This window comes from Acomys minous (genome assembly GCF_964271855.1).
Source record: "Acomys minous genome assembly, chromosome: 5".
Lineage (NCBI taxonomy): Eukaryota > Metazoa > Chordata > Mammalia > Rodentia > Muridae > Acomys > Acomys minous.
Window position 1 is genome coordinate 116,867,381 of NC_140494.1, and position 121,653 is coordinate 116,989,033.

Genomic DNA, 121,653 nt, shown 5'->3' on the forward strand with positions numbered 1-121,653 from the left:
GAAAAGCAAGTAAATGGTGCCCCCCGGTCTTTGCTGTGGTCTGTAGGACCTGCTGTGACGCCTTCCACATCACAGGAGATTAGCTGTTGCTGAGTAGAAGGGTAAGGGGAGCCACCAGCACAAGTCCCTGTGGTGTGCGTCTGAGTGGCCTGGTGAGGTAGGAGGACTTTATGACCTGGGTCCTGTGGCAGCTCTTTTCTGGAGTTTCACCCTCTAACAATAGAACTATTGTTGCTTATTTAGGGTGGGTGATAACTTCCTTTCCTTAGGATCTAATTGATGTAAAAAAGAAACACTGCTCTCATGTGAAAGGGAAGTAAAGATAATTTATTTTTGAGCCTAATAGTGCCCATGACCCTGGAATACAGATTAGCTTACTCCAAATTCTGTGTTTAAGTGTGGTAATGGTTCAACATATTTCTAAAAAACAGAACAAAGACATAAAATCTCACATTGGTTACAGCAGCACAGGGGAAACCTGCATGTCGTCTCAGGTGCTATCTGATGTCAGTCCTAGTTTTTAGGCTAAGTTGAAGCTTGGGACTTTTTCATACTTCCCAAGGGGCTGATCTAATAGGATGCCAGTCACATACAGAGGTGGTAAACAAACCAAGACGTTTGTAATACGCTCTGGACTAGCAGGATCCAACCTCACAACCACTGATGTACAAAACAGTCTGGAAAATGGTCAGAGCTGGTGCAGCTTCCTCCTGCTACCGTGAGTTCTCACGGTTTTGTTTGACCTCACTGCATAGACCAGGCTGACCTCGAACTGAGTGACATCTGTCTGCTCTGCCTCCTGAATGCTAGAATCAAAGGTGCATACCTACACCCAACTCCTGTTTTTCATTTTAGGGTTTTTTTTTTTTAATTTTTTAAAGATTTATTTGATTTAATTGCAGCCCGGCTGGGTGGCGCACACCTTTAAATTCAGCAGTCAGGGAAGCAGAGGCAGGCAGATCACTGTGAGGCCAGCCTCTTCTACAAAGCAAGTCCAGGACAGCCAAGGCTACACCGAGAAACCCTATCTCGGAAAAACAAACAAAAAGTTCTTAGTTGCCTACATGTCTGTACTACGTGTGTGCCTGGTACCTGAGGAGATGAGAAGAGGTGGAGTTGGAGTTACAGATGCTTGCAAGCCCTCTACTTTTCTTCTTCTTTTTTTTTTTTTAAGATTTTATTTTATGTATGTGTGCTCCATCTGCATACACACCTGCATGCCAGAAGAGGGCATGAGATTCCGGTAGAGATGGGTGTGAGCCACCTCTCCAGCCCCCAAGCCCTCTACCTTCAACATTTAGGTTGTTACTGTTTTGAGACAGTTTTACTGTGGAGCTGAAGCTGGCCTTGAACTCCTGATCCTCTTCCCTTTACCTAAGAAGTGCTGGGCTTAGAGGCAAGCACCACACCCAGCTGTGCCGTTTATATAAAAGTTAACTATCAGCTTTTTTCCCCCCCGCAACATGAAAACTGCACATTAAGCCGCAGCCGAGTGTTTCTGGAAGTAAACTATTTCAACAGCTAGGGACGATGGGTGCGAACCTGCCGTTCTAGCACCTGGGAGATGAAGGCAAGAGGGTTTGAGTTCAACGCCATTCTGGGCTACATATTGGGATTCTGCTTAAAAAGGAAACAATGCCACCAGATAGTGTAGGGGTGGAATTTACTAAAAAATAACACAGGCGCCATTGAATTTGATTTTTTTTTTCAAAAGCTCTAGCCCCAAATTCTTTTCTTTTTTCCTATCCAACAATTTTTGCTTGCTTGCTTGCTTGTCCCTGAGGGTTTAGACTGCACAATATTGACCTACCCTATGACAATGTTAGCTGTGGAACAGCTCCATGATATCTGGCAGTTTCTGGAAGGATCTGGAGCTTATTTTCAGCCAGACACAAGCATATCCCTTGGGGGCCAGAGAAGTCAAGAGTCTTGACACAGCCTTGTACCCTACCACACACAGACTCAAGAGTGCACTTTCACCCTGCTTTCTAGTGTCTAATTTATTTTTGTTACTGCAGGACCTTAGTTCTTTTTAAAAGTCAAGGATTTCTAGTGCAGCGTGGTCATGCTCTCCAGCCTCCATTTCCCAAGTCCTGGCTTACAGGTGTGTACCATCATTCCTAGCTTCCCATTTTATCTCGTATTGGCGATCAACTCCCCCTCCCCTGGGGGGGGGGAAGGAAAAGAAAGAAAGAAGCTCGCCTTTAATCCCAGCACGCGGGAGGCAGAGGCAGGCGAATCGCTGTGAGTTCGAGGCCAGCCTGGTCTACAAAGTGAGTCCAGGACAGCCAACGCTACACAGAGAAACCTTGTCTCGAAAAACCAAAAAAAAAGAAAGAAAGAAAGAAAGAAAGAAAGAAAGAAAGAAAGAAAGAAAGAAAGGAAAGCCTTGTGCATGACAGGAAAGCATTTTACTGCCAGGCTATACTTTAGCCCCAAGGTTGTACTTAAGTGTGGAAACACACATACAGAAGCCCTGCTGTGACTAAGGTCTCACAGGCAAATTGTTAACAAAACAAAAGCGGGATCTGGGTATGATGTCATTGGTAGAGCCTGATCCCCAAGTCCAGTTTACTTTTCTAGAGAAGGGCCTGTTGCCCACTTCATTTCAGCCTGACTTCTCCTGTATCATCACTCCTTTTTCTTTTTTCGGTTTTGGGTTTTTGTTTTTTTGTTTTGTTTTGTTTTTTCAAGACAGGGTTTCTCTGTGTAGCCTTGACTGTTCTGGACTCACTTTGTAGACCAGGCTGGCCTCGAACTCAGAGCGATCCGCCTGCCTCTGCCTCCCAAGTGCTGGTATTAAAGGCGTGCGCCACCACGGGGTGACGAGGCCCCTAACGCACCAAGAGAGCACATGGATCGGCACACCCCGTCACCCTAAATAAGTGTCATTTTACTTCGACTATAGACTGAACTGAGATCCTCCACATCGTCAGGCTTACACAGACTTGGGGTTTCAGCGTACCTGGAAGGCAGGACCGGGCTTCCAGCTCCTTACAGGCCTGGCGGAACCTTGCTGCTCGCCCTGCTGCAGGCCGCCCGGAAAGCGCCAAGGGAAACCCGCGCATGCGCGCCGCCATCTTACAAGGAGCGCAAATTCTATCATTCGTTCTTCCCCGCGCCGGGCTGGCTACTGACAGGGTGGGGCGGGGCCGGCCATGGCGGCCGCGGAGCTCCGCGGGCACGCGGTGCGGATGTCCAGCCAGGGGTCCCGGCCTGGCGCGGCCCTGGACGGCTCGGCCGAAGCTGCAGGGCTGCCCTCCCGACGGAGCGACGGTGCCGCCCTCCGGCTCGGGGAACGCCCGCCCCCTACCATGGAGAAGCGGGGACCGTACATGGTGACGCGCGCACCTTCCATTCAGGCTAAGCTGCGTGAGTGCGGCGGGATGTGTGAAGGTCCCTACCCAAGCGGGCTGCTGTGGCCTGGGGTTGGGCCCTAGACTCTTGTGATCTTGTCCCCAGAGGGGAAGGGGTTTAGGGGCAGCCCTCTTCTGTCCCCGGAAGCAGCGGTATGGGAAAGAGTGGGCTGACCCAGGACCCTTTGACTTCCAGAGAAGCACCGGGACCTGGCCAAAGCCGTTCTACGAAGAAAGGGCATGCTGGGGGCCTTGCCGAACCGCCCCGACTCTTCAGGGAAAAGGTCTCAGTGGGCTTTAACATCCTCTGTGTCAGCAGTTTCCAAAGAAGGCCTTATCCCCCTGCCTGGGAAACAGGGTGCTCAAGTTTAGGGTTGAGCTAGCTAGCTAATCTGTTGGCAGGTTCACCTTAATAGCGACTGGGAGGGCTTGGGGTGGGCTTGGGCGGGCAGGGACTGGAGCTACCTCTGCTCTTTAAGGCTGTGCTTTGGGATAGGGGAGTTCCATCAGTGCATAGGATAATTCATTGAGGGAAGATGGAGAGCCCCATGCAGTGTTTTTGGCTTGCTTTTTTTTTTTTTTTTTAAAACATAATGTAAGCTCTCAGAGCTGAATAGGCCCTTACATAGTATGGCTGTTTACAGCACAACATTGAAACTCAAATGTGAAAGGATTTGCCTGAGGTCCTCTGCTTAAATAAAGTGGAAGGATGCTATTTTACCTGGCTCATGAAACGGGGGAGGTCTGCCTTTCCTAGAGCTTTAAGTGTAGTCGAGTGGGCCAGAACATCAATCTGAGGAGCCAGAGCCACCTGCTTAGAGCAGCAGGTCATGGTGGCTGTGACCAGGTGGAAGGAAGGTCTGGAATAGTCCACTTGGTTCTTTCGGCATAGGGACCAGGAGTCTGGCCTTGCCCGTGAAATGCCTGTGCTTTCTTCCCCCTCCCCGTCTCAGGTCAGTGAAGTTTAACAAGGGCTATACTGCTCTTAGCCAGAGTCCAGATGAAAACCTGGTGTCCCTTGACTCTGACAGGTGAGTGCTCTCCTTGGAAATAGCCGGGGAGTGACTGGGATAGCACTGCACATTGCTGGGTGCCTTTGCCTGTTGCCTGTCTCCTCTGAGGCCTTTCACGCACATTCCAGGGCTGTTCTGAGTGCTGTCCCTTCCGGGGATAGCATGGCTGGAAGAGTCATCCTGTGTGTTTGCACTTCTCATGAGAATGATTGTTTCTGCTGAAGTCCACTGAGGGACCCATGGGTGCTCACTGGACACTCTGGGCTTGAGTTCTTTGGTGTACGGTCTTTGCTCCCCAAGTCCTTCAGATCCCCTTGCATGTTCTCCTCCGTGCCGTTTGCAGCTATGCTACATAGATGTCCCCTGAACTGACTGTCTTCCTCTTCTCCTAGTGATGGGGAGCTGGAATCCAGATACTCCTCCGGGTATTCCTCTGCAGAGGCAAGTCCAGAGCGCCTGTCTATGCAGTGCCAGGCTGCATGGGCAGCATCACCACCGCTGCCAAGTGCTTGTTTGGTGTCTGCTATGTGCACAGCATGGAACAGATTCCAGTCTGTGCTCTATAGTTTTCCACTATGCCTTCTTCCCTGTGCGGAGAGAACAGGCATCTTTGGAAGGCTGTTGAAATTCAGGAGACTGTGTGTCCTCAGGGCTAGAAATGATCTTAACAGTCCATAATTGAGCAGCCCTCTTGGTGAATGCCAGCTAAGTGTTCAGTGGTCTCTGTGCTGGGATGCTTCTTGTGATTAGGTGCCCACCATAGCCAAGAAGCAAACATAAAACTCCTTCTTTGGGTAGTTTACAAGTCTTCCTGTTTCTTGCCGCCTGGACCCCCCTGGTCATAGGTTGGCATTGTAGTGTTACAAAGTAACTGAAGTCTTCCCTTTCCCTCTGAGTCTACGCTCAACCTCGCTCAACCTCCCCACACTCACCTTCCACTGAGCCTGCTTTCTTCAGTCCCATCTCTGGGAATAGTCTCAGCACACCTCCTGAGCTGATCTTAGAACACCTTTCCAGAATGACTGTCCCAGAGAGAGACAGAGACAGAAAAGTCTCAGCCAGGCGTAACAACATGTGCCAGCACAGGCACAGAGGAGCTGAAGCAGGGACGCGACTGCACTAGGTAGTTCTTTATTCTCCTAGGAATCTCCTGCTAATCTCAGATTTTGCAAAGGAGCAAACAGCTTGCACTGTGCACCCTCCTTATATCTCTAAGGCACTAAGATTGTCAAAACTAAGAAAATCCTGCCAAGGATCCCAAGTAATAAGTTTTCCTAGCCTCATTAACTTTCTGCCTCCCAGTACACTGGTGAAATCAGGCTGACTTTGCAGGAACCCAACCCTGCCAGCAGAGAAGGAACTTACAAAGCTGCTCCCGACCCTTTCTGCTGTACAGCATATGCCTCCAACACTCAAGCCCATTCTTCTGTTGTCAGCCCCCTGCCCCCCCCCTCTTTTTTTTTTTTTTTTTGAGTGTCCTCTCTGCATAGCCCTGGCTGTCCTGGAACTCACTATGTATATGTAGACCACAGGTCTCTGCTTCTCAAGTGCTGGGATCAGAGGCATGCGCCACCACACAGGACAGCCCCATATTCTTGAATCATGACAGGAATATCTGGGTTTCCAGTGGGAGAAAGTCAGTACATTGATGTTTTAATGTGAAGCCTGGAGAGTTCTCAATAGCCATCTGAGGAGTGCCTCACTGCTGGGAAGACAGAGCAGAGACATGGTGATCCTTCCTCCTGTAACCCAGGATCTGGAGTTGAGCTGGGGCTGGGAAGGGCAGGGACAGGAGGCTCAGGTGTGATGGCAGGGAGCTGCCTCTCGGCACAGCTCCGAGTGCTTTGCAGCCTACTTTATCGTCCTCTCCTGCTCCTTTAGCAGGTGACCCAGGACGTGAGCCGGCAGCTGCTGCAGGATGGATATCACCTGGATGAGATCCCAGATGATGAGGACCTGGACCTCATTCCCCCTAAGCCTGTTGCCTCTTCCACGTGTTCCTGCTGCTGGTGCTGTCTGGGGGAGTCCTCCTGTACCCTGCAGTAGCCATAACCCTCCAGGACGGGCCAGGTGGCCTTTCACAGCTCAGTGCACTGGGCACTGCGGCCAGCCTAGAACCACGGGAGGCCCTGACGGTCTGGGCAGGTCAGTGGCCTGCAGGTAGCCCTCGCCTGGTGCTTCTCATGTCAGAGGCCCCCATCTGGGTCATAGGTAATAGGTGGAAGCCTGCAGTTCTGTGGTGGAGCACTTTCAAGAAGCCACTTTAATGCAGGAAGGCTTTCTGTGACTCTTAGGAGGACTGCTCATGAGGATTGCTCAAGGACTGCTAAGAAACCCATTTGCAGACATTCTGACTGTTTTTTGTCAAGGTGTTCTGAGGGAGGGAAGAGTGAGCTCCTCTGCCCAGGCTTGCGGGTGGAGGGAGGCAGAAAACAGCACTTTATGGCTGGCAGTAGGAATCTGGAAGAGTGTAACTGGGGCTTACTGTGTATGCTTTTCTTGCCCAGCTCTAAGAGCAGTTAACAAGCCTGGCTGTCCAGAAGCACTAACTGGCTTGTTTCTTCAGGTTACAGCTGTCTGGTTAATGGAGAGGAAGACAGCTACATGATGGAGCAGGACCATGTCTTTCAGAACCTCTGGACCTGGGACACTTACTGGTCCCACTGTCTGCATGGGTTTAGTAACTCTGGTCAGCCCTTCAAAAGTTAGAAGAAAACTGCTCTGTCATGTATGTTTATTTATCAGTAGTTCCTGGGTCTTGGCTAGTTTTTCCACCTGTTTGTTTTTGGGTAAAAGGTGGGTTGGCTGGTGAGGCTGGCACCAGAGACCTGCAGTTTTTGTGATAACCAGCAGAGGGAGCTGCTGGGCAGTCAGTGCCTTCGTGGGCTTAGCTTTTTCAGCTTTTGAGATGCTGGTGGGTGACAGCCGATGAGCTGTGTGGCTTTGGCCTACGTGGAAATGTTTAGACAGGATGGAAAGAGAGACCTAAGCTACTAGCTCCTGGACCCCACTTGAAATATATCAATTTGCAATGCAAGGGGGACTTGACCTCTTCTAACAAGGCTCATTTTTAAAGTACTTTGTTCCACCCCGGCACCATGCTCACAGGCTGGAGACATAGCGCTGGTAGAGTGCTGGCCTAGCATGTGCAAGGCCGCAGTGGGGGGCACACAGCAAACCTGTGAGTGGGTACAGCCTTTCTCAACCCCGAGCCTGAACACAACAAACATAGGAATACTTTCTCCTGCAACCACAACTGGGGGATTTCTCTTGGTATATTAAGCCTGTTTCTGGAATTTAGTTTTCCAGAACCCTCTCCCCCAGGGTCCCCTTTTTCATCTTACCCAGGTGTGTGGGTGAGGCTTGGAGAGGACAGGGTTCCCAGCAACAGAATTAGGGGTTGGGCACCACGTGTTACTGACCTGTGCAGTGACTACTGGAGACTTAGGAGGAATGATACGTCCCCTATGGTCTTTCCATATGTGGTAGCAGGGAGGATAAAATAAAAAAATAAGGCCTTCAGCCAGGTGTGGTGGCGCATACCGTTAGTCCCAGCACTCAGGAGGCAGAGGCAGATCTCTGTAAGTTTGAGGCTAGTCTGGTCCAGGACAGCCAGGACTACACAGAGAAACCTTGTCTCGAGAAACTGAGAGATAAGGCCTTCCCTGTTATTTTATCACAAATCTGTCCTTATATGATTGCCTGCTAGTGCCTAGGATTTTGTTCTTCTCAGGCCATGGAAGGTTGAAAGGTGTACACTGTACCTAAGGGGCTTTTTACTCGGCGATCACAGCATCACAGGGGAAGATGGGACAAGCCAGAGGCACAACTGCTTGGTTATAGACGCTATGTTCTGCAGTGGGACTTTGCAACTTGAGGCAGGGATCTCACTTTCTGAGCACTTCTACAAGGCCTGCAGGGAAGGAACACAAACCGTGCCCAGGCCTTCCACAGTTGTGCATGGGTGAAGAGCACGTGTGAAATAGATACAGTACAGTGTAGAGGCTGGCTTGGTGGTAGGAGGCTCAGTGAGGGCCAGAAGTGGATGTGGAACTCAAGTGTTGTCCTTGTCTCTGTTGGGACAATGCCTGGGCATTTGGCAGCTACTCAGGGCTGGGGTGGTGTGCGTTGTACCCACCAACCATACCCTCTGGGGTGGTTGTTGTGGTCAGCATTGAGTTACTTGGCTGGAACTGTCCCTGGAAGGGCAGTTCTAGAGCTGGGTGGCCTTGTATGGGAAAGCATTACTTGTGGAGAAAACTCGGGGATATGGAGCAGGTGGTCATGTCCAGGTAAGAGGGGTAGAAATGGTCAGTTGATAGAGGCTGGATGAAAATACTACCAATAAAGGCACAATGGTGCCCAGACCCTAACTGCCTTAATCAGAGTGCTGAGTGTTCTGCAGGAGTGCGCCTGAGCTTCCTCAGCAGTGGCGCCATCTGGTGTTCATGCTGCTCTACAAACCTCTTTCTTGGCTTGCACTTCTACAGTCTGTTCCAATAAATGCAGTTATGCTAGTTGAGCTGTACTGTGTGGCAATGAGTTTTTTGTTTTTGTTTGTTTGTTTGTTTTTTGCTTTCAAGTGAGGGTTTCTGTATCCCTAGCTGTCCTGGAATTCACTTTGTAGCCCAATCTGGCTTCAAACTCAGACATCCTCCTGCCTCTGCCTCCAGAGTGCTGGGATTAAAGGTGTGCACCACCACTTTGTTTTTTAATTTTATCTTATGTGTGGGTGCACTTAAGTATATGTTTGTGCACGATGTGCATGCAGATGCAAGAGTCCATGGAAGTCACAGAGGCATCAATCAAGTCCCTTAGAACTGGAGTTACAGTCGTGAGCCACCACATGGGAGCTGGGAAGCAAACCTAGGTTCTCTGCAAAAATAGTACTTTTAATTGCTGAGTCATCTCTCCAGCCCCCAATATATAACACTAGCCTGAGCTATATGAGAACCTCAGAAATACATAAAAGGGACTGGCAGGGTGGCTCAGCTGGTAAAGCACTCACCTTGCAAGTATGAGAACCCGAGTTCAGTCCCGACCCCTCCACCCCAAGCACCCAAGTAGGAAACCAGAGGGAGTGGCACATATCTGTAATCCCAGTTCTGGGGAGCCCGAGACAGGAGACCACTGAGGCCTGCACGCCAGTCAGCCTAGCTGTGTTGGTAAGTCCCAGGCCAGTGAGAGACCCCATCTTGGAAGGGAGGAGGGGCGGGAGAATAACATGGAAGATCCTGTGCACATGCATAACCATGTGACCACACCAGATGCCAGCCATGATGAAGCTGAGGCAGAAGCATAATTCCAAAGCCCGCCTTTGGAACATGAAGACAGTCTCAAAAAGTAAGCTAGAAGAGCCTGCAAGCTGCGCATCACAGCTGGAGCCGGCTCCTCTCCAGCCCTTCCTATAAAAGGGTTCTGGAATCCAGCCCGTATCCCCCCCACCCCCCCAACCCCCGGAAAATTAAAACCAAAATTGGACAACATCAGAGTGCTCTTTCCGCCCACATCAGGGACAGGAATACCGAAGGCGGACTGCTCTTTACCCTGTATCCTCAACACAAGTGATCTTTAATTACTTAGAACTGGAGGGAATGAGCCTCATCAGTCCACTGGCCTACCCCTTCCCTTCCCTTCTCTGCAGCTGAGCAAGCAGGCAGTCCCAGGGCAAGAACTCTGGTCTTAGACATTACCTTGCCTATCGCTCGGATGCAGAGCTAAGTAAGGCTGGGTGATACTCATTTTGTTAGCCTGCCACCTTAGCCGGGGCAGAGTTGTTGCCTCCTAAGTGGACACACCTGGCTCAGAGGTAACAGCGTGCTGGGAGAGTGCAGTGGAGTGGTAAGCCTCAGGTTTCACACAGACCCCTCGTCCTGAGGGTGGGTGAGCCTGGGCATGCTCTGGAGTCACTACTCCCAACTCACTATTTCTACTCCAGCATGCACCGGAAGAGTGCACAGCAGGGACGGGGATTGGGCTGGACCTGAAGGGTGGAGCTGGCCAGGATATAGGTGACAGGCAACCTAAGAACTGGTCTCTACAGCAGACAGCAGGCCCGAAATAGCAGCAGATCCTTGGGCACCGTAAGCTTCAGCGAGACACTCTCATTGGCCCCAATGAAGAGCACTCCACCACGCTGCAAAGGGATTTCTGCTTGGACTGTGCGTGTGGTGGCTGCCACTGTTCCCTGGACTATCAGAAGGATGCTGGCAGAGTCTAGTGCCAAGACCTTGTATTCAGTGACGGAGCCAGGCACCTGATAGAAAGAAACGATAGAACAGTATAGTTTACACTCAGCTCATGGGTTCCAGACCACCCTAAAGGCCCTGCTGCCTCCTTCCCCACTGTTCAGGTGCTTGGCACCATGGAGGCTCAGATCTGGTCCCTGGCAAAGCAGATGGGCACTGCAGCTGCCCCAACTAGGTGGGCTTGACAGGAACTCCAGCCCCACCCATGTACACCCCTGTAGGTTTGACATGTTACACAAAGGAGAGCCACCAGGCCACCTACTCACCTCTATCTTCATAACAGTGAAGTCCGGCACAGGGGGGTCATAGATAGAGAGACAGGGGTCATCTTGACTCCGTTTGGGGGTAAACAGCCTGTCCTGGCTGGGGCTAGGTGTGTAGTTGAGCATTTCACACAGGGTTGGCACATCGATGAACTTGGGTGTCAGGCCAGCACGCACAGTGTTGTCTGAACACGCCATACATTCCACGCAGTCTGGGGACAGATAAATGTCGTGCGCTAAGATGGTGAAGTAAGCCATGGAGTTTGGCTCTCAAGGGCTGGGCCTCCTAACGTAGGCCATGTGAATGTCTATAAATTAAGTTAAAGATGTGTGAAAATATCAAAATTATGTTAACCCCACCATTAACATGACTTATCTTCCACTTCTGCAACAGTATCCTGTGAGTGACTAAGCTGCCAATATCCAGTCAGACAGAGTGGTTCATGCCTCAAAGCTAGAAAGATGGCTCAGAGGTTAAGAGCACTGACTGCTCTTCCAAAGGTCCTGAGTTCAATTCCCAGCAACCACATGGTGGCTCACAACCATCTACAATGGGATCTGGTGCCCTCTTCTGGTGTGCAAGCACATATGCAGGCAGAACACTATACATAATAAATAAATAAATCTTAAAAACCAACCAACCAGCACTCACAAGGCTAAAGTAGGAGGGCTGCCACAAGTTTGAGGCTAGCCTGGGCTATGGAGTGAGACTGTCTCAAAACAAGAACAGCAACAAAAAGAGAGGCTTAAGGGGTAAAAGCATTTGTTATGCATGCATGAATACCTGAGTTCAAATGCCAAAAACCCACATTAAAACTGGTGTGCAGGCCGGGTAGTGGTGGCTCATGCCTTTAATCCCAGCACTTGGGAGGCAAAGGCAGGTGGATCTCTGAGTTCGAGGCCAGCCTGGTCTACAGAGTTCCAGGACAGCTAGGGCTAAACAGAGAAATCTTGTCAGGGGGTTGGGGTTGGGGTTGGGTTGGGGGTGGGGTTGGGGGTCGGGGCAAGCTGGTGTGTAGTACAAATAAGTTGTAATCACAGCACTCCTAGAATTCCTGGAAGTTCACAGCCCAGTTAGAGTGTAGGGGGGTGGGGCAAAGGGGGGGGCAATCAACAAAAGAAACCCGCAAACAGTAGAATGGGGATCAATTCCCAACAAAAGAGACCCTCAAACAGAGTAGAATGGGGATCAACCCCAACTTGCCCCCTGAGCTCCACATGCATCCTATGGTACATGCGCACCTGGATTCACACACAAATGACATGCCTTTGTTACATCACCCATATTTTAGTGTAAAAATCTCCAGGCAGATAGAGTGGGTATGCAAACACAAACAAGAGAGAAGAGTAGCTTTGTCCAGTGTAGCTTGGCTCAAACTGATTTTCACATTCATCCAAGGGGCTTAACATCAGAACTTGAGGCTAGTGGCCGATCATAAGTGTCTACCACCTGTCTGGCAGCCACCACCCATATCGGCTCCACCACCCTCCAAGGACAGACAGGACTGTGTTCACAGAAGGCCTCCCCAACCACCCTCTTTCACCCACAAGAAGAAACAAGGCCCCAGGGGATGGTGGTGGAGCATACTACTGAAATGGGGCTCACCTCCCTTCAGGTAGGCATGGGGCACATTGGCCTCCAGAAACATGGCTTCTCCAGGCTTCAAGGTGAGCAGGTTCAAGAAGTAGATGGCAAAACATCCAATATCACCTGGGTACTGCTGGTGCAGCTGTAGCAAGAGCGTCCCACAAATGTCCTCCATGCTGTTTCCGGCAGACACTGAGGGTCACAGAGCATCCCTAAGACATACATGGTATCCATAGCTTCACCCTGACAAAGGAGTCTTAGCCAACAGTGCCTGCCTGGAGCGCAGCAATCATGCTGGGCCTCTCCTAAACATCCCCCGTCTTCGCACAAAGATGCTATCTCTCACCTCAACCACCTGCAGCCCCGACCTGGCTAAAAAGCTGGGCATTGTGGTGCACAGCTGTAATCCTAGCACCAAGGCAGAAGAATCACCATGAGAGAGGGGCAGCCTGGGCTATATACTGAGTTCTAATCCGCCTGGGCTAGCGTATGACTGTCTCAAATGATACAAGCTAGAGATGGACCTCAGCTGGTAGCGTGCTTGCCCAAGCATGCATGAAACCCTAGGTTTGGTCCTCAGCCCCACAAAAAAACAGGGATGGCGGCATGTGCTTGTGATCCCAGCACCTGGGAAGTAGAGGCAGGAGCGTCAGAATTGTAAGGCCATTCTTGGCTATATAATGAGTTTGAGGCCAGCCTTGGTTACAAGAAATGTTGTCATAAAGGGAGGTAGGGGGCTAGAGAGATAGCTCAGAGGTTAAGAGCACTGTCTGTTCTTCCAAAGGTCCTGAGTTCAATTCCCAGCAACCACATGGTGGCTCACAACCATCTATAGAGATCTGTTCCATTCTTCTGGTGCGCAGGTGTACATGCAGGCAGAATACTGTATACATAATAAATAAATTTTTTTTTTTTTAATTTATGTGCCTTGGTGTAGGGGTGTCAGATCTTGGAGTTACAGACAGTTGTGAGCTGCCATATGGGTGCTAGGAATTGAACCCGGGTCCTTCGGAAGAGCAGGTAGTGCTCTTAACCACTGAGCCATCTCTCCAGCCCCAAATAAATAAATCTTTTTTTTTAAAAAAAAAAAAAGGGGAGGTAGGGAACTGGGCAGTGGTGGTGCACGCCTTTAATCCTAGCACTAAGGAGGCAGAGGCAGGTGGCTCTCTGTGAGTTCCAGGTCAGCCTGGTCTACAGAGTTCCAGGACAGCCAGGGCTACAGAGAGAAACTCTGCCTCAAATAAACCAAAATTAATTAATTAATTGATTAGTTTTTTTAAAGGAGGTATGGGGAAATTATACGAAAATACTTAAAACACAGATACCACTAGCATCTCCAGTTCAGATTTTGATAAAAACATCTCCAGACAATTGGGCATAAACAGTTTCCTGGTTAGGGATCACTCACTGCTCTTGAGTTCAAAATCCGTTATAGATAGGGAGATAACCCAGGGGCTTCATGAAATGTCAAATTCCCTACTCACTGAGGACTTCCCCTTTGTCAGCACTTTAAACTCTCATGGTCAGGCTATCTGTCCACCTTAGGCAAACTGGGATGGCTGTCTACCCAAGAGAGCACAAGGCACAATGCGCTGAGGCCAAAGTGTACCCTGGAGACTGACCAAGGGAAGATGAGGCCAGCCGGTGCTGGAGAGGCGAGGGAGGCTTCCAGGAAGGGCAGGGTGAGCTGAGTCTCCTGCAGTTTGCAGAGAAGGGAGGAGTGTATTCAGAATACACAGAACCAGGAAGCATAAAGAAAGCAGTGTTCCAAGTGGGAGGCTGGTTTGTATCTTCACACAGAGACTTGCTCAGTAGTTACCCTGCTAACTGGGACAAACATGAAGGTCTCCGGCCTAGAGAACCCCACTTTTAACAGGTGAACACACATGGCGCTAAGGAGCCCCTGCACACCTTGATGTCAGAACAGAGCTCAGGCCAGGGTTCCCCAAGAACATGCAAGCAGATAAGCCCTTCAAAACAACGACAACACAAAGCAAGAGGGAATGCTCAGGAGAGAGAACATGGCCGTGGTCCAAAGGTGACAAAGCAGGAACTTAGGAAAATACCAACGCAGAAGAGGGTTCTGGGGCTGCCTGGAGAAGGAACTGCCACATAAGCTCCTGGGCTGAGAGTCTGTTAGCCTTGTTTCTCACTGGGTGTATTGACTCTTCAGACCAACAGTGCCATGACCGCACCCACCCTGGTCATTTCCTGAACTCTGTTAGCACAAGCTCAGACATCTAGGAGGGCTTTAAGGAAGAATTAATGCTTAAGAACACAAGGCTTGGATCCTCTATAGAAGGATGAGCTCCTTGGTCCTTTCCTGCTTCCCAGCCCCCCAAATACAAGTCCGCCCTATAGGAAGTAGCTGGAAGCATCTGGAAATGCCTGGGTAGAGGGCTCTCACAGAAGTCTCTAAACAAGTCTGCTTCCAGCCACCTTGAGGAAGTCAGTTTGGAGGTAGCACTCAACCTGGGGTCTCACTCCACAAAGACAGGGAAAGAAGTGGTAGCAGCCCATCATAGGACCCATCTAATCTAAGTTTGGCCCCTTTTAGTGTCCCACTTGGGGAAAGGGGCCAGGAACCCTATCTCCACGGCCTCATCCATGCCTGTGTCAGGAGCCCAGGCTCGGGTCCTCACCCACCCAGGCCTCTGCCACGCCCACCCAGGCGTCCGCCACGCCCACCTTGCTGGGAGATCCGCTTCACCAACAGGTTGAGCTGCTCCACCACCACCTTCTTCTCACTCTTCATCAGGTGGGAAAAGCAGTTCCTCAGAGCAGAGGCCATGGCCCCAGGATCCCCGCTCACGCTCTGCTTCAGCTGTGCTGTGCCATCCTCTCCGATCAGGGACTGGAACTCAGGCACCTCTGCAGGGTGGCCAGGCCAAGGAGAAGGCAGGAATGGCAAGAGAGAACACTAGGAAGTGAGGACCTCCCACTGCGTGCCTAACCAAAGAACCGTGCTGTGAAAACACTGCTCGCCGCCAGCCCTCAGCAACCACACCTGAGCCTGGTCTCACTCACTGGCCCCTAAAACTGCCTCATGAGGCCAAGATCCCTTTAGTCTCTATAATATTGAGCCTATGCTCTCGGTCTGTTTCCCCTCTGGCCCAGGTTCCTCATATGTCCCAGACCCAGTACATGCGCCCTCAGCATTCCTGCCCAACCTTACTCTTCAGAAAGGTCACAATCTCCTCCACTGGCCGGAAACCACACAGGCCCTGGAAGGGGGTGAGGGCAATGGCCATTTCTGGCTTGTGGTTGGCATCAGGATAGTGCTGTGGAGCCTGGAGGTGCAGCTTCTCTGCCAGCTCCTGTAGGTGGGCAGCGGAGGACAACAATTGGGGTACAGCTATCATCAGCAGGAGTGCCAGCCTCTGCAGTCCCTGCTGCTCACCCGCCCCACCTGCCACATGGCAATGAGCACTCAAGGCATTATGCAGAAACTTAGGGTTCAGCCCAAGAGCAGAGAAATGGGCCAAAGCTAGGGGAGAGCTAGGACAGACTTACAAGACCTGACTTGTGGCTCAAGAACCCCAAACAAGCCCAGAAGCTGGTGTGACTTGGGCTTTTTAAAGAGTGAATGATTATACAATGTTCTGCCTGCATGTGTGCCTGCCTACCAGAAGAGGTCATCAGATCTCATTACAGATGACTGTGATCCACCATGTGGTTGCTGGGAATTGAACTCCGGACCTCTGAAAAAGCAGCCACTGCTCTTAACCTCTCAGCCATCTCTCCAGCCCCATAGGTAAATGATTTTAGGGGAGGTAAAGTTAGAACTATCTGGATTTTCATCCTCAGTTACGTATTGAGTCTGAAACCAGCTTGGCCTTCACAAGACCTGTGTTTGAAAACTCCAAAATTAAGGGTTGGAGAGATGGTTTGATAGTTAAGAGCACTTGCTGCTTTGGCAGAGGACTTAGATTCCTTCCCCAGCACCCATCTGTATCTCCAGGTCCAGGGGATCTGATGGCCTCTTACCTCCAAAGGCACCAAGCATTCATGTGATGTACATATATACAGAGGCAAATACTCATACACATAAAATAATATTTTAAAAAAATTTTTTAAGGTACTGGAGCTATAGGTCAGCGGTTCAGAGCTCTGGTTGCTCTTCCAGAGGACCTGAGTTCAATTCCTGGCACCCACATGACAGCTCATGACTGTCTATATCTCCAATCTCGGGGGGCCCAATGCCCTCCTCTGGCCTCCCTTGCACACTACACTCATGTAGTGCACAGGCCTACATGCAGGCAAAACAGTCATACACATAAAATAAAAATATGTAAAAATTAAACTTTTTTTTTTTTAAAAGAGGAGTTTAGACAGACTGCTTAAGCTGGGCTGGGCCTTGCTCAAGAAGATTACACTGTGGGGTGCAGCTGAGGCAACAGCTGGGATGCCTGCCCTCTCCTGGAATTCTGGAATTGGACTCTCCAAGAGAGTCAGGTGGGGAAATGGCAGATATGAATAGACCTAGGCTGGAGGAGGGGAAGCCAAGGACACACTTGGAGAAGCTCTCTTGGCATAGGCCAGTCAGTTGTCCACTTCGGTTCAGCTTCTGTGTGTTACCAGCATCTGTCCCTGAGCAGCCAAACTGGGGTAAGTAAGACATGGATTTAGCCCTGAGCCAGAGCCTCTTATAGGCAGGGAGAAAGCAGCAGTGAAATCTATGGAGAGGCCCATAGAAAGCCCTTCCCTACCCTGACCTCTATGCCTTTCTTGATCATGTACCTTGTTAGGGTGTGCCTGGATAGACAGGGCTGTTTCCACTGAGAGCACTTTGAAGAGGAAAGGCAGCTTGCCATTAAAGGTGTCTTTGACCTTTGGGCCTAAGCAGTCCTGGTTTTCAGCAATCCACTGGCCCAAGGTCTTCTGGGAAATACGGTTGTCAAGGATCCTGGCATCCCCCCGGGGGTGCGTCCCCATCCACAGCTGGAAGGACAGGAAAGTTGGAAAAGAAGAAAGCAATTGACATCCATGTATATGAGGCATAAGGATCAGTACACTGGTTTTTGAGGTGCAGGGATCAAACCCAGGGCCTCACACACGGAAAGGAAATGCTCTACCATCATCTGTCCACCGGGGAGGAGGATATGTGAATGTCTCTGAGAAAGCATGAGTCCCAACAACAGCTCTGTGAGGAGTTAACATTCACTTATTTCAGTCCCAAAAGACAAAATGTCCTATGTTCTGACTTTTCCTTTTTCAATAGAAGGAATAAAATTAGAGTTAATAAAAATGAAAAATTAGCCAAGCAGCAGTAGAACACACCTTTAATCCCTGCACTGGGGAGATGGAGACAGATCTCTGGAGCTCAAGGCCAGCCTGGTATACAAAGCATATACCAAGACAGCTAGAGCTACAGAGAGAACCCCTGTCTCCAGGGGAGAAAAAATAAAAAAAAGAAAAAGAAAAAGAAATTAAAAAGAAAAGAAAAAGAAATCCCAGACGTTTTCTCCTCCTTTGTATGAGACAGGGTCTTAGTACAGAGACCTGGCAGATTCTCCTATCTCAGCCTTCCCAGTTCTGTGATTACAGTGCCCTGATTACAGCTCCCTTTGTGCACGTACTTTCGGTGGCCCAAGGACCAAGAGGACCTCTTCTATGGGCTGCGCAGATTATTTCCAACTGACCATATGGCTTGTGTCAGACCCTTTGATCTCACTTAGGGACTGGTGTGCAGCCAGGGTCTTACCTCTGCATATGGCTTGTCTTCTGAGATCTGGGCCAGTGGGTCACTGCTAGCCAGCAGGCGCGCCACTTCGCTGTTGGAGCCCAACTTCCCCCAGGCATACTGCTGCACCACACAGGAAAGTGGGAACACTGGGGACACAGACAGAAGGTGAGCTTCCACGCTACTCTTCAGACCTGGCCCTAGTGCTGGGGAACCAGGAACGAGCGGGGCAAACTAAGGGCAGAGCCACACAAGAGTCTATGAGTCATAGGACGACACCTCTCTCACAATCCGCGATGTTCCTTCCCATCTGTAAGATTGGCAGATACGCATCTTGTCTGCCATGGGAAGAATTGAGTTCAGGTGACAGGGGGGAAAAAAGAACTAACTACTCATCTCTCTGCCCTCGGTCGCTCCCGAAGTGTTTCGAGCGCACCCAGGAGCGTTAGTCCCATCTCCGACCCTCGGTTGCAATTCCCACCCAAGATTCCCTCCGTCTTCTCGACATTCACGGGAATGGTCACGATCTGCCAGATCCTGGTAGGATTAGTCTCCAGGAATGGACCACCACCAAGATAGTCAGCCTCGGCAAACGACTCACCTCGCGGACTCGCCATCCTGGCCGCCGGAGACCCGGCTTCAGGAACGTAAGCCCTTCCCAGCAGCCTCCGCTTTCCTGCGCGCAGAGCTTCACGGGAAATGAAGTTCATAGAGCCCACCGCCTCCTACCTCCGCGGTCAGGAGGCTTTGTTTCCCAAAAGCATTCACTCTAACTTTTGGTCTCAGCATACTGCTTTCCAACACCTTTTATGTGTATGTAAGTTCTGAGAACCCACTAAGTACCACAGACTGTTGCAGGCATACATCAGAGAACAAGACAGCACTACTTTTGTGCTTTTTCAGGCCTTCGAGCCTAGAAAAGGGAATCTCTTAATAGTGTGTCCAAAGGCAATAAATAAATAGCCAAACATAGTGGCACAGCTCTATAATTCCTGCACTTGGGGAGCCCAAGCAGAAGGATTGCTTGAGTTTGGATTCAGCCTGAGGCACATGAGACCCTGTCACAGCAGGTCATCTAAGGAAAGATTTGAGGAAGAGTGAAGCGTGTTCTTGGCAGAAGACTAGCAAGAATCCTCTAGGTGCTGGAACTCGGGAATAGGTCTATAGGTACATAGTTAAACAACAAAGGGGTCAACACTACGGGACACACACACACACACACACACACACACACACACACACACACACACACACGGAAAGGAGTGAGCAAAGCAGAAGAGCAGCATGCCTTTGATCCCAGTACTCGGGAGGCAGAGGCTGGTGGATCGCTGTGAGTTTGAGGCCAGCCTGGTCTACAAAGTGAGTCCAGGACAGCCAAGGCTACACAGAGAAACCCTGTCTCAGAAAAAAAAAAAAATCGTGTGCTTGGCAGCTCAAGTATCTCCTACTTTGGAGTCCTGGACTCATCCCTGTCCCTACTCCCCAAGCCATACTAATTTGCTGGGCTAAGAGTTAAACACAGAGCTGGTGTCTTGGCCCACGCCTATAATCCCAGCTCTCAGGGAGGTAGAAGCAGGCAGATCTCTGTGAGTTCACAGGCAGCCTGGTCAGGACAGCCAAAACTCCACAGAAAGACTCTGTCTCAAAAAAAAAAAATAATAATAATAATTAGATACAGGCCCCAAAGTGCTGGTGCATGCCTGTAATCCCAGCATTCAGGAGGCAGAGGTAGGCAGACCTCTGTGAGTTCGAGGCCAGCTTGGTCTACAAAGCAAGTCCAAGACAGCCAGGGCTACACAGAGAAACCCTGTATTAAAAAAAAGTAGGCACAGGAGTGGGGCATGGTGACACACACCTTTAAGGCATGGCTTAAAGTTAGGAATTAGGAGGCACCGCTGGCCTTAAAGTTACCCTGAGCTACATAGTGAGACAAGAGAGGAGAGAGAGAGAGACAGACAGAGAGACACAGAGAGAGAGAATATCAGGCAATTAGACACAGGGGCTAGAGAGACGGTTCTGTAATAATAACACTGCTCTTCCAGAGAACCCAGGTTCTATTCCCAGCACCCATGTGGCAGCTGCTCATCAACTGTATCTTCATTTCCAGGAGACCTAATACCTTCTGACCCCCACAGGACCCGGCACACACATGGTGCACAGCCACAGGACCAGGCACACACATGGTGCACAGCCACAGGACCAGGCACACACATCGTGCACAGCCACAGGACCAGGCACACACATCGTGCACAGCCACAGGACCAGGCACATACATGGTGCACAGCCACAGGCAAAACCAAGTACACATAAAATTGAAAAAGAGCTAGACATAGGAGTTTAAGAGGCACTTCCACTGCCACCACCACAGAAACCAAAATTAGAATCACCTCCACCAAGTATTTATTTGCATAAGGAAAAAAATTTAAATTGTTGGATAAAATGCCCCCATTCCATGTTACCACATATACAGAAAAATTGAATGTAGGGGAAACCAAGGGTGCCTGAAGAACCTAGAATCTTCCACCACATCATCTTGTTTCTCTGCCTCTTGAAGGACGGCTTATACTGCTCTCCAGGGATGGTCTGTCTCTCGCTCTCTCCTCCCTTCCAGGCTGGGTCTAACTCTTCTTCACATTTCTATGTTCGATTTTTGTTGTTGAGATTTCTTTTTGTGTTTGCTTGCTTGCTTGTTTGAGCCAGGGTCTCACTATGTAGCTCTGGCTGGCCTCACTATGTGCCTCTGCTGCTTGGGTGACATTTCTGTCAGTGTCCTGCTGAGAGTTCAAACTAGCTCTCATTCTTGTTCGCTACCCTTTAGCGTCACTTGCTTTTAAATATTTATCTATTATGGGTGTATTTGTGACTGTGGGTGGGGATGTACACATGAGTGCAGGTGTCCCCAGGGGACCAAAGGCATCAGACCTCCATAGAGCTGGAGTTACAGGCTATTACAAGTTATCCAACGTGCGTTCTCTGCAGGAGCTTTTAACTAACGAGCCATTTCTTCAGCACCTTCACTTGCTTTTAAATGACCTTAACAATCACTAATTTGAAAGCCAGCTTGTTGGCACACACCTGTAAACTTAGGAGGTCGATGCAGGAGGTTTGGAAGTTTAAGGCCAACCTGAGATACATATTAAGTTCTACACCAACCTGGGCGATAACAAGACACTAGCTCATTGTAGAAAGAGAGGGAAGTAGGGACTGGGAATATAGCTCAGTGGCAGAGCGTTTGCCTGGTATGTTTAATGCCCTAGAGAGTCCCTGGTATGTCAAGCATTTTTTTTTTAATACGGTATTCTGCCTACATGTGAGCTAGCAGGCCAGAAGAAGGCACCGTTACAGATGGTTATGAGCCACCATGTGGTTGCTGGGAACTGAACCTTTGGAGGATCTTTGGAGGAACGGCCAGTGCTCTTAGCCTCTGAGCCATCTCTCCAGCCCCATCAAGAAAAAAAATTTTTTAATTACTAATTTGGGCTGGGTTGGTAGTGCCTGTAACAACAGAACTCTGGAAGTGGAGGTGCTGTGTGGCCACCAGAGAAGACTGCTGGGGCATGGGTTTAAGTCAACAGAAAGTCTTTATTACCTCCTGGGTACTGAGGATCCCACAGTAAGCCCTGAGTCTGTCTTTGGTGAACTTTTAAGCACAAAACCCATATTCTGGGTTGATATACTTCAGTTAACAAGAACAGCAAGACAAAAGCAGAAAAAGTACAGAAGCCAAAAAAGCAAGGCAAGCACATTCAGAGACTTCCCAGAAGGATGGGCTTTGGTGAGTTAGGCCTTTGTTTTACTTTTGGCAGGTGGTGCTATCTTCTGTGCCGAGTTTGATGGCCTGAATGGTGCTTCCGCCATGAAGTCAGGTCTGCTAAGGTCTGGGGCCCTGTTATAGAGGCAAGAGGTTCAGGTGCTCGAGTTCGTTCCTTGGCTACATACTGAACTGGAGGCCATTTGGGGCTATATGAGGCCTCATCAAGAGAGATAGAGGCTGGAGAGATGGCTCAGAGGTTAAGACTGCTTGTCTGCTCTTCCAGAGGTCCTGAGTTCCATTCCCAACAACCAAATAGTGGCTAATAACCATCTACAATGAGATCTGGTGCCCTCTTCTGGCATGCGGGCAGAACACTGTGTATATATAATAAATCTTTTTTTTTTTTAAAGGGGCGGGGAGAAATCATGCTAATTTCTAGTGTGGTGCTGTAGTCTTTATAATCCACACTACTCAAAAGACTGAGGCAGAATGCTCGTGAGTTCAAGGCTAGCCTGGGTAACTTAATGAAACTCTTATTTCAAAATTATTTTCCTTTTATCCCCCACCCCTTCCTTCCTTCCTTCCTCTCTTTCAACAGGGTCTGACTTTGTAGCTCAGGAAGGCCTGAATGAAACTCAGGCTGGCCTTGAGCTAACAGTAATTTTTTTTTTTTTTTTTGCTTCAGTTTATAAAGTTCTGGGATTACAAGTAGGAGCCACCAAGCCATATGAAATAAAAGTTTTTTTTTTTAAGTTTTTTAAATGGTTAGCAAAGTCACTTATCCCCAAAGACCTGGGTTCCATTCCCACTAAAAAAAAAAAAGGGGGGGTAACTAATTTGGAAGGCATACAGCTGAGCAATGTATAATTAGTCATCCCCTGCAACACCCCGCCCCTGACCTCCATCAATTTGCTGTGGACTTCATCTTTGACTCAAATACCCTAATGGCAAAAGTTGCTTTCGCTTCTCTTTCCCCATCTGAAACTGCAAGGTTAGCTATCTCCTTAAAAAGGGAAGTAAAAAGCCAAACTCTAATATTTCCAAAAGTTCAGTAAGTCTTTTTTAGGTTACTGGAACACAGGACCTCTGATGGGCTTCAGGCGATATTAAACCACTGGCCAAGGGCTCGATGATCTTGTTCTTTGATTACAAGTAGAGCCACTTGGGGCAGTGGCACACCCCTGTAATCCCAGCACTTGGGAGGTAGAGGCAGGAACCAGCAGCACTGAAGGGCACCATCAGCATAACAGCCAGTTTGAAGCCAGCCTGGGCTCTGTGAGGCCCTGTCTCAAAAAATCCTTAGTTAAATTTAAAGTAGAATAAAATTTAACCTACAAGAAAACATTATGTTTATCTAGGAATCATAGGGGCTGGTACATCAGTGGGAGAAGTCTATGGTTTTCTTGTGTGTTTTTTTTTTCTTTGTTTCTTTGTTTTGTTTTGTGTTTTTTTTGTTTGTTTGTTTGTTTTTTGAGACAAGGTTTCTCTGTGTAGCCTTGGCTGTCCTGGACTCACTTTGTAGACCAGGCTGGCCTCGAACTCACAGCGATCTGCCAGCCTCTGCCTCCCGAGTGCTGGGATTAAAGGCGTGTGCCACCCCTCCTGGTCTTCTTGTTTTATCATATTTTTTTATTTACTGCATGTAAGCACATGTCAGGTCATGGGAGTGTGGAGGGCAGAGTTGGGAATGAGATGTCCTCGTCTATCTTGCTCCGCCTTAGTTTTTGAGGCAGAGTCTCTTGCTGAACCTGGACTTTACCAGTTTCCTAGACCAGCTGGCCAATGAGCTCCCAGGATCCCCCTGTTTCTGCTTTCGCAGCACTAGGATTACAGGCACACCTTCATCCTCAGATTTTTACTTGGGTGCTGGGTGCGCATGCCTGTCATCTCAGCTCTCAGGAGGCAGAGGCAGGTGGATCTCTGTGAGTTCAAGACCAGCCTGGTCTACAAAGGGAGTCCAGGACAGCTAATGCTACACAGGGAAACCCTGTCTCCAAAACAACAATAACAAAAACAGAACAAGTCTTCGTGCCTCTATAGGAAGCATGTTACTAACTGGGCCTTCTCCCCAGCACCTTTTCTTACTAACCTAGCTGTCTGTCTGTCTGTCTGTCTGTCTGTCTGTCTGTCTTTCAGACAGGTTCTCATGTAGCCCAGACTGCCCTTGAACCTCTATATGCCTCCAAGGATGATCTTGAACTTCTGATCCTCCCTCCTGTGTTTGGATGTTTTGCTTGCATGTATGTCTGACACACACACCACATGTGTGCCAGGGGAAGCCGGAAGAGGGCAATGCTTATTCCCGCGTACTGGAGTTACACAGGATGGAGAGCAGCCAAGTGGGTGCTGGAAATGAAGATCCGGATCAGCAGCCACTGCTCTTAGCAACTAAGTCATTTCTCCAGCCCCATAGGTGGCTTTTAACTGGAAAGCCAGTGGACCTGAGTCTGGTAGTAATATTGAAAAACGTACATCTCCCTCTCTTGGCCCATAGCTCCTTACAATCTGTTAGAGATAAATTTTTTAAGCTGGATCTAGTGTCAGGGGTCTATTACCCCAGTGCTTGGGAGGTGGGTGCACCAGGATCAGAAGTTCAAGCTACATGAGACCCTGTCTAAAAACAAGCAAGCTACCAAGCTGGACAGCCTGAGTTCAGTCCTTATGATCCACATGACAGAAGGCAAGAACTAAGCCTTACAAGTTATCCTCTGCTTTCCCAAAATGCGCGCGCACACACACACACACACACACACACACACACACACACACACACACGCATATGTTGGTGTCTCACAGGGACAGAATGTGGTTCGTATCAACTTTCATCCCTCCTCACTAACTCAGCATGCTGCTTAGCCTTCAGCCTTTGCGTGGTACAAGAGGAAGTGGGGGCAACTTCACACGCACAGACTGCTCTCCTCTTGGGACACAGACACCTAAGACTTCCACCCTTGGAGGGACAACATCTGTAGGAGCTGAGGGACAGAAGCCAACACGCATGGGTCCTTTTCTCATCCTCTCAACTTTAGGGTGTTTTCTGGTGGCACTGAGCTCAGCCTGAGTGGATAACTAGAAAGGTAAGGGGAGAAAGGTAAGGAAAACTGACCAGTGGAAACGGTGTTCACTAAATGCTTAATCATGAGCTTGGTCCTACGTTAGTAGCAGAAATACAACAGTGAGCTCTTGTGGAGCCCACTGTTTCCTGGGGAAGACATAAGTAAACAAATAACCACCTATACAAGCATGCAGTTAAAATCTGTACTGTACACTAGGAAGGAAAATTGCAGGTAATGTGAGTTTATGATGGGCTGATCTGGTGAAGAAAAGCCACTTCTGAGCTAAAGGGTCTGCAATTGCCTTTGAAGAAGGAAAGTGTGGGATAAGGGCGTTATCTAGGGCAAGACTGTAGGTACATGTAGTCACAGTAACAAAAGTTACATTTTGTTATGCTGAGGGTCATCACACAAGGTTCACACTCTAAATCCCCAACTGTGGTCCTAAGCCTGTCTCCCCAAGGCTGCTCTCCTGTGGTCCAGGTCAGGTCCAGTCTCTAACAGAAGTCTCTGATTTCAGGGCCAGGATCCTCTCCAGCTGCAGGGCAGATCAAGAGGACATCACTCCAGATGTGCAGAGCAGAGCAGTGCTCTGGGTCTCTGCATACACACTGTCCAGTGGTGTCATAATGTTCTAAGACTGTCTGGTTATCTGGAGTGAGTGATGCCATTGAGTTCTGGTTATCAGGTGCAGCCTTGAGTGTAGTGGGCTTCCTGACTAAACTATTTTTACACATCTAAAATGCCTTTATTTACTATGCTTATTATATCTCCTGGTCCTTGAAGCATACACAGTGCTGATGAGGACCACACATAAGAATTATTAACAAGCCGGGCGTGGTGGCGCACGCCTTTAATCCCAGCACTCGGGAGGCAGAGGCAGGCGGATCGCTGTGAGTTCGAGGCCAGCCTGGTCTACAAAGTGAGTCCAGGATGGCCAAGGCTACACAGAGAAACCCTGTCTCGAATAACCAAAAAAAAAAAAAAAAAAAAGAATTATTAACAATTTCACAGCAATTTGCAAATTCGTTCCCCAACAGGAAGAGAAAAAACCATATGTACTGGCTGGGTTTTTTGTTTGTTTGTTTTGTTTTGTACTGGCTGGTTTTGTGTCAACTTAACACAGGCTAGAGTCCTCAGAGAGGAAGAAGCCTCATCTGAGGAAAGGCCTCCATGAGACCCAGCTGTAGGGCATTTTCTCAATTAGTGATCAAGGGGGAGGGGGATGCAGCCCACTGTGGGTGGTGCCACCCCTAGGCTGGTGGTCTTGGGTTCTATAAGAAAGCAGGCTGAGCAAGCCAGGGGAAGCAAGCCAGTGAGTAGCACCCCTCCATGGCTTCTGCATCAGCTCCTACCTTCAGGTTCCTGCCCTGCTTGAGTTCCTGTCCTGACTTTGGTGATGAACAGCAATGTGCAAGTATAAGCCAAATCTTTTCCTTCCCAACTTGCACTTAGGTTATGGTGTTTCATCACAGCAATAGAAACCCTGACTCGTTAAAAGGAGCTTTTATTCACCTGTTTCACTTGTTGTCTCGAAGGAATACTGCCTCTGTCTTCTAACCTAGGCCTAGTTCTGGAAGCTTCTAGCGTCCATACAATCTAACCTAGACCTAGAATGTTTTCAGCCTCTGAGACTTACTGCTTAACAAGCTCACCCTTTCTTGTTCTTACTGAGCTCTGGGATGCCTGGTCCAACTCAGCTGTTCTGGCTCAAACTCCTCTCCCAGCTGACTTTTTCAATCTGGCTTTTTCTCTCAGCCTCTGAATTGCTTTGCTTGGCATCAAACTAACTCCAGCAACCTTTTCTAATCTTCTGTCTCCTCGTTCTTTGCCTCATTCTGACTTCATCTTTGTCTGTAAAACTGCCTCCTCCATCTCTCTGCATTGCCCCTAAAGTAGCTTCCCTTTCCTTTCTCCAAACTCTCATGAGAGTTGGGTGTATCCTATTCTGTCAAATCCTTCCTGATTTGTCATTTTTTCTGCCACTCAATTAAACATGACTTTCAAACATGAGGGCCTCCTTCTACAAACTAACTTTGCCTTCATTGTTTGGGATTAAAGGCATGTATCACCATGCCTGGACCTAACCTTTTCTTTACCTGATACTTGTTTTATACCAGGCTGGCCTTGAACTCAGATCTGTTGGCCTGTCTCCTGGATTAAAGGTGTGTTTGTATTCCAGCGGGATCACACAGACCTAGAAGATCTTTGGATGCTGTCTCTTGCCAGAGCAGCCATATTCTTAATTAAAATTCCTCTATACTAAGACAAGTTGGTACCAATGCGGTAGAATATTGCCTGAACAGACCATGTTTTGGCGGGGGGTAGGGGGATGGGGGGGCAGGTTGTGGAAGAATTTTAGAACTCAGAGCTAGAAAAGCCATTGAGTGCTGAGACCTCAGTGGGAAGTTCTATGGGAGTTTGTAAGATAAAAATGCTGAAGCTGGGTGTGGTGGCGCACGCCTTTAATCCCAGCACTTGGGAGGCAGAGGCAGGTGGATCACTGTGAGTTCGAGGCCAGCCTGGTCTACAAAGTGAGCTCAGGACAGCCAAGGCTACACAGAGAGACCCTGTCTTGAAAAAAACAAAAAACAAACAAGATAAGAATGCTGAGAGCAGTGCAGAAGACGGAGGCCTGGCTTGTGAAATTTCAGAGGGAAGATTAAAGAGTCTCCCAGAGGCCATTGCTCTTTTAATTTAAGAGTCTGTGGTTCTGGTTAGCTGGGGCTGAACAATCAACTGTGATTAAGAAGATACCAGAACAACTAAAGCGAAACCTTTATGTTGCTGGGACAATTGATGCTGGTCAGCTGGAGCTAAGAAATTAGGGGTGAGGTGAAGTCTTCTGAGAAGTGTTTTCTGAGAGCACCGAGAAGCTGTGTTCCAGAGACAGCTAAGGCTGTACTGTAAGAGCCACGCAGGATTTGAAGGCATGAAGGGGTCATGGAGAGCAGCTGAGGCTTGGCGCTGTGAGAGGCCAGGAGAAGCCTGGTGCAGCCTCAGTAGCAGTTGAAGGTCCAGGACTGCAGGGGTCACGCAGAGAAGTTGAGGGTTGGCACCATGAAGAGAGCCTAGGAGAGGCCATTGCTGAAAGTGCAGCCCAGTTGCAGCACACCTCAGCTTTTTTAAGATGCCAATACCATGGATGACCACTAGCAGCAGCAGCAGTGGCAGCAGCAGCAGCAGCAGCAGCAGTGGCATGGAGCCAGCCAGAGCTAGAAGACAAGCTGGGTGTGCCACAGAGGGCAGAACTTGGGAAGGGACCAAAGCCCTGTGGAAGAGTCCAGAAGATGGTGAATGAATTCCAGACATCGGAAGGTTAGAGTTTGACTTTACTTTGATTTCATTGTAACTATGCCCTGATTTTTTTTTTCTGTTGAAGTGAAAAGGTGTTTTACTGGAGCCCACAGTTAAAAGACTTTGGATGGAGCCAGGCACGGTGGCGCAGGCCTGTAATCCCAGAACTTAGGGAGGCAGAGGCAGACAGATCACTGTGAGTTCAAGGCCAGCCTGGTCTACAAGGCCAGTCCAGGACAGCCAGAGAAACCCTGTCTTGAAAAAACAAAAGGACAAAACAAAACCCTGAGACAGAAAGGGAATGAACTGCACCCATGCACATAAGCTTCCAATGTTGCGGCTCAGTTTTGTGTAGGCGAATATGAAAAAGCAAGTGAGGGCTACAAAGCACCAGGAAGACAGCCGGGGCTCCAGGCTTGCCCATCTCCAGTCTAAGACCAACGTATGCAGACCATCCCTTCTGGCAAAAATGGCAATTACTTGGTGGGGTAGAAGCAACAATATCCAGGGACCTTTGAGGGGTCTGCCGTCTCTAGCAAGGGTTCAATGACCCGAGGTAGACAATGGAATATAGGCTCCTTCTTGAATTTAGGTAACTTTCGTTGTGCCAAGCAACATGTTCTTTCCCAACTACCCTTGGGATGGTTCTTGCCCTTACCTCTCATTCGTCTCTGCATTTTGTCAATTTGTTTGCCAAGTAATAGAGGAATTCGGCTTCTCTATTTTCTGAAGTACCATTTAGGTTGCTGGTAGAGTAGGCCTGGATTTATCAGCTTTTCAAATTTAAGATCTGCCCTTCTTAAGTTCCCTTGGCGATCCAGTCCCTCCTGTAACTGAGCAAACTGCTCCCAGCACTAGGTCTTAAGGCAGAGGCCCGCACCTTCCTTCACAAGAGTTAGTTCCCGCCACAGAACAGAAAACACAAGTAATAAGGCCTTGAGTCAGAAAGAGCCCAGAAATCAGGTCGGTGTCTTTAAGAAAGAGGGCAGAGGGGCTGGAGCAGTGGTTCAGTGGTTAAGAGCAGTGGCTGATTCCATAGGACACCTATACACACAAATAAGGAAACCCAAAGAAAGAGGGTAGTGACCCTTGAAGGAGAGAGAAACCTGTTACAATCAAGAAGGTAGATATGGCAGGACGATGGTGGCACACGCCTTTAATCCCAGCACTCGGGAGACAGAGGCAGGCGGATGGCTGTGAGTTCGAGGCCAGCCTGGTCTACAGAGTAAGTCCAGGACTTTAGGATCACAAGTTCACGATCATCCTGAGCTATATAGTAAGTCTCTGTATCAAACATACAAACCAATAAAAAAGCAACGAAACCAAGAAAGAAAATCAACCAGCCAAGATCCTGCAGAAAACAACAATAACCAACCAAAGAAAAGCAAAAAACCATCTGGTTTCAACACAAAGAATAGACCAATTACTACGCTGTTCTTTTCCATGGTAAAAAACATTTGGAACTGGTTTCCACGTCAGCCGGAAAGACATGATAGATAAGTTTGTGAGTGAATCAGCTACCTCCACTAGGACATCCCTGAAATCACAGGAGGGTGGGGCTTAAAAGAAGCCAGCTTATCTAGGGCAGGGTTGATGCCTGATCATCCAGCTTTGTCCTGGAGCACAGTTCTTCAGAGAACTTCTCTGACTGACATGTCACCCTCCTCCTTTTGCTCCGGTACTTGCCTGGACTTTCCAATTTAGCTCTCTAGGAATTTTTCCTGCCGGTCCCTCGTTTGGAGGCTCAGAATAAACGTAAATTGGAAGGAAGGCATGAGATGAGTTCCTGCACGGGAGGAAGTCGATGGAAGGGTTGGGGATGTAAGTCAGGGCTACAGCACTCTGTCATTCGTGAGGCCTTGGGCTCTATCCCCAGTACCTCGGAAGAGCAAAAACAAAAACAAAAACAAAACAACAACAACAACAAAAACACAAAAGGATGGAAACAGAATGCTTATCCTTCGATTTCTAGTGGACTGGGCAGGGGTGGAGCGGGCCTCTGTGACGTCGGAGGGCCACGCCCCCCACGGAGGGCGCTACGCCTGCGCCAGAACGGTTGCCTCGCTCCCGGAAGTGAAGGGTCTATAGTGAGTGCTGCTGGGTCTGGGTGACCGAAGGCAGTAGCGCTCGCGGAGATCGCCCGCTGGTCCTCGATCACCATGTCGGCCTTCGACCCTAACCCCTTCGCGGACCCAGTGGATGTAAACCCCTTCCAGGTAGAACCCCCAATTCTTAAATCTCTAGGGCCAAGGGCCTGGGCCTGGGCCTCTTTTGCCAGCGCTCCGAGACGTGGCGTAGGAGGGACGGATCACCTGCCCAATGGGAGAGCAGAATCTGAAGGCTGGCCTATCATACTTTGTATGGAGGCGGGACTTTGCAACAGGTGGAACTGCGGCAAGGGGGCGGGGCGCTGGCGCCTGGAGAGAAGTGGGCTCTTAGAGCATCCCTGGATAAAGCCCCTCTGACTGGACACTGCTGGAGAAATGGGCAGCAGGCACACGCTTACCCTTGGAGGTGTCCTAGAATCAGGAAGGGAAGTACAACGTAGCTGTGACATTTCTACAGTCTTGGGAATCCACCTGTCTTGAGTCACCTTAGGAGAAAGGATCATTGGAAGATAATGAGGAAGTAGAAGTCTAGTGGGGTGTAGAAATGTGGAGATAACCCAACGCCCCAGCAGCAGCAGTGAAGCAAGCATCTAAAGTACAGGAGAGTCTCCATTGTTTATCAAGGGGTGGGGGGAAGGCTGAGAGAGGGTAGGAAGAGAGGCCACGCTAGAAAACGGCCTTGGTACAAGTTGTGCATGTTGGTCAAGGGCTTTGTTTGGAGTTGAGTTTGGGCCGTAGAAGAGAGAGTTGCGGGGGTTGGGATGAAGGAGCTTGGAGCACAAGGTACACACACGGGTCTGACAAATCTGCACGGGTGGTTGCTGGCGTGACCTTTGGAACACTCAAGAATCCAGCAGCCTTACAAGCCAAAATCTTGGCGTCGAGAACCTTTGTCTGTGCTGAAGGGCTGGAGCTCCTGTTAGCGCCAAGGCGCTTTGTGCTGCTTCTTTCATGTCTGCCCGAAACCAGTTTGAGGGAAGCTGCTTGTGCTGACTGGTGATTTATGAGGCCAGCTGTGCCTCCTGTGTCGGTATGTCACCAAGCACGTGAACTCATCCTGCTGGCACTTTATTTTGGTCAGCAACAACTTCAAAGTTTCCTGCGAGCTTTTCCAACGGGGATCCTTCCAAGGGAGGGAGCAAAGCAAAGGCGCCTTCAACTAGATTATTTTAAAAATCAGGGAGTAGAATTTATTGCTATTTCGAAGTTTTGCAGTGGTGGGATTGAAAGACGGCTTTGCACGTACTAGGCAAATCTTTTACCACTGTGCATATTGGGTAGCGCTGAGCTTTCACACCTGGCCCTTGGTTTATTTAAAACAGGTTCTCTCTATGTAGCCCAGACCGACCCTGAACTCCGTATGTGTCACATGCTGGTCTTGAACTTGGAGTCCTTCCTCTGTCTCCCACCATAACTAGCATGTGCTGCCACACTGGGCCAGGCTGAGAGTGGAAATTTTATGCTGCTTTTCCAAGGTGACTTAGCTGGTAGGAACCCTCAGGCGGATTTTGGTAGTTCATTCCTTGTTATACTGGGGAATTTAGAATATTCCTCTTCTAGCTTAATGCTTCTTGACAGAGCCTTTGCTGGGGACCTTGTGTCTTACGTAAGGCAAACAGTTGCTTCTATTAGTTGAGTGAGGAAAATAATGTTTGCATTTTTCCTGTAACTGTCTTCTGCTAACGCCTTATTGATAGACTGCTCTTTAATACGAAATAAAAATGTTTTGGTTATAGACAGCGAGAATCCAGCAGTCTTCTGCAGTGTGTAGTATGCAGTGGCATTCCTTTGTTCAGTTTTATTCTGTCAGAACAGTAAGTTTCCTGCTGCTGTCAGAGCAGTCAGCTGTCCAGCACTGCAGCGGATCTCCTCTGGGCTTGGCAGTGGGTAGGACTGTTCTGCCCTGGATTAGCGATATCTCCCTGAAGGTCCTAAAGCCCATCTCTGGCCTTGGAAGTGATTGGGCAGAGTGTGAAAGTAACTTTAGCAGTAACACAAAGTAATTTCTGTATCACATTAAAGTAAGATAGTTTGTCCAGGCAGCCTCAGGATGGGGGGGGGGGGGACAGGAAGCAGCTGTTGGCCTGCAAACTGGCAACATCTGGAAAGGAATCCTGTGTGGGAAGAAGAGAGCTGGCCTGACAGTGATACACTCCCCCTCGTGCTGGAATGACTTTTCATTCTTGGCAGGAAGCTGTGTGAAGACAAGCAGCTTTGCATCTGATGCCTGGAGCTCCTCCTGGTCAGAGCTGTCCTTCCTTCTCTTAGGATGGCCTATGCCACTTCCCTATTGCAGGGCTGGGCCATTGGGAGGGGTAGTCCTCGGATGACTAGGTGTGAGCCCAGTTTCATTTGCTCAGGGTGTTGGCTCAGAGCTCAGGAGAGAGCAGCTGGCAAGGTGATAGACTCAAACTGTCACACTAGTCAGACTGGCAAACAGTCTTTTTTTTTTTTTTTTTTTTGGTTATAACATGTAATGGTGGATTACAAAAATATACTTACTATTTAGAGTGTGTGGCTGACAGTCAGAGGACTGTAAATGTTCTTAGAAGTCTAGTCTAACATCTTCAGTTCAGCTTTACAGAAGGCAAGACTCCAGTGAGGCTGGGACACACTAGAGCCAATAGCAGCATACCAGAATTAACATCACAGGGGAACTTAGACCTGGGTTTCATTCCTGGGATGGTGCTGTTTTAAAGATTTTAGAATCTCATGTATTGTGTTAAACTTCTTGGGGTCATTTTAGGTCAGCTAAGGGAACAAGCGTAGTATTGTCACCTTTTTCACTTTCTTTTCTTTCTTTTTATTGAGACATGGTCTCTCTCCATGGCTTGGAACTTGTAGTTCTCTTACCTCTGCCTCTGAGTGTTGGGGTTGACAGGCAAGGGCCACCTTGCCAGAGTACCGTTTCCTTCTTGAATTGAAAGTGCATCAAATCAGCATTAGCTAAACTTTTAAAACTTTTAAAAATGTTTTACATTTATGTATATATGTATGCTTGGTTATTTGGTTGGTTGGTTTGGTTTGGTTTCATTTGATTTTTCCAAGACAGGGTTTCTCTATGTAGCCCTGGCTATATAGCATGTAGACCATGCTGGTCTAAAGAGTGAGTCCAGGACAGCCAGGGCTGTTACACAGAGAGACCCTGTCTGGGGGTGGGGGTGGGGAGATGTGCACACATTCATGCTGTGCTACAGGATAGAAGTCAGAGGACAACTTGCAGGAGTCAGTCCTTTGCTTGCACCATGAGTCCTAGGCTTAGTAGTCTGACATCCTGAGCCATGTCATTGTCCCTTAGTGTGAAGGAATGGAATAGGACAGATTTTTATTGACTTTCTGTTCTGTCGTTGCTGGGGATTAAACCAAGCATCTTGAGCATGCTAAGCGGGTGCTCTACTTTGGGCTAGCCCCTTATAGATTGTGTGTGTGTGTGTGTGTGTGTGTGTGTGTATGTGTGTGTGTGTGTGTGTTAGATAGGATCTTACTATGTAGCCCAGGCTGGCCTGGAACTCACATATCTGCCTGCTTCTATCTTCCAAGTGCTGGGATCAGAGGTATTTGACACCACAGTGACCCCTTTTGTTTTGAGACTGGGTTTCTCTGTGTAGCCTAGGCTGTCCTGGAACTCACTATGTTGACCAGGCTGGCCTCAAACTCAAGAGATCTGCCTGCCTCTGCCTCCCTGGTGCTGGGACTAAAGGTGTGCACCACCATGCTTGGCCCCTATATAGGGTTTTTAAGGCACTATTTTAAGTCAGTATGGTTTGAACCAAGGTACTCTGTTCTATGGTCAGGAAGGTTTGAGAACTCCTTCTGTATTTCATTTTCCTTTAAGATTGACAAGGCTTGCCAGTTTGGTTCAGGCCCTGAGACTCTCTAAATTGAGGACATTTGACCCAGCATTTCTCAAAGTTACTCAACCAAGGAACACTTTCTGCTCACACTCAAAAACAGCCAGTGAAACTCCCACACATCTTTGAAGTTGATTTTCTTACCCTTTAATTTTTTTTTTCTATATGTTCAGTGTGTGCAGGTATGTAGAGGTCAGGGGATTTTTTTTTTCATTACCATTCCTCAGGCATCCTTCACTTTCTCTAACTGGTCTAGAGCTTAGCTGACCAGTGTGCCCAGGAATCTGCTGTCTTTGGGACTACCCAGTGCTTATGTATAAATATGTGATGTGTGTCTGTGTACATGTGTGTCACATACATGCTGGTGCCCAGGGAAGGAGGGCACAGAAGTAGGCATCAGGCCCCTGGAGCGAGAGTTACAGAGAGTTGTGGCCATCTGATGTGGGTGCCGGGAACCGGAAGAGTAACAGCACTCTTAACCACTCCAGCCCCTACTTCTGGCTTTTTGCTTTGATTTTTAAAAAAATATAAGTCTGGGCCTGGTGCAGTGGCGCACACCTTTAATCCCAGCACTCGGGAAGCAAAGGCAGGTGAAACTCTGAGTTCGAAGTCAGCTTGGGTTATAAAATGAGCTTAGGACAGCCAGGGCTACACAGAGAAACCCTGTCTCAAAAAAAAAAAAGTGAGTTCGAGTCAGGTGTGTGCTAACATGCCTTTAATCCTAGAATTCTGGAGGCAGAGGCAAGAAGTCTATGTGAGTTTGGGGCCAGCCTGGTCTACATAATGAGTGTTAGACCAGCCAGAGATACTCAGTGAGACCCTCTCTCCGACAGTTTTAAAATAGGAGATACTAAGGCTGCAAAGACAGCCATTTACTGATAACTGTCGCCCAGCCCCTTATCCAGGTTTGTTATGAAGCCCCTGTTCCCCCTCCTTACAGTTAGTCAGGCTTCTGTGAACCCTCTCCTTGCCTATAGGTACAGTTGAGACGATTAGAAAAATGTCCTGTCGAGAAAGAGCTCTGAGTGGAAAGTAAAGTCCCCAGAGTGTGGCAGAGGCTTACCAAACTCCTAGGAGGAAGCAGGAAGCTGCAAGGCAAGCCTTAGCATTTCACAACCTCTGTGGCACACCCTTTTAAGTGTGGCTCGTCGCCCTCTAGATGTTTGGGTTCCTGCACTGGAATGATTCCACCACGCTGTCTCCTCACGGATATTTCTCACGAGTCTTGTCAAGTGATGCAGAGGTGGAAAGCTAAAAAGAGACATCGTTGTGCTGTCCTTCTCCCCCTAGCAGTCCACTGAAAGTCAGACTACCCAAGCCAATGTCAGGGCTGCTTTCCTCTGAGCTCTCTGCCAGATACAGCAGAGAAGACTGGGTCTTGGCGGGGGTGTGGAAGGGATGGTGGTGCCGAACAGAGGAAGTCTTTCAGGACTCGGAATTGCCAAGTCACACAATCTAACTTTCACACATAGCCTCCTTGCAGTTTAAAGATAATCTCAGTGCTGTGGCTGCTTCCCAGGGATGCAAAACACGTCTCTCCTGCGGGAGAGGGACATGAGGTTCCTCCATAGACACTAAGGCCTGAGCCACTTTCCAGAGAGGGTCAGCTTTAGCTTCACGTAGGTTTGGGAATTCTCAGAATCATCACCAGTAGACCCAATAGTATTTTCTGCCTTTCCCTTTTGTTTTTCTTCTCTTTGAGATAGGGTATCATTTGTCCCAGGCTAGCCTCAAATTTGCTGTGTAGCTGAGGCGGTCCTTGAGCTTCTAATTCTTCTGCCTCCATTTCCAGAGTGCTAGAATTTCAGATGTTTCTCACCACATCAGTTAAAGGACCTGGTGGAACTTACTTAGAAGAGGAGCGTTGTAAGAAATTTGAGTGATGGCTCAGTGGTTAAGAGCACTGGTTGAAGCCTTTAATCCCAGCACTCGGGAGGCAGAGACAGGCGGATCTGAGTGGGTTGGAGGCCAGCCTGGTCTACAAAGGGAGTCCAGGACAACCAAAGCTACACAGAGAAACCCTGTCTCGAAAAACAAACAAACAAACAAAAAAGAAAGAAAGAAAGAAAGAAAGAAAGAAAAGAAAAGAAAAAAAGAGGAACGACTGCTTTTCCAGACAACGTTGGTTTGATTCCCAGCACCCATGTGTCAGCTTCCAACTGTAACTCCAATTCCAGGGAATTCAACACCCTCTTCCAGCCTCCAAAGGAATCAGGCATGTACATGGTGCACAGACATACATACAGACAAAATACCTGTACACATAAAATAAAAATAAATCTTTAAACAATTTTAAGGAAAGAAAAAGAAAATGGCAAGAGACTGGCAGCTTAATGCCAACTGCAGACAGCCACCCAGATGGAGGTGTCCCTGGCTTTCTGCTTGGCTCCTGGAGCCAGGCAGCAGGGTTAGAACTTGGCTAGAGACACAGATGAACTTGGACCCTATGCTTCTGTTAAATTTTATTTGGAGTCACTGTGCACAGGATTAGTTTGTTCAGAGGATGCTAATATTTAACCAGGACAGACTCACTCAGGGAAGGGTGCTGAGGGCAGTGCAAGGCGTGCCAGGGCCATCAGGTGCCCCCTTGAGTTGCTCCCACCTTTATGTACACCAGAAGCCCTGCTGTTCCACCTGCCCGTGCCAGAGAACAGGGTGGGTGAGTGAGCATGTGCTCTGTGGTTGGCAGAGCTGAGAGCCAATGCTCCTGCATAGAGACAGTTGAGGGCAGGGACGTTGTGAGGGATCGAAGGAGTAAAAGCTGAGCCCTGTGCCAGAGAGGGGCTGGGGCGGAAGGCAGAGAGTCTGGCAGATGAAGAGATGAGGGATTCTAGATGAAGGAACAGCAAGAACTGAAAGTCACTTCTTGACGATGACACCTCTCTATTCCTGTATTCCGTCTGTCAGCCGGGGACCTCTTCCGTCTTAGATCCTGTACTCTGTCCCTGACAATTAGAGTTTGGAGAACTCTAATTAGAGTTTGGAGAAAAAAAAATTAATGACAGGGCAAGCAAAGCTGTAAACCTTGGCAGCCACCAGCAAGAGGGTCATGGAGAAGAGGAAGATCGCCATGCCTTTTGTTTGTTTGTTTTTCGAGACAGGGTTTCTCTGTGTAATAACCCTTGCTGACCTGGACTCACTTTGAAGACCAGGCTGGCCTCAGACTCACAGCGATCTACCTCCCTCTGCCTCCTGAGTTGCTGGGATTACAAGTGTGTGCCACCACTGCCTGGCCAGCCACGCCTTTTTTAGTTAAGCTGGTATACTCATCAGTGGAGGTCTGCAAGCAGCCATGTCCTGAAAGCAGGTGGTCTCAAAGAAAGTATGAGAAAACTCAAAGTGGGCCTTATGCATAAAGGCAGGACACCTCCATCTGGGCAGCTGTCTGGGGTTGACATTAGGCTGTGAGGTGACATGCATAGGTTTGGGACAGTATTTGAAAGAGAGAGAGAGAAGAAGAAGAAGAAAAAGGAAATTAGGGTCGTCTGCATTAGGAATCAAACAGGCAGATTTAACAGCTGCATGGCTGTGGCTCCAAAGCAACTGTTCTTTGTTGTCGTTTGGTTGTTTTGAGATAGGATCTCACTATGTAGCCCTGGCTGGCCTGGAACTCACAGAAATCTACCTGCCTGCCAAGAGCTAATGGATGTGCCATCATGCCTAGTTTTTTACTTTTTTTTTTTCCATATGACAATGTCTTACTCAGACCAGGCTGGCCTGGAACTCAACTTGGAACCAAAGGTGAACTGGGACTCCTGATCCTTCTGCCTCTACCTCCTGTTTACTGAGATGGCTGGCAACACGGCCACACCCAGTACGTGCCCTCTCCGTGAGCCTGTGGAGCTGTCTACTGCTTGTGTGACACATGCTTGCCTGGCTTGACTCTATCCAGGATCTCTCTGACTGGTAGCTTTGACTTATCTCAGGCTGGTTTCATTTCCTGTCTCTTCCATTTAGGAGTGTTTCTCAGTGCCGTTTTGGGCCCGGTTCTCACTCTTCTGCCTCTGTCTCAGTGTCCTCAGAATACTGTCCTCACCCAGAGAATCCTAGCTGTGCATCTCTAGTCCCCACCTCACTCTCAACTCTGACAAATGTTTTCAGCTCCCATCCACACCTTTCTAAACATGACAGCCAGATATACTCCACAGACACCTCCCAGTGTGGTCCAGACTCTGCCGAGGGCCTCTCCCTTCCCACACAGCCTGAAAAACTCGTCTCCTGGCAACCTGCCCGTTTTAAAAACCAACTTTGAGTTACTGAGCCTGTGGCATCTCCCGCAGGTCTCTAGAGCCCATAACTCCTCCATCCCAAGCTGCTGTCCCATAATGTACCCCTGTCACTCATGTCAACAGTCATGACCTCATAGCATCCTTTCTGCACATTGCACGCACTTCATGATAACCGAAATGGTCAGGGTGTAACCTGCTCTAATTCTTGTGGCTGCTTCCCCCTGCCACTGAGGTCAAGTCCTAACTGCTCCCGTCTGGCCCTGCCCTTCTCAGGCTGCTTTCCTAATGCTTCTGGCTGTTTTCTCTTTACACTTTCACCTCTAAGCCTCCATGACCTTCTTCCAGGCTGGGCGCGGTGGCGTAAGCTTATAAATCAACACTTGGGTGGTAGAGGAAAGAGAGTCAGGAGAATCAGGGTCACCCTCAAATTAGAGAGAGGGAGAGAGAGAAGAAGGAAAAAGAAGAAGAAGAAGAAGAAGAGAGAGAGAGAGAGAGAGAGAGAGAAGAGAGAGAGAGAGAAGAAGGAAAAAGAAGAAGAGAGGAGAGAGAGAGAGAGAGAGAGAGAAGAAGGAAAAAGAAGAAGAAGAAGAAGAGAGAGAGAGAGAGAGAAGAGAGAGAGAGAGAGAGAGAGAGAGAGAGAGAGAAGGAAAAAGAAGAAGAAGGAGAGAGAGAGAGAGAGAGAGAAGAGAGAGAGAGAGAGAGAGAGAGAGAGAGAGAGGGAGAGAGAGAAGGAAAAAGAAGAAGAAGGAGAGAGAGAGAGGAGCTAACATAACAAGTGGATGAGGCAAAACTGAAACCTAAGCCAGATGTGGTGGTATGCATACCTTTAATTCCAGCAGTCAAGAACAGAGGCAGGCAAATCCTGTGATTTGGAGAGCAGAGCAGAGCTACACAGTGAAACCCTGTCTCTAAAAAAGAAAACTAAGCAAACTACCAAGTACAGTCTTCTCATTCGCTGAACACAGCATGATCTCTTTAAAAAAAATTTTTTTAATGGGCATGGTGGCGCACCCCTTTAATCCCAGCACTCGAGAGGCAGAGGCAGGCAGATCTCTGTGAGTTCAAGGCCAGCCTGGTCTACAAAGCGAGTCCAGGACAGCCAAGGCTACACAGAGAAACTCTGTCTCAAAAAACAAAAACAAAACCAAAAATTTTTGTTAGTGTGCATTAGTGTTTTGCTTGCATGCATATCTATGTAAGGGAGTCAGATTCCCTGGAACTGGATTTACAGGCAGTTGTGAGGTGCCATGTGGGTGCTGGGAATTGAACCAGGGTCCTCTGGAAGAGTAGCCAGTGCTCTTAACCGCTAAGCCATCTCTCCAGCCCAGCATACTCTCTTTAGAGCTTGGGTGGTCTGATGCCAGTTAAGAAACACCTGTGTTGACACTCCCAGCTCCCATGTGACACTGCTGTCTTTATTCTCACCTGGGCTCAGTGTTGAACAGATTTGATGCTCTGTGTTGTTTTTTCTCAGGGGGAAAGAACAGGCTTCTTGGTGCCAGCTCAGCGTTTCATGGATTGGTTAGTGTAGGGAATGGACAGATCAGAGAAAAAAAGGAAGTGGCACAAGTTAAACTGTGCCAACAGGTGTTCCTGGGCTTAAAAGGGCCTGATCTACAGGGCAAGAAGCCCCATGTGCCTTGCCTTTCAGATAGGCTTCGAAGTGCTTGCCCCCCCCACCCTATTTCCCCTCCCCCCCCTTTTTTTTTTCAAAATAGCGTTTCTCTGTGTAGCCTTGGCTGTCCTGAACTCACTTTGTAGACGAGGCTGGCCTCGAACTCACAGCGATCCACCTGCCTCTGCCTCCCGAGTGCTGGGATTAGAGGAGTGCACCACCATGCCCGGCTCCCACTACACTTTTGAGATAGGGTTCTGTTACCATCGTGTAGCCAGAGCTGCCCTCAGCTTTGAGTCACATCTCCCTGCTTCAGTCTCCGAACTGCTGGCATTAGAGATTCGCAATGTTGTAACAGGCCTCCACATTTGTTTTTTGAGACAGTCTCACTGAGCGATCTTCGTTGGCCTAGAACTTACTATATGAGCCAGGCTGGCCTCACATTTGACCCATCTGGAATTAATGGTGTGTGCCTTCCACTTCTGGTCACCTGCTTCTACTTGAGTGCTGAGATTACAGATGTTTGCAGTCCTGCCCAGTTGATGCTGCGCTAAAGGTCCAAACAAGGGCTTCATGCTTGCCAAACACTCATCCTGCTAAAATGAGCTACATCCCTAACTTTTTCTTTCTTTTTTTTTCAACACGTCCCTCCTGTAGCCCTTGTGTTTTTAGGTAAAAGCGACACTATCACATTATATGAAATTTGGAAGATAGAAAGGAGGTCACCTACACGCCTCACAGTCTTGCTTTGTTCGTTTGATATGTTTCTCTGCCAGCTTTTTTCATGTGATTACTTTTAACACAACTAACTTGGCACTTACATAATGAAACCTTTCTGTAGGACTGCAGGATGTTTTGTTTTGAGCAGGGTCTTGCTGTGTAGCCTCGGCTGGCTTCACACTCACTGTGTAGATGGCCTAGGGTAGCTTATCTTCGTGTTCCTCCTGCCTCTTTGACTATGGAGTTGCAGGTGTGGGCTACCATGCTGGACCTGAGGTGTGCACTGTGCTTGGTTGGAGCCTGGAATCAGCCTCACACTAGGAGCTTGAGGGTGGAATGTGAGCACGGGAAAGCAGGGACAACACTGAGGCTCAGGGCTTATCGGGGATTATTAAACACACGGAAAGAGAGTTCCCTCCAAATCAGAAAAAGGGGCCCTTGTGAGGCCCAGCCCAGCTCAGCCATGCGTCTCCTAGGGTCCTCACACCCTACCTGCATAGAAATGTCCCTTTTACTTGATGCTGGTCTTGATGCCTTGGGCCTTTGCTTGCCTTCCTGCCTTCTTCTGGAAACCCCACTACTCTAGTTTTGTTTCTGTTGTTGTGATAAAATACCCTGGCAAAGAGCAACGTAGGGGAAAATGGGCTTATTTCAACTTATAAGTCCACCTTCCAGTCCAACATTGTGGGGAAGCTAACACGGGAACTTCAAACAGGTATCTCATCTGCAGTCAAGAGCAAAGAGAACCTTCTCTACGCTCACTTGCTTGCTTGTGCTCAGCTTGTTTTCTCTATCTCACGTAGTGCAGGATACACCCCCGCCCCTGCCTGCCTAGGGAATGGTGCCACCCACAGTACTTTGGGGCTTCCCATATCAATTAACTTAATATAACCCTCCCACAGACAAACCCACAAACCAACTCAGTGTAGACAATATCTGGCTGAGACTCTCTTCCCAGATGACTAGAAGGTTGAAGCAAGGTTACAATTAAAGCTAACCGCCCTACCCACCTTCCTCCCAGCCCTCTGAGCTATCTATCTCCTTCCCTCCTGTCAGTCACTCTGTACCTCACGCAGCACACTCTTAGCATTTGTCTCAGCTCCCAGTCCACCAGACTGAACTCTTTTTAAAATTTACATTCAAAATTTTATTTTTTCTATTTATAATTTTTTTCTTTTTAAAATTTAAAATTTTATTTTATTATTATTTTTATTACTTTTATTTTATTTATTTACTTATTTATTTTGCTTTTTTTTTTTTTTTTTAGACTGAATTCTTAAGAGGGAAGGAGCTGTGTCCCGCTTGTCTGCGCATACTCCTCACACTGTAACTGTTCACAAAATGTAAAGAACTAACTTTAGGAGCTTTTCTCCTCCCTCTTATACATTCAGTGAAAGGCATTGTTCCAGTCTGAGCAGCCGAAGGGGTTTTAGGTTACTTCTTTGTCGGTGAAACTTAGACCTCTCACTGTCCTTTTAAGTAACTGCTTGACCCACTTAAGAGCCAACTGGTGCTCCGTAAGTGGGGGAATTGGTGCTGGTACCGTCGTGTTTGTGACTTGGAGGAGAAGCTCATGGTCCTCATCAGTGAAAGACCCTGCGCGTCTCCTAAAGATGTGCACCAGGATCCCACTCTTTGAGGTTCTGTAAGGAAGGCCTTGCTCATGCCTTTTGGCAATAGAGCTCATTCACTTCAGCCACATAGTGATTGATCACCTATTTGTCCCACAGCCTTGGAGTCTCATGCTTATGTCCTGTCCCCAGAGTTAGACCTGGACACTGCTCTAAGATTTTTAATTTTTTAATGTTTCTGGGTATTTTCCTGTGTGTATACCTGTGTACCGTGTGTGTGTGTGTGTGTGTGTGTGTGTGTGTGTGTGTGTATGTAAGTGTGTGTGGCCTGAGGAGGCCAAAGAGGGCATTGAAATCTCCTGGAACTGGAGTTGCAGATGGCTGTGAGCCACCATGTGGGTTCTGGGAATCGAGCGTGGGTCCTCGGGAAGAGCATGCAGTGCTCCCAACCACTGACCCATCCCTGCACTGAGCTTGGGCTTTCCCATCTACATTAGGAGTAATTGTCTCATACGACTATGGCGGAGGTTAAGAGGACATTTGTGGTTACCCTTCTTGGCAGAGCCATAAAACACATGAGCTGACCAGAGTAGCTTTTCCAAGTCTTTACAGAATGGAGTATTTCCTCCCTCCCTCCCTTCCTGTTATGTGTGCACCTGCATGTGTGGAGGACAAAGGACAACTAGCAGTTCATTCTCTCCTTCCAACCATGGACATTTCAAGGATCAAACTCAGACTTGGTGACAAGCTCCTTTAGCCACTGAACCATTTTGTCAGCCCATCAATATAGTAGAGACACAAAGGAGAGAAGCTAAGTCACCGTGGAGCTGGGCATGGTTGGACATACCTGTGGTCCCAGCTCTGGAGGGGCCATAGCAGGAGGTTTGAGTTCACAGCCAGACTGGAGAGCAATAGTGAGTTCCAGGACAGCCTGAGTTATATAGGGGGACTCTTGTCTAGGGGTGGGGTGAAGGGGTCGGTAGATAGTGGATTCCATACTGCAATATGGAGTAAGTTTCTCAAAAATCTGCTACCTGACTGTTACTGTGATAGGAATGGCACCTTGCCTCAAGCTTTAAAGCTTCCTATTAAATGCACGTACCTTTGCCAGGTGTGTATGTGCCAGCTCCTGAAACTGCTACCTGAGCTGCCTCTTGGTTCCTACGCCCTGTGGTGACAGGGTGTAGTAGCCAGTTCCTTGGCTGGTGGGTCTTATTTCAGAGCTTGGGCTCACTTCCACTGGCAAGTGTCTGCTGGCTTTGAAGTGGGGGGGGGGGGGGCAGACCCTGAGCCAGAGCCTCCTTGCAGGCCAGCTGGTTCTAGGAGAAGACGCTTAGTGGGAGTAACCTCAGGACCAATCCCCATGTTTTTAGGTGACCTCCAGAACCTCACTTTGTCACTTTCTCTGAGTTGCAGGAGCCACCAAAGCAGAGGTGGGTGACCAACAGTCAGGACAGAGTCTGGTGGAGGGGGCTGGTGCCCCAGGAGCTGGTGGTCCCAGTGGGAAGAGAGAGCTGCTGTATAGAAAAGCCAGAGAACACCTGCAGACTGATACCTAGCTCTGCTAAGCTTCAGAATAAGAAGCCAGCTCCCGCCTTCCAGTCCTCAGATTAGTCACTTCATCTTGACCAGAAGGGTTTGCTCTCCCAGTGTCTGTGACACTGGCACTGGATTTAAGAATTGAGTCTGGCCCAGCATGGTGCCTCACACATGTAATCCCAGCACTCTGGGAGGCAGAGGCAGGCAGATCTCTGTGAATTTGAAGCCAGCCTGGTCTACAAAGCGAGTCCAGGACAGCTAAGGGTAAACAGAAAACCTATCTCAGAAAATCAAAAAAAAAGGGGGGAAAGAAAAGTAAAGAAAGAAAGAAATAATTGGGTCTGTAGACCAAGGCGTGGTGGTGTACACCTATAATCCCAGCATTTGGTAACTGGGATCCTGAGGGTCATGAGCAAGGCCATCTGGTCTTTACAATTTGAGGCTCACCTGAGCTTTATAAAACTCTATCATGAAGGGCTGGAGAGATGGCTCAGAGGTTAAGAGCACTGGCTGTTCTTCCAGAGGTTCTGAGTTCAATTCCCAGCACCCACATGGTGGCTCATAACCATCTATAATGAGATCTGGTGTCCTTTTCTAGTGGGCAAGCACACATGCAGACAGAACATTGTATACATAATAAATAGATAAATCTTTAAAAAAAACAAAACAAAACCCACCTCTATCATGAAAAACAAAACAAATGCAGGTCTGGGAATGAACCTTTAGAGAAACCAGCCAGTGGCTGTCTGGCCTCTCCCAGTTGTTTCTCCCAGAGGTCCTGCATGGCTGTGGAGCAGGACCTGAACCCCCATCCCCAGGACCAGGATGGGGGGAGGCTGCCTACCACAAGAAAGACAGGTTGAACACAAACTGCCCTTGCCACCAAAAGGGGCCACGTAGGCAGAGAGGAGGGTGGAAGCAGAAGGATGGAAGCCTGGGGACAGCCCGTCCTCTGCCGAGGACTTCCATTTCTATCTCATTCTGGGGACAGCCCGTCCTCTGCCAAGGACTTCCATTTCTCTCATTCTGTAGCCCAGTTTACACAGTGAGCTTCAGGCTATAGAAGGAGATAATGAGACCCTAACCCTCCCCTGTCGGCCTTCAGAATGCTAAGATTACACACGTATGCTACCACAAGTAACTACAACGAGTCTTGGCATGGTTTGAGTTTGTTTTGTTTTTTGTTTTTGAGACAGAATTTTTCTGTGTAGCCCTGGCTGTCCTGGACGTGCTTTATAGACCAGGCTGGCCTTGAATTCAGAGATCTGCCTGCCTCTGCCTCCTGAGTGCTGGGATTAAAGGCATTCGCCACTGTGCCTGGCTCTTTTTTTTTTTTAAGAAAGAAGGGCTGGGCATGTTGGTGCAGCACTAGGGAGGCAGGGACAAGTGGATCTCTGTGAGTTTGAGGCCAGCCTGGTCTATAAAGAGAGTCCAGGACAGCCAGTGTGACTCAGAAAAAATAAAGAGGAAAGGAAGAAAGAAAGAAAAGGGAACATTTTCCTGGCTTTTCATCTGAAAACTTCTCCCTCTTAGCAAGTGTGTCTGATTTAATAGTCAGTGCTGGCAGCCAGTAGCATGTTTTCACTCCAGAACCTTTAACCATCCTCTAAAAAGCAAGAGGAATAAAATGCTTTCTGCAGATTAAGAAATAAAACCAGGTTGGGGATTCAGTTCCATGGTTGAGCCCTTGCCTCACAAGCACAGACCCCTGGGATCCAGCACAGGAAAAAGAACAAGAAAAATAAGCAGTACAGGAAGGCTTGTACCTTTTCCACCCATTCCCCACCAAAGAAAAGAAAAGAAGGAAGAAGAAGAAGAAGAAGAAGAAGAAGAAGAAGAAGAAGAAGAAGAAGAAGAAGAAAGAAGTAGAGACCCTACACAGTTAAATGCTGTGCTCCCCTCTGAATCTGGCACTGAGAGCCTGTGGGGCTTATTGTTTCCAGAAAAGGTGAAGGATTTGCATGAAGACACTTTGTTGTAGGGCAGACCAGAACCCTGGATACCTGGGACATGGGACTGCTTGCTGGTCAGGGCTGTTTCCTCCTGTTGGTATCTCAGGCCTCCTTTTCTCCTTCCCAGGATCCCTCTGTGACCCAGCTGACTAATGCCCCTCAGGGTGGCCTGGCTGAATTCAATCCCTTCTCAGAGGTTGGTGACTATGTCCTTTCTGAGTGGTGCAGTCTTTGGGGAGGTGGTGGCCATGTGTGTTAGCAGGAGTTGCCAAAGTCTCTGGGGGCAAGGAACATGGTGGAGAAAGAACAGCTCTGGAGAGTTACTACTGCAGAGGGACAGTCCTAATGTGGACCTGGGGTAAGGTAAGTATGGAGACATGGGTCCGTGGGGGCTCACAGAGACTGAACCCCCAACCAAAGAGCCTGCATGGACTGGACCTAGGGCCCCTACATATATGTAGCAGATGTGCAGCATGGTCAACATGTGGGCCCCCTAACAGTGGGAGCAGGGGCTGCTTTTGACTCCGTTGCCTGCCACTGGATCCCTTCCCCCCAGCTGTCAGGCCCCAGTGGGAGAGGTGCCTGGATGGGTTTGATACCCCCTTGAGATCCTCCTCTCCTCTGAGAAGAGGGGGAAGTGAGGGGAGGGGGCATGAGGGCAGGACTCGGAGGAGAGGAGGAAGGGGGCGGGGATCAGGCTATAAAGTATTAAATTTAAAACATATATAGAAACACATCTCCAAAAGTCGCCGAAGTTCTGTGGGTTTTCTTTTACAGGGTGGGACAGGGCAGTGCTGCAGAGCCTGCTAACTAGCAAGGCCAGGAGTGTGGCCTAGGGGGTGTGGGTTAGAGGTCATGTTCCCCAAGCCTAAGCCTTGTTGGCCAAACCCCTGGAGAAGAGGTCAGGTCCTTGCTGTGGCCTTGCCACTAGTGGAACCCACTCATTTCTCTCCTCTGCCCCACACAGACAAATGCAGCCACAACGGTTCCAGTCACACAACTTCCTGGGCCTTCCCAGCCAGCTGTTCTCCAGCCCTCGGTGGAGCCAGCACAGCCGACACCCCAGGTACCGGTTGAGAGTCCTTTGGGCTCTCCTGTGCAATCGGGACTCACCCAGGTTGGGGCAGGGAAAGGGCCTTCATCCTTGAGGCTTCTTGACTTTTTTGGAGCCAAACTTTAGCCCCACTCCTCCTACCCCATCCCCCACCCCTGAAGTAAGCTCTGTCAGCCAGGCTGGGGTCCTTGGTGTCTTCAGAGAGCACGTTGTGCCACTCCAGGCCCCTCTTAGGGCCCAGAATATGTCTCTTTATTTTTTAGTTTGTGGTACTGCGAGTCAAGCCCAGGGCCTTACAAATGCTCTGTCACCAAGCTGCATCTATGGCCCCTCTCTTTTAATTCCTGCCTTCTATCCTATTTGTCTTTGTCCCTCCAGTGAGTCTGGTGAACCTTGTCTGCTTGTGCCTGTCACTAACCTCTGTCACCTCCCCCACCCTCACTACCTCCCCCACCCCACCCCAGGCTTCTCACTGCCCTGGTGAGCGTGGCCCACAGTGGAGTTGTGTATTGCAGCTCCTGCTTAGACAGGCCAGCAAGTTTCTGCCTGCCCGATTCCTGGCAGCGGGTGAGCCCTCAGAGAGGCAGATGCTCCTAGGAGGAGATAGTATTTCCAGGGACAGCTACATGCGCAAGCTTCCAAAGGTAGGCCCAGTGTAGATGAGCAAAAGGGTGGGCTGGGCACCTGGAGCCTGCCCAGGCTGGGTGCTGGAACCCTGTGAGGTGAGACAACCCCTATGTGCAGGGGTGATGGGATGCAGAGACCACTGACAGCAAGGGAGATGAGGCTAGGGCCCTCAGTGTGACACTACATGGCCAGTTCTAATCCCTGGGTCTGAAGTTCACCTTCCAGAGGCAAGCTTTGCTCTCTGGAACACTGCTTTGGTTAAATGTGTGTGCACACACATGCCTAGTTGTCATCCTATGAGACGGCCAGTGTACTGCCTGCTCCCCAAAGAGGGCCTTAGTCCCATCCTTCAGGAGGAAGATGGGACCAAACAGTGGTGACAGCAGCAGGTGCAAGGGCCCTGGGTCCAGTTCTACTCAGCTTTACCTGCAAGTCCCTGAACTGCCTCATTAAAAGACTCTGCTCCGCCTGCAGAGGTAACAAGGCTTGGCCTCTGCATGCCATGCAAGTCAGGCAGAGAAGGGCCACAGTCATGGGCTGTCCCCAAGGGCATGGCCAGACATTGTTCAGGTGGGCCTGGGAGGCAGCTCCTTGGGCACAGTGGGGAGGGAGGTTGCTTTGGTGTGGATTACAAGGCTCTAGTGCCTATGGCCTGCCTCACGTCCTCCTTCCTGTGCTTTCTGCTGGCAACCTAGCATTGTTTCCACTCTACAAACCCGCTTCAGGCTCTTCCCTTTAGCTTCGCGCCTCTGGGTTTCTGGCTTCAGGTTGGGCCCTTGTGAGGTCTTTCTCCTTTGCTGTTCCGCAAAGGACAGTACAATTCAATTTAGCCTGGACTCCACTATGGAAGACTAGGTGAGCCATGGGAGACGGGGAGGAAGTAGAGAGCCCTGGCAAGGACTAAGGGGTCAAAGGTGGCATAAAGGTAGTGGGTGACGGGTCACCTAGGCACTCCTGTGGTATTCCTTAAAGCTCAAGACACTGCATTGGGCAGGACTGCCTCGGACCGCCTGCTAGCTCTTCCTGCCTGGGTGCCTCTGCTGGCTTGCCTGGGCCGACGCTGTTCTTTTCTCATTTCCGGCTCTTCCCTGTTCCTGTTCTCTCCCTAGGCTGTTGCAGCTGCAGCCCAGGCAGGCCTGCTTCGGCAGCAGGAAGAATTAGACAGGAAAGCTGCTGAGTTGGAACGCAAGGAGCGAGAGTTGCAGAATACTGCGGCGAACTTGCATGGTAAGACTGTTGCAGTCTAGCCTGCTCTAACTGACACAAGGGGTGCCCCGAATCACCTTCATGGGGGATCCTGCAAAGCTTTTGATTCAGAAGCATGTTGGTTTGGGGGAGCTCAGCATAGTGGCAATAACTGTAACCCCAGCATATGGGAGACAGAAGCAGGAGGATCACTCCAAGTTCCAGGCCAGCGAAGGCTATAATATATAGCGAGACTACATCTGGAAAGAAAAAAAAAAAAAGAAGAAGGAAGGGTGCTCGTTCTGGGGTAGAGAGAAGAAAGGCAGAAGTTATAAGATCAGCAGAGTAGGCCTGACAGATATATACGGGTTATTTCTGCTTTCCTTCCCAGCTCTGAAATTCTTTGATTCCCTGGGCGCACAGTTCCATGTTGTTGCTAAAACTCCTCTCCAGAGGAGACATACACAATGTCCCAGTGACAAACTGAGGCAGGATTCCACCAAGGTTCATTCTGGGGAACCACTGAGTTTATTGGGCTTCCTTACAGAGCATAGGTGAAGGGCCACTTACAGGGGTGTGGGTGCTCCCCCCCATAGCCGTCCCTGGAAAGCCGTACCCAGCAGGGATGAAGCCTTCCCTGTAGTGAGGTAGATGGAGCCCCCGTCCCTATACACTCTAGCCCTCCCCCAGGGCCATGTACAGCTAAGGCAGAATTGCAGACAGCTTGTGGTAGGGAGAAGCTAGACGCTGGGGTCCCCTAGATGAGGGGATACAGTCAACAAGGTCAGCTGGTATAATACTTTTGAAACACGGTGCAGCTGAACTCCCCATGATGGTGGGGCCTTGACTTTCGCATGGTTATGATGATGACAACCCCGGTTGTCCTGCTTATGAGCTGGTCATTAGTAAAACTAGTTTAAGCCAGTGTGCTAGCTCACCTCTCCACCCACCACCACCACCACCACCCCTTTTTTTTTTTGGTTTTTCAAGACAGGGTCTCTCTGTGTAGCCTTGGCTGTCCTGGACTTGCTTTGTGGACCAGGCTGGCCTCAAACTCACAGCGATCCGCCTGCCTCTGTCTCTTGAGTGCTGGGATTAAAGGCGTGCGCCACCACACCTGGCCTCACTAGCTCACACCTTTAATCCCAGCACTCAAGAGATAGAAGCAGGCAGACCTCTGAAAATTCAAGGCCAGCCTGGCCTACCTGGTCTTCAAGGACAGCCAGGGCTACCTCACTGTCTCAAAAGAAACAAATACATCATTTACGACATTTAGCTCTATTACCCAATGTAGTCGGGCTTCATTATCTTAGAGGGAACTTGTGGGTGTCTCTCTGGGTCCCCCTTTGACCTCCCTTCATGTTCCTTGAAGTCCCTGGAAACCTGAACTGTGCTTGTAAGGAGCACCTCTGCCAGCTCCGTTTTACCTATAAGCTGGGCTGCTGTGTGCTCTCCCCCATGCCACTGACGAGGCTGTACTCTTTCTACACAGTCAGAGACAACAACTGGCCGCCCCTCCCCTCATGGTGCCCCGTGAAGCCCTGCTTCTATCAGGACTTCTCCACGGAGATCCCTGCCGACTACCAGCGGATATGCAAGATGCTTTACTATCTCTGGATGTGTGAGTTCTGGGGTGCACTGGCAATGTCTTGAGATCCCTGGGGTTTACTTTGGGCCTTGCTTCCTGGGGTCAAGACCTGGCACAGACTCTGTCCTTCTTAGTGTTTGGGCTGGCATGGAGAGGTCCTTTATGTCCTATGTGGGACCCTGCTCAAAGGGGCCAGCTACACTACTTTGGAAAGGAGTGGGAGGGAACAAGCCAGAGACCTCTGTGTTCCTGTAGAGCTTACCATCCTGAAAGGCTCAACCTAGGTGAAGGCCTGTCCTCACTGGAGGCCTCTAGGTCCTGGCAGTGAGGAAAGACTACAGCTACATTTCATTCCCCAAGGATTAGCCCTGGGTCTTTCCGCACCATGCCTATCTCTCAATCTCACTGTCACCTCCTAAGAAAGTTGGGTCCCTGGTGTGAGGTCCCAGAGAACCAGGATCTGGAAGCTAACCTTGCCTGAGTGCATACAGCCTGATGCCCCCTACACTTCCCACATGGCTTGCTCTGTGGGCAGCCAGTCCTCCAGCCACCTTGGATTAAGCCATTTTTCTCTCCTTGCCCCTTCCTAGTGCATTCAGTGACTCTGTTTCTAAACCTGCTTGCATGCTTGGCCTGGTTCACCAGTGACGCAACTAACGGAACAGCCTTTGGCCTCTCCATCCTCTGGTTTCTCATCTTCACCCCCTGTGCCTTCCTTTGTTGGTACCGACCCATCTACAAGGCTTTCAGGTGAGTGGAGCTAGAACAAGGGGTGAGGGTATGGCTGGCATCCCAGGAGCAGCTGGCAGACCCAAGCGCTGGGCCCCATCACAGTCCTAGCTCAGAATAGAGTGGTAGGGAAATTGACTTTCTTTTCTCCCTCGAATCAGAGCAGACAAATTAAGAGCCATTTTCCTTAGCCTAGCCTGTAGGTGAGGTTTGCTACAGGCCTGTCCATGGATGGGCACAGGAGAATGAGAGGGGCCTGGAGCCTTGCCTACTGTCGTACTGTCCCCAAGCAGGCTAGCCTGCTGTCGTACTGTCCCCAAGCAGGCTAGCCTACTGTTGTACTGTCCCCAAGCAGGCTAGCCTACTGTCGTACTGTCCCCAAGCAGGCTAGCCTGCTGTCGTACTGTCCCCGGAGCAGGCTAGCCTACTGTCGTACTGTCCCCAAGCAGGCTAGCCTACTGTTGTACTGTCCCCGGAGCAGGCTAGCCTGCTGTTGTACTGTCCCTCGGCAGGCTAGCTGGCAGGCAAGGATTTATTTGGTGTGAAGAGGGAACACCTTGCTAAAGCGAGAGGTGCTGCCCTGCCGGGTTCAGATGCTGTCTGTGGCTCATCTTTATGATCTTAGCCATCTGTTGCCAGTATGTAAGCTAGCTCCTGTGAGCTTAAACAGGTGTCTCTAAGACCCCCTGGGGAATTGGAATTATATTTCATTCATGCTTGATGCTTTAAGGGAAGAAGAGCCGGGAGTAGCAGGAGGGCAGATCCTGAATTCTGTATTCTGGTTTTCAAAGCCAGGGGTGAAGCTCAGTAGTGTTTGCCCAGCATGTGCAAAGCCTGGGTTCTATTAAAGCTACACACAAAACTGTTTGTAGTGGCACAGGCCTATCCTCCTAGCACTTGGGAGGTACAGTAAGAGGGTCAGAGATTCAAGGTTTCATAGGGAATTAAGAGATCAGCCTGGAGTACATGAGACCCTTGTCCAGCTTGGGCTACATGAGACCCTTGTCTGTAACTAAAACAAAGCAGCACAGTGGTGGAGATACCCAATTCTTGAGGAGTCTTTTTTTGTTTTTTTCTGAGACTGGGTCTCTCTGTGTAGCCTTGGCTGTCCTGGAGACCAGGCTGGCCTCAAATTCATAGCAATCCGCCTGCCTCTGCCTCCTGATTGCTGAGACTAAAGTGTGCACCACCACGCCCAGCTTTCTTGAGGAGTCTTGACCAGTTTGCTACTTCTCCCACCCTAGTCTACAGTGTGTGTGTGTGTGTGTGTGTGTGTGTGTGTGTGTGTGTGTGTGTGTGTGTGTATTTGAAGAGGGTTAAGGCATTGAACTCAAGACTTTAAAGATTGTATGAGTGTTTCACCTGTATGAATGTCTGTGCACCATGTGCATGTAGCATCCTCAGAGGCCAGAAGAGGGTACTGGATCACTTGAGACTGGAAGACTGGAGTTGGAGACAGTTATGACATGTGGCCAGGTAGCCAACTACCTGTGACTGAGAAGCCAACTCAGGTCCTCTGGAAGAGCAGCCAGTGCTCTAAACTGCTGAGCTCTCTCCAGCCTGTTGTTGGGTTTTAGCTTTTTTGTTTGTGTGTGAGTACATGCCACAGTGCACATAAGTATGTCAAATGACAACTTTTGAGAGTTCTTCCATCCTGTGGCTTGGTAGCAAAGACCTTTCGGCACTGAGCCATCCCATTGGCCCCAGGCCCACTTGTGATTTACTTCTTTCTTTCTCCACAGGTCTGACAACTCTTTCAGCTTCTTCGTGTTCTTCTTTGTATTTTTTTGTCAAATAGGAATCTACTGTATCCAATTGATTGGCTTGCCTAACTTGGGGACCAGGTAAGACCTGAGGTATCACAGAGGGTTCAATGTCCTTGTCATTTTCTAGCTCCTCGAGAATGTTTGGACCATGGTGGAGAAAGGGTGGAGAGTACACTGGTTCTCTGTTGTGTGAGACGTTTCCTGGAGAGATGCAACACACACACACACACACACACACACACACACACACACCCCTACTCACCCTAGGTAGGGAACCCATGATAGACCAAAGTACTAGTACCACCAAAGTCCAGCTTGGTGAACCATTGAGGGTTTTTTAGGGTTATTTACAAGATTATGGGTGAGGGGTACTTACAGGGGCAAACATGACTCAAAGACAGCTGCATCAGCAAAGCCCACCCCAGCATGGGTGACAGTTCACAAAGCTGGGGACTGGAGCTCACTGCATGGCCTGCAGACAGCTCTGCAGCTTGGAGAGTGTCCTTTGCAAGTGACTCTGGTCTAAAGTTCTTTCAGGCAGCTGGTCTGGTCTCAAGAGTCTCTCTGCAGCTCAGCTTGTCTGAGAATCCTCTTTCAGCTCAGCCTCTGTCCTCAGAGGGCAACACTGAGCTTTTATTACTTTCTCTGGCTGGAAGAGTCATAGTGACTCTGTTAGTTTCAAGGACTTCCTGAAGCTATTTTGAATTTACAGTAGGATAGAATGTTTCAATCTCTGAGGAAACTCTATGCCACACCTCTTTGCTGGTTATCTTTTTTTGGGGGGGGTACTAGGGGTCAGACCCAGAACCTTGCACATTGCTAGGAAATGCTCTGTCCCTGAGACACACCCCAGCTTTCCATTATTTTACAGTGGCTACTTTTTCTTCTTTACCTCTTCATTCTAAGGTGTATAGGAGAGGGTCTCATTCTGGCCTGGGACTGTATAGCCCAGGGTGGCCTCAGATCCATGGTGACCATCCTGCCTGTCTCCAGAGAGCTGAGATTTCAGGTTTGAACCACAATGCCAGATTAGCTTAAGTCTTTTGTTTGTTTGTTTGTTTGTTTGTTTGTTGGTTTGGTTTGGTTTTGGTTTTGGTTTTTTGAGACAGGGTTTCTCTGTGTAGCCTTGGCTATCCTAAACCAGGCTGGCCTTGAGCTCACATTGATCCGCCTGCCTCTGCCTCCAGAATACTGGGATTAAAGGCGTGCGCCACCACGCCCGGCTTAGTTTGGCTTAAGTCTTTAGGGCTGTGTCTGGCACTGTATGGCAGCTTCTTGCTTTTCTCCTGCAGCTCCTAGAGGCCGATGGGTGCCCTGGCCTTGAAGCCTCTGAGTTACATCTTACCTCTCTGACTCACTGTGTAGCTCAAAATGACCTTGAACTTCTTCTAGTCATTCTGCCTCCAGGCTGTACCTGGTTTTGTGTGTGTGTGTGTCTGTCTGTCTGTCTGTCTGTGGTGTTGTGGTGGTGGTGGTATTTTGTTTTGTTTTATGTAGACCTTGGAATGGGATCCAGGGTCTCATGCTCGCTAGGCAAGCACTTTGCCAGTCGGGCTACGTCTTTGGCTCCCAACTTAATTTTTCTCTCAGGGCCTTGTGTCTGCAGGAGACGGGGCCTGCCTCCCTGGAGAGGTGTCTTGCTGTTCTGGAGCATGTTGCTGGCTTAAGTTTCCTGGCGACCTCAGTCCTTAGCTCAGGATTAATTTCTAAAAGAAAAGCTGATGGCTGGTGTTTTCCTTTCTACCCCAGTGCACTGGGAACATTGCAAAAAGGTCGAGCTGGCACGGGGATGAGAGCATGAGCCTAGAAGGACAGGCTGCACTATTTTGGTCCCCTCCTTGCAGCATTTAGAAAGTCCAGAGTGTGAGGAGAGGGCTGGCCGCACAGGCATTGTGAGCCTGAGCACACTGGCCTTCTGCCCCCTGCTTCCTTCTTACTCTGCTGCTGTAACGCAGCCCCTTTGAGTGGATGGTCCAGGTTCATTATTGCTCTAAGCTAGATGTTCTTAGGGTGCAGGTGGCCCATGTCTGTAATCCCAGCACTTGGGAGGCAAGATAGGGAGATTGAAAGTTTAAGGTCAGCCTGGGCTATGTAGTGAGTTCTGGGCCAGCCTGGAATACAGAGTCTCAAAAGACAAATGAGCTGGGCATGGTGGCACACACATTTAATCCCAGCACTCAGGAGAGCAGAGGCAGGTAGATCCTTAGTTTGAGGCTACCAGGGTTACATAGTAAGACAGTGTCTCAAAATAAATAAGTAGGATGGGGACTGGGGTATGCTACAATTAATATTTGCACTGGTATTTGTCTGATCTATGAGGTCTGGTCCTGGCCCTGCCCATTTTTGCTTTACCATAGACCTTCTCGAACAGTCATTTTCGTGTGTGTGTGTGTGTGTGTGTGTGTGTGTGTGTGTGTGTGTGTGTGTGTGTCCATTTGTGCATGCATGTTTGTGGGGGCATATGTGTACGTCCCTAATGTGGAGGCCAGAAGTGTTGTTTGTTTGGTTTTTTGGTTTTTCGAGACAGGGTTTCTCTGTGTAGCCTTGGCTGTCCTGGACTCACTTTGTAGACCAGGCTGGCCTTGAACTCACAGTGATTGGCCTGCCTCTGCCTCCCAAGTGCTGGGACTAAAGGCATGCACCACCATGCCCAGCTGCCAGAAGTGTTGTTTACATACCATCCACCTTGGTTTTTCCTGTTTATGTGTGTGTGCGCGCGCGCGCGCGCGCGCGCTGCACGAGTCATCAGACTTGGCAGCAAGCATCTTTAACTGCTGAGCCATTTTGCCACTTCTCCACTTTGTTTTTAAGTGCATGGCCTCTCATTAGCCTGGAGGTTGCAGAAGAGGCTGTTTAACCGCCAGACCTCAGGCATCTATCTGCCTGTCTCTGCCTTTCCGGTGCCAGCTGGGGTTATAGGCATAGGGTTCTGAATGCAAGTCCTCGTGTTCATGCTGCAAGAACTGAGCTCTCCTGTGCGGCCTTCAGCGGCTCCTCTTCCTGCCTCTGCCTCCCAGTTGCTAAGATTACAGGCAGAAGCCATAGCGTATTAGATTACCTAGTGTGCATTACACACACGCAGGGACGCACATGAGAGTCAGTTCTCCTTCCACCATGTGAGTTCTGAGGAGTGAGCTCAGTTGCCAGCGTGGTGGAGAGCCCGTTGCCTGCTGAGCCGGCTTCCTCTGCTGCACTGGTTTTCTTCTGTCGCTTATGCTTTTGCTCTCACACTTAAACCACGAGTGAATTCAAGGTCATGCAAGTTACTTCTGTTTTTCTTCTAAGAGTTTGCTTGTTTGCTTTTTGATACAGAGCCTCTCTATGGTTCTTGCTGTCACTATGTAGACCAGGCTGTCCTAGAACTTATATTCTCCTGCCTCTGCCTCCTGAGTGTCCTGCCTGCCTAAAAGTGTGTGCTACCATGCCCACCTTTTCAAAGAGTTTTAGAGTCTCAGGTCTTACAATGAAATCTTTGCCCTGTTTTGAGTTAATTTCCTTTTCAAAGAGTTTTAGAGTCTCAGGTCTTACAATGAAATCTTTGCCCTGTTTTGAGTTAATTTCCTTTTCAAAGAGTTTTAGAGTCTCAGGTCTTACAATGAAATCTTTGCCCTGTTTTGAGTTGATTTCCTTTTCTTTTCTTTTCTTTTTTTTTTTTTTTTTTTTTTTTTTTTTTGTCTTTTGAGACAGAGTTTCTCTGTGTAGCCTTGGCTGTCCTGGACTCACTTTGTAGACCAGGCTGGCCTCGAACTCACAAAAATCCGCCTGCCTCTGCCTCCCGGGTGCTGGGATTAAAGGCGTGGGCCACCACCACACCAGGCGAGTTAATTTTTATATCTGATTAAAGTAAGGATCAGTTGTCCCAGTACCATTTGTAAAGAGACTATCAAATCCCATCTAGGGCATTAAATTCCTTTTATTTATGAAGGGTCGGGGTATACACGTGCCAGGACATGCGTGTTCAAGGATAAGTTCTCCCCTGCACCATGTAGGCCCTGAGGATCAAATCCAAACTCTCAAGCTTGGCATCAAGTACCTTTACCTGCTGAACCATCTCACTGTCCCCCTTGGCTTTAGGACCCTAAAAAAGGTAGATTGGGGGGCCAGGAGAGAGGGCTGTTCTACCAGAAGACCTAGGTTCAATTCTCAACACCCACGTGGCAACTCACAACCGTCTGTATCTCCATTTCTAGAGGATCTGACACCCTCACCCACATAGAACAATGCACAGAAAAAAAAAAGATAATAAGTTTAAAAATAGGTAAATCTGGACTCTGAAGCCTATGACATTGCTTAAGGACACTGAGGCTCTGGGGATGACATAACCACTAAAGGCAGAGGTCCTGATGGGGAAGGCTGAGGTGACAGGGGAAAGGCAACATGGTGGCCAGTGCACCTCTCTCCAGAGTCCTCTGTGTAGACCTGTATCTTCCCTGTCCCCACCCTCAATCAGCAGCATGCACTGAGCCTTGGGCTGCTCCTGACAAGGCACGTGCCACATCTCCATTCTAGACTTTACTAGACCAGATTTCCATGTGATACCTCCTCTAAGACCTCAGGAGAGGTCATGTTGTAGCAGCATGGGCCTCTCAGTGCTCACAGCTTGGTCTCTCACAGAGGAAGGTCACTGAACCACAAGGCTCCCTGTGCTGCAGGGAAACATCCAGGTGGTGGTCAGCACACAGCCATCTGGGAGAAGTGCTCTTCTTAGGGACTTGTGTGTCCCGAACTTACCTCACCCCTGACTTCTCCTTTTGTAGTGGTTGGCTTGCAGCCCTGACTACACTGAAAGAGGGGCCCTTACCTGTGACCATCATCATGATGGTAGTGGCTGGCTTCTTTACGCTCTGTGCCGGGCTCTCACTCTTTCTCCTGCAGCGGGTAAGTAGGGCTTGAGCCATGAGCACACAGAAGTAAAAGTCCAGCTTTCCTGTGTGTACGTCTAAATATTCCTTGTCCCTAAAGCCCTCAGGGACCCAACACCTTTGTCCAAGGGTCCGGGTGAGCAGCCAGGCAGGGTTCAGCTCTCGGGGTGGGGGTGGGGAGTGTCTCTGGAGTCTATTCTGAGGGCTAGGATGCTCTGGGCTCTTCTCACCTAGCCTTGGTCCCTAGGTACATGCCTTCTACCGTCGGACAGGAGCCAGCTTCCAGCAGGCGCAGGAAGAGTTTTCCCAGGGCATCTTCAGCAACAGAACCTTCCGCAGTGCTGCCTCATCTGCTGCCCAAGGAGCCTTCCAGGGGAACTAGTCTTCCAGACTTTCCTTCCCTCAGCCCCAGCCTCTTCCGCCACCTGCCTTCTGAGCTGCACTTTCCGTGGTGCCTTATGTAGTGCTTATGCCCAGCACAGACCTGGCAGGGATCTTGTCTTGTCCCTGCTCTTTCCTCAGTGGTCAGCTGTCCCTTCCACATGAGGGAAGGGGAGGAAGGGACAGGGGCTTTGCTTTTTTTTTTTTTTTTTTTTTTTTTTTTTAAACACAAGGGAAAAAAATAACAAAGTTGTCTTTGCTTTTTCTAAGCGGTTTGGGAGGATTCTGTCTGGAAACAGTGGGCCTGCTTCCCATGAAAACAAGTGTACTCACGTGCATGTGTGTCCACGAACCCCGCATAGGAGCACTGGCCTGCCTGGGCTCAGTGTACCAGGACTTTCCCACAGGGACTCCACTCCTTCCTCTGCAGGCTTGACCTGCACTGGGGCTTCCACAGGCTTGCTTAGGCTTCATAAGCCTCCCAAGGGCTCCGCTTTAGGTGAGCTGTGTTCTGAGTGGGTGCGCAGATGTTCCCCAAATTACCTTCCGGTGGCCTCCAGGTGTTCGTCACACTAGAGTCATGACCCTCTGTGCCTGCTCTGCCCCTTGGTGGCACAGCACCTTGTGCTCTCCGGGGACCCTTCCCAGCCCTTCAGACTTCTGAATGTATAGGTAGTGGGGTTGGTTGGGACTTGGGGATGGGAAGGAACCGAAGACAGTCCTTCGAGGTGCCCTGCCCACTCTCTGCCAGTCTTCTGAGAGGACAGGTGTTGGGTGACCTGTTTTGCTTCTCTCCTCCTGAGGGACTCCGCACCTCTGACTTAGCCTTACTCCCGCCCCATCTTCAGCAATACTCACCTCTTACAACCCTTAGGGTGGTTGGAGGGAATCAGTCCTGAACTGTCCTGCAGGCAGGACCCTGAGCCATCTTTCTGAGGGCTCTTCCCTCACCCTCAGTGGAGTCCTGGGGCTCCGCAGGTGTGTGACCGCACTGTCGGGAAGCCACTGTTGAAACCTGGACTCTTGTCTTGTGTCACTGCTGCAGGAGCTCACCAAGCTGGCCAGCCTCCTGCCTCTGGGAACTGGGGCCCCCCTGAGGCTACCCTCATGCTGTCAGCCCATTTAGCCCTAGAGCCATTGAACGGTAATGACAGCCACCAGGGTTTTGTAAAGTTTCTGGTATTATTTTCCTCCATGTACAAATGTATATGTCATGTCTCGATTTTTGTGCTTAAATAAAAAAGTTTTCAGACAGCACTGGTCCTGATGTCTCTGTTGGACTTGGGAGGGCTATGGCCTACCAAAGTGGGCTTACTAGGATGAGCTGGCAATTAAGCTCTTTGGTGGCTGGACTGATTGACAGCAAGTCACTCGACTCTAGGGAAGAACCTCTTCCAAGAGTGAAAGGCAGAAGGGAGGACCTTGGCAGTGGCAACTTGGCCTCTTCCAAAGGTATTTTGAAAAAAAAAAATTGGACAGGCATGACACACACCTTTAGTCCCAGCACTTGGGAGCCAGAGGCAGCCCTACAAAGAAACCCTGTCTTGAAAAACCAAAACGAATGAATGGATAAATAAATAAGCAAGGACCAGAGCATGAGTGGTGATCAAAGAACCTGCGGGAGTCTGTTTTCTGGCTTCACCCTGCGGGACCCATGGATTTTCTTGTCCCACAGCTTCTAGAAGGCCCTACCTCCTGCTCATTACGTGGGTGGTCTCTAGGAGGCGGTATGCTGAGTTAGGGTTTCCCGTGTGATGGTTCTGCAGCCCTCGACCCACTTCTACAGCCACTGAAGCCTCAGTGTCTGAAAACTGGCCTGGCAGTTGCTTGGCAGAAGGAGTCACCCAACCCACGGTGGGCGGGGAGGAGCTTCGGAGGGGAGGTGTCGAGCCGCGCTTCCGGTGGGCGGTGCTGGGGCCACGCGGAGTCCCGCCCCGCCGCCCCTCGAGCGCCCCCAGTTTCGCTTCTGGCCGGAACCTGCGCCCCGAGCCAGGAAGCACCTGGTGGCGGGCACGGGATGGCTGGGCCCGGCTGGGGTCTCCCTCGGCTGGACGGTTTCATCCTTACCGAGCGCCTGGGCAGTGGCACGTACGCCACGGTGTACAAGGCCTACGCCAAGGTGGGTGTGGGCGGGTCGTGCCCGAGGTATCCGGACGCCGGGCAACCCGGCTTGTATGCCAGCCAACCCCCCAGCAAGCCCGGCTGGGTGACGGGCCGGGTGGAGCAGGAGAGAGGCGACCGCCTTGAGAGCAGTATGGTATGGCCAGCGGTTGTCTGGCCCCAGGCGGGTAGAGGAGGCTGGAGCTGACCGCCCCTCATAGGTCTTAAAAACAAACACACGCTTGGTCTGGAGGGGCGGGCGAAGACCTAAGGGAAGCTCGGTGTCAGTGGCTGAAGAACCGGCTCTACACGGAAGTCGCCTTTGGGGCTGGGAGGAGTCTGGGATCAGATTCCCAGGAGGCTGTACCAGTTAGAATAGTGTGTGGCCAGAGCTTGGAACAGTGACATCCTCCCCCGCGCCCGCCCCTCCCCGGCCACTCTAGAATGTATTATTGTGGGTTAGAAGCTGGGGGTTGCTGCTTGGGAAGTCAGGATTCCAGAGTAAAGATGCCTCATTGATTTGAGAAGGGGAAGCTGGGAAACTTGGAGGCCTGTTGAGAGTGGATAAGACCCAGGCAGGGAGAACCAGAGCCCCCTTCCAGCCCTTGGAGCCGGGCCCCTTCGAGACAGAGACCTCCAAATTTCCTGTTCCACAGAAGGACACTCGGGAGGTGGTAGCGATCAAATGCGTGGCCAAGAAAAGTCTCAACAAGGCGTCGGTGGAAAACCTCCTGACCGAGATTGAGATTCTCAAGGGCATTCGGCACCCCCATATAGTGCAGCTGAAAGACTTCCAGGTGTGAGCCGAGGGCGGGGCTCCCTCCGAAGGAGGCTGGAGAAGGGACGCCGCCCACAGCTGCCTCTTTACTTCCAACCGCAGTGGGACAATGACAATATCTACCTCATCATGGAGTTCTGCGCAGGGGGTGACCTGTCTCGCTTCATTCATACCCGCAGGATCCTGCCGGAGAAGGTGGCTCGTGTGTTCATGCAGCAGCTGGGTAAAAGCCGGGGACACACCCCGTGCTCTCCTCTTCCCCTATCCCAATGCCTTGCAGTTTCCTGTGTTTGTGCCCCTAGCATCTGTGGGGAGGTCAGGCTTCCACAGGTGGAACATGATGGAAGAAACTTGTAGACTCTCCAGGGCCCGGTAGGTGGAACCCAAGTGCTTTAGTGAGGAAGAGTGCAAAGTCCTGAAAGGCCTTGGGCTTTTTTCCCTGAGTCTCCTAGAAGAAAAGGCTCTTTAGAAGAGTGGGAGGGCGCTTTAGCCCAGAGTCTGGTGCTTCTGTGTATTCTGTAGATCAGCCAGGACAGCACTGCAGCAATACAGCTGGAATAGGGTGTGGATGCCGCGGGTGGGGAGGGGCAGGTGGGAAGGAGGTTCCTGACTTGTTTTCATGGGCCTTGCTCCCCAGCCAGTGCCCTGCAGTTCCTGCATGAACGGAACATCTCGCACCTGGATCTGAAGCCACAGAACATTCTGCTGAGCTCTTTGGAGAAGCCCCACCTGAAACTGGCAGGTCTGGAACAGCAGGGTGGGGAAACAGGGAGCTCCTTGCAAGCAGCCTGGTCCCCAGGGGGTCCTTCTCTTAAGTCATTAGTGACAGATCAGGAGATACATGGCTGAGGCGACCACCCAACGGTATCACTCATTCTCAGGCTGCCCGCAGTGTTGTAGGTGGAGCCAGGGATCAGTCTGTAAATAGTGCCAATGTGTGACCAGCATCCAGGATCAGTTGGTGAGCTGGGACCCACATTAATCCGTCATTAGGATTAGGGCTCAATCTGGACAGCTGAGGAGAGTACATGGCAGCGGAAAGATGCTTGTGGCCTCTGATAAGATTTGAAGGAAAATGGACCCGAGTTTGGAAGGCCCAAGAACATGACGTAACTTAGTAGCTTATTGCTTGGGGGCGGGGCACTTCTGTACAGTTTGCATTCGAGATGGGCTTAGAGAGTAGGTGCTTAAGAGATGGCGTGCTGGGCTGGAGAGACGGCTCAGAGGTTAAGAGCACTGGCTGCTCTTCCAGAGGTCCTGAGTTCAATTCCCAGCAACCATATGGTGGCTCACAACCATCTATAATGTAGTCTAATGCCCTCTTCTGGTAGGCAGGTGTACATGCAGGCAGAGTACTATATACATTTTTTTAAAAAAAATCTTTAAAAAGAGGTGGTGTGCCATTTGGAGGGTTTCCACCCCAGAGCTGGATATAGTAGGAGTGCTGTGGGCCAGTAGCACAGGGAAGGGGGCAGGAGCAATCCAGAGGTGTGGGGTCATGGGAGCAGCTGGCATTTGAGCCCTGCGCCTGGCCTCTTGCCTGCAGACTTCGGCTTTGCCCAGCACATGTCCCCATGGGATGAGAAGCACGTGCTTCGTGGCTCCCCACTCTATATGGCTCCTGAGATGGTGTGTCAGCGGCAATATGACGCGCGTGTGGACCTCTGGTCTGTGGGGGTCATCCTGTATGGTGAGACCTTTGTTCCCTTGCTGTCCACCGGAGAGAGTCACTCAGTACTTGGGCAAGGCTTCTCTGGGCCTCTGCTGGGTTCTAATGAGAATTGAGGGTACCCAGGGCTCTACTCAGGGGGATTTTGGTCCCTTTCCCAGGGGTGAGTTAGGCAAGACTTATCCCTGTTCCCTCCCGGCCTCCCCTCTGCCTTCTTCCACAGAAGCCCTCTTTGGGCAGCCCCCCTTTGCCTCCAGATCGTTCTCAGAGCTAGAAGAAAAGATTCGCAGCAACCGGGTTATTGAGGTGCGTCTGGCAGGGTCTTGGTATCCACTGGGGATTGAGGGAGGGATTCCAGGCCCTGAGGTTTGTATTCCACTGCTACCCACTGCAGTGTAGGCTCCTGGCCTTTCTTGGTGGTGGAAGCCTGGGATCTGGTCCATTCCTGAGGATCCATATCAGCCACAACAGGCAACCAAATGACCTCTGGGGACTGTGCCAGGCCCAATCTTTCCATAGTCCAGGGCTTGACACAAATACCCGTTTGGTAGGAGCCTAGTAAAGGATGCTTGGCTTTCTTCCTATACATCACCTGGGCCTGCCATGCTCCTCCCAGGTCTCAGATTACCACCTGCTAACGTGTACCTCTTGTGGGGATTCCTGACAGGCCTTGGGCTCAGATGTTGGAGCCCAGTGTCATGTGTCCCTTGCTCTATTCCTCTGCAGCTCCCACTTCGGCCCCAACTCTCCCTAGACTGCCGCGATCTGTTGCAGCGGCTTCTGGAGCGGGACCCCAGCCGTCGAATCTCCTTCCAGGACTTCTTTGCCCACCCCTGGGTGGACCTGGAGCACATGCCCAGTGGGGAGAGCCTGATGCAAGCAGTAAGCAGACCAATGGGGATGAGGTGGCCTGGGTCTCATTTACCCATTCTGGTGGGGAGCAAGTGACTGGCCCACAGAAGCAGAGCGTCTGGTCACAGTGGGGGTTGATGGGGGCGTTGCTTACTGGTGCTGGTTGCTATGGCATTAGGAAGGTAGGTCTGACTGCTGGTCCTCCCATTCCCCTAGACAGCCCTTGTGGTGGAGGCTGTGAAGAAGGACCAGGAGGGGGATGCTGCTGCAGCTCTGTCGCTCTACTGCAAGGCTCTGGACTTCTTTGTACCCGCCCTGCACTGTGAGGCCCAGACTACTGCTATAACCTTGGTGCAGAAGGGGCAGGAGTGCGGTCAAGCTCCCTTTTCAGAGCTTGGGGGAGAACGTTTGGAAGATCCGCCTGGAACTTGGCGTCTGAGGATTACAGGAGGGCTTTCTGTGGGGTAGGGGTTCCGACACAGATTCCCCATATGCACCCTTCCCCTTCTGCAGATGAAGTGGATGCCCAGAGGAAAGAGGCAATTAAGGCGAAGGTGGGTGATCTCCCCAGGAGGAAGTGGGTGGATGTGAAAGGAGAGGACCCAGAGACCAAGCCTTTGACAAGTGGTAGTCTTAGATTTGGGACCTCCTCTCTCATAGGCGCGGGCTGGGGGAACGGGGTGGGTCAGGCCAGCTTGTTTGATGTCTGACCTGGTTAGTGTGAAGCAGTCGCTAAAGACCAGATGCAAACTTGGAGGTGGACGCAGGATAGAGGGGCAGCCCTTAGCCCCTCGTTCTCTTACAGGTGGGGCAATATGTGTCCCGGGCTGAGGAGCTCAAAGCCATTGTCTCTTCCTCCAATCAGGCCCTGCTAAGGCAGGGCACGTCTGTTCAACAGCTGCTGCGAGGTAGGCTTCAGTGCCTGGTCTGTGCACGGGTCCCAGCAACCCCACTCCATCTTGACTGGGAGACTGACAGGGGAAGGCGGGGCTTCCTGTACAAAAACAACAGGCTGCTCCCCTTTACTCTCACACCAGAGATGGCCCGTGACAAGCCACGCCTCCTAGCGGCCCTGGAAGTGGCCTCAGCTGCCATGGCCAAGGTTTGTGCTCATTGGGAGGAGTCCAGGTGGGCCAGGACGGAAACCAAGGTACAACATGGAGCAATGTGTTTCCCCTCTGGCTGCAGGAGGGCGAAGCTGGCAAGGAGCAGGATGCCCTGGACCTGTACCAGCACAGCCTCGAGGAGCTGCTGCTGCTGTTGGCAGGTAAGGCCCCAGCACCACTCATGCCCCTGCCTCTGCCTGTCCTGTCCTCACACCTTCCCTCTCTTTACAGCAGAAGGCCCAGGCCGAAGGCGGGAGCTCCTTCACACTGAGGTATTCAGTGGGGTTGGGAGTCAGGAAGTGCCCTTGCCTTGCCTTTCGCTCAGCTCATGTCTGTGGGACCTCTTTAGATTGCATGCGGAGTTTCCCTCCTCTTGGGTGTTTCAAGACCTGAGGCCCAGCCTCAGAACGGGGAGGTCAGTGACCCAGGACTTTGGTGCCTAGACAAACCAAAAGTCTGCTGGGCTCCTGAAGGAGGGAGCACATAGACGATCAGAGACAGGGGTGGGTTCTAGGGAGCATCGGGAGTGAGGAGGCGCTCCATTTGCACCCTCCTCAATTCTGGGCATGTCTCCTCTTGGCAGGTTCAGACCCTCATGGCTCGAGCTGAATACTTGAAAGAGCAAATCAAGGTGAGCATAGGTGGGCCGTACTGGACCACGGCTTGCGGGTTGCTTCTCCCCACGGTTGCGTATGTGCTGTGGCTTCCCTGTCTTGCTGGCGCTGACTTACCCTTTGCTCTGCTTGACGTCCCACAGATAAGGGAATCTCACTGGGAAGCAGAGGCACTGGACAAAGAGGGGCTGTCAGAGTCTGTCCGTAGCTGTGAGTCCTGCCCTGGGGTCTTGGCAGCCCATAACAGGGTTCCAGGTTCTGCCTCCCTTGCCAGAGACCCAAGCCTTTTTCCCTTTCACCTCTCTTAGCTTGCACACTGCAGTGACACCAGCAGGACCAGTGGTTGGAACACAAGTCTAGAGAGACGCTGCATACCAACCCAGGTTAACACGTGTGTACCGGGGCCCTTCCTGGATGAACACCTCCAAGATGCCCACATCCTAGTTCCCAGTAGTCCTCAGAATGCTTTCCGCCCCTGGAGCGTCTGGTGGCCCGTGTACCATGCCTGGTGGACTCATCTCTGGGAGAATGTCTTTCATATGACTTCATTATTAGGTGGCTATTGGCGTAAGCCTGTTGGCTTCAGGACATCATCACACTGTGTGTCTTGCTCTGCAAAGAGGACGTCATGCCTCTTCAGGGCACTTGTCTTCTTTCCTTGCTACCAGGCAGCTGCTGTACCTGGGCCAGCCCTCCCTGGGAGCCTTTATTTTAACCCTACTCCTTTCTTGCACTGGAATGGGACACTCCACTCCCCTCAGGGACTCCCTTCCCTACAGTATGCACTCGGCCCTGCAGACCTCTCCAGTCGTCCTGGGAATTCCCACCTGCCATCTTTTTCAGTACTTTAAGACAATCCATCATGCATGAAGTAGGGGTGGGGTACATGTGAGAATCCCAGGCCTGTCCCTGCCTTGGCATGGGAGGGGCCGCCATCCCTCCCACTTACAGCCTTTTTTGGGGGTGCATATGCCACGCTCGTCATATAGTGGGCTCTGCACTAGGACTGGGGCTTGGCATATTGGTGGCTTCTCTTCATTCCTCCCTTTACGGCCTCCTCAGGGCCAAGTGGAGCATCCTCCTTGCTGGAGGCTGGATGTATGTAAAGAATGTAGCTCATTGATTCTCTATTAAATTATTTTCCATACTTACGCATCCTTTCTCGCCTTGGAAAAATAGGTGAAGTGACCCTGCTCATATCCAGGAAAAGCTGAGGAACCTGACCAGGGTGGTCCCAGAGGGATGTGACATGCACATCTGCCTCTTGGCTTTAGTGGGATCGAAGGGTCCCACTGACTGCCACCATGCCTGCCAACCACCTAGTGTGTGGTGGGGGTGGGGGTGGGGTGGACAGGCCTGGGAGCCCAGACAGGGCCTTTTCTCTGCGTAGTTCAACTCAGTGGCAGGTGGCAGCTCTCTAGAACACTCCTTCTCGCCTCTCCACCACCCCACACTGCACACTCCATGCTCAGCCGGTGTTCCAGGCCTCTCATTCCTCCTCACTCTGGGCCAGCAGTGAGTGAGCAGCAAGCTGGGTTTTAGGAAAGGGCAATCTTTTAGGGTTTCTTCTCATACCTAGCCCCCCAAAGATCCCCAGACTGGGGTAATTTCCAACAGACTCTTGCCTTAATAATTCTCAGGTGTATTACCATGGACCTGATACATGAATGAATTCCCCGGAAGCCTTTGGCCTAGCTGTTAGGGGATGGTATGGAGCCGTGTCCCATAGGGCAGAGGGGGCTGCCGAAGGCTTTCCTGGTTCTGTTCCTTGGCACAATGCTTGGCCTATACAGTTAGGCTGTTGGTGTACATGCCCAGTGAGACTCTTAGTTAGGCAGTGTATATAGGCCTGGTGTACAGCTCGAGTCCAATAAAATGTTATCTTCAAGTGTAGGAAGAAAAGCAAATTTTCTTGGAAGTGAAACAGATGAAAAGTTTTAGTAAGGAAAAGTTTAGGGAAAGGAAAGGGGATGTATGGAGAAGGCAGGCTGGGAGGGAGACAGGACAATAAAGGCTGAAGGGGGAGGGGCATTGTATCTCCAGACTTGCTTACTGTGATAGCCGCACTGACCAGCTGGCTGGGAACAGGAGCCTGGAATTTTTTACACAGGGTGTTGGAGGAATGGGCCTGGCATGAGACAACCAGTTCGGGAATGGCAGGGGACCCAGGCACTGAATCGATGCCCTCCAGGCCTGTTGCCCTACCACCTGTGAAGGGGGAAGGCAGGCAGTCTAGGGCCTGGGGCAAGTGGGCAGTGGGCTCCGGCGAGCTGTCATAGTTACACAGGCCTAAAGGAAACATAGGAGCTGCTTTTCAAGTATTTTTCATCTGAGAGGTGGAGAATTGCAGCCACTTCTTACCTTCAAGGCTTTCCAAAATGTCCGTCCAGGATCTCCACGCTCTTGTCTCCACTCCCAATACCAGACTGAGCCAAGGAGAGCACCTGGGCCTGGACCTCCCATTTCTCTGGAAAGAGCCCCTCGAGTAGACCAAGGGACCAGGTGTCTCTGGGCCCAGCCCCTCCCCCCATTTTTTTTTCCTATTGGGGAATATAGGAAAGGATATAAGGTCTTTCAGAGGTCAGGTTGCTGTCCCATCCCTTCCCAACAGGGAAATGGCTCCGGCTATGAGGCTGGGCCAGGAAGGATGAGGCACATCAGTGGCCACTCCCCCTTGCAGGATTTCACACTATCAAGCTAGCAATTGAAATACCAAAAACATAGAGACATGAAAACAAAGCCATGCCCAAGCTCACAGGTAGACCTGCACTCAGGGTTGTAGACATGCGGGTGCAGACGTTGCTGAGGGAGGCAGAGGCAGCCTCAGCCCTACTGTGCTCCTGGACCCAGGCCAGTGAGTGAGCTCCCCATGCCTCACACAAACCGGGACTAGCAATGCCTGGCAGTCACAGGGTTAGGGGCAGGACAGTGGGCTTCCCCAGCTCCCCAGCTCTGTGGGACAGAGGACAGAAGCTCCTGCCTGCCAGTGCTGAGAGCTGAGCGTCAGCTGGGTCAATAGGCACTGTCAGGAGCTCAGCTGGACAAGTGAACATGCCCCAGATGTCCCCAGTGCCTGCCTAGGGCCTCCAGTGTTTGAGGAGGGACCATCTGGCTGTTGGGGGGGCGGGGGCGGGGAGGAGCTCCTGCACATTCCAAGCCCTAGCCACCCTCGCTGCCCCCCCGCCCTGGGAGACAGCTGGCCATAGAAAGCCACTTGTTATTTCTCCACTCCTCTTCCCACTGGGAACTGGGCCGGAGCTGCCTGGGTGGGTGGGAAGCAGGGAAAGCAGACGGGAGTTTCTTAGGTAGGGCCCCAGGGGGCCACTAGTTTCTCTGGGATCCTGTGTGTTGTGGGCCAGCTGTTGGGTAAGGAGAACAGGCTATACATTTTGATCTCCCGTGCCCCGTGATATTCTTCCCTCGGATCTTGGGAATTTTTTTTTCCTCATTTTTCCTTAAGAAATCTACACTTGCTGGGTATATGGGGGAGGGAGGGAAATGACGAGTAAGAAGAACTGGGGTCGGAAAGACTTTTTTCATCACCTCTGCATATTTCCTGTGTCCTGAAAGGGAAAGACGGAAAGGGGAAGGGAGAATGAACAGAAAGACGGAAGGGAAAGAGGCCTGAAGCACCGGGGTCTATTTGGAGAGGAAGGGGTTAGGCACTGCTAAAAGGAGAATGGTGGGGGGCAGATGGCTTCCTTTGTGCTCATCAACTTCATACCAGATAGATGGACCAGGCCTGGAGTGTGTGACTATAAAATTAGAGCGTGGGAACGGGATGGGGAGAGCCGGGGCTTGAGTGGTCTGTCCGGGGCCTGTGCGGAAGACGACCTCTCCAGCTTGGCTGCCTTAGCCGCTCCCTGTCCAGGGCATGGAGCCAAAAATGAGGACAGTATTGGGGGATGCGGATGAGCACATGGGCAGGAGAAAAATGCAGTAGCACAGCTGACGTAGATGGGTGGGGGACCCTCAGCTTGCCCATCTTACTCATCTTTGCCTGAGCTTCAGACGGGGTCCTTTGCCCTAGAGCCTCCTCTGCCCCATTCCAGGTCAGGGCCTCTTGGGGTTCCTGGGATGTGAGCATCAGTGGAGCATCAGTGAGGAGGCAGAGTCCCCTCCCACCTCCTGACCCCAGGCGCCAAACAGCCCTGCTTTGACAGGGTTCAGTGAGTGTCCCCAAACACCCCTACCACCTGACCTGCCATGCTGGCCTCCTTCTCAGCCAGCAAAGCACTGAGGGGGAAGGGGCTGTCCAATCCCATTAGGCAGAAGGCCCCTGAGGGTGGAGGGCTGACGTGGACCCTGCTGTTTGTTGATGCTGCTGAGGCAGCCCATGCTCCCCCACCCCCCAGCTTGAGGCTCCTCTGGGAAGGTCAGAAGAAGGTTTCCTCCAGTGGCTGCTAAGCCCTTTCCCAGGGGGTGGACCAGGAGCATCTCAAAGATGCAGGTGCCTCTTGAGGATGCTTAAAGGATGCCTATATGACAACCTCAAGAAGTCTCCACTCAGGGCATAGATCCTTTCTGTCCTCACATCTTTTTTCCCTTCCTCTTTCAGCTCTTCCACTCAGCCTTACCTGCTATTCCAATTACTAGGCACTTTACACTTGAAAAACAAACTGCTTTTCCTGCCTGTAATACTGATGGCTTCCCGACAGGCTAGCACTTAGCCTATGAGGCCAAGAGGCACCAGGTGCCTATAGCACTTTTCTTCTGCCTAGCAAGCGCTTGCGATGGCACACTGGAGCAGCTTCTTGGAACTTCCAGAATGCCATCCCCCATCCTGCCTGCCAGACACCAGAGAGTATGATGACATTTGAAACCTTAATTTAAGAATGAAAAAAATTTTTTTGTTTTGTTTGTTTATTTAGGTTTTTCAAGACAGGGTTTCTCTGTGTAGCCTTTGGTGTCTTGGAGTTGCTTTGTAGACCAGGCTGGTCTACAGAACTCACAGTGATCCACCTACCTCTGCCTCCCAAGTGCTGGGATTAAAGGCGTGCACCACCACTGCCCGGTGAGGAAAACAATTTTTTTATTCTTCACTAAAGTCATATATAGTGTTGCTGTACTGCACTTGGGAGGCTAAATCAAGAAGATTAAAGTTTCAGACCAGCCTGAGCTACATAGTGAAATCCCATCTCAAATACAAAGGGGCTGGAGAGATGGCTTAGTGGTGAAGAGAGCTGGCTGCACTTCCAGACACAGATTCCATTCTCAGCACCAACATGGCAGCTCAAAACCATGTATAACTCCAGTCCCAGGGGGATGCTACCCCCTCCTCTGACCTCCTTGGTCTTCAAGCACACACACGGTGCATATACATACACATAGACAAACACTCATACACATAAAGTTAAAAACACCACAAAACAGGTGAGGGTGCAGCCCAGTTGGTGCTTGCCTGACATGCACAGAGCCCTTGGCTAGGTTCCAAGCACAGCCTAAACTTGGTGTGGTGGTCCATTCCTGTAATCAGGGTATTTGAGAAGTAGAGGCAGGGTGATCAGAAAGAAGTCCAAGATCATCACTGCCTGTGACGGGGTTTGAGACCAGCCTGAGCTACATAAGACTCTGAAACAAAACACAATGACAATGACAACTTACACACAGGGCGAAGGGGGAAGAAGGAGAGGGAGAAGGAAACTAGAATAAACAAGAATTCACTGTCTAAACAAGCTCTTTGAGGGCACCAGCTTCCCATCTCAAGCCACCTCCCTGCTGCTGGGTGCCAGGGACTAACACTGCCTTTGCCAGCAGGTCTTTCTCAGAACCAATGACTACTGGTAGTGTTACCACAACTGATAAGGGACATTTTCAGGGGCTGCTGGTGCAGCTCAGTGGTAGAGCAGTCGCCTTAGTATTCAGTATGGGAGCCCCTGGGTCTCCAGCACTACCGAGAAAAAAACCAAACCAAAACAAAACAAAAATGGTCACTGTTAGAAACACATATTATTCTTCTCTGGGAGAAGAACTCTCTGTTTTTACCAGGAGCAACACAGGCTCAGAGACCTACTTAAGGACACACAGCAGCACCAGACTTTGAAGCATGAGTCTTTTCTTCTGTTTAATTTTCCATCTCTTAGGTGAGGGGAAACTACAGGACAGGTGTTAGAGACAGCCCTTTAGTCTCGGGAAGCACCCCAAGGCCCCACCTTCCCATGTACCTCTCCCTTCGGCTGCTGCCACACCCTCCTCAAACTCTTGGTGCTTAGACTTACTTCAGTGAGGCACCCCCTCCTCCCTGGCAGCCCTGAGAGGGCACTCTTACAAGGGCTGACATGAGAACCCCACAGAAGCTTCCTTTTCTCATTCCTCTGCCCCCAGGGCAGCCTTGGGGCCTGTGAACTCCAAGTCAGCAGAAGTGGTAAGATAGCCATGTCTCTGGAATTTTTATTTTTCCACTGAACGAGAAGAGGAAATTCCAACTATGGAATCCAGAGAATTCTACAGGAACAGAACAGAATTTGGCTCGGCCCTGGGCCCAGAGAAGGTCTGGAGCTGCTGGAGCTGCTGTTCAGTGCCAGCTCCATCCCTGGCAGTCCGCCCCTCACACAGCATTGCTCAGCTCCCAGAGCCCACAGTGGCAGCTGTGTGATGCTCTGCTGCAGCTGCTGCCCTGCCCAAGAAGGGATGTGGGCTGTGCTCTGAGTGGCCAGGAATGCCAGGGGGGAAAGAATTTTAGGAATCATTCAGTCCGTTCCCATTTTACAGATGGTGAGATAAAGCCCAGAAAGAGCAGTAGCTTCTAGGATCATAAAGGTAGGGTTAAGAACAGGCCTTCTGTGTGCTCAGGCTCCCTCCTAAGAGCATCTGGGTGCTGGTATCTGGAGAGGCTGGGAACCCAAGGGATGTGTGTCTGTGTGTGCCAGGATGCATCTGTGGCAAATGATCCAGGGCTTCTGTGTCCTTCTGTGAGTGCTCTAGTGTGAAAGAACAGGGGGGCTGGACCCAGAGAGAGTTGAGATACTTTCCATACGAAAGGGGGGGGGAGGGAAGGGGGGAACAGAGGGAGGAAGGGGGAGGGAGAGGAGAGAATGGGAACTTTGCTGGCAATAGAGAGGGAGAGATCAGAGCCAGAGCTGGACACAGACCAGAAGGTTCTGAGGCTAGGGTAGTGCAGGGAAAACAAAGGCCAAAGTGGAATGGAGGCATGTGGAAGTTGAGACACTCTTAGCCCTCACATGGCATCAGCCCCCTTCTCTAGCCGTCCCAAAGGCAACCCCAGGGGGAAGTGGTCACATGATATGGCACTTCTCAGCTGATTGCTTGAGGTCTCCTAGTGTAGTCTGGGCCTTGTCCTTGAGTGAGCTGAGATCCAAGCCGGGGAGGCTGGCCAGCTGCCCGAGCACAGAGGCCTTATCCTCTTCTTCCTCTGTGTCCTCCTCAATCATCTTGGCCAGCTCCCGAGGCAGCTCCACATCTCCGCCTGCCAGCTGGATCTGGCTTTCATCTGTCTCGTTCTGAAGAGAAGAGACAAGGGTGGAGATCTGTGAGGACCTATCAGCACAGGGCATGGAGGCTTCCCAGGCTGGGTTCTAAGGGTCTTAATCCCTGAGGGCCATATTCCAGGGAGCTCAGCACCTGCCCCCACATTGGTGTCAAGCCTTTCATGGGTAGACCTGGAAACTTTGCAGTTTTTGCACGTGCCTTGCTCACTTGAGATACTGAAGGGCTAGCAGCAAGACTAAATCAAAAGGAAAATGCCAGCCCGGTGATGGTGGCGCACCCCTTTAATCCCAGCACTCGGGAGGCAGAGGCTGGTGGATCACTGTGAGTTCGAGGCCAGCCTGGTCTACAAAGTGAGTCTAGGACAGCCAAGGCTACACAGAGAAACCCTGTCTTGGGGGGAAAAAAAAAGGAAAATGCCACTGTGTTACAGTCAGCTGAGTCAAGCGTTGACGATGGCTTAACTACACTGAATGGCACAACAAAAACAATGGTACCACTTCTCAAGACCTAGTTTTGGCAGTGAAGTAGGGGCTTTTAATGTTTTTTTAAAGGTTTATTTTCTTATTCATATATGTGTGTGTGCCGGGCGTGGTGGCGCACGCCTTTAATCCCAGCACTCGGGAGGCAGAGGCAGGTGGATCGCTGTGAGTTCGAGGCCAGCCTGGTCTACAAAGTGAGTCCAGGATGGCCAAGGCTACACAGAGAAACCCTGTCTCGAAAAACCAAAAAAAAAAAAAAAAAAAAAAAACAACATATATGTGTGTGTGTGCAAGTGCGTGTCAGTGCCCATGAGAGCCTGAAGCTCCAGACCTCCGGAGCTGGCAGGTACAGGCAGTTTTGTGAGCTTCTGCTGTGCATGCTGGGACCTAACTTCAGTCTTCTGCAAGAGAAGCAGGTGATGTTAACCACCGAGTCATCTCTCTAGCACCAAGAATGCTTTACTTTTTGCAACTAAAAACCACCTAGGAGAATGCCAGGTATGGTGGTGCACACCTTTGATCCTAGCACTCAGGAGGCAGAGGCAGGTGGATGTCTGTGAGTCTGAGGTCAGCCTGGTCTACAGAGCAAGTTCCAGGACAGTCAGGGCTACACAGAGAAAACTTGCCTCAAAACAACAACAACAACAAAACAAGACATCAAAAAAACAAAAACAAAAGTAGGAAGAGTCAGAAATGGTGTTGAATGCCTTTAATCCCAGCAAGCACTTGGAAGGCAGAGGCCAGTAGATCTCTATGCGGTCAAAGCCAAGCTGGTCTACCATAGCAAGTTCCAGGTCAGCCAGGGATACATACTGAGACCTGTCTCAAAACAAATAAACAAAAACTAGGAAAAAAATGACAAGTGGCCTATCAGGAGGTAGAAGCAGAAAGATCAGGAGTTCAAGACCATCCTCAGCAACATGGGACCTGACATCTCTACTTTACAAATTAAAGGAAAAAAAAAAAAAACCGGAGACTCAGAATTTAAGCAATTTGCCTAATATCATACAACTAGGAAGGGAAGTGGAGAGCTAGTTTCAGACCTGTCACTTATTCCACTATCTGTACTCCTTTTGCACCCTCTGAGAGCCACCACACTCTCCTCAGCCTCTGGGAGGTTTTGGGAGGGGTCTTCTCCTGGGTCCTACACAATTGTACCCAAGTCTTGCCTCTTCTGATAGACTCAGAATTCCCTCACAGTGGAGCAGTGTCTCGTACGTGTTTAGTGTAAGCATTTGAGTTATGACACCCTTGCTATCTGAATTTGCAGTACTGAAGACTTTCTGAACTAGGTTTACCTGTAGGAGACTTCCAAAAGACTTGTGGGAAGTCAGTGGCAGCCAGGGGCTCAGTAAACACTTTGCTGGACGAATAAATGTGACAGGATATATTTGATCTTTGTACTCAAGTAGAAAGTCAATGCCAGGGTTATACACCCTACTCAGAATCTAGCACAGCTCTGGGCACACAAAGGTGATACTCTGGGAAGTGGCTTGTCCCATGCAGGAGTGGCAAGTGTGTATGCCAGTCTGTTGCTGTAGCGTCTTGGGAAGCATGGGGCGGGAGCTTCCTGAGACAAAGACAGGCTGAGGGGGTGCTTTGTTCTTTGTAGGTAGGCCCCATATCCTGAAAAGTAGCCTGGGTCAGACTGAGCCCAGAAACAAAATTGTAAGCTTCCAACAGCCCAGGGCATGGTAGCTCCTGCCTTTAGTCTCAGCACTTGAGAGGTAGAGGCAGGCGGATCACTGTGTGTTCGAGGCCAGCCTGGTCCACAAAGTGAGTCCAGGACAGACAAGGCTACATAGAGAAACCCTTTCTCCAAAAACAAAACAAAACAAAAACAAAAAAAAAAAAAAAAAAAGAAAGAAAAGAAAAAGAAAGAAAGAAAAAAAGGAAGAGTATGATGAAGCTCCTTGTGGGTCTTATGGGCTAAGAGTTGAGGGGCCATGAGGGAGTTCAGCTCCCAGTGCTCAGGGTCCCAGTTACACCTCGCGGTTTAAGCCCTGGATACCTTGGGCAGACGGTATTTGTCTCTGAAGTGGCTCCGCAGTGTGGCCCGTTCTGCCTTCCTCTGTGTGAACTGTGCATCTCTCTCCATCCTGCGTAGGAAGAGGACACCAGTTGTGAGGTCACCTCAGGGCTTGAGAGAGGGTGTGGGGTCTGCAAAGGAGGGGCTAAAATGGTCTGGAAGACTGGGAAGAGGCTTATGGGTCTTCCAACCACCAGCTGGGCTGTGCCCAGTTAGTCACTTCAGACTGGCAGGCTTAGCTTTTGCCACCAACCCATCCATCACAGTGTCCTTCCTCTGTGTTCTCCACTCCTGGCAGTGGGAGTCTTGTTCTTCTCTCTCTCTCCCTCCCTCCCTCTCTCTCTCTTTCAAGGTCCTAATATATGTCCTTTGCAATCTCTGACTCTGTCTTTCCTTCTGACAAGTTGTGTGGAGGGGGCAGTGAGGGTATGTGTGTAAGGGTGTGGGAGTGAGTACTCTGGACTTGATTCATGATACCACTGCCACTTTTGGTATGTCCTTTAGTAAATTACTTACCTTCTCACAGGACAGCCAGGATTAGATAAAATGACAAGAGCTGACATTTCAGGAAGATTTGCCATGTGCTGTACTAAAGGGTTAACAGTCATTCAGATTTCTCATATATATAAAGCATGTATTATGGTTACCATTCCCATTTTCCAGCAGGAGAAAGGAGTCACAGACATGTTAAATTACATTCTTTCTTTCTTTATTTCAAGACAGGATTTCTCTGTGTAGCCTTGGCTGTCCTAGACTCCTTTTGTAGATCAGGCTGGCCTCAAACTCACAGTGATCCGCCTGCCTCTGCCTCCCGAGTGCTGGGATCAAAGGCGAGTGCCACCACGCCCAACTTTAAATTACATTCTTAAAGTTACTCAGCTAGTAACTTGGATCTAAGCCAAGCAACCTCACCCCAAAGTTCAGACCCTAGCTCACTCCATCTCTCCTCTGCACACAGTAGGCTCGGTATCCATGAATATCTCCTCCATCATGGATCTGTCCCCATGACTCTGAGCCCTGCCTAATGAAAAGCACTTCTCTTACAGCCTCAGGCTTAGAGGAGCCCCAGTTGGAAGGCAGGAGGTTAAGACCAGATCGGATTAAGGGATTACCTATTTCATCAGAGATGCACGTGCCCCCCAGCCTTCCTCCCCACTCATCACCCTTCCCCCAGCGCCCGCTCTCCCCCCCCCACCCCCCCCCCCGCCCCGGGGCCAGAGGATGAAGCTGGAACAGGGTCCTGGGTTTGAAATGGGATGGCTGTAAAAGCAGTCTAGAGGGCATCTCCCACCGTCTTTCCATGTTTAAGGAACGTGTAGGGGAGCTCTGACGCCGGGGTAGGTAGGGCCACATGAGTCTATCTGTATGGGGGTGTCACAGGAGCGAAGAAGGGGTTCCACTTACTTCTCCTCCACCAGTTGCTTCTGATACTCCTCATACTCTTCTCGGCTCATGCCCTGTGCTTCGGCTGCGGACTTGTCTCCATCCCCCTTGTCCTCGCCGCCCCCCAGGCTCCCGGTGAGGTTCTTCAGTTGGCCACCCACCATGGACTTCACCATGAACGCCATGGTCTTCTCTGGCCACCGCACCAGGCGCCTGGTTCGTCGGTGCTTACTACTTCAGCACTAAGTCCCGGGGACAGCTCCGGCGGCGAGCTGGCGCCCCACGCTTTGCGCGCGCCGGTCCCTACCTTCCCAAACCCCTCCTCACTGGGGGCGGAGGGGGTGGGGGGAAGGGGGTGGGCATGCACGGGGCTGAGAAGCCTGGACCACGTGCCCCGCTCCTCACTCCCGCCTTTCCCACGTGCCTCCTTTAGCGCCAGCCAAGCTCTGCTGGCTACTGCTGACAGTTGATTAGGGCTTGCGGTGGTGGGGTCGCTGCCCTGGGAAAAGGGGCTACGTTGATATGTGTGCCTTGATCCCTGCTTTCTACCTTCCAATGCCTTCTACTTCTGGGTCACCAAGAACCAGGACTTCAGCTTGGAGAGCCCAGTAGCAGCAAGGGACAAACAACCCCAGCCTTGCACCCCATTCCATCTTCCATCTACCCCCACCTCCAGTCTGCTGACCCTAGCAGCTACCCCAAAGTGCTCAAGGCTGGGAAGGGGGAAGAGCGCAAGAGCGTGAGCAGGAATCCCAGTTATATGGTTCGGTGAGTTTGCACTCAGTTCCTCTGTCACGTGTCTGCCCTGCTGTCCCTGGAGCCTCAGGGAGTGGGGAAGGGGAGTGTTGTTTAGGGGTACTGAAAAGATGAGCCAGAAGGAATGCGGGGACCTCTCCTTGTCCTTGGTGAGTTACGGGGCATCACTTTGCACAGTTGTCTCCCTTTGGTTCAGTAGTCCAAAGGGAAGGGCTGTGGGGAAATAACTGGCCCTTGGCCTCCTTGCCTGCTTGGACCCTATTCCTTATGCCTACCCAGAGGAGGTGGAAGCTATCAGAGCCTATGTGGGGCTGGACGGTAAATGAGGGCATCAGCACAGCGAGAGGAAGATAACTTTTAATGTGGACTTGCCAAAAGCTAGGGTATAGGCACTCAGGAAGGATACTGGCTAAATCCTTTACCCTCCATTTTCCCAGTGGCTTTGAGTTGGGTCAGGCCTGCATGGTGGGGGAGACAGGCTGTCTTCTCAAAGCCCCTAGTGTTCTAGGGATATGCCACGTGGGCTCTAGAGGAAGGCTGCCTGTGGACAGGTACTCCTGAAACCTCTGGTCCAGATCTTGCCTGCTGCCAGAGAGAAAAGGTTACTTGAGTCTCCCTTCTAAGACCAAGAGTCACCTTTGCCTCACAGTGCTCAGTGTCCCGCTGCCTGTCACATTCTGGACCAGCTACGGCTCCCCCGACATGCCACATACATTCACATTTCATCCTGACACTGGAAGTCTTCCTGGTTGGCTTGGTGTCAAAGTTGCATTCCTATGCACGTTTCCTTCTTTTTGTTTTTGTTTTAAATGAGATCTCACTATGTAGCCCAGGTTGGTCCAGTGTTCAGCATCCCATCCCTCCGCTTCAGCCTTCCAAGTGTTGAGATGAAAAGGCATCCACTTCTAACCCAAAACACCAAGATTCCTTGCCCAATCTTGTAAATTGGTCCTGCCCTTTACTTCAACAGTACTCAATTGCTGCCTTTTCCTTTCCCCTAAAGATTTTTTTTCATGCCTCTATGCTTTTTCTGATGCTGTTCCCTCTGCATCAGTGCCTTTACCTATCTTGTCAGGCTGAAAAACTCTTAGTTGCTTTAATGACGCAAATCAAATAGCCTTTCCAGGTCAATTCCTTGATCCCCTTCCACCCTCAACCCTGTCCCAAAGATGAAGCAATTGCCTTTCCTCGGGTCTCTAGGGTCCGGCCACCAAGCATTTGCAACATAAGGTCCGACTATCGGTTAGTTTTCCGATGCTTGCCATAGAGTGGGCTCTGTGGGGCAGGACTAGATGGGACTATAGCTTGAGTAGGTGTCTGTCCTTTAAAAAATGGTGTGTCCCAAGTCTATGTCCTGCTCCCAGACCTCTGGTGAACTGGGTAGCACCTGTCTGAGTTTCAGGGTCCAAGATTTCAAGTTCAACACTTGTAGATGTTCAAGTTCAACAGAACCAATTGATACAGATGGTTTGGGAAGTTGTGCCCACGGGAAGGCCCACCTGAAGTTCACGTAGCAGAAGAAGCCGACAGTCTGGATGAGGAGGAAGAACAGAAAGATGCTGGTCCGCAGACATGTGGAAGTTCCGGGGAGCCAGCCAGATGGGCTGGAGGCCTTAGATGTCATCTTCTGAAAGGAGAAAGTATGAGGCCCTGCCTCAGCTCCTAACCCAGGAGAGGAGAGGGGAGCTGCAGTTTATGCTTGCATGGTCCCTATGTATCTCCCACAGGCTTGGGCTATCCTGCCTGTCATCTAGAGAACGTGGAAAGGGGGCAGTGTCCAAAGCTGCTCCAATCTTGCATGGCTCCACCTGTGGGAATAACTCAGAAGATATAGGTCCTAGAATCATCAACAGACTAAAGGCTTAAGAGATGAGAGAGAAGGAGGAGTGGAGGGTGAGCATGAGGGCAAAGGAAAGACTAAGAAGGGACAGGGACCCAGGGAAGATTGGTACCACCACTGAAGCTGAGTGGTCCCCGGCATGCTTTACCCCACTTCCCTTCTGACCATCAAGGGCTGTTGACCAAGGTAGTGCTGAGTAACTGGAGAGTGCACAGATGAGACCTGTGTCCCTTCATGCCCTGTGCAGGTACACATAGGTAAATTTGCCCACCAGGGGTCCTGAATAGATGCACCAAAGCTGCAGAAGTGTTAGGAGAAGGGTAGCAGAGACCAGACCTCATGGATGAGCCCCTTGTTCTTACCACCAGATCCCGGAGGTCCTTCTGCAGGAGGCTGAGGATCTGGTCCAGCTCAAAAAAGTGATGCTTAGTGCCTACAGGCAGGTAGAAGACACGAGCTCCTAAAGCCATCTGGGAAGCTGCTTCCCTGGTGGTGTGGTTGGGCGTGGAAATCAAGAAAGATTACCCTTTTTAGTTGTACCCAAATTACCTAATTCTTCCCCATAATTCCCCAGGGTCAGCACGTGATAAAGAATAGATATCATCCATAGAGTCCTGTCTCTGGGATTGGTCTTTTTTTTTTTTTTTTTAAGATTTATTTACATTACGTATGCAGTGTTCTGCCTGCAAACACACCTGCAGGACAGAAGAGGGCATCAGATCACATTATAGATGGTTGTGAGCCACTGTGTGGTTGCTGGGAATTGAACTCAGGACCTCTGGAAGAACAGTTAGTGCTCTTAACCTCTGAGCCATTCCTCCAGCCCAGGATTGGTTTTTTTTTTTTATCTAAAACTTCTCCCTGGAACCTGAGACATCTTTAGCATATACAAAGAATTTTCTAAAAGTATCTATCTGTGTTCCAGGCTCCCTGGGCTTTGGCTTTCATCTCTAACCCAAAGGAGTTAACACCTCAGGCATTTAAATGGAGGGTGTACAGACAGAGTACCCATAATGTACAGGGGATCTCCCCACCCCCAGAGCTCTATGGGGAGCTCCACGGGCATGGGTAGGACTGGGATTCTGGGAGACAGGAGGCAGAATTAGCTCAGATCACTTCCTGAAAAGGGCCTCGCTTTGGCTGTGCTTCCTCCAAGAACCTCTACCAAAATATATGACCTCAACAGCTGGCGAGATGGCTCAGTGGGGAAGAGCCCAAGGACCTGAGTTCATAGTCCCAGTACACACATCAAAAGCCAGGTACGTGCCTGTAGCCCCAGCACTGAGGGCAGGAATTTCTGGCAGAGGCAGGATGGTAGAGGACCCTTTCCTTGCTCTTCTATCCCTTACCTCATCTCCTTCAGGGCCTGGATCAGTGTCCGCTGTCCGTAGAGCAGGGTGCTGACCTGGGTAGTGTCCTACAGGAGGGCTAGCTCTTATCTACTGTCCAGAGTAGACTGCCCCTCTCCTCAGAGCCTACCTTCCCCAGATGCTTCATTCTTCCTCCAGAAGCCTTGCCAAACAGCCAGGACTCCCCTCTTTTTGCACACACTGAGTCCCCCTGGCACTTGTCCACCTGGGCTTCCGGAGGACCCTCCTTCCACCCTGGGATGTTTCTCCCAAAAGGCGCCTCTAGGCTTTCCAAAAGTGCTTCTTCTTTTAAAAAGTGTCCCTGGCCTCTTGGGGAGGTGGAAGCCTGGCCCATTCCTCTCTATGCCTTTCTCCTGGGCTGAGGTCCAAACAGGGCCAGCACTGGTTTAAAATCCAGTAGAGGCGTCCAAGACTGGCAGGGTGACCTAGAAAGGTAGCTGACCTTTCTGAGAGTGAGTACAACCAGTCAAGAGGGGTCCAGGACCTGAAGGGAGGATCAGAAAGCCTGGAGTGTGGGCCTCTCCCCCTGTTTCACTCCAACAGCCTAGCCTAGGCTGTACTGGACTGAGGACAAAAGATTAAATAAAGCCTTGGGCTGGCAGAGCCCAGCAAAGCCTGCACCAGCAGCTGACCCCTCCCACCCCACCCCCCCACCCCTGTCCACAGCCAGCACTTTGGCTGGGTTTAGCTTTCACTCCCCAAGTTGGAGCATGACACCTGGGGGAGGAGCCAGGATGGCAGCAGAGATGAAATGAGGATTCTGGTGCCACTGAGCATTTAAGCAAGTCTTATGCAAATCACATGTGAAGCCACATGCAAATTAGCGCCTAATCTATTTCTGCCATTTGTCTATAGACCAGATTCCAAATACCTGGCGTCTCTTCTCTGCAGCCCAGCCCTGTGGCTCCAGGGCAATTGCTATGTGGTAAGGTCCTCTTATGTACTACCTTGTTGCATCCTGTGACCTGCCCCCAAGCGTGAGCGAGGTCAACTCTAGACTGCCCTCAGGCGGAATCTAGGGTGGCCCAGGGTCACTCACCCAGCCTCCCTCAGGTCGGATTTGGACTGTAGACCCCAGCTGCTGCTTCCACTGCCTCTCAGCCTGGTCCATCTGCCTGGAGAGAGCCTGGAGAGCCTGCAGGATCTGGCCTTGTCTGCCCAGTGTATCCTCCAGGTCAAAGAAGCTTTCCCCTTGGGGTTAGGGCAGAGCCAAGATGGAAAGATGATTGGGGTGGGGGCAGTAGCTCCTGTTTTGGAATGGAGCATGAGAAGCTGTGGAATCTTTTTCTAAGACTTTCTTGGAAAATGGATCTGGTGATGGGGGAGGGGGTGGGTAGGGGCCGGCAAACAGAGCGAACAACAAAAAAAGCGCTCGCCAGGAAAACCTGACAATGTAAGCTTGATGCCCAGATCACCAGAACCCATACAAAAGTGGAAGAGGAGAATAGAGTCCACAAAGTTGTTCTCCGACTGCCACAGAAATTCTGTGGTATACGCACGCACGCATGCACACATGCACGTTCCCACTTGCACAAATTGAAAAAGAAAATGTGTCTGGGGGTGGGAGTGTAAGGTGGGAATAGGTCAGCCCAGGTTCTCCTTGGATACAGCCTTCTTGGTCTCCATTTCTCCACTGGTTAATGGACTTCTGCTTCGGAGGACAGTGCCCTGCGGCCTTATGATGTGCTGTGGCCCCACCTACCTGCTTCCTGGGTACTTACCTTCTTCCTGGGCTTTGGAGTTCAGTGGTGGAATACTCTCCTCTCTGGTGCTCAAGGGCAGCCTTGCCTGTAGTCCTTCCAGCTTCCTGGCCAGGCGGAGCTGCTCCTCCTCCAGGAATGGCTGGGGAGCTGTCTGGAAGGGGGAGACAGAACGTCAACCCCAAATGCACGGGAGTGCTATGAGGGGCAGCCTTCTCTCAGGGCTTCTGGGAGCCCAGTCTTCCTCCCTAACCACATGCTCACTGGGCCCGCGAGGAACCCACAACTCAACCACCAGGCCCCCACAGAGCATTGCAGCTTACAAACATATGAGCACTGTGTTTACCACATCCTCACATCTTTCTCTGCTCACTGTGAGCTCAGGACTTTGTACTTTTTTTTTTTTTTCTTCCTGAGGCAGGGTTTCTCTATGTAGCCTTGGCTGTCCTGGACTCACTTTGTAGACCAGGCTGGCCTCGAACTCACAGCGCTGTACCTGCTTCAGCCTCCCCAAGTGCTGAGATTACAGGCGTGCGCCAGCTGATTTTGGACATTTTAAGCCTTTAGGTATGGTGCTCCTTTAAGCTCATCTCCTTCAGGTATCCTTCTCTCCCCTCCTTGCTGGCTCAGAGCCCGCTTTAGTGTTTCTTCTCTTCCCCGTCCCACCCCCAGCCCCCCACCCCTGCCATCCTGGGCTTTTGGGGCTGTGTTCTGTCATTGAGACAATGTCCTAGCCAGACACTGTGGCTCACGCCTGTAATCCCAGCACTTGGGAAAGCAGAGGCAGGGGAATCTCTGCGAGTTGAAGGCTAGCCTGGTCTCCAAAGTGAGTCCAGGATAGCCAAGGCTACACAGAGAAACCCTGTCTTGAAAAAAATCAGAGAGTGAGAGAGAGACAGAGATAGAGACAGAGACAGACAGACAGACAGAGACAGAGACAGAGTTAGTTTTAAATGTGAGGCACTGGCCTGGCTCTCATAGAAATCCTACCTCTGCCTCCTGAGTGCTGGGATTAAAGGTGCATGCCACCCGAGAAGCTTAAAGGACAAACCCTGTCCCCTACACTGCCGAGCCCAATGCCTGACCTAAGCATAGGTCAGAGAGCTAGCTGGGATAAGAACTAGCATGACAGCCGGGCGTGGTGGCGCATGCCTTTAATCCCAGCACTCGGGAGGCAGAGGCAGGCGGATCGTTGTGAGTTCGAGGCCAGCCTGGTCTACAGCGTGAGTCCAGGACAGCCAAGGCTATACAGAGAAACCCTGTCTCAAAAACTCAAAAAGAAAAGGGGCTGAGGATGCCCTCCTGTGAGTGGAGGCACCTGAGGAGAGCGGGGCCTCTGGGTAATCTCTCCCAGGCAGAAATAGCTTCCATTACCTCTGGATCTGGTTCCCTCAAACTGAAAGTCAGGAAGGACAGGACATCATGGTCATCTGGAAGAGGGACAGATGAAGGGGAGATAAGAACGTTTTTTTGTTTGTTTGTTTGTTTGTTTGTTTTTCCCAGCATCCCATCCATCCAGACTGTACTATTCATCAGGAAAACAAGAGGCTTGTATGACTCCGGGCAACTCTGACCTTTGTCTCACTTACTTCATTGGGAAAGTATGAAGGTCAAATACACAAATGTGTGGGATGTGAGGGCTGAACCACACACAGCCAGAGTGGGGCCCGAGAGCCATGCAGTAGACCACAAGACCCAGAAGAGAGCTGCTACTGCAATTATAAGCACACAGTGGCTGCTTCCCCAGCACGGTTGTAGCCATGGCACTCATCTTCTTTCCATAGAAACCTTTCATGGCCTCCCAGTACCCGGAGTCTAAAGACTAAAGTCCTGCTTTTCATGGACTCCCATACTCTGCTTGCAGCCTGCTTTTCATCTGTAGGTCTATCCATGGCTCTCCACGGCAGCTTCTGCTATTCCTCTTTTTACCAGCTTACAGCATTCCAGTAAAGTGAATTTATGGATATTGATACAGGACCATAAAAATTCCTATGTGTCATCTCCTTTGAGCCTTATTTATTTATTTATTTATTTATTTATTTATCTATTTATTTATTTTTGAGACAGGGTCTCAATTTGCTGTGTGGCAGAGGATAGCTTCGAACTCCTGATCCCCTCACCTCTACCTCCCAAGGGCTGTGATTACAGGCTTGCACTGCTACAGCTAGGATCCCGAATGCTGCCTGAGCACTCACCAACAGGGCTACACCCCCAGTCTCCCTTTGAGATGTTCAATAGCTCTTCAAGGCCAATGTGACCTCCTGATGGAGAAGCCACTGAGGGAGTGTGACCAGCCCAGGCTATTTGGTGAGGAAGTGGTTGACACCACACAAAGGTATTTTAGAAGCTGCAATAAGGTTTTTCCATCCATCAAACACAGCCCTCTACTCAGCTACTTGGTAAGGTCCTCACCTGCTAAGGTGCTGGTGGCTGCCGAGACCCCAAAGAAGCCCCCAGGGGCTAAAAGCAGGGGCCCCACACTGACACAGACCTCTTCAGGATCGTTGGGAGTAAGGCCTCCATGCAAAGACACCTGGAGAATGGAGGAAGTGAGCGCCTGTCTCTGCCTGGTCCCAGGATAAGGGACTTACTGGCTCCTTGACCTGAGATAAGGTAGAAACTACAGGGCTTGGGGTCAGAATGGCATGAAAGTGACATAGATGACAGTCTCACATGAACCTTGTATGCTCTGGTTGTGTTAAGAGTCTTTGTATTTGCCGGGCATGATGGCGCATGCCTTTAGTCCCAGCACTTGGGAGGCAGAGCCAGGCGGATTGCTGTGAGTTCGAGGCCAGCCTGGTCTACAAAGCGAGTCCTGGACAGCCAAGGCTACACAGAGAAACCCTGTCTCAAAAAACAAAACAAAACAAAACAAAAAGTCTTTGTATTGGTGGAAGCCCACATGTGGGTATTGGTCTGGGTGTGCCAGGGACCTCACATGGGTGTGAGGAAAAGTGTGTGAGTACAGATGGGTCACAGGAATGAGGATGTTAGAACACTAGGCAACCCCCAAAACTGAAGCTCGACACCCCACCACAGGCAGCACAGAAACAGCAGGGGTGACTCACGCGTAGCCTCTGCTTCCAGTAGGTGATCCGAGCTCGGAAGGGGTATGGCCGGTTCCTGAAGTCTCGGTGACAGGAGCCTAGCTCCTGGATGGTCCCATCCCTATGAACACTTAGAATGCAGCCAGGCCACATGGGACCCAAGGACTGGCCAGTATGGGACAATCCAAGGAGCAATTTTGTCCAAGCCTGGTGTGTCTGTGTCCCCATTGGGTGATCAGGCTAGGACATGTCCCTAGTGTCTAGCTTGAGGCGCCCTTGCTGTAGTTTGCATCCTTGGCAGGAAAAAGCGGAATAAGAAAGTAAGTTCTACCTGGTGGTGTGGTTAGGACTTGAGAGTTCACAGAAGGAGCCAGGGGCTTCTGCAAAGGGGCAGAGGCCCAGGCAACCATGGGATGTCCTATCTCTGTCCTCCAGTTTAGCTCCTAATCCCACTGTCCCTCTTTCCCTCCCTCCCTCTACTTCCCTTAAACTCCAAGTCCTGTCCCTTTCCCAAGCTGCAAAGGCTCAGACTGTTTGAAGCAGACACTAAGGGCCCTGTCCTAATAGCCAAGGACAATCTGGCTAGTTAGTTCATCTTTCCCCCCAAGGATTAGGAGCTGGTTGTTGGACCTGAGCTTCTCTGGTGCACACTATGGGACCTATGCTATCACTTTGAGCCAAGAGTTGGGCAGCCGAAAATAGGGAGAAGCCATATTCAAGGCAGCCACTGCCTGGCTGTGTAACCTTGGGCAAGTTCTCTCACCTTCCTGAAGCCCAGCATTGTTGTCTTTAAAATGAGGATAATAATTGCAACTACCTCATAACAGTGTTACGAGGGTTCACGAGACAATGTCAATGCCTGGGCACAGTGCCTGGTATACAGTCAGCTCAACTCCATAAATGTCATTCAGCAATTATCCTAATTGTGATGGGCTGAAGGATGTTTGTTAAGACACACTGACAAACCAGTCCAGCCGCTTAGGGCAGCCAGCAGGAGAAAAACAGGAGGCCACCTCATCTGGGAGAGAGGGACAACAGTGCCGCTGGTGCCTGGACCTTCCCTGGGCACCACTGTGTAGCCATTCGGGTCAGTCAGTCTTTCTGGGCCTCAGTGTCCTCAGCTAGCAATCCATGCTAAATAAGGGCTCCTGGAGTGAGACCCTCATGGTAGTTCCTGCCATCGTCCCTTCACCTGGGGCTCATGAGCTGAGTGACTGGAGACAGATAGGGCCATCACCCAGAAAAGCAAGCACGCTCTGGCCTGGTTCCCAGGGCACAGCTCAGACCAGCGGGAAAGAGTCCCAGGAGGCAGCGAAGCTCAGAAGGAGAGACCAGCAAAGGCGGCAGGTCTAGGATGGGTGGGTTCTCTAGGAAAGGAAGTATAGGTGATGGCCAAGCCAGGCTCAGTTCCCTCAAGCCCTTACCCAGAGTGCTCCTGGAGGTCCTGCCCATCACTGGCCAGCACTCGGATGGCAGGGCCATTCTGCATGGGAGGTGACAATCAGCCTGAGCCTCAAGCACAGTGAGGAGAGTGAGGATTAGAGTTAAGATAGGCAGGGCTACCCACCTGGACATCATTGGTGGAGGAATCAAAGGAGATCCTGATGCCATCCCAGGAGGCTAGCCCCTCTCCGAAAGAGCCAACTTGACCCCTGTCCTGGATGTACCACATGGCCTGCAGGTCCCCAGGCCACAGGTCAGAGTCTCTGTAGGACACTGACAGCTGGGCGTATCACCTGCTTCCCCAGCAGATGTGAGTAAAGGCCACTCACCATACCCTGAGCTCCATGGCGCCCTGGTCCTGTCACTCTCATCAGCATCTCTACTTCCCAGTCAGGAAAGGAAACAGAGATCTTGCCCCACACAGCACCACTCCGGTTCTTCATAGATGGGGCCAGTCGCACTTCCTCGAGGCTTGGGATGGCATCTGTAGAGCAGGGCAGCTGGGGACCACTGGGCTCTTCCTCTCCTACCTCTCTAGCTCACTGGCAAAAGCCGAGCCCTGAGGAAGTGCTCACACCAAGGCTTGTCATTTGATATGGTGCTGACTGCTGAGATGCAAGAGTCCCCTGGGGAAATGGGACCAGCACCCAGCTGGGTGGTGTTACCCAAGAAAGGCAGCAGGAGCCAGCACTTTGCTGTGCTCTGCTTCAGCCTCGCCGAACATCTATGCCATCTTTTTTTTTTTTATATAAGATTCCATTTTATGGGGCTGGAGATGGAGCTCAGTTGGTAGAGTACTTGCCTAGTAAACACAAGGCTCCAAGTTCCATCCCCAGCCCCATAAAACTGGGAGTGGTGGCACTCCCAGCACTCAGGAAGTAGAGGCAAGAGGATCAGGAATTCAAAGGCCAGCCTTGCCTATATAGTCAGTTTGAGGCCACCTTTGGCTACATCAGACTCTGTCCTGGGCCTCGGGGGATGGCGCAGTGGGTAAAATGCTTGCTGTGTAAGTACGAGGGCCTGAGTTTGGATGTCCAACGCCTGTGAAAGCTGGGCATGAGCTGGGCACACACCTTTAATCTCAGCACTCAGGAGGCAGAGGCAAGTGGATCTCTGTGAGTTTCAGGCCAGCCTGGTCTTCAGATTGAGTTGTAGGACAGCCATGGTTTGTAACCCCAGAGCTGGGGGAAAAGAGACAGGTGGATCCTGGGGCGCCTACTGGGCAGCCAGTCTAGCTGAAATCATGAGTTCTGTGTTCAGTGAGAGCCCCTGACCTTGCCTTCTTTCTTTTCTTCTTTCATTCTGGCTACTCTTCTAGAGGGCCTTGGTTTACTTCCCAAGTCCACACGGCAGCTTACAACTATCTGAAACTCTAGTTCCAGAGGATCTGATAACCCCATATAAACATACATACAGGCAAAACGCCAACACACGGAAAATGAAAGAAAAAAGATCATTAAAAAACAAAAAACAAACAAACAAAAAAAAACTTCTAGCCAGACAGTGGTGGCACACGCCTTTAATCCCAGCACTCCGGAGGCAGAGGCAGAAAGATCGATGTGAGTTCGATGTGAGTTCTAGGCGAGTCCAGGACAGCCAAGGCTACACAGAGAAACCCTGCCTCGAAAAACCAAAACCAAAATAAACAAACAAAAAGCAAAACACACACACACACATACACAAAAACCCAAAAAAACCACCACCACCACCACAACAACAACAAACTTCCCTGTCTCGAAAATAAACAAAAAGCAGCCAGGCAGTGTTGGTACACACTTTAATCCCAACACTCCGGAGGCAGAGGCAGGTGGATGTCTGAGTTCAAGGCCAGCCTGGTCTACAGAGTGAGTTCCAGATAGCAAGGAGTACACAAAACCAAAAAAAACAACAATAACAACAAAGGTGGAGAAGCAATTGAGGAAGATATGCTAATTTTAACTCTGGCTTTCACGTGTGCAGACATGGTGCACATACATATGCATATGTGCGCACACATCACCATCATCATGTATTCTATCTTCAAAAAAGGAGATATCTTTTTATTTTATTGTATTTATTATTATTATTTTTATTTTTTTTGTTTTTCCGAGAGAGGGTCTCCATGTGTTAGCCTTGGCTTGTCCTGGACTTGTTTTGTAGACCAGGCTGGCCTCGAACTCACAGCGATCCACCTGCCTCTGCCTCCAGAGTGCTGGGATTAAAGGCCTGTGCCTTTAAAGAAGTTCAAATGTATCTCTTTCCACTAAGGCTCCCTGTCATGAGACACCACCTCTGGGTGAGTAGCAGTACAAGCTGGGAAGAGCCTGGGGATGGCTAAATGAGGCTCCTGGGGGAGGGGACCAAGGGTGGCCCAAGAGGAAGGCTTGTAGCAGAGGGACTGAGCTAGGCTCTAGCCCCGGGGGGTGGTGAGGAAAGGGTGCTAAGAGAGCCTGGGGATTTCCTTGAAGCTGGGAGGCAGGTCAGGAGGTGGTGGGGAGAAGAGGAAATGACACTGAGGCAGACATGGCAGGAACTGGAGGGAGGGAATCAGACGCTCAATCCCAACTGGTTCCCCACCCTCTGGTCTGCCAGCCTGGAACCTGGTCCAAGGCCCAGACCCTGCCAAGACTTTCCGGACGTTGCTAATCCAGCCTGTTTGCTCTGCAAAGGCCAGTGGTGGGTGGAGAAGTGCGGCCGTCCCGGTGTCCCTGGAAGCCACCGCTGACTGAAGTGAGTTGTTTTTTGTGTTTATAATATAGACCAGGCTGGCCTAAAATTTTCTGGATAGCCAAAGATGACCCTGAACTCCTGATCCTCCTGCCTCCGTCTCCACCGAGTGCTGGGATAACAGGCTATAACCCCACCTGGTTTTATATGGCACTTGGATTTAACCCAGGACCCTGTGTATGCCAAACCTGCACAAGCACTCTGTCAGCTAAGCAGCACTGCTAGCCCAACAGTTTTGTGTTTTTCTTGGCTTTTTTCTTTGATACAGGGTCTCTCTGTGTTAGCCTTGGCTGTCCTGGACTCACTTTGTGAACCAGGCTGGCCTCGAACTCACAGCAATCTGCCTGCCTCTGCCTCCCAAGTGCTGGGATTAAAGGTGTGCGCCACCCATGCCTGGCAATCAATTTTTTTCATATTTTAAAATGTGTGTGTGTTCACGTGTGTGTGTGTGTGTGTGTGTGTGTGTGTGTGTGTGTGTGTGTGTAAGTACACATGCAGGCCCATATATGGAGGTTGGAGGACAACTATCAATAGTTTTTCAATAGTTGGTTGTCTCCTTCCACCGTGGGTTCTGGAAATCAAATGCAGGTTGTGAGGCTTATGGCAAATGCTTGCATTAGCTGAGATATCTCAGCTCTTTTTACAAAAAGAGCCAGGGTCCCCCTACACATATGTAGCAGATGTGCAGCCTTCTCATCATGTGTGTCCCCTAACAATTGGAGTAGGAGCTGTCTCTGACTGTGTTGCCTGCCTTTGGATCCCTTTCCCTTAGCTGGGCTGCCTTGTCTGGCCTCAGTAGGAGAGGATGCGATTAGTCCTGCTGCTACTTGATGTGCTGGGCTTGGGGGGGGAGGGGGTTTGGCAGTCATGGGTGGCAGGGATGGATTGGGGGGATGAGGGGTGGGTGGGTGGGAGGCCAGAAAGGAAGGGGTGCAAGAGTGGGACTGGGAGGAGAAGAGAGAGAGAGAGGGCTGTGATCAGGCTGTAAAGTGATTAAATAGACTAACTAATGAAAAACAGTTAAAGACATTTAATTAAAATATAAAGTGATTTATAAAAATCTCATAAAATCATAATTTATAGTAATAAAGAGCTCTAAAAAGAAACTAAAATAAAGTAAAATAAGAGACAAGGTCTTGCCAAGCAGTCCAGGCTAGCCTCAAGCTCTTGAGTCGCCTGCCTCATCCTCCTGAGTGCTGAGATTATGGGCCTTATACCACCACACCCAGCCCTAGGAGACTTGTGGGAGGCAAGGTTTATCTGACTAAGCTCACATAGTCAGCCTTATGTGGAGTGTCAGGGACCTCACCCTAGACTAGAGCCTGACTCAGTCCTGAGTATTCTGGCTGAGCACAGCAGGGGAGCATTGGGCAGGGCTCTGATCAAACGAGCACTGAATGATAGAAAATAATCATGCCGCCTGGTGTTCTTGGAGGACGTCCTTGTGTCCCCCATGTGCTCTGTGACACCTTAGATGTGGCGAGGCTCTGAGCACAATACTGGCTCTGACATCCTGTCCTTAGGACACCAGGCAGCACCTTGCTGGGAGACTGCTCACTCCCTCGGTTACCTCCTGGCCTTCTGTGGAGGAGGATCAAAGTTTCTGTCATCCTGGAGCATCTTAGGAGTTGTGCCATTGTCCGGAACTTAAATCTCAGATAGAAACACATAACCAAACTACTTTTTCCTCTTTGCTTTTCTGTCTAGGAGGCTCTGTGCAAAATTCAGTGGCTAGGCAAAGCTCACAATCTATTTTGGAAATGAGCCATGTTCCTGGACTGGTTTCATGCTCCACTCCAACTCTGAGTCCTTGATTCTTTTCTCTTCCTCTTACTTGAAGATCCTGTATGTTGTATAGTTTTCAGTACCCATCATAGACCCTTTTGTGAAAAACGATCAGACGAATTATAGGTCTGGGTTAGGAAGACCCTGAGCACAGACCCGTGGGCTAAGATCCTCTCATGTCTGCGTCCACCTTCAATAAACAGGCAAGGGAAGGGCCTGGTGCCTGCTGTAACAAAATCGCTGGACACCCAGTGCCCCACTTCCTGCAAACCTTTAGTCCCGCAGGGTGGAGCCAGTAGAGAGGAGGCTTATCTGTGTTCAAGGGGCCTTGTTATTCTGTAGGCGGGACACATGGGGTGTGCACATGAGTGTATGTGTACACGTGTGTGTGTGTGTGTGTGTGTGTGTGTGTGTGTGTGTTCACAGTCCTGAAGGCAGAGAAGAGGGGGATTGCAAGGAAAAGTAAGGCAAAAAAAAAGGTCCTAGAGCAAAGAGGCAGCACAAGAGAAACTAAAGCTGGTAGGTGAGGTGGGGTTGCGGTGCATAGCCTACTCTCTGGCCACCCACGGCGCTCGTCTCCCCCACCCCAGCCCCAGCCTTGAATCCCTTCATCCTCTTTAGCCGTGACCCTCTGTTGTCCTGCACGCCCAATAGCTTGTTGTTCCAGTGCCTCTGGGTCCTCTGCAAATAAATTCCAGGAACAGAGAAAGGATGTCTTGAAAGGCAAAGAAGCTGGGCATGGCGATGCAGCAGGCATCTTGCTATTCGCCGAGCCCAGGGAGGAGAAGGGGTCTTGGGCCAGGCACTGTCACCCCAGTGTCACCCCTTTCCCTGCATACAGCCTTTCATGCCCGCTGTCCATCTGGCTATAGACCCTTCTAGCACTCTCACGGACCCTGGACATGGCAGTCCTCTTTTGTTCCTCACCTCCATGGTGGCTCCAGAAGGGTATTCCAGCCCCGGGAACTGCCAGCCTCGGTCCCTTGAAGCTGAGCTTGTACTCAAACCTGCGTTGAGGAGCGGGGTGGGTCCTCTCAGCACTGTACAGAGCCAGCAGTGGGAAAAGAAGGCAGAGGGAAGAGGATGGACCTCCGCTCCCCAGCATTGCGAAGGAGCTAGTCTCTGGGCACTAGGATGGATCCCGGCTGTGAGGCCAGTGACGGACTCCAGGACACGCAATCAGGCAGAGAGATCCTGGGGACCTACCAGGATCTAGGTTTTTTGGCTTTGTGCTCTCTCTACCCCCCCCCCCCATACACACATCCTGTTTCTCTTGCAGGTGTGATCTCAAGCCCCACCCTCCCTCACCTCCACCTTGAGGCCTTGGCTGTCCCCTGGCTCCTTGCCAGCTTGAGCTTTGCCCCTGTTCTTTGGCTTAGGACATCTTCCTGCTCTTCCTCAGCTCGAGTAACTGGTGACAGGATGGGTGCTTGCTCGGGGATGCTCAGTGCCAGACCCTGCTTTTCCACAGCCCTGGCCTTTCCTCCTTGTCTGCAGCAGGGAGTGTGGGTGCGGGGGAGGGCAGTCCTTTGCACTCTGGCCACTCACCCCTCTCCCCTGAGCCTTGCACCCCTTCACCCTCCTCTTTAGCTGTGACCCTCTGCAGTCCAGCATGTCCAAGCGCTCATTCTGCCAGAGCGCCTGGGTCCTCCACTAACACGTTCCATGAATAAAGAAAGGGTGTCTTAAAGGATAATGGTGGGGCTGGAGAGATGGCTCAGAGGTTAAGAGCACTGACTGTTCCTCCAGAGGTCCTGAGTTCAATTCCCAGCAACCACATGGTGGCTCGCAACCATCTATAATGTGATCTGATGCCTTCTTCTGGCCTGTAGATGTACATGTCGACCACTGTATACATAATAAATATTTTTTAAAAAAAGATTCTGATTGTATGCATGCATAAAGACATATTGACAAAAAAAAAATAAGATCATGGTGTTGGGCATGGTAGCGTATGCCTGTAATCTCAGCACTCAGAAGGCTGAGGCTGGAGGAGTGCTGTGAGTTTGGTAAAACTATCCTGGATTACATAGCAAGTACCAGGCCAGCCAGGGCGGCATAGTAAAGCTCTGTCTTAAAAACAAAAATGAACACAGAGAAACCCTGTCTTGAAAAACCAAACCGAACCAACCAACAAACAAAAACCCAAAATGAAGCCAGGTGGTGGTGAAACCACACCTTTAATCCAAGCACTCTGAAGGCAGAGGCAGATGGATCTCTGATTTCAAGGCCAGCCTAGTCTACGAAGTGAGGTCCAGGATGGCCACGGCTATAGAAAAAACAAATACATTAAAAAAAAAAACCAAAATAAATAAAAACAAAATGAAGCTGGGAGTGATGGCACCTGTAACGTTAGCACTCACAAGGCAGAGAGGCAGGTGGGTCTCTATTAGGTCAAGACTAGGCTGGTTTATACTATGAGTTGCAGGCCATCCGTGACTGCATAGTGAGACCCTGCCTTTGGGGGCGGGGAAGGATAAAGAAAGAGCAAACAAACGCAAAGTATAACTGGGTGTGTTGGCCCATGCTATCGATACCAGTACCTAAGAGGTAGGATTACTGAGTTCAAGGCCAACCTGGGCTCCATAGTGAGATCCTGTCTCACAAGAGATGGAAGGGGGAGGGGACGGAAAAGGCTGCAGGGGAGAGCTAGTACAAAGACAACACATAGGTCTTGTTTGGAGTATAATTTTAACCCAACTGGAAAAATAACTTTAAAAAAATTGGAGCACTGGGTATTTAATGATACTGAAGAATTATGGTTAAGTTTCTAGGTGTAATATGGTATTTGGGTTATGGTTTTTCAGTATTTAGGAGAACCACCTTAAAGCTTTATGGATGAATTTGTGTGTCTGGGATTTGTTCTCAAATATTCTAGAGCCTACGACAAACAGGTAGCATAGACAGTGCGGGCAGACCTGGGTGGGAACTGTTGAAAATGGATGGTAGAATTTGAGGGTTCATTATATTCTTCTGCTTTTTTTTTTTTTTTTTTTAGACAGGGTCTCATGTCACCCAAGTTGGCCAGGAACTTGCTTGGTGGCTAAGGATGACTTTCGATGCCTTAACCCCAAGCCCCAAGTGCTTTTGTCATTTTGCCTTTTTTTTTTTTTTTTGAGACAAGAGCTTATCAGGTTTTTTTGTTTTTGTTTTTAGCTTATCAGTTTTTTTTAAAATAATATTTTGAGACCGTATTTCTTTGTGTAGCCCAGTCTGTCCTTGAATTCACTGTATATCCCAGGCTAGCCTTGAATTCAGAGGTCTGTCTGCCTTGGCCTCCTGAGTACTGGAATTAAAGATGTGCACCACCATGCCTGGCTTACAGATTTTTGTTTTGTTTTGTTTTGTTTTTTGTTGTTGTTTTTAAGAATTATTTATTGCTGAATGTGGTGGCACATGCCTTTAATCCCAGCACTTGGGAGTCAGAGGCAGGTGGATCGCTGTGAATTCAAGGCCAGCCTGGTCTACAAAGTGAATCCAGGACAGCCAAGGCTAACACAGAGAGACCTTGTCTAAAAAAAAAAAAAAGAAAAAAAAAAGAATTTATTTCTTTTCTATGTATACAGTGTTCTGCCTGCATTTAACCACAGGCCCGAAGGGGGCACAAGATCTCATTGTAGATGGTTGTGAGCCATCATGTGGTTTCTGAGAATTGACTTTGGAAGAGCAGACAGTGCTCTTAACCTCTGAGCCATCTCTCCAGCCCTATAGATGGTTTTTGTTTGTTGTTTTGAGACAAGACCTCACTTTGTAGCCCTAACTGGCCTGGAATGTGTTACCTAAACGAGGCTCACAGAGACCCACCTGCCTGCCTCTTCCTTCTGCCTCCCTGCCTGGTTCCTCATCAGTTTTGTGTGGGATCAAACCAAGGACTAGGATCTAGCATCCTACCAATTGAGCCTCATCCTCAGGCCCGCCTTCTACTTTCTAGTCTATTCTTTCTCTTTTCTTTCGTGCTGGAGGTTCAATCCAGGGAGCTCTACCGCTGAGCCACACTTCAGTCTACTCTTTACATAATTAAATATTCTTAAAATGTGAGAAACTCTGTATCCCAAATATTTCCATCCTGATAAAGGTTGGTTTTCCATAGCAGTCAGTTCAAGCATCCTTAGAGCGGCAGTGACCGGCTGTGGTAAGTTGATTATGCCCAGGCTGTGAACACACACATTTAGGGCATGCTAAAGGAAGTCACTGTGCCATGTACAACCGCCTCTACCTTCACAGCCAAGCTCTGGGGGATGTGGGTCCTCCTACACGCATTTGCTGCCTCTCACCTCTATCCAACCAAGATGCTATGTAGTCACTCCCTTGGAGTTCTAATGAACCACCCTGATAAAAGCTCACTGAAACTTAGTAAGACTCAGGAAAGTCTGAGGGAAGGCTCCTGAAGACTCCAAAAGTTCTAACGGTAGGCTCATTAAGACTCAGGAAACGCACAATCCAGAACTCGCAAAAAGTCCCGGAAACTGGCCAGACACTTGAAGGCCCTCAAAGTTATATGAGAAGGATGAACCGCTGCGGAGGTTCAGACTGATGGAGCTGCCTGGAAGACAGTGTGATCTGTGGAGTGTCCTCCAGGCCGTGCAGCAAGCTCCAGGGCTCGCGCTTTCATGAGTCATCATGATCCATGGGCTGATGCAGCTGCCTTTACGCCACCCTCCCTCCTCCTCTGTATGACTCCTTACCCATACTCCAGGAAGCAATCCCAGAAAACTCAATGGCTCACCAAGTTGGACAATGGCAGGACCAATTAGATATTTGCTCCTATGACACAGCACAAGGTCCTCTGGCCTAGGGAACACTCCGTTACACAGCTTCCGTGCAGCCCCGCCCATGGTCTGTCTTCACCTTCATTAGAACGCTCCCTTTTTGCTCTCCACAGCACTGTCCCTTCCCAGCTCATTAAGTTGGGGTCCTCAGGCTTCTCCCTTCCTCACTCTCCACCTGATCCCCTAGTATAGCTCATCTCTGCCTTGAGTCCCTGCCACAAGTGACCCGCAAATCTCTTCCTCCAGCTCAGCCTCTCCTAGGAGCTACCGGCCCTGCATGGAAGTGTCCAAGTTCCCGACGTCCTGTTCACATGGAAGGTCTCTTCTTCAGCTGCTTTCAGGCTTCAGGGCTCCCTACCCCAAGGGTCAGAGGATGTCCTGGTATCCGCATACCCTCTTGCCACTGTTGCCTTTTTTTTTTTTTTTTAATTCATCATTAGCTTTTAAATGAGCTCTTGCCACTTTCAGCCTGTAGCCTTGTGCCTCAATCATTCCAAGCCTTACTTTTCTTAACTGCAATGTACTGTACTACAGATACAGCACATGCACACATATATGCATAGTATATGACTACAAGAGGTATCTGGAGGATTACATGACAACATATGTAAAGTGCTTAGACCAGGGCCTGGTAGGCACCAAGTGTTGCTCAGTTCAGCTCCACAAAACAGCAGCTGGGCTCTCCTTCCTCCTCCCTCCACCTACTGGCCCAGCTATCACCCCCCACCCCCCCACCCCACCCCCCCACAGGCAGCAGCTTCCCACAGCTCCTGGTCCCCATTCTGAACTTGCTTCGGGCCAGAACACCTTTCTTTCTTACTTTGTGTAGCCAGCCCTGGCTGTCTTGCAACTCAACTCTGTAGTCCAGGCTGCAATCCGCCTGCCTCTGCCTCCCCCGAGTGCTGGGATAAAAGGCGTTGCGCCCCTGCCACCTGGTCCAGAACACTTTTCTAAATTTCAGCTCTTCCCCTTACTCCTCCTCACTTCTAAGCCGTGTGAGGTCTGGGTCCTGCCTCCTCAGCTTTCCTTGCTCCCAAACAACACTCATTTCTGAATGCATCACTCTTAGGAAGCTCGCTGCCTCTGCTTCCCATGTGCCCTTTTTTTTTTGACAAGGGAACCCCCCTCGCACCCCCCCCAATAACACACACACTATCCCTGCCCCTTTTACTGGGTGTCTGGAAAGTGGCACATCCTGCTGCCTCTGCCTTGTTGGCTGGCTACTGGCAGAAGGTGACAACCCAAAGGACCTGTGGGTACCAAGCTGAGCCCAGAAAGGGTTCCCCCATCTGTCCACCATGTTAGGGGTACTCTATAGGTTAGGAATTATGTCACACTCATTTACACAGATGGCTGGAGGACAGGAGAAATGCAAGCATAAACAGGAAGTAAAAGCGGAAGGTGGGGCGGAACCGGCAGAGAGCTTGCCTGGCCTGCACCAAGCCCTGGGGTTGATTCATAGTACTGCATAAACTGGGCGTGGAGTCACAGGCGCCTGGGAAATGCAAAGTGAGTCCATCCTCAGCTGCAGGAGGATTAGAGGCTAGCCTCGGCTACATGAAGCCCTGTCTGAAAAAGAAGAGGGAAACACTGGGCTGGTGGGCCACAGCTCAATTCTACCATCGTTAAGAGCCCTTGCCTAGCATTCGTGAGGCCCCGGGTTCAACCTCCAGCACTTTATCCTGGCGTAAAAACACATCAAAAAATAAGAACAGGAAAGGGGAGGGAAAGGAAATGAAGAGATGAAGCTAGAGGCGGGGGCAGGATGAGGGAGAGACACTGAAGGCCCCACAGGCCTCCGCTGAGGCCTCAGCTGTTCATGCTTGCGACTCAAGGACCTGGGAGCTGGGCCCGCACTTCCACAGGGCTCCACGGCTGGCTAGTAAACAGGACATGGCTGCAGGTAGCTGGAGAGAGTTAGTGGTTAACGTTCCCACTGTCCCAGGCTTCAGGGAAGCACGGCGGTGGCCTGAAACCAGCCACGGTATTTGCTTTAGATATCAGTAAAAGCTACAGATCAGCTCCCATCACTCCTTGCCCTCAGTTTTTCTTTTCTTTTCTTTTTTTTTTTTAAGACAGGGTCTCTCTCACCTTGTAGGCTTGGCTGGCCTAGAATTCTGTATGTAGCCAAGGTGAACTATTTGCCCCCTCACCCCGGAAGTGCTGGGGTTAAAGGTGTGTATATCTGGTTTCGACTTGGTCATTAAACACTCACCAGGCTCCAGTGTGCGAGACTCCCTCCTGTTGCAGTTCCATAAACCAACTCCAAGGAAGGCTCTTCCCCCCCCCCATACCTTCTCAATAGTTTGCTTTCCCCTCAGGACTTGGACATGACCCAAGGATCCTCCCTTTATACAGTCGAATTTGCTCAAGCCTCTGACTCCCACACCCTCTCCCCTTCCTCTCTCTCTCCTCTCTCTCTCTCTCTCTCTCTCTCTCTCTCTCTCTCTCTCTCTCTCTCACACACACACACACACACACACACACACACCTTCCTGGAATGGACCTGGCCAACACACAGATGCTACTTGGGCCAGTTCCTTCAGACTGGAGGTGAGAACCAACAAGTGTCAGTTTCATCTCTGTGCCTTCTGGGGGAGGGGGGGGGTGGTACGGGACAGGACCTCCCACAGGCCTCTCCCCGGGCCTCGGTGGCACTGTCTCCATGCTCCCTCTAATCTCGACCTTCTCCTCTAAGCCTCGCATAGGGCATTTTAAAAGACATGCTCTCAGTTAAGTAGCTCAGGCTGGCCTCTAAGTCATAATCTACCTGCCTCCGTCCGGGTTTGCAGGTGTGTGAACTTCCTCCTCCTGACCTGCCCTACGACTCCCTGGGGCTTTATCCTATGTCCTGTTCTACCATTTGGACCTATCCGGCAGGTTCAACCCATGCGCTGGCAACTCTCAATTTCCAGTCTCTAGCCTGGGGTTCATCAGTTGCCTACCTCTCGGGAGTTTCAAAAGCACCCGCAAATGTGTGTCCTCAACAGAAGCTGTGATGGTCTCTTCCGGTCCTCCCAGTGGTGGCCAGCTCCTCCCTTTCCTTCACTGGAGAGCACACTGACCCCATGCCTAAGATCTAGTCTGCTACTTACTCCTTAGAGTCAACTATGCTCGCCACCCCCACCCCCACCATCCCCGTTGTATCTCCTCACATTTTCCTACCAGGACCCAGGGTGATCACTTTAAAACTTCCTGACTTGACATGTCTCTGCCTCCTCAAACCTGTCACTGGATTCCAACAACTCTTGACTTGATAAAAAGCCACATGCAGGCTACAACCTTTCCGCTTCAGCTCCACCCCGTATCTCCCAGTGCTGTCCATCTGCAAAGAATCCTCTTCGCCCATTTTCTCAGAGTTCCTGGACAAGCTTCTCTGCCTAGGGGCTCCTCTGGGGGGGGGGGGAGGGGAGGGGACATACTACTAGCCACACCCACGCTTGTACCCATCCTGAATTCAGCACACATGCTGCTTCTTGATTACACACAGTGCTCTCGTGTTCGGTGTTCCTTCACAACAGAAGAGCCTGTCATTGTGTGTGACTGTCCTCTCAAGCATGAATTCCAGAGCCTGCTCCGCTCCCTGCCTCAATCCTCCGGCAGTCTACACACAACAGGCGTTTGTACGTTTGCAGCGAAATGACGGGTCTCCCTGCTTTTCCACGAAATTAGCCTGATGTGCAGAGGCTGGTTTGATAGGGAAGTCTGCACTGGGAGGGGCTGGGGTACAGTGGGCCTCAGGAGGTTCAAGCCAGGACTCCTGGGGCTCAGGTCCTGTACGCTGGAGGAGGGCCAAGACCGTGACTGGACAAGGGGAACCCCCCCCACACTTATCTCAGATGAATCAAGTCTTTCCTACCTACTAGGGTTCTACTGCCCTTCGGCAACCTGGGAGGAGAAAAGCCCGTGACTGATCCTCAGCCTCCATCCGTGTATCCCAGGTGGGGCAGACGGAAGGTGCCTTGCTCCATGCAAAGCCCAGGACACAGTGCTTGGCACACAGTAGGGATGGAGCAAAGCAAAGCAGTCACAAGTTAGATGACACATGAGACCCATCAGAGGCTTCCCTTCCCATCAGCCTTGAGGTCACTATCGTCTGAGGCATGTTTATCTGGGCTCCCTCCCCAGGGCCACATCCCATCTGGCCAGGCCTAGACTTCCAATTCTTTGTGCTTCGGGCCTGGACGACACGGCAGGAGAAGCAGCCAGCATCCCCAGGCAACATCCCGTGGACTTGTCCCAGAGGCCAAGGCAGCCCAGGTGCTGGGCTCAGTGAGAGCTGGCAGGGATGGACAGGCGGTGAGCACTTCCCCATGGGCAGACATAGGACAGTGGCTCGTGCAGCTGACATAAAGAGGCGGCTACATCTTCTGGCCATGCTTCCCTCTCAGCCCCACTCACAGAGACAGGGGGATGGACAAGATGGCATGGGAAGACGACTGGGCAGACAGGCAGGCTCGGCGGAGAAAGCGCCGAGGCTGGGTGGCGGTGTCTTCATGGAGTGGTTTATTACGATTCCAGCTCACAAGGCGGTGGGTGAACGGCCACAGCACATGAAATCCAAGCCCCTGACAGACGCCTGCCTCGGGCACATGCAAACATGGTCAAGCGCAAACAGAGGCGACCGAGGCAACACTGGACATGGAACACGGGATGGGGAACAGGCTGGGGTGATGGGTCCCTAGAGAGAGGCTGGTTCCTCCCCACCCCCAGGGGCAGGACAGGAAAAATAAGATTCGTACTTCTTGTAAAATGCCCATTTGCTGGGTACTTTCTTTCTCCTTATGTTGAAAAATAATAAAAAATAAACACACGGAAAAAAAAAATCTCAAAAAAGGAAAGGAATAAAACTCTAAGAAGGCGACCGATGGGAGGCCAGGAGAAGGCTGGCCACTGGGGGGCGCTGCCTCCCGCTCCTTGGCCTCCTCCCTTCTCAGCCCCTTCGGTGGGTGCCCCAAGCCCTCTAGGTGGGTCCATGAGAGAAGATGCCAGGCCTAGGTGGGGTCCCTGGGGGTCCAGAAGGGACAGGCAGGTCAGAGGCAAGAGGCCTACCAGCCCGCTGGGGCTCAGTTCAAGTTCAGGCCAGTGAGGCACAGGGCACCAGATCTGCCCCTGCAGGCCCATGGCCAAGGCGGAGGCGGAGGTCACAGGTGCAGCTCGTGGGTTCTGATGTGCTCCAGCTGCTCTCGAAGCTGCAGGAAGGTTGGCCGCGTGGCAGCATCCAGGTGCCAGCAGTTCTTCATAACCTCGTAGACTGCGGGCGGGCAGCCATCCGGGGCATCCATCTTATAGCCCTTTTCCACCCGAGGGACGACGTCCTTCAGGGGCTGTGAGCGGGTGACACACGAGTTCAGTGTCATATGACAGAAGGGAGCCCTATTCCGAAACCGCTTTGTGAGCAGTGCCTTTGGCAGTGTCTGACCTGCCTCAGGCCCAGGTCAGGGAATGGCCTGGAAGCTATTCAGGACAGGCCCAAGGTACTAGGCTCCAGCCAGAAAGGCAATTCCCCAAGGGATGCGCCTCCTGCTACCCAACCCTCAACTTCAGGCGCGCGCTGGCTTCCGGCCCCCATACTCACAATTCTTGGGTAAGGCACTCGCCCAAAGGAATAGATTTCCCAGAGAAGGATTCCGAAACTCCACACATCGGACTTGGTGGAAAATTTCTGCCGTGCGGTAAGAGAAATCAGCATCGGATCCCAGCAGGCTTGGGAAGAGGAGGTGACCCCAGGACCCCTGGCTCACCTTCTCTCTCAAGGCTTCAGGAGCTGTCCACTTGACTGGCAGTTTGCCTGTGTCCTGAGTGCTGGAAGCTTCCTTGGTGAGGCCAAAGTCACTGACTTTGGCCACATTGTCCTCGGACACCAGCACGTTTCGGGCAGCCAAGTCCCGGTGCACGAAATTGTTGCCTTCCAGGTATTCCATGGCCTCGCAGACGTCTCTGAGGGCAGGAGAGCCGCATGTCCCTCAGACTGGTGCTCCCACAGCAGGGGCAAGGGTCTCCTTCAAGTTCTTACCCCCGACCCCAAGTTGCGTCACTACTCACAGTGAAAATTTGAGGAGACAGTCTCCACCTAGCACCGAACGACCACGTGATCGAAGATAGTCTACCAAGCTCCCCTGGGGGCAGGACAGAAAGGGGTGGGAGGGAAGTGAACAGGGAAGGGACTGAAACACTCGGGACATGTGTTTACTATTATTCATAACCTCTTAACCCCCCACATCTCTGAGGGAGGCTCACGGATGAGGAAACTGAGGTTTGGGGAGGGAGGCATGAGTTGTTTAAAGTCAGTCCACAAATGACTGGCCAGGCCTGGCCACTTCAAAGCTCAGCCGGGGCAGAGCGGAGGGGCTGTGGCCTGACGTACCTTGGCCATGTACTCTGTGACGATGTACAGTCCGCCCTTCTCCTCCACAATCACACCCAGCAGCTGGACTAGGTTGCTGTGCCGAAGTTGCCTGTGGCAGGACAAGTCAGTCAGCGCTTCAGTCGGCCTCCCCCAGCTCCACCCAGGCAACCTGCCCGTGCCCCCCCATGCTTGTCCCAACTCACGTCATGACAGAAGCTTCAGCCAGGAAAGCCTGGGCAGTGGCGTCATTCTTAATGCACTTGACTGCAACTTTGTTGCCTCGGTAATCCCCCAGCATCACATCTGGGGGGGAGGAGAGGGGAGAGAAGCGGGAGCTGTTTTCTGGGTCTCCTGGAGCGTCTCAGCCCCTCCCCCAGGCTCCCTCAGCTTACCTCCAAACTCCCCTTTCCCGATCGTCTGTAGCAGCTTTAGTTCCTTCATGTTCAGTGCCCAGCCACCTAGGAGTGGGGGCGGGGAGGCAGTGTGTCAGTGTGTCAGTGAGGTGAACAGCTAATGGAGGCACTTGAGGTGACAAGTGCAGGCTAAACTGTTGTAGGGGTGGGGTGTCTGAGGTTTTAGCCTCTAGGGTAGGGCAGAGGGCCTGGGTGGGGAGGGGAAGTAGGCAAGTGGGAGTTCTAGGCGAAGCGTGAACTCACTGCGGTAGAATTCATCTTGGGCCGCCACTGTGCCCTCCATGACCTTTGGTTTGATGAGGCGAGTGCAGAGCCCGTCTGCATCTGTGGTGTAGTGCTGCAGAAAAGAAGGCAAGCCCTCAGAACCAGACCCCACTGGGCCCCACTTTTCGTTGACTCACACGCTGCTCAGGTCTGACCACCAGAGGGCAGCAGAGGACAGTCCACGCAGCTTTGAGCTGCTTTGTGTGGAGAGGGTTCCTCGGTTCAAAAAGGGTGGTGATGGTGGTGGGTGTGCCTGTCCATTTCCCACGTCATCCCACCCACACTCAGCTACTGGGCTCACAATTGTCACTACTGCTTTGGGCCTCACCAGCATCTTAAGGTAGACAGCAAAGCCTGGCCTGCTCCCTACACCAGCCTCTAGCCAGGTGTGCTCACGGCCAAGATAAGCCAGAGATGAAAGTGAGCTTGGAGGGATCCTATAGGTATTTGATGCCAGGTATGAGCTGGCAGAGCTGGTACTGGAAGCTGCCAGGACCTGTGAGCCTCAAGGACCCTGATGGCCAAGGTACACACCCAGACACAAGGTTCTGAGTGTTGCAGGAAGTGAGTTCTGGACCAAATAGGCTCCAAGTCCAGCGGTGGCGCCTCCAATGCACAGGTGAGGGGCCCCTCACCCACCCGAACCCCTCACCCACCCGAACCTCTATACAATGGGATGCCATCTTATTTGTGGGACCCTGTTGGGGCTCTTTGGCGACGGAGCTAAGCTCTGGCACACAGCAGGTGCTCCACTGAGGTTAAGACTCAAAGAAGCTGTGAACATGTCCAGGTCACTCCGCCAGGTCACTCGGGGCTGGGTTTGTGTTAAATGCCCTCAGATAGTCTCAGGAGTGTGTGAGTGTGGGGAAGAGACGGCTGCCCCCACCCCCCCCCACCCCCCCCCCACCCCCCGGCACACACGCTCGACTCACTCACCTCCACCAGTTGCATGAGGTTCTCAAAGTACACTTCCTCATCAATGCTCAGCTTGCTTGCATGGTACATGATGCGGTAGTGTTCTACCTTGCCTTCACAGCTCACACACAGTGTGTAGTCCCCGGGGTAGTTGGTGCTTTCCCGCACCAGGAACAGGCCTGTCTCTGGTGGGTAGAGAAGCCGCTCGGCCTGCTCTCGTGTGATCTTGCCATGGAACCAGCTGGGGGTGGGGGTGGCAAGGCTGGGGGTCACAACGGGACTGACCCGGGTGCCTCTCCTGCCAGTCTCCCAACATGTACCTTCCCCCAACTCCCAACCAGCCAGGCATTCGAGGGTGTCATCCCCCTGCCCCCTTTTTTTTTTCCTCCTGTGGGGTTCCTATTCCCTGTCTGTTAGTCTCAACCTCTGGCCCCATTCCCAGAACGCCCTCACCTACACAGCCCCTTACTCGGGGCTGTTTTCCTCTGATGCTTTTCCAGGAGGATCACAGCCATTTCCTCTCTTTCCTCCAGACCAGGAGACCCTAGCCCTCCCTCCTCCTGGTACTCACGGCATAAGGCTGAGTTTGGTGCCTGCCTTCACGCCCTCACGCTTCTGAACATAGTTGGCTGGGATGATGCCCTCGCGGCCCACTTTGTTTTTGGCTTTGTACCAGTTGGGGTCCTGGAGAGAGGGCAAGCCAGACACACTCTCAGGCCTGCCTCCCTCTGCAGGGGAGAGCCAAACCCAGAAGGAAGCCGTGGAGGTGAGAGGGTGGGCTAGACACTGAAGGTCCCCCCAGTACCTTGGTGACGGCCACGATGGTGAGCACATCTCCTTTGCAGAAGGGAAGGTCCTGCTCAGCAGTGCCGTGGAAGTTATACTTGGCAATACATTCTGTACCGGATGGCCAGGCGGCCTGTGGGGTAAGGGACAGGTGTGTGGGAGCAGCCTGGGGCCCTTGACTATCTACCCACCTGCCCGAACGCCCCAGAGACCAAAGCATCTTAGCTGACTTCCATGAACCTGGGGGAGGTACCCTTCTCCAGAGAATTCTGAGTCTCTCTTCCAGATCAAATTTGTCTATAGCCCCTGTCTGAGGTCCTGTGCCCAATAGAGCCCACTGGAATTAATGCTACTTCACTCAGCTGAGATTAAGGGTTGGGCATAGGGAGCAGGCTGCTCCTAAGCACCTGCTCTTTGTCCAGCCTGGAGATGGTGGGATGTGGGACTGCTTTATCTGTCCCCACCCCGAGCCCGTGGTACCTGTATTGCTGACATCTTCTTAGATCCGGCGCCCCCGTGCTACAGGAAGGCCAATCCGTTACTTGGTACCATTAGAGCTGTAGGAGAAAAGTCAAGCGGAGCACGGTGAGAAGAGATGATCCCCCGCCCTCCCAGTGGGATTGTCAACTTCTTCTTCAAAGGAACGCCAGCCGTGGTGCTCTGAGAATTGGCTTCTGAGAATTGGGACACGGATCCAGGGCTGTTGTATCCAGCCACAAGTAGATGCGCACGGACTCAAGAGCCCCAGGAAGATACCAAGAAGAGACTTGATGGCCAGGCGTGGTGGCGCACGCCTTTAATCCCAGCACTCGGGAGGCAGAGGCAGGCGGATGGCTGTGAGTTCGAGGCCAGCCTGGTCTACAAAGTGAGTCCAGGACAGCCAAGGCTAACACAGAGAGACTCTGTCTCGAAAAACCAAAAAAAAAAAAAAAAAAAAAAAGAGACTTGATACCCTATGAGCATATATAGGGGGAGGAGGTCCCCCTCAGTCACAGTCACAGGGGATGGGAGTAGGAGGAAAGGGGGAAGGAGGGAGGAATGGAAGGATACAAGGGATGGGAAAACAATTGAGATATAATATGAATAAATTAATTTTTTAAAAAAAGAGTCCCAGGAAGGTGGCCATCGGTCCTCTGTGTCTGGGGACCTTATAGGACCCACAGAGTGACCAAGAGCACCAATGAGACCTTGAGGGTTATCAGGGGAGGGGGGTCCAGAAAAACTCTGAAACCGGGCAGATGGACCAACAAAGTCACTTGTACTTTGGGTAAGTTCACAGGTCCCTCTACAAAAGCTTGCTCCAGAGGCCTCTGTATAGACAAATGCCTGTGTTTCCTTCTCAGCGCACACCCTAGAGAAAATAGGCCGTGCCCACCAGGAGAGGGGCAGGTGCTCTCCTGTGGTACGCTTTGTAGTAAATCTCACAGCAGGAACTGCCCAGGTACTGAAAATGAAGTTGACGAAGTAGGGAGAAGTCACAAAAGGGAATGCTGTACAGTAGTGTCATGACCCACTTCAGCCACCAAGCCTTGGATTCTCAACCAAGGAGCCAGGCCCAGAAGAGCACAAGCTTTGTATCAAGTTCAAAATCTGGTGAAACCAATCCAGGCTTGTAAGGATGAAGCTCTGAGGACAGAAGAAGTGGATCAGGAAGGTGTGAGGGGGCTTCAAGGTGTTGCTACCCGAGACTGTCTGAGCCCCCTTGCAGGAGAGGATTTATTTGCTCTGTAGCAACTTGCTGGATGTACCCTGAGGGCCAGTCCACTTCTGGATGTACATACAAGTCAGTAAAGGCAAATCCCAGAACACTCCCCCAGAGCAGGAAGCATGTCTACACACACACACACACACACACACACACACACACACACACACACACACACACACACACTCAGGAAGCATGGGAGTGGATTCCTGAAGGCTTCAGGAGGTAGAGGGTAGGAGCTGGGAACCAATCTTAGTGGACAGTAGTTACCTAGAATGCTCTGGGTTCAAACCCTAGCTGTGTACATCTGTATGCTTTAAATTCATGACCAATCAAACAAATAAAATTTGAAATAAAAAGATATTTGTTAGAAAGGCGGGGGGGGGGGGGGGGAGGCAGAGGGATGACTAGTTGGAGGCAAGCCTGAGCTATGTGGTAAAGATCTTGTTTTAAAAGAGGATGGGCCAGGAAAAGTGACATAGAGACGCTAGTAGCCAAGCTGAGCCAAAGGTAGGCACGGCCTCAAGAACTGGCCTGGGGATCTGGAGAGATGGCTCAGCGGTTAAGAGCACTGGTTGCTCTTCCAGAGAACCTGGGTTCAATTCCCTGGACCCACACGGCAGCATAAAGTAGATATAACTCCAGTTCCAGGGGATCTAACACCCTCACACAGACACATGCACTTAAAACACCAATGTACACAAAAATAAATAAGTAAATAAAAATGGGTGGAAGCTGGTGAAGCAAGACAGACCCAAATGCTCCTCTGGGGGCTCTGGGACCCTCAACTTGCTAAGCCTACCTGGAGCGCCCCTGTCTGTCTGCTGTATGAGGACTCCGGAGGCCCTGGCATGAACCTTGCAGGGTGGCAAGGAGTTTCCCGTGGCACTGTGAAGAGCTATGGTTGGGGCCCTGAGGGTGATAAGCCTGGGAAACTTCTTCAGGGAGCACATGGCCCACAGTCCAGCAGCAGCAGCAGGGGTGAAGGGGGCAGAGGTAACTGACCAGCACCCACAAGCTACACTGCTGGTTCCGATCAGACCCGGGCTTTGAACCTGCCTCTATCAGCCTAATGTCAATCCCCTCATCCTGAAAGGCAGCACAGTGAACCCCTGCAAGGAGGCTGTGGGGAGGAATGGAAGGAGACCCCAGAGCTGAAGTGTCTGGCATGCTTCCTGTCCCCTCCAGAACAAACAGTCCTTCTTGTGCCCAGAGGCAAGCAAGGCCATCAAGCCAAGGAGAGAGTGAGAGGAAACCTTCCCACCCCGCCATTTCTATGATTGACCAGGCGCAAGCATGAAGACCCCGGGGCCCTGTGGACTACATTGCCACGGAAGAGCTGTGAGTAAGAGGTTGCCCCAAACCACACAGCCTGAGCCAGGGTCCCACTGCGGTTGGCTGAGCCCCCAACCCTAGGGTCCTTCTATGCAGATCACATCAGCACACCAGCTCTCCACGCCGCCGCCTCCTCCCTCCCCAAATTCAAAACTCACTGCCGCCACCACAGGAGGGAGCGGGGGCTGGGCACAGTTAGTCACCCTTCCAGCTGTCAGTTTGCAAACACTCCTTCCTGGCCTGCAGCTGCCGTGCCACCTCCCTGCTGCCTTGATGACAATAATAAAAATAATCACAGGCCCTGTTTTCTGGGTACTTACACTCGGTGTCAGGCCTTATCCTTGGCACTTCGCGACTCAGCCAATCTTAATGACTCTGGGGGGGGGGGCGCTATTATTACCAACCCCATTTTACAGATGAGGCCTTCCAAGTGAGGCCCAGGGTACTGTGAGACCTTGCCTGAGGTCACAGCTCCAGTGAGATTTTATGTTCTGCTTCAGTCAGACCTGGTGGGCTCCTTGGCCAGGACTCCCTGCCCACTTTGTGGCCCCCTGCCTTCCACATCTCACATTATACCCTCAGGAACCGTTCGCTGTCTTATCTCAGACTACCCTAGTCTGGGGTGGACAGGGGCAAAGAGTGGCCATGACAGGCAAGGATGTGTTAAGAGGATGATAGGACAGGGCAGCAGTGGGGGTGGGAGGCTGGGGGTGGGGTAGGGTTGCTGCCTAGAGGGGCAGGCTGCTCAGCCACCAGACCTGGGAGGGGTGTACCTCTTAACTCCACAGCAGTGCCTTTTGGGACTCTGTTTCTTTGCGTATACAACAGCTTGGTGAGAAGCCAGCAACTCCTAGGGCTACTGTGATGCCTGACATTACTGTCTTCTCAGCACCTGGATCACTGCACGCCTTACCAGACATCCTCAGACCTGTCAATCATGGTGAGGTCACCAGGCCAGGATGGCTGAGCAGCTGCAAGGTCTCAGGCTGATATCCAGAGTGGTTTCAAGAGGCTACTTACTGTAGGAAACCTTCCAAATAGCCAGGGAGAAGGCACGAAGATCTTTTGTGGGGTCACCTGACCTCGCAGCCAAGGTGCTCTAGGAAGACAGTGCAGGAGCAGTGTCCTGGGAGTAACAAGAGTCTGGCCCTATTACTAATTTGCTGTGTGACCTCTGGGAAGTCACTGGCGCTCCCTGCGTTTGCTGGCGTCTAAGCATCATGTCTGTCTCCTTTCCTCACATCTATTCTCAGCTCCCTGCATGGTGCTCACTTACTTGCCCTTTCCTTTCATCCAAGGAACTTCTAGGCAGCCTAAGGGTACAGACAGAGTCTCAGGAGGCAGAGGCAGGCGGATCTCCTGAGTTCAAGGCCAGCCTGGTCTACAGAGAGAGTTTCTGGACAGCCAGGGCTACACAGAGAAACCAAAAAACTAAAACGAAACCAACCAACCAACCAAAGGAGGACATGAAGACACGGCTCCGTGGGCAAAATGTTTGTTGTTAAGACTCAAGTTTGGTCCCGAGCACCAAAGTAAATCTGAGTGTCGGTGGCACGTGTCTGTCACCCCAGAGCTGGAAGGCTGAAGCAGGGGTTCAACAACTTGTCAGCTTTAGTGAGGAACCCTACCTCAAAACAAGGTGAACGGTTCCTGAGGAAAGACTCCTGAGGTTGACCTCTGGCTTTCACACGTGTGCACACAAGTGGACTCACAGATGAACACACACGAACACACACACACACACACACACACACACACACACACACACACACACGACCAGACTCTCCAGAATGAGGGCTACGATGCCTGCAGCCAGCAAACCCTGTGTACACCCATCTACGGCTAACAGAAGTCAGTAAAGCAAACTGTGATGCGTGTGAAGCAGTCCTGGGCTCCAATCCCCCAGCAGTACAATAGAAAACAAGGCAGGGCTGGCCAGACGGACGGCTCAGGAGGTAAAGGCACTTGCTGTCAAGCCTTGACAACCTGAGTTCCCTCCCTGGAAGGAAAGAACAAACTCCACAAAGTTGTTCTCTGACCCCCATATGACACATACTGTGTGTGGTGTACATGTACGTGTGGGCACACACAAACACATACACTTAAAATAAAAAAAGCAAAAGGCCGTGTAAAATGAAAAATGTTAAGAACATGTAAACATGGGCAAAGGATCTGTGAGTGTCTAATACCCTAGTATTTCCACTGTTTGGTGATATTGTGTGTGTGTGTGTGTGTGTGTGTGTGTGTGTGTGTATTTCCAAGACAGGGTTTCTCTGTGTAGCCTTGGTTGGTCTGGCCTCAAACTCACAGAGATCTGCCTACCTCTGCTGGGATTAAAGGAGTGCACCATCATGCCCAGCCCCTTTTTGGTGATTTTGAAACATTCAACACCAAAAGAAGCCAAACGCAGATACAGATGACCTACAGTGAGTGGGGGTTTTGTTTTATGGCTGCTATTGTTGTTTTTAATTATTTTGGTTTGCTTTTGTTTTTTGAGAGTCTATATAGTCCTAGCTACCCTAGTACTCAATATGTAGACCAGACTGGTCTTCAACTTACTGAAATCCTCTGCCTCTGCCTCCTGAGTGTTGGGAATAAAGGTTCTGGGCTACCACGCTCAGCTGTTCCAATACAGGGTCTTGCTATGTAGTCCAGACTGATTTCAATTTCTGAGATCCTCCTGCCTCAGTTTCCAGGACAGGATTACAGGCAGGCACCAGCACACCCAGGGGTAAACTGTATGGTTTTACATTTTTTATTACATTTATTTGTTTTATATGCATATGAATGTATGTGCTACGGGTGTACGGGTGGAAGCTGGTTCTCCTCTTCCACTGAGTGGGTCCTGGCAATCAACCTGAGGTGGTCACACTTCGTGGCAGGCATCTTTACCAGTGGAGCCATCTCCCTGGCTCACAAGCTGTGCTTTACAGAAAACAAACACACATTCCTAAGCTCAGAGACGCTTAGGTAATTTTTGAGAGCCACAGAGAAGCCTAGAGATGGCACAGCAATTAAGAGCAATTGCTACTCCTTTTTTCTTTTTCAAACTTTAAAAAAAACAATTTATTTATTTATTTACTATGTATACAAAATTCTGCCTCCCTGTGTGCCTGCCCACCCAGAAGAGGGCACCAGATCTCGGGTATAGATGGTTATGAGCCACCATGTGGTTGCCGGGAATTGAACTCAGGACCTTGGGAAGAGCAGTCAGTGCTCTCTTAACCTCTGAGCCATCTCTCCAGCCCAGAGGACCTGGGTTGGTTCTTAGCACCCATGTGACAGCTCATAAATGTTTTAACTCCAGTTCCAGGGAATCCAACACCTTCGTCTGAACACAGGCACCAGGCATACACATGACACACATACATACATGCAAGCAAACACACACATAAATTAAAGCAAAACACCTTAAAAGGAAAGATAAATAACAGAAGTTGCCTCTGGGATAGGATCAAATTAAAGGAAAACTTTTTGCTCTATATTTCCTATTTTGTCCTCTTTTGATTGACTGATTGATTGATTGATTGATGTATCTTACTACGTAGCCAAGGATGGCTTCAAATTTCTGAACTTCCAGTCTGCTACCATACCCAATTTATACAGTGCCATTGATTAAACCCAGGACTTCAGGCAGACCATGCAAACATTACTAACTGAGCTACATCCTCGGCCCCTGTTTTTCTTTTTTCTTTTTTTGGTTTTTCGAGACAGGGTTTTTCTCTGTGTAGCCTTGCCTGTCCTGAACTCATTTTGTGGACTAGGCTGGCCTCAAACTCACAGAGATCCAGTTGCCTCTGCCTCCCAACTGCTGGGATTAAAGGTGTGAGCTATCACCACCTGGCTAAAACTATGGTTTTTTGTTGTTGTTGTTGTTGTTTTGAGACAGGGTTTCAGGATTTCGCCGTGTGTAGCCTTGGCTGTCTTGGAGTCAACTTGTGGACTAGGCTGGCCTCAAACTCAAAAGATCCACCTGCCTCTGCCTCCTGAGTGCTGGGAGTGCACCATCGCACTCAACTCCCTTGGTTTTCTTTAAAAGCTACAAACATCTATATTACCTTCTCCCTAACAATAAATTTGAAAATACACCACTTTTGGGAAAAAAAAAAAAAGCCATGTCCACCAGGAAGTCCTTCTTGGTCCCCCAGCTGCGCTGGCTGGCCCTGACTCCAGGGACTCTTATATCACAATGCGCCATTGAAGGGCCTCACTAGCATTGGCCTGTGGTTGAAGGTGAGGGGGGGGGGGAGCTAGGATCTGACTCATGTCTGCATCCCCAGCATGGGCTGGGCTCAGAGCTGCCGCTCAATAATGAGAACTGAATGAATGATCGAAGGAAAGAAGAAAAGGGGAAAAGTCTGGCTGCCTACAGCACACTAGGTCCTGCAACCAATAGGACTATATTTAACCCCAAGGGGTCAGCAGCTGTCAGCCACCCCCACAAGGCTGGAGGACAGGGGCTTGGGGCTGCGGCAGGGCCAACACTTCTTTCTGACTTCCTGCCCTAAACCCTGCTCCCAGCAGCCCTTGTGCTGGGGTCCCGGGAACAGGCTGGGCATTGTGCCCAAGCGCTGAGGTCAGTGGCTGTGGCCTCAGGCAGGCCTTTCTTAGGAGCCCAGGCTGTTCAGGAGCGGGAATGGGGCGGGGGAATAGGAGTCCAGACACTCCCAGGCTGCCCTCTCCTTGCCCTCGAGGCAGCTGCAGACCCCCTGAATCAAGCACGTGCAGAGAGTTAGGGTAGGTCAAAAAGAGTCTAGCCCTGCCCCCTTACCAAAACTCCACTGCTTAATGGGGCGTGGGAGCCTTCAGAAACTGTTTACGCGCAGCTAAAAATACCCACTGAAAAGGGAAGTGTACCAGAGACCTGGAGGGACTGGTGCTCTGGGCCACAGAGACTCTGGTCCTGCTGTAAGACCCAGCTGCACTGTCTGCAGGGACACACACAGACGACACACAGACACACAGTGGCAAAACTACTGATGGCAGCAGGAAAGCCCTCTGCCTTCTTACTCTGTGCTGGTGTTTCAGGAACCTTCTTTTGTACCTCATGCCATGCCTGGTAGTCAGGCTAGGCAGGAGGAGGAAAGGCCCACAAGGCTTTCTAGTTAGTCTTAGAGGGCTAAGGGATTCAGCCTCTGTGCCAAGTCTATGTTGAGGTACTGAGGATGCCTACAAAAATACATCCAAGTTCCTGTCTTCCTCGGTACAGAATGATCACTCAGCCAGGTGTCCCCGTGGCCCCCAAAGGCCCAGGTTTGCGGGTGTAACTTCGTGGTCAAGCATGTGCACAGCATGCTCCCCCATCCTGCCTTGGCTTCTACCCCCACTGCCTTCAAACAACTGAGGAGAGACGGAGCTACCCAGCAGCTTGCAGGAAGGTGGGGAGGGGAGAAACTGGTGTCTAGACCAGGCCTGGGTGAAGACTATATCGAATTACTAAGGGATTTAACCAAGGCGGCCAAAGGAAGTTTCCTATAAGTCCAGGGCAGACAGGGGCAAAGGTGAAGTTGCAGTCTTGGGCACGCCCCCTGCAGAGGGCAGAGCACCTGAGGAGGGCAGCCAGCCAGCAGCAGAGCTGGTTTGGCAGCTCCAGTCAGCCCCACCCCTGGTTCTGCAGAGGGCTCTCAGGCTGACAGCACTGTCACCCAGTCACATACCGGGCACAGGGGTTGGAGGATTCCCACTAACCTGGCAGTTCAGACAGGCCCTCAATACCCACACTGCACCCCACTGCACAGAAGCCCCAGGAGGGCTGAAAAGCACAAGACCTTTGGGGTGTTCAAAGCTCTGGGCAAATGGGGCTAGAAAGATGCCTGGCTTGTGCTCTGGGGGATGTTGCCCCACCCCCATCCTCACGCTCCCTCAGCCTTGGGCACCCTTGACCTAAGAGGAGGACTGAGAAGAAGAAGAAGAAGAAGAAGAAAAAAACCGTTAAAGAACCAAATTACAGCAACTCACTGGGGCTCAGCGAGACCGGAAATCCTGTCTGGCAGTTTAGGAGCAGCAGCTAGCGGGGACTTAAAGAGGAGGCTAACGGGGAGCCTCATCCCTAGGGTACACTGTGGCTTGAGGCTGCCACTCGTGGCCCAGAAAGGTTTCTAATTACCACTCAGGAGCCTAATTACTTACATGTACTGGGCCTCTGGGCCTCCAGGTCTCCCCAGGGTTCTACCCCATGCCTCTGCCCCCCACCCCTTAGAGTAGGCTCCTGGCCTTTGCATCTTCTTTTGCCTGTATTTACATATAGTCTCCTCACTAACCTCCAACAACCCTTTTAAGTCATGCAGTGGCTTTGTTACACTTACACACACACACACTCTCTCTCTCTCTCTCTCTCTCTCTCTCTCTCTCTCTCTCTCTCTCTCTCTCTCTCTCTCTCTCCAGCCATGTGACAAGAGGTGAGACTGAGGCCCAGGGCATAAGAGAATGGTCTAGGACTCTTGGTGGCAGATTTCTGGTCTCGAAGCAGCACTCCAAGCAGAGGCAGCTGAATCCCTACCAAGTGCGACCCTGCCACAGACAGACAGACAGACAGACAGACAAACTGACAAAAGCAACCAAGGAACCTGCAGAACAAGCAGGGGCAGAGCACAGGGCTCCGAAGGCTAAACTACAGAAACAGCACCAGAGTCAAAGACCCAGGGGAACGGGTGCCCAACACCCTCACATCAGCAGAACCAACAGAAAATGAAAGCACATGGCCCACAGCCTGCTGCTCCAATACTTACTCCTCCCTTCCCCGCCATCCCTGCCACAAGTCCTGCTAGACCTGAGGGGGGGGTGGTGTAGGGTCACGGGGGGGGGGGGGCACGACAACACAGGCTTGCCTATGGTCACCACCTAAGGCACCAACAGCTTCCAAGAGCCAGAATAGGAACTTAAGCTTAGTTATACTGGAGCCCAGGTGAGCAGACCTCCTCCCCAACTTTTCCCGGGCAGGATCATATGACATCCTGAAAGGACAGAACAGAACGCTAGGGGCAACTACAAGCAGAGGTTCACCAGTGAGCTCTCCTGGCTGTCTGCATATTCTGTCTTTGCACAGACAGGTCAGGACCTCATGCAGAGCCTCACAGGAGCCCGCAGAAGGCAGCAGCCCCTGAAAGGACAGAAGCACGGAACGAGAAGAAGAGGCTCTGGCCCTCTGTCTCCTCCTCAAATGCTTTTCACAAGCCCTACTCTCCCTCCAGGAAGTCTTCCCAGCTGTTTCAGCCCATGCAGAGCTCAGAAGCCCCGCAGGAGGGTGAACCATACGCTTCTCTGGCCAGGCTTCCCTGAGCCCAGCCTCCTCTCTGGCCAGTAATGGAGCTCATCCTCCAGTCCTTTTTCCCTGTAGTGTGCACATTACAGGCTGCAACGCCGCGAGGCTGGGTGAGGACCAGGTGCCAGGCTGGGCTGGGCTGAAAGAGCAGCAGCCAGGATGTACGGGTCGGATGACACCCAGGTTTCACCCGCCCACAAGCCTTCAAGCTTTCCAACCATGCAGAGCCCAGGGCAGCCGGGGAGGGAGGCGGGGGGGGGGGGGGGGGCGCCCAGCAGCTCTTTTCTGCTCAGTGCAGACCACGGAAGAGAGGCGGAGGGAAGCTGCGGTTGGAGGGTGTGCACTAGTGTGCTGGAAGAAGCTGCCCTTCTCATAGAACCAGGAAGAGAAAGCAGGCAAAAACAGGGTAGGCGGGGCTGTGTGGGGCCTCCAGTCCTGGGGCCTGCACTCAGGGGGAGCTCCCTGCGAGTCCAGAGCAAGCCAGGTCACTCAATGAGCCTCAGTCTCCTTATGGGGGAAAATGGGATTCTTTCTCTCTCATTCTGCAACCATTTGTGCAGTCTACAACCAATGGGTGCTGCAGGCTACATTGTGCCCAATAAGAGAGCACCCCCCCCTTGATTCCTGGAGCACTCCTGACTCTGGGGATTAGGGCTCAGCCATCCAAAGCTGGTCTCTTCCTGATCATGTCTTTCCTCAGCCATGCAGGGAGCATACAAAGCTCTTCCTTCTCCAACTCTTTATTTTTAGGCCTGAATTTGACTTTAATCATTACTTAGCGGATTCTATTTCAAGCCCTTGGATGAAGGGACTCAGAAGGGAGGAGGGTGGCAGTGCTCCCTGCTGGGTTTAGGGAGCAGCCTGCTCCTCCACCCATCCTGTCCCTAACCAAGGGTGGGGACAGGGGAGAGCTGAGAAACACCCAAAGGCCAGTATCTTGGGCAAGACTCAACCCTGTGACCTCATCCCACTGAAGCTATGGGATAGGAAGGCAGTAGTAATGGCTACTCTCATGCCACCAATGAGAGAGACAGACAGACAGACAGACAGACAATATGAATGTGTGTGTCAAAGTCTGGCACTCAGGGTCCCAAGCTGCTACAAGCCCGAGGGACTTGTGCACTCAAAAGGCCACGTCAGTACTCCTAACCTAGGTTAGCTCTGGGCCACCCTAGTCATTTAAGGCTACAGTCTCTTGGGCCAGGGTGTGCCAAGCAGCGACTGCTTTCTTCCCACAGCCCAGTGTCCGGAGGGCGCTGCCAGTTACTCCAGAGAGACACCTTCAGGTTAGATCTGCAAAGGAGGACACTACTCGCCAGCCTACTTCCTAACTCTCAGATGCAAAGCTCCAAAAAGCTAATAGCCTTTCCCTTCCCTGGCCACTGAAGAAAACTGAGGCTGGCCTGACCGGAACAGCCGTGCAGAAGCCGGGAGGCAACGGAGTGACTCCTCAGGCTGGGTCTGGCGGTGCATGCACACCCGGAATCTCAGTGCCCTGGAAACTGAAGCAGGAAGATCCTCAAGTTCAAGGGCACATAGTGAGAACCACTGTGCCTGTCCTGGGGAGCAACAGCAGTAGGTGACTATTCTCAACTTCAAGGCTATGAAGGGAAATGGGTGGAAGTCAGGCCTTGGACAGCACCTAGCAAGCCTATCTTCCCAAGGCTAGCCCCATGCTCTGAGGCAGCCTATCACATAGTGAGGGGAAGGGAACAGGGCACAGCATAGACAAAGCAGCCCGGAACGCAGGGCCAGAGGCTTTCAGAGGGGCTGGGGCACCTAACCAAAAGCGGGTGAGAGGTCAGCATTCTGAGGCAGCCAGTCACACCGGTCACCCGCCCCAGACTCCTTCTAGTTTCTTGATAAGGTTAGTCCAGTGTTCTCGGAAGTGTAAGGATCAGTATCCCTGTTAGCTATGCTCAGGGGGCAATGGTACGGCTGGGTCTGGAACCCACATGGTTGGCTGCTAAGCTGCCTGCTCTCTACTAGGTGTTTGTGGGGTGCATAGTAACAGCCCGCAACAGTGACAGATGGAAGCGCGGCGGCACTTTAGGGAGGGCTCGGGTGATGCTTGTAGCAGAGCTCCTGGAAATACACTGAGGCTTTTTAGAGGCAGTTACCATGACAGGTAGCTCAAGAAATGCCTGGGGACACAGTAGTAAATGGAAAAAGAGTGTGGCATGCGCTCTCTCTCTCTCTCTCTCTCTCTCTCTCTCTCTCTCTCTCTCTTAATCGGCAATAGCAGCAAAGGAAGAAAATCAGGAAAGCAGGCCTCTAACACACTGACGGTTCCTGCTTAACAATTAGCGGGTAATTCTGCTTCGTCTTCTAAAATTTCTGGGGTTGGTTTTCTTTCTTCTTTTTGCAAGATGGAATCTCAGTCTGTAGACCAGGCTGGCCTTGAACTTGGGACCCTCCCGCCTTGGCCTCCCTAGTGCTGGGATTACAGGTGCACACCACCACATAGGGCCCTCATTTCTTTCTAAGTAATAAAATTAAAGCATATATCGTTTTCACGTGAGTTCTGACTGACCTTTCCTAGGATCTACCTGCCCTTCAGCTCTGGCCCAGCACTCAGGACTTTTTAGCTATGAACCATTCCCATCTGGGACACTCTCTCAGACACAGAGCGCTCTCTCTCTACTGTCTTTCCCAGACTCAGCATCTCTGTTCTTTGAGAACTACATGTCTAAGGGGATCCAGGAGGGTTTTACTGGAGAGGTTGACTCACACTGTTTGTCCCTGGCTCCCACCCTCACCTGTACTAGCATAAGAGAAGCAGGAAGCTGCCCCTTCACCAAGGCTTGCTGTGGGGTCACTCCATGCGCACTGGCCTCTGAATGGCGGGGGTGGGGGGCCCTGTAGTGGGGAAGGCACCTGCTTTCCCAATCTTTCCTTGTTCCCATCCCAACACAAACAATAGCTACTTCTGATAGGGGGGAATTAGTTCACCAAATGAAACGTGCAGCCTTGAAACATGTGCTAGCCTAAGCTGAGCTGCTTTCTAAAGGCCTCTGGACTCTGGCCACACCCTTGCAGCTAAGTTCGTCAGAAGCACCCAGCCATGTCAGGCCCAGCCACAGCCCCTACGGCTGGACAGGAAGTACGGGTTGGGCATGAGGCTATGTGAGTGTAGCCTCACAAGCAGGGAGTACCCCCAACCCAGTGAATCTTAGGGCAAAGGGTTGGGAGAAAGCCTTAAACAAGGGCTAGGCCTGAGCAGGACAAAATTGCCTGTGGCTCTGAGGTGGGACCTAGGCACAGCTTAGCATCTGAGAGATCTGGAAGACCCAGAAGCACTGACAGCCTGACTCCTGCTGCCTCTTGCCTGAGCCTGTTGTGGTCATTACCAACACACAGCTACATCTAGGGTACAGGGACACAGAAACAAGCCCCAAGTGTCCACAGTGCCCCCTGCACCCCCCCCACCCCCCCGCAACACTTTCATGCCATGGCTCTCTTCCACTCTGCCTATGCCAGCCGGGGAACGTGGGGAAGGCAGGGTCAGGGCTAACTACCAGGCTGTTGAAAAGCAGTCCAGGAGCATGCCCAGTCCCACGCACCAAGGGGAAGTCTCACAAGCAACACCTATGATGTCTGAGCTAAGTAGGCAGCACTAGGGCCGGAAGCCCCTTTCTCTCTTGTCTGCAGGGGAACACGTGCTCACCCCACAAGGTCCCTCCTGGATCGGGCTGCCTGTGTCCCTGGTAGGTGCAGAGGGGCCTGGTTCCCCTCCACCTCCCGTCATCCATCTCTCTAGCACTGGGAGTGAAAGACAGCTAGCTTTTTTTTTTCTACCAGGGGCCTGGAATATGACCTGCCCCTTGGGCTTCAAGTTCCCTGATGTACAAAAATGATTTAAAAAAAAAAAAAAAGCTCCTACTTAAGCTACAAAGATCCAGTGACTGGACACACCCCTTCCAAATAACTGGTCTGGGTCCTGAAAAGACTGGGAAAATGAGCTGATGAGGATGCACATAGTACTAACGCCCACGGTCACCTCCACGCAGCCTGGAAGCACGGTGCATTCTCCAACCCAAGGGTCAGAGGTCCCTTGCTTTTTAAGCCTGGTCCTCTGCCAGGCCAAAGGTGACAGGCTCAGTCCAAGGACCCCGGGGTTCTATCATGGCTAAAGGGAGGTGGCATGGCTCTGGGCTGCTTGGAGCCAGTAGGACTTCAGTGCAGGGCTGAAGAAGAGTTCAAACCCAAGCCAGCCAGGGTACCTTCAGGGAAGCGCTGAACAGGAAAGGGCAAACTCCCCGAGTCAAGCCCATTTTCCCAGCACGTACTGAATTCCTTCTCGGGGGACGGGGGGTCCTGCTCCTTCCCCACTCTGCGCTCCACACAAGGGTTGAGGAGTAGGACTCAGCTGACCTAAGCCTCGTCTCTTGTGATACAGGGTAGTACCTCCCTCGTGGCTCCCTCCCAGTAGTGTTCTGACAGCGATTCCCGGGAGAATTCGAACCCGTTTGAGGGGAGGGGGGATGGGTGTGGACGAGGCAGCGTGTCTAAGAGAGGCGGGACGCGCGACCTCCTCCCTTCCAGGGGACACCCGGTCACCCACCTCCTCCCAACTGTTCAGCACTCACCTCTTTCAGGGCACTGCGGTCCAGGCCACCTCACCGCGGGCGGCATCAGCGGCCTGCAGGACAGTCCATGCGGCCAAGGGGGAGGGGAGGGGCGCAAGGGTCCCCAGGGGGTGCGGTACAAAGAGGTGTATGGATGCGAAAAGAAGGGGAGGAAAGACGGCCAGACAAGCAGGGGGACGGCCGCGCAGCCGGGGTTGGGGAGGGAAGAAAGGCGGGGGAAGGGGGCGGGAGGGAGTCGGGGGGGAGGAAACAATGTAGCCGGCGCGGCCCCGGCAGAGTTCCGCTTCCGAACGCGGCCACCGAGGTTCGGTTTGGGGACGTCGCGCCGGCCGCCGGGGGCCGCCCCGGGCGTTCGATCGCGCCCCACGGGGATTGCGTGCGCCCCACACCCCGGAGGCTGGGCGGCCGGAGGCTGGCAGGGCGGGAGGGACGGCTGGCCCCGGGACGGCCCCGACGGTGGTACGGCCGGGGTTAACCCTTCTCCGACCCCACCCCGGTGGAACCCCGGGGCAGGGCGCCGGGTGGCGTGGGAGTGCAAGAAAGGCGGCAGGCTCGGCGGCGGCGGTGGCCAACCTCAGATCGCCCGAGCTCCGATGGGAGGAAGCTTGCAGGCCTGGCGAGAGGAAGCGCGGCCCGGATCCTCCGCCCGCTGCGGCGCGCCTGCGCGAGGGGGCCTGCCCGGCGCGCAGTGGGGCGTGGGTCGGCGCCCTCTGGTGGACCTTGCAGAGAATGCGGGGGGTGTGTCCGCGCCCACGCCCTGCCCCCACTTGCTGGCCTTCGCGAAGGCTCCGGAAGGTCCTTCCAGAGGGCCACCGGCGCGCTAGATCTAACTTGCCAGCCTTCCCTAGGCGAAGCGCCCCTACTAAGGTGGAGGCTTAGGTCTAGACCCCTCTGTGGCAGTAAGCATGCATGCATTTATTTATTTATTCACAAACATTTCCTGGGGACTGACTCTTTAGGCCACTTTTTTGTTTTGTTTGAGACAGGATTTCTCTGTGTAGTCATGGCTGTCCTGGACCTTGCTCTGTAGACCAAGGCTGACCTCGAACTCATAGACATCCACTTGCCTCTGCCTCCCAAGTGCTGGGGTTAAAGGTGGCTAGCATCACCACTGCCCGGCAGGAGTCCACATCTTAAATCCTCTGTTTCTGTCAAGTTCTCAGTCAGAGTTGAGGCAAATAAGATTCACTCAAAGAACAAATTGATAACAATGAAAAAAGGGCAATGTGCAAGGCCCACAGGAAACAGGAAAGAAGGGTGCACTGGCTGACTTCATAGAGCTGAGGGACCAGCATGCACAAAGACAGGCAGGTGGCAGGGGGCGGGGGGGGGCGGGGGGGGGGAACAGGACGGGACTGGACGGGACAAAAGAGCCTCTTGGGACTCCCTTGGACTTTATTTTCCAGCTTGGAGGCACTAAGAAGGTGTCAGTGGCTGTTTAACATCTGACAAGTTACCGAACTTCTGTCTGTCCTATTGCATCGTGGTTTGATCAAATGAGCAAAAAAGTAAAAGCGCCAACTTTGCAAGGTTTTGCGGAGAGGAAATGAGTTAATAGGTTTAAAGCGCCCGGTGTGCAGTGGCACGTGGTGAGTCCTCAATTAAACATGGGCTGTTATTATGTATCATTGTTAATGAGGATTCAGGTTCCTCCCGAAGCAATTTGCTCTTAGCTACAAGAGCAAGCGGTGCTCAGGCATGAGAGGGGCACAGAATGGAAGCACCATGGCTAAAGAGAAAGCAGACATCCCACTGGAGGTGCTGGTTGTTCCAGCACTTTCTAAAGACCAGGACTGAAGGAAGCAACCAGTTTAGGAGCAGGGCCCGTGGGGAGTGAGGGAGTCCTCAGAGGGGAGAAGAGAAGCCGCTGGCACAGACTTAGAACGTAATGTAAAGGAAGACCTGAGGAGCAGAAAGGGACAGTAAAGGATTCAGTGAGAGACAGGGTCGCAGACTGCAAATAAATTAAAATGTTAGGAGCAGGAGCGGAGCATGCTCAACACTCGCCCTCCTGCACCACCACCGACCCCAGCCCCAGTCTAAAGGTTGGTCCTCTGACCCAGCATGGCCAGAACCAGTTTGCTTACAAGGAACTAGTTCTCTAGGGATACCTTTGGTGGAGACATCCA

The 121,653-nt window shown here is 51.1% G+C and overlaps 7 protein-coding genes and 2 long non-coding RNA genes across 16 annotated transcripts in view; 4 read left to right on the forward strand and 5 right to left on the reverse strand.

The window, feature by feature from the left end:
• The window catches only part of LOC311598108, a 49,711-nt gene extending 46,678 nt beyond the window's left edge, over nt 1–3,033 (reverse strand). The window contains exon 1 of the long non-coding RNA XR_014779479.1: nt 2,966–3,033. This is a non-coding gene — a long non-coding RNA (uncharacterized lncRNA). The remainder of the gene's footprint in view (nt 1–2,965) is intronic.
• Nucleotides 3,034–3,062: 29 nt separating this feature from the next.
• Nucleotides 3,063–8,897, forward strand: FAM219B (family with sequence similarity 219 member B). Of its 3 annotated transcripts, none has more exons than XM_084782978.1 (5): nt 3,063–3,372; nt 3,553–3,640; nt 4,310–4,387; nt 4,762–4,810; nt 6,251–8,897. In XM_084782978.1, the coding sequence occupies exons 1-5, from the start codon at nt 3,159–3,161 to the stop codon at nt 6,413–6,415; spliced, it is 594 nt and encodes a 197-aa protein (XP_084639104.1). In that variant the 5' UTR covers nt 3,063–3,158; the 3' UTR covers nt 6,416–8,897. The 3 variants fall into 3 exon arrangements, with proteins under 3 accessions (XP_084639104.1, XP_084639105.1, XP_084639106.1); XM_084782979.1 differs by having other exon boundaries at nt 6,254–8,897; XM_084782980.1 differs by lacking the exon at nt 4,762–4,810 and having other exon boundaries at nt 6,251–6,365.
• Nucleotides 8,898–9,923: 1,026 nt separating this feature from the next.
• On the reverse strand, nt 9,924–18,855 carry MPI (mannose phosphate isomerase). Its single transcript, XM_084782974.1, has 8 exons — nt 18,753–18,855; nt 18,173–18,300; nt 17,209–17,409; nt 15,644–15,785; nt 15,157–15,339; nt 12,487–12,660; nt 10,884–11,092; nt 9,924–10,625 (listed from the first exon to the last, which is right to left on the reverse strand). Exons 1-8 carry the CDS (start codon nt 18,766–18,768, stop codon nt 10,407–10,409), a joined length of 1,272 nt encoding a protein of 423 aa, XP_084639100.1. The 5' UTR covers nt 18,769–18,855; the 3' UTR covers nt 9,924–10,406.
• Nucleotides 18,856–30,286: 11,431 nt separating this feature from the next.
• On the forward strand, nt 30,287–58,251 carry SCAMP2 (secretory carrier membrane protein 2). 2 transcript variants are annotated; one of them, XM_084782302.1, is made up of 10 exons: nt 30,287–30,471; nt 45,968–46,036; nt 46,808–46,906; nt 47,410–47,538; nt 48,631–48,748; nt 50,199–50,327; nt 50,885–51,044; nt 52,766–52,867; nt 57,547–57,667; nt 57,899–58,251. In XM_084782302.1, the coding sequence occupies exons 1-10, from the start codon at nt 30,415–30,417 to the stop codon at nt 58,031–58,033; spliced, it is 1,119 nt and encodes a 372-aa protein (XP_084638428.1). In that variant the 5' UTR covers nt 30,287–30,414; the 3' UTR covers nt 58,034–58,251. The 2 variants fall into 2 exon arrangements, with proteins under 2 accessions (XP_084638428.1, XP_084638427.1); XM_084782301.1 differs by lacking the exon at nt 47,410–47,538 and having other exon boundaries at nt 30,288–30,471.
• A 1,673-nt stretch (nt 58,252–59,924) lies between these two features.
• On the forward strand, nt 59,925–66,302 carry ULK3 (unc-51 like kinase 3). 5 transcript variants are annotated; one of them, XM_084782280.1, is made up of 16 exons: nt 59,925–60,151; nt 60,789–60,929; nt 61,013–61,133; nt 61,548–61,652; nt 62,457–62,600; nt 62,806–62,885; nt 63,306–63,461; nt 63,648–63,753; nt 63,945–63,985; nt 64,237–64,339; nt 64,469–64,533; nt 64,620–64,698; nt 64,769–64,809; nt 65,121–65,168; nt 65,295–65,361; nt 65,460–66,302. In XM_084782280.1, exons 1-16 carry the CDS (start codon nt 60,050–60,052, stop codon nt 65,474–65,476), a joined length of 1,416 nt encoding a protein of 471 aa, XP_084638406.1. In that variant the 5' UTR covers nt 59,925–60,049; the 3' UTR covers nt 65,477–66,302. The 5 variants fall into 5 exon arrangements, with proteins under 5 accessions (XP_084638406.1, XP_084638407.1, XP_084638405.1 ...); XM_084782281.1 differs by having other exon boundaries at nt 59,926–60,151; nt 62,803–62,885; nt 64,772–64,809; XM_084782279.1 differs by having other exon boundaries at nt 59,927–60,151; nt 62,803–62,885.
• Nucleotides 66,303–70,874: 4,572 nt separating this feature from the next.
• Nucleotides 70,875–76,820, reverse strand: CPLX3 (complexin 3). The gene is made up of 3 exons (XM_084783955.1): nt 76,513–76,820; nt 75,091–75,178; nt 70,875–72,611 (listed from the first exon to the last, which is right to left on the reverse strand). Exons 1-3 carry the CDS (start codon nt 76,674–76,676, stop codon nt 72,387–72,389), a joined length of 477 nt encoding a protein of 158 aa, XP_084640081.1. The 5' UTR covers nt 76,677–76,820; the 3' UTR covers nt 70,875–72,386.
• Nucleotides 76,821–76,920: 100 nt separating this feature from the next.
• Nucleotides 76,921–84,117, forward strand: LOC311598680. Its single transcript, XR_014779623.1, has 3 exons — nt 76,921–77,259; nt 81,313–81,382; nt 83,661–84,117. It is a non-coding gene; the product is annotated as an uncharacterized lncRNA (long non-coding RNA).
• Nucleotides 77,488–92,321, reverse strand: LMAN1L (lectin, mannose binding 1 like). The gene is made up of 13 exons (XM_084783956.1): nt 92,066–92,321; nt 86,977–87,131; nt 86,772–86,879; nt 86,629–86,687; nt 85,226–85,325; nt 84,570–84,690; nt 83,532–83,587; nt 82,179–82,311; nt 81,497–81,648; nt 80,437–80,504; nt 79,450–79,573; nt 78,747–78,874; nt 77,488–77,832 (listed from the first exon to the last, which is right to left on the reverse strand). The coding sequence occupies exons 1-13, from the start codon at nt 92,241–92,243 to the stop codon at nt 77,700–77,702; spliced, it is 1,515 nt and encodes a 504-aa protein (XP_084640082.1). The 5' UTR covers nt 92,244–92,321; the 3' UTR covers nt 77,488–77,699.
• Nucleotides 92,322–100,390: 8,069 nt separating this feature from the next.
• On the reverse strand, nt 100,391–119,587 carry CSK (C-terminal Src kinase). Its single transcript, XM_084783954.1, has 13 exons — nt 119,525–119,587; nt 105,115–105,191; nt 104,654–104,767; nt 104,420–104,532; nt 103,870–104,089; nt 102,913–103,006; nt 102,649–102,714; nt 102,460–102,559; nt 102,275–102,365; nt 101,953–102,026; nt 101,652–101,847; nt 101,486–101,572; nt 100,391–101,234 (listed from the first exon to the last, which is right to left on the reverse strand). The coding sequence occupies exons 2-13, from the start codon at nt 105,127–105,129 to the stop codon at nt 101,052–101,054; spliced, it is 1,353 nt and encodes a 450-aa protein (XP_084640080.1). The 5' UTR covers nt 105,130–105,191; nt 119,525–119,587; the 3' UTR covers nt 100,391–101,051.
• Nucleotides 119,588–121,653: the final 2,066 nt, after the last annotated feature.

Bases quoted from the DNA above. Each gene is read 5' to 3' on its own strand.
- FAM219B (XM_084782978.1), top strand. From the start codon at position 3,159: ATGGCGGCCGCGGAGCTCCGCGGGCACGCGGTGCGGATGTCCAGCCAG. The intron at 3,641-4,309 runs GTCTCAGTGGGC...TCCCCGTCTCAG, and splicing joins CCCGACTCTTCAGGGAAAAG to GTCAGTGAAGTTTAACAAGG. The intron at 4,811-6,250 runs GCAAGTCCAGAG...CTGCTCCTTTAG, and splicing joins CCGGGTATTCCTCTGCAGAG to CAGGTGACCCAGGACGTGAG.
- LMAN1L (XM_084783956.1), bottom strand. From the start codon at position 92,243: ATGCTGGGGAGCGGAGGTCCATCCTCTTCCCTCTGCCTTCTTTTCCCA. The intron at 86,880-86,976 runs GTGAGTGGCCTT...GGGGACCTGCAG, and splicing joins GCCATGGAGCTCAGGGTATG to GCCATGTGGTACATCCAGGA. The intron at 82,312-83,531 runs GTAATGGAAGCT...TCCCCCTTCCAG, and splicing joins TGAGGGAACCAGATCCAGAG to ACAGCTCCCCAGCCATTCCT.
- MPI (XM_084782974.1), bottom strand. The intron at 17,410-18,172 runs GTAAGACCCTGG...CTGTCCTTCCAG, and splicing joins AAGACAAGCCATATGCAGAG to CTGTGGATGGGGACGCACCC. The intron at 11,093-12,486 runs GTGAGCCCCATT...ATCTGTCCCCAG, and splicing joins CCATGCCTACCTGAAGGGAG to ACTGCGTGGAATGTATGGCG.
- CSK (XM_084783954.1), bottom strand. The intron at 104,533-104,653 runs GTACTGGGGGGA...CCCTCTCTCCAG, and splicing joins CCATCGTGGCCGTCACCAAG to GACCCCAACTGGTACAAAGC. The intron at 101,848-101,952 runs GTGAGTAGTGAC...TCCTGCCCTCAG, and splicing joins TGTCTCCTCAAATTTTCACT to AGACGTCTGCGAGGCCATGG.
- ULK3 (XM_084782279.1), top strand. From the start codon at position 60,050: ATGGCTGGGCCCGGCTGGGGTCTCCCTCGGCTGGACGGTTTCATCCTT. The intron at 60,152-60,788 runs GTGGGTGTGGGC...CCTGTTCCACAG, and splicing joins TGTACAAGGCCTACGCCAAG to AAGGACACTCGGGAGGTGGT. The intron at 62,601-62,802 runs GTGAGACCTTTG...CTTCTTCCACAG, and splicing joins TGTGGGGGTCATCCTGTATG to AAGCCCTCTTTGGGCAGCCC.
- SCAMP2 (XM_084782302.1), top strand. From the start codon at position 30,415: ATGTCGGCCTTCGACCCTAACCCCTTCGCGGACCCAGTGGATGTAAAC. The intron at 51,045-52,765 runs GTGAGTGGAGCT...CTTTCTCCACAG, and splicing joins CCCATCTACAAGGCTTTCAG to GTCTGACAACTCTTTCAGCT. The intron at 57,668-57,898 runs GTAAGTAGGGCT...CTTGGTCCCTAG, and splicing joins CACTCTTTCTCCTGCAGCGG to GTACATGCCTTCTACCGTCG.
- CPLX3 (XM_084783955.1), bottom strand. From the start codon at position 76,676: ATGGCGTTCATGGTGAAGTCCATGGTGGGTGGCCAACTGAAGAACCTC. The intron at 75,179-76,512 runs GTAAGTGGAACC...CTTCCTACGCAG, and splicing joins AAGCAACTGGTGGAGGAGAA to GATGGAGAGAGATGCACAGT. The intron at 72,612-75,090 runs GTATCCAGGGCT...TCTTCTCTTCAG, and splicing joins ACAAATACCGTCTGCCCAAG to AACGAGACAGATGAAAGCCA.